This window comes from Saccoglossus kowalevskii, chromosome 18, assembly GCF_978046115.1.
Source record: "Saccoglossus kowalevskii chromosome 18, keSacKowa6.1, whole genome shotgun sequence".
Classification (NCBI taxonomy): Eukaryota; Metazoa; Hemichordata; class Enteropneusta; family Harrimaniidae; genus Saccoglossus; species Saccoglossus kowalevskii.
Window position 1 is genome coordinate 7,301,347 of NC_140658.1, and position 127,838 is coordinate 7,429,184.

Sequence of the window (127,838 nt, forward strand, 5' to 3'; positions counted from 1 at the left end):
GAAGTGAAAGCAAGACTTACTGAACTATCCACAAAGGATGTTGTTTCGGATGTAATGGGTTCTCCTAACAACTTTCTCTATGTTGAACCCGGCGCATAAAATTAAATAAATTATACATCTATAATAATGTCTAATAAATAATCCTAGATGAAACAAAAGTTACAACTTAGTTTTCTATTATTGGATTTAACTATTATATTTCGTGCGAATTAATTGGCTTGCTAATTAGCTAGCTCGAATACTCGAATGAGCTGGTGCATATATTCACATCGTTGATATTTGTAAAATAAATAATTCTTCACAAAAACTGGAAGGATGAGGTATAATTAAAATGTGAAAAATATATTGATCATTATCGATAACATCCTAGTGGTAATAAGGTCATGCATTTTTAAAGGTTACAGGAAGCTTGACATGTATCCATGGAAACCACATATATTTTACTTGAAATTTGACCATGTACGTGATGTCGAATGTTCGTCATTAGTTTTGTAAATTTTCGTTGATGACTATTAATCTGCATATTGTTTGGGTTGGTTGTTATTTCCACTTACGAGCGTTAAATGAATAATGAGATATAAATTATTCACCAATCAATGTTTGCCTTCCTGGTATGACAATCAATGGTATCCAATAGTTATTAATGAATGTACTAAGGAAAATAATCGCGCAAGGAAAGAGAAAAATGTAATACATATGTTGAAAAAAGGTTAAAACAAAGCAGACCATGTTTAAAATAGATCAATAGTGTTATCACACATAAATTGAGTTCAGTGAAGATTATCTTATTGTGGTAAGGAACTCCAAATTATTGTTCTCTAAATCATTTTACTTCCGAGATGACATAACACACGTACCACAGATGCTCAAACACATATAATCTAGACACACAACAATGTTCATTGTAACTGTAGTGCTAAACAAAAGCAAATTTACAGAAGAAATGAAGTTAGGTATAGTTGTGTCTTGAAAGCAATGCTTCTGAAATCACATGTGTAACTGTCCCACTACACCTAGCCAGATCATTTGAAGTGAACATACATTCAACAAACCTAACGTACATATCAAATAACAATCATATTAACAGCACCTACACATGAATAGCTTTGAATAGTGTGATGATCTATTATTAAGTTGCTATTTAAAGTTAAAGAGCAGAACTAGAAACAATGCTCACTGACACAGATTGTTTAATACTTGTTAAAGGTTAACATTAAGGAAAGGCGGGATTGTGGCTTGGTGTCGAGACGGGATCGATATATGTTTACTGTCAGTGGAATAAAGCAATAGATATCAACTGCTTGAAACCGTGGTTCGTAACTTCGGTAGTGCCCCTTCCCCTCCGCGTACACACAGTCACGCTTGAGCAATACATGGCAACGAGGGCAAGCATGCACAGTGCATACACAATTATCTACCTACGTTAATGAAGTTATAACTTAGACATATCTCACAAATATTACTTAAGCGCCTGATTCTTAACCAAAAGCATTGCCTGTCTATTGTGGTGATTAGAAAACATCACACACTTTCATATATTACTAAATCGCCAAAATCACAAAATTTATCAAATCTGTTTTTGACTAACACTAGTATGACTATGTGAGCCTCATATATATCGCAATTTATAATGCCACGAACGGTGGCTGTCCCGGACTATATGCGTTACTACACGGAAGGTACTAGAATAATCAAACGGTACTGCTTATCAGCAAAGTCCACATGTCGCCCTCGCAGGGAATCGTATTGAAGATACATGTTTTGAGCAAATAATTACCCTAACCGTTGCTTAACCAACAAAAACACGCACCTTATGGAAACGCGTCACAGCACGGGATCTCTAGTTCCATTTACCATAACAATGCATCAGATCACGCGACAGTATTTGATTTTGTGGACAGTGAATACAGGTTTCTAATGGAAATTCTGTCAAGGTGTAATTTTGATGCGATGGCCAAATAAATTTCCATTGGCTGGCAAAAATGACAAAAAGAAGTTGAAATCTCATAATGAATTCTTCTTCTGAAACGAATCTGATATGATTAAGGGAATAGAATATAAATTGATCCTCATATATTGGGCAGGTTTAAACAGTGAAAACAAGAAAATAAAATCGCGCAAACAACAAATTGCATAGACTTTTCCATACACCATCCACACACAGTTCATATCACAGTAAAATTTTTATCTTCGGGAATTTGATGATTTCAAATGTGAACATACAGGTGTATGTATTTACTCTGAAAATATAACTGATAAGGTTATATGACGCTTGACTCTACGATAGTGAAGAATATATAATTGCCAGCAGTACATTCGCTTTGCATTTAGATAGGTAAGTAGCATAATACGTAATGCACGTTTAATAGTACGTGGTGTGTAAGATTGAACATAATTTTAACACACACTATTAAAGTAGAAATGTATTATGATTTATGTACCCAACTCAAACTGTAATACTATGTGTAATTGGCATATGAGCGTCCACAAACAAGTGAACATAAACATGAAAGATATAATATTGCGAAAGTCAAGGTAAACTGATAATATGCTTTTAATGTAGCATTTTTTTCTAATTGATGTGTACCTCACTTCCAGCAAAAATGCGCAAGATAATGATCCTAGCCATGGTCTCGTGTAGTGTACAGTTGTGTACTGCTAATCTCCGCCATGGTAACCCTCACAAGAAGGTCCCTGTATCACATTTATATATCGCGGTTCTCAAAGTAAGATATTGTCGCACAATTTTTAATGTTGCGCTCACTGGATAGTTCATTACTGCTCCTTTACTATTCAGGTCCAATATTTAACACATATTATCATCGCTTTTCTTTAATAGTTCTTATAAAAAACAGCTATCTTTCTACGGTCAGTAAATCCCTTGAGGACATTGGAATAAGTAAACAATTTTTAGAATAGAATAGAATAGAATAGAATGCCACTTAGCCAAATTCACGTTCATACTTCTCACACGTCGACACATGCATCAGCCTAACAATCTATATCTATTTTATCGAAAGTTTACATACGAGCGACACACCCTCGAATACTCTTCTTTGAAGTTTTTCATATATATCAATATTGAGCGAGGTTCTCTGCTCAACTTCCATATGAGTACTGTTATTTCACTCTGAACTGAATAAAATTCAGTTTACTTGGGTCAATGTAGATATGTCTGTCGATATAACCAATCAATTCACGTTATATAGTCTATGTTTACTCAAACAAAGTCAATATTTCAATTCAATATCCTACAAATTTGAGGGATTAATACCAACTTATTTATTCCATTTAATTCGGGTCTATAAACATGGTGGATCTCTTCGTTGCAGTACAAATCAACACTTAGCAAATCAGTGTAAGTAACAAATCAGCAGAACCAGGTCTTGTCATGCACGCTCGTTTTCAACTCTAACCTTAAATGAGCAGTTTCTGTGAATTACGGCATTATTGGAATAGATAATGGGTGCTTTATAAAAACTATTATTAATAGTGAATGTCAAGATACAGTAAATAACTACAGTTTCAGCAACATACATGAAAGTTTAGCTTTTTAGGTCGTCGAATATGCAGTTATAAATATGCAGAAGAGGTAGATTGTTATTGGTTGCAATACATATGTAGAATTTGACTTGAATATCGTTATTACTCATGAACAGAAAGTAAACAGTGTATTGTGACACTGTAAGTATCATAGGACCTTAGACAAAACTAAGATCGGGTTGGATACCGAACATCATTAAATGTATATCCAAACTAAAAACGAAAAATATATACAAAATATATAAGTAATATTATGTAACTTTAGATGAATTATTTACCCTAAATGAGACACAGAAAGACAATTGGTATCAACAGATTCAGGACAGAAAGGTGATCATTTGTCCATATCAAAGAGACACATATAAAATAACTTTCATCAGTTTATGAGACAAGTATCTCCACAGTTTATGAGACAAGTATCTTCACAAAACGAAAACACGTAATAACTTAGTTAGACGAATGTCTAATTCAACAAGCTTGAATCATTAGAAAAAGTCAGTCTAGAGTAGTTATAACTATATCAAAATAGATTGTTACATTAGCTCAATTCCATTTAAAATTGCATCGTTGATATATGGTACTTACTTTTAATTTTCCTATTATATGCAACACGTTACCATAGATCTAATACAAAACAAATAAACATTCGAAGTACTTCATATAATGTTATTATTAACATGTAATCATGTAGCAATTCCCATCTACAAACATGCAAGGGATAAACAAAAATAATCTCGCTTTTTAATACCCAGTGGAAGCATCTAAAACATATGACAGAGCTAATGTACAAATGCCTCACCAACAAAGCTTACAGAAAATAATTGCCATGGGACGAACAATGTCAAACCATATGCAATTGTTTTATCAAACAGCTAGTGTGAGAGTCATTATCTAACATGTTCGGATTCGTAGCGCTCGACATTAAAATTGTTGGTTGCTTCTTATTAGTTTAAAGTCAAATATAATAATGACGTAATTTTAAATTATAGATAATTATTTAAAAAACAAACAAATCAAAAGCATAGGCAATGATCTGCATTATCATAATAGCTGCAATTGTTTCTTATTTGCATATTTTTGTAAAGATCATTATTGTCTTCTACAGTTTCCCGTTTTATTTTATATTTTGAGTATCTTAAATGATAGAATTGAGTTTTAGCAATTATGATATGGAGATTTTTCTTTCCAATTATTACAGTAAGTTTTGACTATAATCATTCATAAATGTTTTCAATTTTAAAAACAGACAAATAATCAACATATTTAATATATGACATTTTTCACAGTTTAGCTTCTAGACTATAATAAATACCAACATTCTTTATTTATCCCAAGATACAAATGCTAGGTTTACAGGTAGTCAGGTGAGAAATTGAATTAATAATAACAGATGTTTAGTGATTACAATTGTGAATATACAGGTGTCTTTATTTGCTCGGATAACATTAGATAAGAAGATATGATGATTATATAGCCGCCATGCACGCATGCTAAGGTCACTTTAAGTCTAAGAAGGTATGTAGCATGATATTGCATAAATATAGTAGCCCTCTACTCGTTAATGTGGATTGTTTTGTTGGATATTCTGCTCTGTGTGAATGGCTGATTGCGCCACTTCGCTCCAGACTGTACACGCCCCGACGCTTTTCAGTTGCAATCAACGCTCAGTTGTGGTCAGTTCTTACGACTCGGCTTTCCCAACTGTTTACTGCACACAAATGATTCGTATTCAATTTGCGCACCTTCTATCATTTTCAAAGCATATAGCGTACCAAGATTAGTTGCAACAATACTGCTATGTATTCTGTTTCCTAGATGAATTTACAATACCGCGACTTCGTAAATGGCGTGGATCAGTTTATGGGTCAGGGTGATATCTAGACTGGTTACCTATCTTCCTGTTATTTTGTGGGATATTCGCATTTCTTCATATTAGTCTAGACATTTTGCGTCGATTTCGCTCCTATGATCGGTGAATGGCCGCGGTATTAATTTACGAATAACAATGTATGGCAGTTATATTTTGTACCAAGTGGAGGTTTCCGCAGAGACGAATGTGTCTCATTTTTGGTGACATTGAAATGAATTTACATGGTTAATAAGCGAAGTTTAAGCAGTATATCCAGACTTTTATGCAGAAGGCTGCCATATTGAATATGCCACGTGCTAAAATGTGCAAAGGGCAGCGAACAGCGAACATACTATGAATAGTAAATTGTAAATAGAATGAAAAATCATTTTATTTTTCTGTCAATTAACAATCTGCAGTGACACATGTCATCACTACCAACATTAAATAACCATGCGCACTTCAGCATACCAATAAGTAAATATATGATACAGGATTATTATTTCAAATTGTCGTGTGTTTCACTTTCAGGCAAAATGCGCCAGTCATTGGCCCTAGTTCTGGTCCTGTTTGCAGTACAGGTGTATACTGCTAGTCTTAATAACCCTCACATAGGGGTCGTCGTACCACATCAATATATCGTGGTTCTCAAGGTAAGCTGTTGACCACGTGTATGTATGTAATTATTGACACGTTATCACATGGCGAACTGGTGTTTTTTTTCAAAAGTTGTCTATACCTGTAACATGTAGAATACCGTGAGGTGGAGCACTAATGACACATATATAAAGGGTCTAAACATGTAATGTTAATATGGGCACGTGTATATGTTGGGTTATTGACATGCACGTACGTCTACGAATATTGACTCGCTGATCACGTGTACGTATAAGGATATTCACGCCCAGGCCGCGTGTGCATATGACGTGACATAACTGGGTTTGTTTTTTCACATACTAATATATAGTATATGACTATATAATACACGGAGGTTTAACTTTAGCTTATTCATGCATAACAATTAGGCAGTTAGCATTTCCAGAATATATTGACTTAATACAGCAGCGTTTGAATACGTCATTCTATCCTAAAATGTAGATATATAATTTCATTTGCGATTTTTTTTAATTACGTTAAAAATTCAACACAGAAAATCATTTGTTCCATTTTTGATTGTCTTATTTAAAGGACAGATATCACTCCGCTGCTCGTGACGTACTTGTGGACAGTCTGCAGAGGAATTATGACATTGAAATAAGGAAAAGATTCTCACATGTATTTTCTGGATTTTCAGCGACGATGAGTAAACATGCTGTAGAAAAGGTAATTTGCAAATTGTATTAAACGTCTTATCGAATTGCGCAACAATAACTACTTTGTTGATACATACATTACATGTTTTGCTGCCAATTAATTATCTTTGTTGACTACAGTTCTCAAAAGAGGGTTGACGTACGAGCGACATTCCCCAGAATACCTTTCCCAGGAAATGGCAGTAGTTTAGCTGTAGTTCAACTCTCATACAATATAGACAACTGGCTGCAATTCTGGCTGCAATTTGTCATAAGTCAATGCCATATGCAACTCAACAAGTAACGTTATCCAATCTACGGTACCTCAAGTTTTGAATATCCATTATTGGATGCCATGGCTACAGCAACATATTGTGTGTATGTGTTTGATATTTTATTTAGGTGATGAACTTGGACGCAGTTAAGTATGTAGAAAAGATTGCTATGGGCGGGATTACGGAAGTAGCTAGTTGGGGACTGGACAGAATTGACGCTAGGACTGGACTTGATGATCAATATAATCCCAAATGTGAGTAATAAACGCAATGTCTATGACACACTCGATGTTCAAGGATATCCATGAAAAACAAAACGAAAGTACGAACTAGTTTTAGAACCGTTAACCAATTAAATATCTAATCATATATCGTAACTTAGTTTTTGGAAGTGCCTTACAGTCTTAACTATCGAGTTGTTTCTATACGAAATTACAAAATAATAATAATAGGCACGTTTTGATGATACACAATATATGAGCTTTCATATAATTGTCTCAAATCTGTTTCTCAGCTTGGCGAATTTGAAGTCCTTCAGTTTCATTCATGATTTAAGCCACAATTTGCAAATCCATGCAAATTCAAAAGCAAATATACGAAATTGCAATGGAAAACTTCTTTGGAAATCACTCACATTAATTCTATACCGTTAGTACAGAATTGTAGTTTTGATGTCTCAAATTATGAATTCATGTAAATATGACGCAATTTTAAGCCAATCGTTTCATGTGGTAAATTATTTTGGAAATAGAGACCCCGGGGACACATCAGTGTGTTCATTCCTTGCAAATATGGAGTTTCTCTCTCACAGATAACGGTGAGGGCGTAGCAGTTTATGTGCTGGACACTGGAATACGAAAAACACACAATGACTTTGGTGGTCGTGCAGAGTACGGTTATGACGCTGTTGATGATGACTTTGTGGTGATTACATTTTAAATGACGTTTTCAATGACGGTATTTATCTTGTGAAATGATCATTCCTAAGCAATATTTCATTACATCATCCCCTGAAAATCAATACCGTATCTTGACATTTCTTTTACAGTCTGATGACTGTCATGGCCATGGCACTCATTGCGCAGGTACAACATCAGGTACCGAGTACGGTGTCGCAAAATTGACCAATGTTTACGGCAGCCGTGTTGTCAACTGTCTTGGTGCTGGACCAACAGACTGGGTTATCGCAGGTGAGTACAGCTATTGAATCAATAAAGAGGATTCCAGGTAGATTTCTAAATATTTTTAAATACTACGATTTTTTATATAATTTTCATAATCCCATTTCTCAGGCTTAGATAATAAAACGTACATGCACATTATCAACATATTAACACAAAACATCCCACTCTAACATCGTTCAAACAAGAGATGTTGACTTGTTCGAGTTACGAACATGGAGTTACGAAAACATACTTCGAGTTACGGGCAACATAAATTGCTAATGTTGTTTAACGTCCACATTTAGTAACTCGAACTTTGATTAACAGTTAAAAGAACTTCGAGTTACGAGCAACATATATTTTTTGTTTTGTTTAACTTATGAAGCCCGTAACTCGGAGTTCGGTCAAATGTTAATTAGTTACAATTAGGGCGTGGTTTCGCAAAAGTGAGCGTGTTTTTTTTAAAAATATGGGTGTGTTCATTTTTGTAACTCGAAGTTTTCATAACTCGAGTAATTCAGCATCTTTCCTAACACTGACATCACCCAATAGCTTACATAGCTTGACATAAACAGTTCGACTAGCTTAATTGGGGTAAGTCGAATCTCCAACGTCACAAACTACGCCACTTTACATTAAATATTTTGTTTTAATTATCATCTTTGGTAATGATTTTTCTGTAGGTATGGACTGGGTACTCGCTGAGGGCGAAAGACCAGCTGTAGTATCCATGTCATTAGCGTACCCTCGCAGTCAGGCTGTAGATGATGCAGTAGCTAGACTAACCTCTGGAGGTGTCACCGTAGTCGCTGGTGCTGGTAATGATGACAACGATGCATGTCTTAGATCACCAGCTGGTGCAGTAGATGTAAGTAATGCTAGCATTTATCATTTTACCAATGGCAATGGCAATAACATGCATGTCATCAGTGTTTATGAATGATTAAGGAACGCAGAACGACGAACTGGTCATTATTGTGTGATAACGGGGCAAGGATGAGCAAGCACATCGATCAATCAGAACGCGACGTTTCAATAATAGCATATGTAGCTAATGTCTACATAGCATTTTAATTATAGAAATGTGTCTGTGTCGAATCGTCATTAGTTCACTGATAGTGATTTGTGTACATTGGTTCCATGACGTAAGTATAACATCACAATATGCAATGGAACGAATACTATATATAAGCTCATTTACGAACAAATTTCCCCATTTTTGAGCGACAACTTTTTAACTGACTGATAAGATTCCACTTTTCGTAATGTATGCCACTAGATAGCGCAATGCTTTCCTTTGGTCATTGTAAGTAGTCAGATTAACCACTTGTAAGCAATTATCTACATCCGCCACACCAAAATGAATATGAACCTCAAACCACAAATCCATGTCTGAGACATGAAGGGTTATATATGTAATTTTAACCGACAACAGCCGTCTTTTGTTCATAAGTACACGATGTTATGAAACATGTTACAAAAGCTGTCCAATCCATCGTTGCAAGCAATATAATGTTGTTATGTAAGAGATTTTGTCTTATATAAGATTGATTTATTATAACTGTACATATCCATGCTTACCCTATGGTTAACGCATGCGCCAAATAAAAACTTGTTATTATTCATTTACAGACTTATACAGCGGGAGCAACTGACAACAATGACGTCAGAGCTTATTTCTCTAACTATGGTACCTGTGTTGATATATTTGCACCTGGTGTTGATATTGTAAGTGCTGGTCACCTGTCAGATGACGACGAAGCAACGATGTCTGGAACTTCAATGGCGACACCCCATGTTGCAGGTAAGATACTTGAATATTGCATCGCATTGTGCTATGAACGGTGGATGTTTAGGTTCAGCCACAGTCGAACATATGTAATGTAACTTTTCAGCCTAGGAAGACTCTCTAACATATATCGGCATAATTGAAAATTGTCTGTATGTGCATGCGCATGCGCATTTCTTGGCATACTCGTAAATGTTGTCAATGTATGGTACATGGTTTGTAGAAATACTGATATATATCAGGTTACGTAATTGAAATAAACTAATCACCGCCAATTGACTGTTCTATTTCAGGCGCCGCTGCTGTCGTCCTGGAAGAAAAATCTTCAAGAACACCAGAAGAAGTCAAAGCAAGACTTACAGAACTATCCACAAAAGATATTGTCGTGGATGTAATGGGTTCTCCAAACCGTCTACTGTATGTTGAACCTGTCGCGTGAACAATTAAATTAAATAAACGTAAACAATAGCTTCCAAAATTAATGTAGCTTCTGTTTTTTATTGCTGATTTTGATGACACCAACTGTAAATTATGAATTATATATTGGCATATGATATATTTGTTAGTCAAATTTTTTATGTTTTATGTAAAAGAAATTTTGCAGATTGTGCCATGCAATTGAGATTGTTATTGGTTTGGTTGATTTAAACATTGACCTCCGACTTGATTGAGACAATATGGGTACATTCGAATTCCCCTGCCCCAAACGAAACTGAATATACACATACATACAGTCATCATATTACATATTAAGGTAGAGATTCAGTTTACCTTACAGGTATTTTAATTAGTTAATTAGGAAACCAAGATGACCTCTCTTGTCCACAAAACTGTATGTTTTATGAATTTTTATATTTTGTTAGTATTTTTTATGGACACTGTAGTTTGAAATATGCACAAAAATGTGCATTTTTCGTCAAAAGTGATTTAAAAAAAAATTACTTCTAAACCATGCTTCTGTTTCCTGTCAAAATTGGTATACGGTCCATCTGTTTACTATGAAGAAAGTGTCGTCTTGAAAACTGTCTACCAGTTGTCAATTTTGCAGGGCAGCAGCTCAAATTTCACTACTTCAAGTTTATGCATAAATTAACACCCAAGCTAGTTGTCTGTACGATTGTTGTAACACTTTTCAACCAAAAACAATGCCCCGACGGCGTTTTGAAGATAAACACATTGTCAATCATTTGTGAAAATTTCAAAACAGAAGGTCAAAGCGTCTAGGAGCTATTTTGTTTTAAAGTTCTGGGATGTGCACTAAAAAGAAGCTGAGATAATTGCTAAGTTGCATAGCAATTCACTCAGTAAGACGTTTGCTAATGCTCATAATTAAAATGGCTGTAACAGTTCCAAATTTAAATGTATTATCATTTTGTAAGAAGTTAAATATAGTGCATAATATGGAGATCCCGTCATTTCTTTTATTCACCATGTCTCTATTTTATTATTTATGTACAGCCTTGCTAAATCTTGCTAAGCATTCAAAAGAAAGAATGTTTGCACCTGTTATCTATATTTTAAAATTGTCTTTTGAGTATGTTTCACTATTCACAATTCTACAAAATTTTAACAGTCTATAGCCAAGACTGTTTGGATAATCAAAAGCAAAAAGAAAAATTCACTCCCAAGTGCTCACGAACCTGCATCTCTACCTTGAATGACTATGCATATGTTCATATATATATAACCTGGCAAGGCGTCCTAGCGTATTAACACGTTCCCATGTATGGTTAGTCTTGTTGCCATGGTGATGACGCCATGCATCAGTTAACTTAAAACGTTGCTGCGATAAATTAAGACAATGCGAAGTTTGCATGTCAGGTTCACATCCGCCATTGCGATCTCTGTTCGGTTATGAAGTGCAATTGAAATCTCCCCTACAATCACATGATCATCTATCAATTTGTTGTGGTGCTGCTTTAGTTGATCAACGAAGCGCATGCGTTCCTTGCCATTAATGGGGGAATAAACATTGAAGAGGTGTATTGGCTCATTGTGAATTGTTACATAGACATATAAACGGTGGGCACGCACAATATCAGTAACTAATGTAAAAGTTGCAGTTACAGTGTTACAGTGTGCACAAATATAAACAAGCAGCCTATCGGCTGAGATAGCTCCGCTGTTAGCAATGCACATTTCAATTAAAGAACTGAAGACATCATTAGAAAATGAACAATATGAATAGTATCAAAACAATCGGACTTACAGTTTTTAACAAGAAGTCAAAAATATCACTTTTTACCAAAAATTACAAAAATATTCACCAAAATAAATAGAGAACTGAAGATATCATCACAAAATGAACAAATCTGAGAAAGGTCTACATGTAGTATCTATATATGTCATATCAAAGCAATTGAACTTTTGGTTTTTAACAAGAAGTCGAAAGTATCACTTTTTACCAAAAATTACAAAAATATTCACCAAAATTAGAGAATTGAAGATATCATCACGAAATGAACAAATCTGAGAGAGATCCACATGTAGTACCTATATATGTAGTATCAAAGCAATTGGACTTGCGGTTTTTAACAAGAAGTCGAAAATATCACTTTTTACCAAAAATGACAAAAATATTCACTAAAATTAGAGAATTGAAGATATCAACATGAAATGAACAAACCTAAGAGAGGTCTACCCAAGGTACATATACACCAAGTATCAAAGCATTCAGGCTTGTAGTTTTCAAGAAGAAGTCGAAAAAGTAAAACATTGACACGGACGACGGACGACGACGACGGACGACGGACGACGACGGACAATCACTCATATGATAAGCTCCGCTCGACAAAGTCGACAGCGGAGCTAAAACAATTGTGTGACTCAGTCATATCTATTTTTCCTAGAAAGACTGGATCAGATTAAAACCGTAACTGAGGCCAGCAACTCATTTGCATATAACATCAAAAGTGACTTGGCAATCAAAGAGCAACGTAAACAAACCTCGGTTCTCTGTATTTTAAAATCGTTTTTGAGTATATTCAAACATCGACAAAGCCCTGAAATGTTAACACTATCTAGCCAAGACTTTCTGGCTAAGTAAAAGCAAAAAAAAAAAAAATAACGAACCTGCATCTATACTTTAATTATAAAACATGTGCACACTGTAACTAGTGCCACCACCATTGTAGTGTTTATGCACGGTGTACTCAGCAAATCACATCTTTGAGATCATACGTCTTTGCGTTGTCTAGTGACATACGTCACAAAAAGTGAACTCCTCTCAGTCAGTCACGATGTAAGGATTGTTCATGACTGAAATTCACTCGTAAATAAGCTAGTAAATAGTATGTGCTTTTACAGGATATTGTAGTGTTATACTTGTGTAATGAAACCAATGTACAAATATCACAGCCAATGACCAATTAAAAAGCTATTTATACATTATAATACAATGCACTGCCAATGTTGAAATGGCGCGTTCTCATTGGTCGAACTGTACCACGTGCAGCCATGTTATCAGGCGATAACGTGGCTGTGGATGCGGTATAGGGGCAAACGTAGAAAAAAAATAATGTGTGTGATTGAGCCATCTATTCTTTTCTACATTCAGGTATCACCTAGAAAAAATGCAATATGCGAGTACAAAATTGCGAGTAGCAAGTAGCAAAATATGCTGCATGCGAGTGGTAAAAATGGCCTATGCTAGGGGTAAAATGTATCATTTGTGAGTGGCAAAAAAGGACTATGCAAGTGGTTAAATGTATTCTTTGCGAGTGGCAAAAACATCCAGGATAACGGGTGTATGCGTGGGGCGAAATGAGTTATTTGCGAGTGATAAAATGTATAGAAAATATGCTATATGCAAATAAAATAGCGTAAGCGAAGGTTAACCTTTGCGAGATGTAAACTTTATCCGTTAGAATGCGTACAGGAGCTCGTTACAAGAATGCCCGATGGTCAACGGCTGGATTCTAGTTTCACCAGGATGAAGTCATATTTCCTTCGTGTAATTTGCCATGTAAATACCTGCATTTTAACGGTGTCGCAACAGATTTGTTCGTACACACCAGAGGCGGCGGAACGAAATTTTGCGGGGGGGGGGGGAGATCTGCTCACCGACCTTGCACCAAAGACGCGACTTTACTAGGGGGTCAGGGGGCTTGCTCCCCCTTAAAAATTTTGAAATATAAACCCTCTGAAACGCTTTTTCCTGAATTATGAGGGACAAATTTTTCTGATACAAAGGGTGTCAGGGTTGCAGCTTGATTTTGAGGGGCGACGCCGCCACCCCCCTTCCTAAACATTTGTTTCAAGGGGGTGATCACCCTCTCTGTGCCGCCCCACAGCACAAAAACGTTCGTAAAGAGAAAGGGCGGAGAATCGTTCACACATATACATAGATTGTCCGTCATGACAGGTTATGAACGCTTGAATATATAACCTCCGTGGCAATGTGGAATGCGTTTTATCATAGTAAAATCAAATTTACCATGGTTACAAGATGTACAAGGTGTGTACATGGTTAGGATAGCATAAGGCTGTTGAGGCTTTTACTTTAGTAATGATTCAGCAAATACTCATCAACCAGCGAACGCCATCCGGTACCCAGCACTACAGTCGTCCAGTGTGCGCAGATTACATTGCGAAGGTCGCAAATAAATGCGTTCCCATTGCAGTACTAATCTTTTATTGTTCATTTAAGTGTTTTTTTTATCAAAAAGTGTGCTCTTCACACTGCACAGGAAACGCGGCGTGTTATTACAGTATACAATAATTTGATAAACAACCATGTAGGTATGTTCATGAAACAGCACACTCCACATAAAATGTGAAAATTGTTCTTTGTTTCGGTAAAATTAGTATGAACCCGTGATTTGCAGTTAAACAATCATAATTATCATCAGTAAAAATGTGTGGTCACACAGGGGTTGCGTCTATAAGAAAGAATTCTGACGTCACGCGCCACCTAATAAATGAAAACAATGGCAGGCTTCAAACGTACTCACATTTCGGAAAGGTGTTAAAGCGCGGCGGTCGTCACGCAACGCGTGTTCGAATTTCATGTAAATAAACAATGTATTTTATCGATTAGGACGCGGCACGACGACTGCCGCCCTTTAAACTCACTACTTAATTAAGCTAAAAAAAAGAACTGAAAAGTACCCTAACTAAATTCAGGCTGAGCAATCACAGTTTAGAAATTGAAAGAGGGAGACACAACAGAATCAAAAGTAGCGACAGAATATGCAAATTGTGTATTAAAAATGATATTGAAGAGGAACATCACTTCCTCATAATATGCCCAGTATATAGTAAAGAGAGGGTCATTTTATACAATGAAGCTGAAAAGATTATTCCTGACTTTATAAATCTTACATCTGAAAATAAATTCATAAAAATAATGTCAAATAATAACTTAACAATTCCTCTGGCACAATATCTGAAATACAGCTTTGTTATCAGACAGCAGCACCTACTTAGGTTACTAACTTCAATTTAATCTGTATTTGGTTGTCCCTTAAACTATCAGCCATTGTAATTTGATTAATTTTTATTTGTAATTTTCTTTTGTAAACTTTAACCTCCTTCAGTAGGTTGTTATGAGTTAATACCCATATGCATATGAATAAACAATCACACTCTGTAGCAAATTACATTTCACTACTTGCAAATGACTCATTTTCCGGGCTCATTTTGACCCCCACGCCTTCTTTTTTGCCACTCGCTAAGAATACATTTTACCCCTCGCATATGTCATGTTTACCACTCGCATACGACACATTTTGCTACTTGCTACTCGCAACTTGTTACTTGCATATGGTACCTTTTGTATTAATCAGCCAGGAATCATTCTGGCTAAATACGAGATTTTGCGACAGGCAACTCTGTTGATGTTTTTTTCTTTACTAGTGCACTACTGCAAATATTTTTATTTTTTGTCACTTCAGCATATTATAGTTATCCGTATTGCGTGATTATAGGGTTCAAATGGTTACGCTCGCTAAAATCATGGGCACGACTATGTATCGCGCATTATTTAAATACTAATGAATTATGTAAATTAAGTTCAGCGCTGTGAACTAGCAATGCAACCGATTGTTGAATCTTTCAATTTCTTTTTTGTTCATGGTATAAATAAGAAACACTGGGTTATTGATAATACACACTTTCCTTTGATGTGTTTATGACTGGTTCTATATCGATAGAGGACCATTGTCATTAATTGCTTTTTAGTACGCGTCTCGAGATCACTAATGATATGACAGACTTCTAAGGAACACAAGTATTTACATGCTCAAACTCTTGAGCACATATAAAAATGTCTATCTGCCATTACATGCCCCAATGTATGTCCGTTTTACAGTTAATAAACCACATCAAAATACATTGCATTGTACCTCGATATCATATGTACTATGAACACCACATCGCACGTCAATAGAGAAAAACAACAGAATTACATCTAACACATACAAAATTACCGATATACAGTGGTGGCTATTCTATGAACTGCTTTTATTATTTTGTAAGATTATTTCAGCTCTAAGTGCATTTTTGTTAATAAGCTCTTCTAGTAGTAATAATTTATTGAGTTACCTCGATATCATATGTACTATGAACACCACATCGCATGTCAATAGAGAAAATCCACTTAATTAAACCTTTATACGTTTGGCATAGAGTGACTCGTATATAGGAATAGCCGCCATTATGCTGTCTCGTATCGATTCTGGGAACTCAATATCTTCTTGTTCTTCTTTAGGAATGAAACCCTGGCTTTGCATGACATTTGTGTATGCCTTCATTGCAAGGCATTTCCAGACAGGATCCCAGTGGTCGTTGTTGTTCTGTTTCCAGTGCAACATTGAATCCTTAAACTCAATACCAATCTTCTCACAGACAGCTGTCAGAATCTCTTTGGGGTGACGTGAAAGTCCATGAGCATCGATAACAACAGGGTCAGGACAAACCTCTTTTGTTATCCAATCATATATCTCACGTAGTTGAATAAAACCACCACCATATGGTACATTCTCACGCTTTCCATCTGAAAGGTCGAGACAAAGTTTTCTGTAGCTCATAATACTGTATCGAGGGTCGCGAATGAGACAAATAGGTGTATAATGTTTAGGATAAAACTCTATATCCAAAGGAAATGTCACTGATGTTTCTTTCCACACTGTTATTGGTGTTTCTTGTTGGTAATTTGCAAGCCTTTGTTTAACTTCTGCAAATGTGTATCCTTTTGTTATGGGTAAATCGGGTAATATTTCTGGAGGTCTTTCAGAGCCAAAACAATATGCAGTACCATATAGCTCATGGATTACTGTTGTGTCGTCTCCCCTACTTTTGAAGCTGAATTCCAGAGCAGTTGACAAAGACCTCGGGTTGGTCAGTATTGCGATATGACGCCTATTGGAAGCCATGTCCTCGTGCACTAATGGATCTGTAAAGACAAAGATCCGATATTAGGCTAGGTGAGATTAGTCAGTTGGTTAGTGTGTCACCATGAGTGTTATATCATTCAAATAGTCTATTTATAAGTTTACAATCTTTCACCTTTCATGCCTATTAATTTTTTGTCATTTTATAGATTTTTTTCGCAAGAATGGTAAATGCTTTTTAATGAAGGAAGACGAATATTTCGGCTAGATTAACTAGTACGCAGATATAGGTGGGTTGGTACTTCCTCAGAACGGGTAACTAAGGAGAGGATACACAGGGAGTAATGTCTCAAGTCAGGGTTGTTTTGCCTTAAATGTCGGCTAGGGGCTTCTGTAAATATGTCATGTATGGTCAGCCAGTCAAACGTAGTCAAGGAAGAGTCAATATATACAGCAGTCAATGCACATTCAGCGTGAGTCGATGGGAAATAATCACATGGTGCACAAGTACAAGCCAAAGTATGGCCAAAATCTGATAAATGAGTGAGCACAATACTACTGTACATGATATGTTTCTGTGGCTTCATGCCTGGTGTGCGATGTCAACTTCCCATGCCACTTTAGGAGAAACAGCTCCTCACACAACCACAAGGACATACAAAAGCTAACTTACAGGTCATTGTGTATGCAAGTAGAAATCACAAAATGTGTTTATTCGAAAAGCTAAACCATAGAAAAAGCCCGGATGTGTCTGACCTCTGATGTTATCAAAGGAAATACTTGTCTCATTTGATTTTGTATATTGAACCATTGAAATAAATATCTCGTTGTGTTCAAGTGCTGGAATTTAAGTACTTAGAATAAATAAAGATCTTGGGGTATATGATTTGCTCTGACAGTTTTCAGAAATATTGCCATAGACTAGTTTTTCAGCTAAAAAGATTCTCCTTACTGAAGAATATCGGGAAGGTTATGTTTTGGGATGATAATGTCATCACAACGTTAGATCCATGAATCGTAAAGCTGCAATAATCACATATTATGAAAAGTGAATCATTGACCCCTGAATATACTGTGAAATGAAATCTCTATTGAGTTGGTCCTTAAAACCACAATTGATCTCGTTAGAGTGCTATCTATTTATAAATAATTATTGCCACCTTGGATTATAACTACGAGTATATTATGTGCAAATAATTTTGATGAAAATAGTTAGTTGTAATTCATGATATAGCATAAATACACTCCTGAAAATGAATGATACCACAAAAAACTCTACATGATGTCTAAATATATCTGTCGCATACGACTTCTTTATCACTGCCGTGTCACTGAGAATGTTCTAGAACCGTACTGTGTCTGGGTGAAATATTCTCGATTTTTTTTAGAAACTGGTTGAATAGGTAATATAACACTGTAGAAGGCAATAGAAGGTAATGGAACATTCTAGAAATTTGTAGTAAGTTCCAGACTCATTATGTAAGCTGATGTAATGGTCTAATTATAGACAGTGTGGGTATATATAGGGGACTTGTTCAGCACTGAGTTCAGATCGGAGATCCCGTTGAATTGTATTGGAGTTTATGTATCTAGTTATTGGAGTAGTGGAGTTTTACTGTGTTATTGTACTTGATGTTTGCAGAGTATAATAATACCAGTACCAGTTGAAACCTCATCTGTTGGCTCCGTGTTCGTATGTTATCATCGCCACCAGGGAAGTCTTTCTGTTACTGTTTGCCATTTTGGTATTTGAACCATCACATCTGTACTATACCAATTACGGTAATATTACGTTGCGTGTGACATCTGGGGGCTCGTCCGGGAACAGTGAAGACATATAGAAGACAACATGGCCAGCGAGATAAAAGAGATGTCGAAACGAGAGTTGCTGGAATGGGCGAATGAACTGGGAATGACTGGAGAAGACAAGAGACAATTTATTTTGGAGCAACTGAGTTCTCAGCGAGCTGACAGACAAGCAGCGAGAGAAGAGAGAAAGGCAAAAATGGAAATTGAAGCAGAGGTGAAGAAAATGGAGATTGAGGAAAGAAAGGAAAAGTAACGGCTGGAAGCATAAGCAGACGAAAGAGAGAAATTGCGAATGGAAGCGGAACAGCGAGAAAAGGAAAGGGAATTTGAGTTGAGGAAGCAGCAATGCTGGGGTTCCAACAGGCTGATTTTGGCGGTCAACGAAATGTGGTCAGTGATGCAAAGTCACCAAAGTTGCCTGCATTTGTTGATGGTAAGGACGAACTTGATAGTTATTTATTGCGGTTTGAGAGGTTTGCAAGGAATGCGAGTTGGCATAGAGATGGATGGGCCACAAAATTGAGTGTGCTGTTGACTGGTAGAGCACTGGAAGTATATTCTAGAATGTCCGACACTGATGCAGTTGACTATGATCGTGTGAAGGTGGCGCTGTTGACAAGATACGATTTCACAGAGGATGGGTACAGGAAGCGATTCCGTGAAATTAAACCTGAAAGTTCCAAGAGTCCTGACCAGTTAATTGTTTGGCTTAAGAATTATTTTGCTAAATGGGTTGAGTTGTCAGGCACTGCAGCAACATATGATGGTGTTACCGACTTGATGATGAAGGAGCAGTTTATTGGTGCCTGTACAAGCGATCTTGCAGTTTATCTTAGAGAAAGAGCACCCAAAGATTTAGATGAGTTGGCAGTAATAGCAAAGCAGTACCTAGGGGCACATGGTCGACAGTTATCAAGGACCAGGTGAGGCGTAATGATAATAAGCCTGCCATTGGAAATACTGATGTGGGACAGGGCAGTAGTATCTGATGTTTTGTATGTCAGGGTGTTGGTCATTGAGCAGCACAATGTCCATCCTGCGTCACTGATGTCAACCATGACAAATGTAAACAGTGCCTTCAGTGTGGTGCCATGGGACATGTGGCTAAGTTCTGCCGTAGTGGACAACACAAGGGTCAAGAAAGAAAGAGTGTCAAACCCAGCACTACTACTGGTGCAGCTGCAGTTGTTAAAGAGGAGTCAAATATCAGTGCTAGCTGTGCTGTTCAAATTAACAGTGATGTGCCTAAAGTGATTGAGAAGGACCATTTGTTGTTAGCATCCGGGGAGCAGTTAAAGGTTGTGAATGGTGCATGTATGGAACGGAGTGGTGTTGTGGAGGACAGGACTTTGCCTGTGGGTCAAGGGAAGGTTGGTGACACAGCTGTGACCATGTTGGGAGACACTGGGTGTAATGGCATTATAGTCAAGAAGAGCTTGGTACCAGATGACCAGTACACAAAAAAGATGGGTCATATTGATGGTTGATCGTACTGTAAGATTTTAAGTATTTTCAGCCAGTATTTCACCATTCTACCTAAACGAAGAGAATACATTGTGGGACGACCAAGTTTCCCTCTTACTGTTGCGTGAATTAATGGTGTATTACGAATGTGAAACAAAAATTTACAAAATTTGATGTGTACATTTTCAACAGCTGGAGACTCAAAATGACCCAAAATCTCACCACCGTAATGCATTATTGGAACAATTTTTGTATCAAATATTTTAAAACACAGAGAAATAGGCACTGGTCCAATTTTACATATAATAACCATTAGTGCATTGAGAGCTTTGGGCTAATCTGCACTGGCTCAGAAGGTTGTAAATGATTAGCTAGTTTGAATTTGCATAACAATACTGACAATGAACGTGCATTCAATGCCACAAGTTTTTTTGTTTTTTTTAGCCAATCAGAATTCATCTTCCGAGCCAGTGCAGATCAGCCGAGAGCTTTTGTTGCCTGATCTGCTAGATGTTGTTGGCATAATGACCAAAAACCACGTAGTGAGAATTTTATACCCAAATAAACGTAATACGGCACTAGTTCAATTATTTTCCCATCGAATCGCCACTGCTCGTATCTTCGTAACGGTCCTCCATTTCTAAAAACTATTACATTGGTTTTCGTTAAATTAACTCTCAAATGATAATTATCACAATATGATTTCAACTTATAAGTAATCTTTGCAATCCAATTGCATTATAAGACATCAAAACTAAATCTTCCTCAAAAAGAAGATAAAATAACTTAATTAAACCCACAGAACAACCAACACTATCACGTAAAAGCTTGTCTTCCTGAAGTTCTACGTGAAGGTCATTTATAAAAAAACAAAAAACAGAAAGGGTGACAAAATACAACCTTGACGCACTCCAACCGGACAGTTAAAGAAGCCTGTCAGATCATCACTTGTCAAGACACATGATTTTACTTGTAAATACATAGAGTTAAGAATGGAAGACATTTTACCTCTAATACCTGCTTTACCCAGTTTGAAAAATAAAGCTACCCGATTGACTCGGTCGAATGCTTTTTCGAAGTCAATAAAAGCACAATAGAAACGTCCCCCTTTAGTTGCAAGATATTTTTGTCCCAGTGTGAATAATAAATACGTTATCTATGGTGCTATAGCCTGCCCTGAAACCGGCTTGTTCTTCTCTAGTAAATTCAATAATTTCATTCCATTTATGTAGCCTATGATATAAAATTCTATTGAAAATTTTACTTAATATTGGTAGTAATATGATACCCAATAATTACAAGCCTTATTCCTAGAACCATTTTTATGTATCGGGAATATAATACCCTCACACCATTGCTTAGGGAAAATGCTTGTATCGAAAATACTGTTAAAGATGCCATGTAATAATTGAATTAATTGAGGAGAGCAAAATTTGTAAAATTCAGGCGGTATGCCATCGCTGCCTGGTGATTTACTAAATTTCAACTGTTTGATACTCAACCTCAATTTCAAGTTGGGAAATTGGACAATTAATAAAATCAGTAATTTGGTCCTCCTGTGAGTAGTTGAAATTACCATCATGGACAGCAGATTCAATACTGATCCACAAATTGTCGTGCTCAGTGTTTCTTTCCACATTAATAACAGGATTAAATAAAGAGTTGAAATAATCAAACCATTCAGTTGGCCTAATTGAGGGTGGTGTGGGCTGGTCTGCATTTCGGAAGATTCCCCAAAACTTTTTGCTATCATTGTCACGAGCGGCTTTTTCTAACTCGGATATTTGATTATTTTGATAGACCTTTTTCTTTTTCATAAGCATATCCCTGTATTCATTTTGGATAGTACGATAATCAGTTAAAGAATCATGTGTTCTTGTACGACGAAATTGTCGTAGTTTTCTTTGTAAATCTAACTTAGCGTTATTACATTCAGTATCAAACCACCTAGCACAGTGAATGTTTACACCCTTGTTATTCTGGCGCATGCGTGGTCGAGTATTCATGAATAAATCTGATAGTTTAGAGAGAGCACCATTTATATCACCATTATCAGTGTCGAACTGAATGGTTTGGATCACATGATCAAAGTCACCTTCTATCCATTTCGCTTGGAATATTTTACATGATTCCCGATTCACATAATATCTCCTAAATTGTGGCATGCTTTTGTTATTAACAGCTACAGTTTGACGATTACCAATAAAATACCCATCTATGGTGCATTCTAATGGCATGTGGTCCGATTCAGTTCTACATCCAACATGCAAATCAGATATAGTGTTAAAAATATTTTGTGACGCTATTACATAATTGACCATACTAGCCCCATTGCATGTGAAGTGCCCTATGGTGTCAGAAGGTCTACGTCCATGTATGATCCTAAGATCAGTGGTTTTGCACACACTCAATAACTTATCTCCATAACCATTGTTTTCAACATCACAGTTACTACGCACGCCAATATCAATATTAGTAATGTGTGTGTCACCAATAGGCACATGAGTAGAATTTTCATCTTTGATAAAGTCATTTAGTACCCCTGTCCGTGCATTAAAGTCTCACATTTGCGCCATAATAACGACTGGATAGATTTACTATATCAGATTCAATCATAGTGAGACCCAACAGGAGGAGGACGTTTTTACTTGGCACTTCTAACTTTAGCCAAAGAATATAATTTTTTGAGCATCGCATTTTCTCAACAAATTGCGAGAAGATAGTTTTAATAAAAACAATAATACCACACGAGTGTCTCCCCTTATAAGCGGATCACTGTGCGTCAACATAATAAGTACAATAATTTTGTAAATTAAAGGTGCATGAATCTACAATAAATTCTGTATCGTCCCATTTACCTTTCAAATTTCTAACGTTCCAAACAAGTAATTTCACTGTAATGTTGTCAATTTCATGAGGGCGTTGACCAGACTGCTACTTTGGTTGGTATATGATTACTTTATGTTAAGCGTTGTCGTATTCGTACAGTGTTCGTTTTCCACTTTGTTTCTTCATGGAATCGAATCGCATATGTGTAGACTATAGAAAAATAAATAAAGTCACTGTGACAGACCCTGAGCCAATGGTAACAACAGGGGACATATTTCAGAGGCTACATAATAATAAGTTCCTGTCAAAAATTGATTTAAGTAAGGGTTATTGGCAGATACCAGTAGCTGAAGAAGATATACCAAAGACAGCATTTGTTACTCTTGGAATGAAGAATTCGGGAGCTACTCTGGTGCGGGAAATCAGGAAATTATTGTCAGGTATGGAGGGGGTTTGAAGTTATATAGATGACCTGATAGTTTATTCAAGCTGCTGGGATGAGCATGTTCAAGTATTATCTGAGTTGTTACGAAGACTTAGGGCAACGGACATAACAGCTAGACCATCCAAGTATGTTCTGGGTGCAACATCAGTAGAATTCCTGTGTCATGAAATTGGACACAATTGGGTGAGTCCAAGTCACGACAACATGGAGAAAATTCGAGAAGAGCAAAGACCAGCGACAAAGAAAGGTGTCCGATCATTCTTTGGGCTGGCCAATTACTACAGAGACCACATCCCCTTATTCGCAACTATTGCAGCACCCCTGCGTGACCTACTAAGGAAAGGACAACCCAACAAAGTTGTATGGGGAGAGGCCCAGGAGAAAGCATATAACACTTTGCGGGAATACTTATTGGGCAAACCAATTCTGAAGTTGCCAGACCCACAGAAACCATTTGTGTTGCGGACGGACGCGTCTCAGGTAGGAATTGGAGCAGTACTTATGCAGAATCATGGTGAGAAGCTTCATCCAGTCGCTTATGCAAGTAAGAAGTTATCCAACGCAGAAAAGAAATATTCAACTGTAGAAAGGAAATGTTTAGCCATTGTATGGGACGTGAATAAATTTCGCCTATATTTAGCCGGTGTGGAGTTCATTTTGCAGACGGATCATAAACCATTGTCTTACCTGGATAAAGCCAAGTTTGCAAATGACCGAGTGATGAGATGAGCGATGACTCTGCAAGGTATAATTATCGTGTTGAGGATATTCCTGGACGGGACAATGTGGTAGCGGACTACCTGAGTAGATTGATTGACTGAGGAACTTTTTGAACAGTATAGTAGAATGTTATTCGTTTATGACTATATTTCATATTTTATTATATCCTACTATATGTGATTTTCGAATTTATGTACTCAGAGCTTTATTCAGTTCGATTTGATATATTGTATTGTTGTTTTATTTGAAATTGTTATCGTATTCGTATTATTGACGTCGTTGCTAGTCATGTAATATTATATGTTATAATATTCTTGAGAGGGGAGACATGTCGCATACAACTTGTTTACCACTTCCGTGTGACTGAGAATGTTCTAGAACCGTACTGTGTCTGGGTGGAATATTCTAGATTTTTTTTTTAGAAACTGGTTGAATAGGTAATAGAACACTGTATAAGGGAATAGAAGGTAATGGAACCTTCTAGAAATTTGTAGTAAGTTCCAGACTCATTATGTCTATTTATAGACAGTGGGGGTATATATAGGGGAGTTGTTCAGCACTGAGTTCAGATCGGAGATCTCGTTGAATTGTATTGGAGTTTATGTATCTAGTTATTGGAGTAGTGGAGTTTTACTGTGTTATTGTACTTGATGTTTGCAGAGTATAATAATAGCAGTACCAGTTGAAACCTCATCTGTTGGCTCCGTGTTCGTATGTTATCATCGCCGCCATGGAAGTCTTTCTGTTACTGTTTGCCATTTTGGCATTTGAACCATCACACCTGTACTATACCAAATACGGTAATATTACGTTGCATGTGACAATATCACAGATACATCTCTAATAGATGCGGCTTCATGTCTGGTATATTATTTTGAAAGAGATTTCTAATTCTAGCCTAAAGAAAAAACAGCTTCTTAACTGATACAACCACTAAATAACCATAAAACATACAATAGCTAACTTACAGGTGAATCTGTATCTCAGAGTGAATCTTCGATGATATAGTGATATGGGAGACTGGTCTGTTTGTCACGAACTCAGTTATGTATTTTTATTGCGCATACCAGCAGAAATTACGAAATGTAGGTATTCGAAAAGGTAAACTATAGAAAATGCCCGGAAGTGCACGGATGAAATAAATATTTTGTTATGCCAAGTTCAGAGTATGAACAGAGATGTTTTAAGAACATTTTTTATATTTTAGGCTAGGATTTATTTTCAGTTATTCTGGTAGAGGCATGGGGTCAGAAGCTAGCTTTCCGATATAGCGCTCTGGAGATCTCCAGCTGAAAATATTTGCTATATGGGTGAGTTAGTAGTGACAACTGCTCTCGTGCAAGAACGTGGAAAAACTTAACACAAATCACTACCAATTATATTCCAGAATATCTGGTAAAATTCAAAAGGAAGGCCTTGCCTTGTGTGCTGTTGCAAGCACTTTATCCGTTCGAGTGAGTTAAACAAAAGTGATGACGTCATCTAAATAGTTACGGCCAGTGTTGCTCAGTTGTGGCAAACCTTCGATAATAACACTTTGAGAGTTGTCATTTGTAATATCGGGGGTGTGAAGTGTTTGTTAAAAGCAATGCGAGCAATGGTCATTATTTCATCAACATTTTCAGTGACACTACGATCAACACGTCGGATTTTAGTGATGGAATTTTTGCTTTTCAATATATTTTTATGCTTTCCGGTGACCCACCTAGTTACTGAAAGTATTGCGGTGAGTTTGCCATCCAATCCAGAAATCAGAGATCGTGTTTACATACTAACTACTCCCAAGAACGCTGGTATTTGGACACCAGACTAGGTTTTTTTTTAGTGGTGCCTTGTGTAAGTTTCTTATACAACAGATAATGGTCGGAGAAGGAGCGCGTATCATTGGTGATGTGAAGAGTGCTTAATGGACTATGCATATGTTCATATATATATAGAATCTCCCCTACAATCACATGATCATCTATCAATTTGTTGAGGTGCTGCTTTAGTTGATCAAAGCAGCGCATGCTTTTCTTGCCATCAATGGGGGAATAAACATTGAAGAGGTGTATTGGCTCATTGTGAATTGTTACATAGACATATAAAAGGTGGCCACGCACAATAACAGTAATTGATGTAAAACTTACAGTTACAGTGTGCACAAATGTACAAAAAGGGATGTGTGTAACTCAGCCATATCTATTTTTCTTAGAGGGACTGATCAAGACTGAATGACTGAATGTATCAGATTAAAACCGTAACTGGGGCCAGTAACTCATTTACATATAACATCAACAGTGACTTTTCAATCAAAGTGCAACGTAAACAAACCTTTGGGACTTAATCACACAAGCGTGCCTTGGTTCTCTGTATTTTTAAATCGTTTTTGAGTATATTCAAACATTGACTATGTATTTATTTATTTATTTATTTATTTATTTATTTATTTACTTATTGACTCTTACACAATCCCCGGAGGGAAAGAAAATGGTCACAAAGTACAAGGAGAAATATATATATATAAAAAACAAAACAAAAACACAATATACTAAAAAACAAATAACAAATACAATCACTAAATTACTAAATAAAACAAAATCTCTAAAATACAATCTAATATAAAATTACAAAATTGACAGCAGGCATTAAGATGTCAAGTAAGACCCTGCTTCCTGACTTCAAAGCTTTTACTTATGAACTGTGCTACTGGTATAATAATGTTTTCATTCTGTAACAATTCCATGAATTTTTTCTCTGCAGGTTTATTTTCAAATGCTGGGATCATATCCTTAGCTTTATTGAACAGTTTGGCACGCAACTCATTATATTTGTTGCATTCCAGCAGAAAATGCATTTCATCCTCAATTAGACCTTTGTTACACATGTCACAAACCCTGTTGTTTAATGGGATTTTTTTATGACGACCCATTTCAATTTTGAGACTATGGTCACTAAGACGGAATTTGGTAAGCACACTACGCAGTTCAAAGTTTTTTAGCTTGACTAAATATGGCTCAAGTTTTAAATCTGATTTGATTAGCCGATATGTTCTTAGTTTGTTTTTCTCATTTGCTTTGGTGCGGTTATCATTATAAACCTCACCTTTCCATCTTGTTAGAAATAAATCCTTGATGCCTAAATCAATTTGTTTCATTTGTGCCGAGGTTAGTTTATCACCGTTGTTAACTGAATGATATAGTTGGATATTGTTTAATAATGATGTCACTTCTAGATACCATTTACTTTTAATGCTTTGGTTAACCACAAAAGCTTCCTTGAGTAACGCATTATTAGAATTCATGGCCCGACTGTAATATTTAATTATTTGTTTTTTTTATAAATACGTCTAGGGGGTATCTGCCTAACTCGCTATACATGGCCATAATTGGTGTGTGTTGTGACACCCCCAGTAGATACCGACAATAACTTAATTGAACGTCTTCAATAGGTGATTTAGTGGAGAACTCATCACCCCAAACATCACAACCATAAATGAGGATAGGTCTGATGAGTTTGTCAAAAAGGGAAATTGAAACTTTTATACTTATGTTTTGTATTGAGCCAAGCTTTGCTTTCATTGAAAACAGAGCTTTTTGAGCCTTACGTTTAAGGTTTTTTAGGCCATCCTTAAATTTACCATTGGCACTAATGACTAGTCCCAGATAGTTATAAGATTTAACTGTATCAAGTTCGATACCTCCAAGAAAAAATGTATCATTATTCAAACGTTATTCAAACAAAGCTCTGAAATGTTAACACTATCGAGCCAAGACTTTCTGGCTAAGTAAAAGCAAAAACAAAATAACGAACCTGCATCTATACCTTAATTATATAATATGTGCACACTGTTACTAGCGCCACCACCATTGTAGTGTTTATGCACGGTGTACTCAGCAAATCACATCTTTGAGATCATACGTCTTTGCGTTGTCTAGTGACATATGTCACAAAAAGTGAACTCCTCTCAGTTAGTCATAATGTAAGGATTGTTCATAACTGAAATTCACTCGTAAATAAGCTAGTAAATAATATGTGCTTTTACAGGATATTGTAGTGTTATACTTGTGTAATGAAACCAATGTACAAATATCACAGCCAATGACCAATTAAAAAGCTATTCATACATTATAATACAATGCACTGCCAATGTTGAAACGGCGCGTTCTCATCGGTTGACCTGTACCAGGTGCAGCCACGTTATCAGGCGATAACGTGGCTGTGGATGAGGTCTAGGGACAAACGTAAATAAAATGTGTGTGATTGAGCCATCTATTTTTTTCTAGATTCATGTATGTATCACCTAGAAAAAATACAATATGAAAGTACCAAATTGCGAGTAGCAAGTAGCAAAATTTGCTGCATGCGAGTGGTAAAAATGGCCTATGCTAGGGGTAAAATGTATCATTTGTGAGTGGCAAAAAATGTCTATGCGAGGGGTTAAACGTATTCTTTGCGAGTGGCAAAAACATCCCAGGATGTAATCGAGGGGTGAAATGAGTTATTTGCCAGTGGTAAAATGTATAGCAAATATGCTATATGCTATATGCAAAGGTTAACCTTTGCGAGATGTAAACTTTATCCGTTAGAATGCGTACAGGAGCTTGTTACAAGAATGCCCGATGGTCAACGGCTGGATTCTTGTTTCACCAGGATGAAGTCATATTTCCTTCGTGTAATTTGCCATGCAGATACCTGCATTTTAACGGTGTCGCAACAGATTTGTTCGTACACACCAGAGGCGGCGGAACAAAATTTTGCGGGGGGGGGGGGGGTGGGAGGAGGAGATCTGCTCACCGACCTTGCACCAAAGGCGCGACTTTACTAGGGGGTCAGGGGGCTTGCTCCCCCTTAACAATTTTGAAATAAAAACCCTTTGAAACGTTTTTTCCTGAATTATGAGGGACAAATTTTTCTGATACAAAGGGTGTCAGGGTTGCAGCTTGATTTTGGAGGGGCGACGCCGCCACCCCCCTTCCCAAACATTTGTTTCAAGAGGGTGATCACCCTCTCTGTGCCGCCCCACAGCACAAAAACTTTCGTAAAGAGAAAGGGCGGAGAATCGTTCACACATATACATAGATTGTCCGTCATGACAGGTTATGAACGCTTGAATATATAACCTCCGTGGCAAGTTGGAATGCGTTTTATCATAGTAAAATCAAATTTACCATGGTTACAAGATGGTGTGTACATGGTTAGTGAAGATAGCATGAGGCTGTTGAGGCATTTACTTTAGTGATGATTCAGCAAATACTCATCAACCAGCGAACGCCATCCGGTACCCAGCACTACAGTCGTCCAGTGTGCGCAGATTACATTGCGAAGGTCGCAAATAAATGCGTTACCATTGCAGTTCTAATCTTTTATTTTTTTAAAAGATAGTAACATAAAAGTTTCACAAGTAAAAAAGAGTACTTCCTATTTAGTTTAGAAAACTAAAATGGTGGCCAAACCATGTGACCAATCATAACAATGTTTTTAAACACAAGTGTGCGTCACAGATACATTATAAAATACCATATATGAGGGCATTTTGTCTAGTGGTTCTGAAGTAGAAGATTTAAATGTGTTTTTTTACCATTTTTGGAGAAAAAAAAAGATGGCGAGAAAAGTCACGTGACCGCTAAAGTTTATATATATATATATTACATATGAGTTGTACTATATGCCATAAAATGACAACAAGTCACAACGGAAATTTGCTTGGACCGGAGTGATACAAATGTACTGTTCGATAATTTTGAGATAGAATACTGTATACATTATCTTAATGAGGGTTTGGTTGGCTAACTAGGATTGTGCTGCGTCACCAAGTTGAATGACGCCATATTACCGGATTCTGCCGTCAATTCGCCCTGGGCCGTTAAACGGCAGTTTGGGTTTTAAACAAAATAAAATTGGACCAAGGGTGATTTTGCGGTAGTTTTTTAAAGTGTTATTTTAATCTTCCCCGATGCCTAAGAGTTTCAGCGTAGTCATTGACGCCTATTCAAGAGTATCATGTTTTATTGCGACTAGCGTGGTTTCGACAATGAGCTATTATCACTGTAAACAATGCTAAATTATTACTCAAATGCTCAGTTTATTTTTTGAAAACAATTAATTTTTCTTATTTAAAAACAAATCATGCCGCTTTCCCATCAAAATCCAAGCCAAAATATCGTACAATATCGACAAATTTCTTCCGTGCTGAATTCAATAACATTAACATATTTAAATGAGCTATGGTGATTTGAATACGTTGGCATCATCCGTCATTTTCATTGTATAATTAGCGATTAGTCAAAACATGGTGGATATTCATTTCTACAGCATCGAGCGTTTCAAATGCGGCTGGAATCATTCGCTTACGATGAAATAAGTTGAAATTTATTTTCAATTCATAACAATTCAAAGAATTTTTTTTGCACATTATTATAAGCATTACTAGGTAATAATCAACAATTGTGAAATATCACCGGATTGCGCTACGGTGACCAGTTGTTACTATTTCAATGCAGTTGAGTTCAATTTTATTTGAAACTTCTTTTCGAATATACTTTCGTTACTAATAAAATGAAAAAATAATTGTATTTGGCTCAAGAGGTTCGTTAATGTTGTGTGAAAATGCGCCGTGTGACATTGTATTGAAATTTTTGGCGGTCTACTTTTTAATCCAGCAAAAAAAAAAAAATGTATCAAATTTTAGATTAGGTTCTGCGATAGTTTCTTCGTTTTGGGTGGTCCAACTGCCGGGTTAAAGTTGGCATAGGTGGATTTTTCAATAAAAATACAAGTCCCCGAAAAATATTCATGATCGCCTTTTTTTTTTATTTTGAACCCCAAATAAGGGTCCTCCAGCCGTGAAATCGCCCAGGGCGATTTTTCGGATGGGCGAATTTAGGGCAGAATCCGGTAGATGTCGAAATGGGTCACATATACTAGTCGCGTTGTGTACTTACAGAAGGCACTGCCTTAAACCCATATTTCAGACGACTGCCCCATGTCATCTTTTCCTGTAAGTGTTGGAAAGCAAAATAACGAAATGGCGGAATAACAAAATAATACAAGCAGCCTGTCGGCTGAGATAGCTCCGCTGTTAGCAATGCACATGGCAATTAAAGAACAGAAGATATCATTAGAAAATGAACAAATCTGAGAGAGGTCCACATGTACATGTAGTACCTATATGTATAATATATCAAAGCAATTGGACTTGCGGTTTTCAACAAGAAGTCGAAAATATCACTTTTTACCAAAAATTACAAAAATATTCATCAAAATTAGAGAATTAAAGATATCATCATGAAATGAACAAATCTGAGAGAGGTCCACATGTAGTACCTATATATGTAATATCAAAGCAATTGGACTTGCGGTTTTCAACAAGAAGTCGAAAATATCACTTTTTACCAAAAATTACAAAAATATTCACCGAAATTAGAGAATTAAAGATATCATTACAAAATGAACAAATCTGAGAGAGGTCCACATGTAGTACCTATATATGTAATATCAAAGCAATTAGACGTGCGGTTTTCAACAAGAAGTCGAAAATATCACTTTTTACCAAAAATTACAAAAATATTCACCAAAATTAGAGAATTAAAGATATCATTACAAAATGAACAAATCTGAGAGAGGTCCACATGTAGTACCTATATATGTAATATCAAAGCAATTGCACTTGCAGTTTTCAACAAGAAGTCGAAAATATCACTTTTTACTAAAAATGACAAAAATATTCACCAAAATTAGAGAATTGAAGATATCATCATGAAATGAACAAATCTGAGAGAGGTCTACCCAAGGTACATATACACCAAGTATCAAAGCATTCAGGCTTGTAGTTTTCAAGAAGAAGTCGAAAAAGTAAAACATTGACACGGACGACGACGGACGACGACGACGACGGACGACGACGGACAATCACTCATATGATAAGCTCCGCTCGACAAAGTCGACAGCGGAGCTAAAAAAGTGTAAATATTTACTCTAAAGGTCATTGTGTTGATCTTTTAATATAGTAATATAAGCAAAAACACTGATAACGGCGAATTATTTAAATATACGACTCTCAGAGTCAGAAAATACGACCAGAGTCCAGAACTGCAGAAGTATATTAAGCCATTTAAGACCATATCGGAAGTACTAACGAAAAAAACAGCAGTCAAAAAGTCCAGAACGACAACCGATTGTGTCCATTGACCGACGTTGGCGGCACTAATCAACTAATGATCGTTGGTAACCACTAGGCAAAATGTCCGCATATATGGTATTTTATAATTTAAATGCATTGTAGGACCCAATGAATTTTTTTTAATATTTTTTTTCTCAGGTGCTCCCTGTTTGAGGGCGTCATCACCGGGGTCAAAGGCCAGACTAACATGTGGTCTTTTGTTTATTACTTAGCGGCTATGTACCTGTGAGTTTATTCTGTGTTTATTTGGGTGTTCTAATCTAGTTTTTTTTTTCAAATTCAAATACAGTATGTGTGTCTTGTTTACCTGGGAGTTGCAAGATTTTTTTCATGTGGTTGATAACTAGCATGTTGATTCCCAATTTTTGATCCATGTTTTCAACTTTGTTTGTCATTTTCATATAGCAATCTCATATAGCAATGTTAACATTGTCGTCTATGGAGTTTCAATTAGTGGTATGAGTCCCATAGCAGGACAGCGATGTAAAACACCGTGAAATGAAACTTTTTGTGCATGTGTGTATGTTTTGTAAATTTTGATGGCTATGAAAAAATCAATTTATCTTAATTACCCAAAGTCCATTTCTTGTTTATATATATTATTCTATTCTAGCAACACCTAGACTGGAAGTGGATAAAAAATTGGATAGACGACAATGCGTGCACCAGTTTTTCTTGCTCTCTTCTCGATATTATTGTATGTGATCTGATGACACATTCGCTATCATTGTGATTAGTAGGGTAAGAACAGTACTTTGATGTTTGACAAGTTTTTAGTTATTTTTTAAAAGTTCGCTTTTGTTGTGTTGGCTGTGCGCAACATATCTAGAGACTTGCACGACAATATCCTCATTTTGGCAGACAGTGGTCACAAACTTCATCTTTCAGCTTAGCACTGGTTCAAAATAAAAATAAACTCAAAATTCACAGCGTTTCTTACCTTTAAAACAGTACTTCCTGGATAGTTGCTGGCCTCTCTTTCAGTTCTTCTGAAACAGGAAGTGTTTGGGGGCGCTTGACTTATGAAAGGTGTAGTGCACAAGCAAACTCCAAGTTCTACTGGTCCCGTATAACGCCTAATTAATGGCTGAAACAGTGAATAAGCTTGCCACTATGTATTGATTACACCAGGAAGTCATCCTCTCGCCAATGCGTTCTTCCACACTAATTGAACAAAAGTCTGTTTTCTGTATCACGACTCTTTATTCCATACAAAGAATGTAGAATGACGATTAACTGAAATGTAACACAAACAAAATAATAAATACACATACAATGATAAAATAAAGCAAATACATTTCTAGTGATGTACACACAGTGTAAAATATCTAAAAATACACATATTACTTCATGGCTTATAATGTTCAGCCTGTCTTTAACAAAGACACTGCATAATTGTAATAAGATAACTTTATTGACATTATTCTTTCTATAGAAGATGAACATAGTCAAGTGAAATAAAAAAAAAGTAAAAAGGATAATCAAAAATTAAAATAACAGATTAATTAAAAGGCAATTAAAAGGTAGTGTAGAATCAGGTGTTTTATTAATACACACCTGTTTGCATTATAAACACACCAAGCTTAATGTGGCAGTTTGTCATAATGTAAAGAAATTTATCGGGATGATCCATTGAAATAAAATTAGGATTATCCTTATGTAAGTCTGTAAAAAGTATCTGCCTCATTTTATTGTCTTGTGGGCAGTCCATAATGTAATGGTACTCATCCTCAACTGAGTTATTGTCACATCTTGTGCATATTCTGTGTTCCAGTTTTGTTTTTGGTCTAGTATACCTCCCTTTCTCAATTATAAGCTGATGGTCACTAATTGTAATATGAGTGGAATGACTCTTCCAGGTAACCTAATATCTATATGCATGCATGGACAAGTTTAAGTTCTATAAATAGCTCTGAGAAATAGACAGTGCAACTAGTACACTAACAATGGTTGTACTTGAAACGAACAAAGTTTCCTAACATAAACTATGTAAACTAAACGAGTATAATAAAACTTATTCAAACTTATTCAAATTGATACTGAAATCTTGGTTGTTCTGGCTATAGTGAAGTTATTTACACTTAAAAATCAATGTGATGCCACAGTAAACAGTGTACGATATCTTTGCACCATAATGGTACTAAAATTAAACTGCCAAAAGAACACATGTGATTCATTAAACACTCACCGTGTTTGTAGACCTTCCTAGCCAATCAATTCCAAGTGAAACAGTTTGCAATAGCAAGATATTGATGGATCTCAAAAGCGTACATCCGTACCGTACAGTTAGCTGAGTCACACTGCCAACTCATCTGTTTTTAATCTCAGATAAGAACTGACCTTGATACTATTAATAACTTTCACAAATAACTCTGGGTGGCGCTATTCACCACATGGATTTATCCAAGTTTACAGTGAATAATATACAGCATAGCATGCAGTAAATACAAAAAATATAATAGCAATTAAATACACAAAATGTTGATTTGGCCTTAACACTCCGGTCCCCTAATTGTGGAGAATGTATATGGAACAATTATGAATCCCTACAAATAAGGCCAAATTAAGTTACTAGAGTAACAATGGTATGAGTGTCAGCCACACACAAGCAGCGCGTATCACATAAGGGCACCACAGTAACTACAACTGCCTAATTTCCATATGCCAACAACCATCACCCTGGACATATCTCAACACTTAAACGTATCAGTAATACAGTCAGCCTCTAGAAGCAAGCATAATTTATCCACTGGGCGTTCCAAAATATTTGTCTTGGTCTTCATGCTAACACGAACCAATCCTTTATTGTCTGTCATGGTTTTGATGACTCTTCCTAGAGGCCATAAGTTTATAGGTGCTGAACTATCAACTATTAGGACCACATCTCCAACTGCCAGATTTCTTCGAGGCTGTAACCATTTTTGTCTCTCTTGCAATGATGGTAAATATTTTTTAGTCCATCTCTTCCAGAATATGTCAGCAAGGTACTGGACCTGCCGCCATCGGCGACGAGCATAATTGTCGCTATTTGTAAATATACCAGGTGGTGAGTTTTGATTTGTTTGAAGCAATAATTAATGATTGGGTGTGAGTGCCTCAAGATCGTTTCGGTCATCTGAAATTCGAGTAATGGGGGACTATTTATGATAGCTTCAACCTCACAGAATAGTGTTTGAAGTGATTCATCATCTATACTTATCATTTGGTCTCTGAGCAGGGAGAATAGAATCTTTCTTATTGTTCTAATTTGACATTCCCAGATGCCTCCGAAATGCAAACCAGCTGGAGGGTTGAACGTCCATGTAGCTGGAGGGTTGAACGTCCATGTAACATTGTCTTGACGTAATGCCCCACTTATTTTCACTTGATTCCATTTTGCAATTTCTTCTTGAAGTTCTCTTTTAGCCCCTACAAAATTTGTACCATTATCTGACCTTATCACTTTGACTGGCCCTCTTCTGGCTATGAACCGTCTTAATCCATTAATACAGGAGTCTGTGTCAAGAGAGTGTGCCACCTCAAGATGTATTGCACGGGTTGTCAAGCATGTAAAAACTATTCCATACCTCTTGACCCTACTGCGTTCTCGTTTGACTTCTAATGGTCCAAAGTAATCTGCACCAGTACGATTAAATGGTGCTTCCCCTGGGGTTAAACAATCAATAGGCAAATTAGCCATCATCTGCTCTCCAGCTCTGGCTCGGTAACGACGACAGCAGACACATCTTGAAACTATCTGTCTTATGAGAGTGTTTGCACATAGAATCCAATATTTTTGTCGCAACTTTGCTAGCATAGAATTTCTTCCCAGATGTCCAACACATCTGTGGATGTCTTCCAAAATTAGTCGCGAAATGTGAGATGCTTCAGGATGCTTCATCTCATTTGGAAGAGCTGAACGATCAAGTCTTCCACCTACACGCAGAAGTCCATTCTGCCAAAATGGATCTAACTTGTATAATGGGCTTGATCTCTTAACCCACTTCTTGTTCCCAGTGCTTTTACAATCTTGTAGAGCTGCTATTTCATCAGAAAAGTGTTGCTGCTGAACATATCCGAGGATTGCCTTTTCTGCCTTTTGTAATCTTTCCACACTCAGTGCTTGGTGTCTGAAACTGCCCTTGGCCTGTTTCATAGCTGCTACCTTTATATTTTTCATTCTTTGTTTCACTAGTTGACTTTGCTGACTTGAGTCAACTCCCATTTCCATAAGACTTTCTTTGATCTTCTTTCGTTCAACAACCCAATTCTTAAGGTTGTCCTTGGCTACCAGTAACCATCCAACTGTTGCTTTTAGTTTCATCCAATTGGAGAAATATGTCAGTCTGTCCATAACTGTAGCAGACTCATTAACTACCATAGCATTGACTTGCTTCTTCACTTCTGGATCACCATCAGGAATCACCCAGTCGGATTTTCCTGATGGCCATTCTGACTGAGGTTGCCACAAAAATGAAGGACCTTCCAACCATCGCTTATTTTGTAAGAACGAATTCACTATTAACCCCCTGGATGCATCATCTGCAGGATTGCATTTTGTGTCAATAAACTTCCATTGTTGCATTTTTGATTCTTCCCGAATAACTGCCACACGATTAGCAACAAAGGTGTGAAATCTAGTTGACTCATTTGCACAGTATCTAAGAACTGATTTACTGTCTGTCCAGAAAAATGTATTATTGATCTTATAATCCAGCTCCCGTTGTATCATCTTATTAATTCGCACTGATACAGTTGCAGCAGTGAGCTCCAAACGAGGGATGGTTACCTTCTTTAAGGGTGCAACCCGTGATTTCCCTAGTAGGAGGGAACAATGAATCTTCCCATCATCATTAATGATGCGGAGATATGAAGCAGTTCCATATCCATTCTCACTGGCATCAGAAAAATTATGGATCTGATATCGGCTTACATTCCCGAAGTCTGTTGGTTTGTAGCACCTTTGAACTGAAAAGTTCACTAGACATGAAAGATCAGTTAACCATGTTTGCCATTTTTGTAGATCTGCTTGTCCAATTTGCTGGTCCCATTCAAGTCCTTGGTGACATAGATCTTGTAAAAGAATCTTAGCAGACAGGACAAATTGTGCTGCAAGACCAAGGGGATCATAAACTGAACTAACGATAGAAAGAAAACCCCTTCTTGTGGGTGGTCTGTCTCGTATGACAATCTTGAATCCCAGAGTATCACATTCAATTGACCAATATACACCTAGGGCACGCTCAATTGGAAGTTTGTCATAATCTAAATTTAGATCTTTGATCTCCTTAGCTCGCTGTTCCAGTGGAATTGTATCTAGAACAGCACGATTGTTGCTGACCGATTTAGTTAGGTGAAACCCACCCTTCCGACATATATCTATCAGACCCTTGGCTAACATGATTGCATTCACAGTGCTGTCTACAGATTTAAGACATTCATCAACATAAAAATTACGTATAACTGTATCAGCAATAATGGAATCAAACATGTGTTTATAATCTTCTGCCATTTTACGTAATGCAGAATTTGAGCAGCTTGGTGAAGAGACTGCTCCAAATAAATGAACCACCGTCTTGTAGATTTCTGGTTCCATATCAAGATTTCCATCTGGCCACCAGTAAAGTCGTAAACAATCACAATCTTCGTCTGATACTCTCACCTGATGGAACATAGCCTCAATATCTGCCATCAAGGCTACTTGTTCTTGTCTGAATCTAAGTAGCACACCCATAAGCTTGTTCGTTAAGTCTGGCCCAGATAATAATAAGTCATTCAAGGATATTCCCTGGTACTTAGCAGAACAGTCAAAAACTACTCTAATTTTATCTGGTTTCTTAGGATGATAAACACCATGGTGGGGTATATACCATACCTTTCCATCATCTCTGTTCAGTGTCTCAGTCGAAACCTTTTCTGCATAACCTTTGCTAATGATGTCACTCATGAACGATGTGTAATCTGCATGAAATTTCTGATTTCTTCTCATTTTACGTTCAAGAAATTTGAATCTCTGCATAGCAAGATGTTGGTTATTGGGTAACTTCACATCATCATCACGGAATGGCAAGGCAATTTGGTAATGACCATTGATATGTTTGAGGGAGTTATCTACCTTCTCAATGATTTTCTTATCATCCTGAGAATACTCTCTTTTATCATCAATTAAACTCTCAGGGAAATCAAGATTGATGGAATTCTTCACCATACGATTGAGTTCTTCCATTTCTTTTATTGCAAGAACTTCAGCTCTGTTAACCGAAAATATATCTTGCATTTTGTCTGATTTAATTTCACGAACCATGTTCCATATCATTCATCCAAGCCGTGTTTTAGTCGCATGTGGACTTCCTCGAGGACCAGTCACTGTTTTTATAGGTGCGTAGGCATCTGCCACTGCGTTACCTATCAATATCCCAACATCTGCATCAATTTCTGGTAAAACAACATCTTGCAGATGTGGCCATTTTGATATGTCCTTCTGAGTGGGAACATAATTACGTGATACAGGCATTTTGTCTTTAGTGTATATCTTTGGAAGATCTACTACTTATTTGAATTGTAGATCACAGACTTCCAGACCATTCACAATATAAGTGGTCATAGTGTGAGGTGCACCCATTGTGTCCAGTATGATCTTTGCCTTTTGACCACTCAATCCTAGCTGCCTAACTAAACTTTCCGTGCAAAATGAAATGCTACTACCTGGATCCAAAAAGGCATATGTTGCAATAGCCCTGCCACTATTCTTAGCCTTAATCATGACTGGAATAATTGCCATAGTACATTGGATATCACCGGTCCCCATATGACTCTGTGCACAAGCACTCACATTTTGATGATCAGGTGGTTTAACTTTCAGGTCATTTTTTTGACTGATTCGCTCATCATGCAGAATTGTAGGATGTCGTCTATGGCATACAGAACATGTTGCTGTCTGTCGACACACCTTTTTTAAATGACCAGATTTCAAACACCCAAAACAAACACCCATGCCTTTTAAGAACTTAATTTTGTCCACATGTGACAATGAAGTGAACGATTTACAAGACTCGACAGTATGGAGGGGGTCCTTACAATATATACAAGGCTTTTCTAGTGCCTTAGTCTGCGGCTTATTCCACAGTGTATCTTGTTCTACTGGGGCCTGTGCTATATTATTCTCTTCTTTCTCCTTTGTGGCTGTAGCATAGGTGCCACCCTTGTTATAGGAGCGATAACGTTGTTGTTTTGTGGTTTTCTGGACATTCTTATTCTGTTCAACACTCATTGCCTCCTTTCCATACATTGGGTCATTTGCTTTCTTGGCTTCTTTCTTTACAAAGCTAACTAGATGTCTGAATGCAACTATTCCATTATTATCTCTGATTCCTTGTACCTTGATACTCCACTTATCATGGAAGGCCGAGGGCAGCTGCTTGACTAGCTGTTTGATGTTTTCTGAATACTCAAGTATTCTCATGGCTTCTATACTTTGTACTGCATTCTCGCATTCAACTAGAAAGATGGAAAATTCATCTAGAGCCTTTGGATTGTAGGCTTTCATGTCTGGCCAATCAAGAGCTTTCTTAACGTAGGCATGAGCAATACATTCAATATCACCATATCGTTCTTGAAGTTCTTTCATGGCAGCAGGATACCCTTTCTCTGCCTCCAGGTGGCCATAACCAGTAACAATTCTGTTAGCTTCACCAATAGTATACTGCTCCAAGTAGTTCATTCTTTCATCATCATTCTCAGTATTTGCTGCAATTCTGGTCCTGAACGGACGAATAAACTTCTTATACTCCATGGGGTTACCAGCAAACTTCTTGATATCTGATTGCGGTTTCTTAATTTGTTTCATCATGGCCAAGATGACTTCACTTGAGGATACCTGACCTGCAACAGAGGATCCAGAACCTGAATTGCTGTCACTATCGTGACCGCCAACAAAGCGCATGCCCCGCGCACCACGCGCATGGCCAACACTCACACCATCATCCTCACGCACATTCTGACTATGTAAAATGGACTCACCTGCATCATGATTCACATCCTGTTCCAACAGATTCGTACCTAGCCCTAATCTCTGTATCCCTATTTCAGGCCTAAAAAAATGGTCAAAGTACCTACTCTTTCTACCGTCTACATGTAAACTAGTACCACTGCAACTAGGCGCAGTATGTGCAAATTCATGTTCATAGTTCACAGCTTGATCAAGTATACTTCTCCTAGCATCTGATATCTTCAATTCTGTTTTCAGCTCCAATTCTTCTTCTTGCATCTTCAGGCTGAGTAAACTTGTTCCAACTTTTGCTTCTTCTTCAATGCATCAGCTCGAGCTAACAACTCTACTTTCCTTTGATCTTCTTTAATTCTAGCCACGGAGAGAGAGCTGGCCCTTGATGAAGCCCGGCTAGATCTGGATCTGGAGCTGTCCTCAGGTTTCACTTTCTCATTCATTCTAATAGATTGTCTCAACTGTGATTCAGCTCCTTGAATCCAATGAAGAACAGTGGCTTTGAACTCATTACAAGAATCTATCGATGGAAGTCTTCCCATTGAGCTTCCTCTGACAGAAGGTCATGATATCTGTTGTGTGCACTGATAAACGATTCATATGTATCCATCCATTCTGTGAACTGTTCTGTTACAGTAGTTAAATCCTATCATTCATCTAACGATCTCAAGATTCGTTTCATACCATTTCTCAACTGACTAGTCAGTCTATTTCGTTCCCTCTGTCTAGTCTCCAATGCATACTGCAGGCACTTCTCTGTAGGTTTCTTGGAACGTTCACCACGGCTCTGGCTTGATAACGTACTACTTGGCACAGTAGTCTGCTTAGCAATAGCTCCAGCTCCAATATCAGGAGATATGGTGTGAAATTCCTGTTCCAACTCGCGATCCATCATCAACTGAGAGTTACAAAGTTGTCAAAACACGTTAATAAATGTAGTGCACAAGCAAACTCCGAGTTCTACTGGTCCCGTATAACGCCTAATTAATGGCTGACACAGTGAATAAGCTTGCCACTATGTATTGATTACACCAGGAAGTCATCCTCTCGCCAATGCGTTCTTCCACACTAATTGAACAAAAGTCTGTTTTCTGTATCACGACTCTTTATTCCATACAAAGAATGTAGAATGACGATTAACTGAAATGTAACACAAACAAAATAATAAATACACATACAATGATAAAATAAAGCAAATACATTTCTAGTGATGTACACACAGTGTAAAATATCTAAAAATACACAGTACTTCATGGCTTACAATGCTCAGCCTGTCTTTAACAAAGACACTGCATAATTGTAATATGAGTGGAATGACTCTTCCAAGTAACCTAATATCTATATGCATGCATGGATAAGTTTAAGTTCTATAAATAGCTCTGAGAAATAGACAGTGCAACTAATACACTAACAATGGTTGTACTTGAAACGAACAAAGTTTCCTAACATAAACTATGTAAACTAAACGAGTATAATAAAACTTTTTCAAACTTATTCAAATCGATACTGAAATCTTGGTTGTTCTGGCTATAGTGAAGTTATTTACACTTAAAAATCAATGTGATGGCACAGTAAACAGTGTACGATATCTTTGCACCATAATGGCACTAAAATTAAACTGCCAAAAGAACACATGTGATTCATTAAACACTCACCGTGTTTGTAGACCTTCCTAGCCAATCAATTCCAAGTGAAACAGTTTGCAATATCAAGGTATTGATGGACCTCAAAAGCGTACATCCTTACCGTACAGGTAGCTGAGTCACACTGCCAACTCATCTGTTTTTAATCTCAGATAAGAACTGACCTTGATACTATTAATAACTTTCACAAATAACTCTGAGTGGCGCTATTCGCCACATGGATTTATCCAAGTTTACAGTGATTAATATACAGCATAGCATGCAGTAAATACAAAAAATACAAGAGAACTGGTGATGGTTGTAGAACCATAACTGCCTCAGCTCAAAGATTGTTATGTAATACAAGGGAATGTGAAGGGAAATGTATTGTAATGTTACCTCTGTGTAATTTACAATATATCTGCATTAACCTTCACTGTGAAGGAAAATATGGGTGTTGACTTAAATGACTGGTAGAAGCAAGGCCGGTCAAATTTTGCGAAATAGTAGTTAGAATTCCCAGATACCCAATGACACATTGTGGGATATCAAAATATGGATGATAAACAGCAAGTGATATTTCCAGAGATGTAGTTGGAATTGAAGCAAAGGAGTGGCCTATTAATCCATGAAACATACTCACACATATTCGTACATATCATCCTGTCTTATTGTGTGTGGGCAAAGCTGTCATGCACACAATCGGAAAAATATGTTATTACTGTAAATAATTATGAACAATAAAAACTGAAATTTAGAAAAACTATGAAATATTAATAAGGAAAATGTGTGATTTGCTGTACAGTTCCCATAACATTATTACAAGTCCCAGAAGTACATACGAGTCGTCAAAACGTACAGTTTGGTGACAGTTGGAAATGATACCAAGATTTAAAGCGCGGTGGTCGTCGCGCAGCGCGTGTTCGAATTTCATGTAAATAAACAATGTATTTTACACTCGTTGCATACGTCGCTATAAGTCCCATGTCGAACAGTAAGCAAATAACACCGAATAAACGACAAGGTAAAGACTATGTCTAATTATAGTAAACACGTACTGCGTGCGTGACTCGAACCGACGCTCACGTACGGCACCTAATCGCCTAGCTTCACGCCACTACACGTCTTCCCCTCGGCCACCGGGCATCCCCAAAAAAGGATGCTTAATAACCGAGCTTATTACGTGCAGAGAACATGAAACCCGTCCACGCGATCCGCGCCACACAGCGTGGCCAGAATGCGGCAAAGGCCTTCAGATCTGGCTGTAGTAGGATGGTGAAAGTAATGGTACAGCATTTTAACAGTGAATAAGTACTGAGAAATAATTTTAAACGCATAGTTGCTGTCGACATAGAAAGTAAAGTAAGCAAATAACACCGAATAAACGGCAAGGTAAAGACTATGTCTAATTATAGTAAACACGTACTGTGTGCGTGACTCAACCGACGCTCGCGTACGGCACCTAATCGCCTAGCTTCACGCCACTACACGTCTTCCCCTCGGCCATCGGGCATCACCCAAAAAGGATGCTTAATAACCGAGCTTATTACGTGCAGAGAACATGAAACCCGTCCACGTGATCCGCGCCACACAGCGTGGCCAGAATGCGGCAAACAGGACAGGACAGGACGCGGCACGACGACTGCCGCCCTTTAACAATTCCATGAGAATATCGCAACGTTCTTTTAACACATGAAACAGATGTGCATTGGTCGAATTTTGTATAGTTTCAATAGGCATACAAGCACCTGTATATATTTTGACAATAAACCCCTCATTCACATTGTGCAAATACAAACAAGACATTAAACCTTCTTGATAGTAACAAGTAAGTGTTGTATAAACCAGAATGAAAAGTCTGGAGTCACGGAGAATACTTCTAGCGAGTCACCCCTCTAAAAACGTCATTACTGTGCCAATGACATTGAACTTTGCTCTTCCATAAAGCAGCAGTTTCTATCTTCAAATAATCAAAATAACCTTGATACCCTGGCGAAGCATGTCCATTGTTTCACATCGACTGTCCCAAGGGATTTTCGTCTTCTCAATTTCTCAAGATAAACGTCCCAAGGTTGTTTTGTTTACTAGAAGGACATGTCTTTTGGCAGAATTTCTTGTATTAATTTCCATTGCACAAACAAGTAGCAAATATTGTTACTGAAGCACAGAATTTGCATGATTTTTTCTCCCCGGCCATTCACACAAACTGCAAACGAAGTCTTTCACCTTTCCAGTTGTTGACACTTTGCAACCGCCTTGATGGATGTATTTTGACCCCGGATTCTGACCTTGCATTCCGGCTAAATTTACTGCCCTTTCATACCAGTTCAATTTCCTTTAATTATTACATCCAAATTTCATGATATTTAATATTTAAAACCAACCTTTATTTCACAGTCGCTTTAGTTTTCACTTTTCTAAAATTATTTTACAGATCCAAAATGTTGATTTGGCCTTAACAAAAGGGGTCTATATGTATTACAGCCGCGAGCCAAAAAAATGATATTTGGTAAAGAATACTCCCCTGTGTGTTATTTAAAAAATGCTGAGCTATTTTCTGTGGATGGAGATGATATGCTGTACAAACACACATGCTGAGTCGCAGCACACCACTCGTCCGTGTTTCTAACTCGCAGCATACGAATACGTATACCCTTCAATAAAAGTGTCAGCACTGTTCAACTAACTCGTATCAGCTATTGGAAAATTCACACACCATTTTGCCTGAGCAATAAAAAAAACGACATGCAAATTATCTTCGGCTATAGCGCAATATTTTCTTTTTTTGCAAATAGACCGGTTATTTCTTCAAAGATTGTCTGTCTATTTTTCTGGTGGTAAATATGAGGGGAGTCAAGGGAGTCCCGCCAGACGTTCATTGGACTGCCTAGGTTGATAATCAAGTCCGGCATAAGGAGGCAATTCTGTTTTTCAGAATAAAAGTTGGGCAATACCGTCACTCACGTAAATATATCAATAAATCAAAACACACAAAACCAGAATCATAATTTCAATGGTCACCGATAGAGGGCAAAAACGCAGAACTCAGAGGGAAAAGCGGGTCAACGGTCAAAAGCGGGTGAGTCTATATTATTCATAATACCATATCCTCGCACGTAGATGACGTAGCACGATAAGTAAGATGTGGTTATTAGCTGAATGCGTCGACATATCGTTTGAAATATTAATCTTTTAGAATATATGTAAATAGGGAAATTTAGTCAACATAACATAAAGAATTGTCGATATCATTTTCCATGGTATAATATAAAAAAACATGCCCCAACTCACATCAAAATACATTGCATTGTACGAGATAGTCTAATATAATGTAATACAATACAATACGTAACTTAATACATTTCAAAAGCTTTTATTATTCTGTAAGATTTATTCAAATATAAATACACATTTATTATTAATATCCTATAGTAATACTAATTCCTATTTACCTCTATGTCATATGTGCTATACATACCATAACGTATGTCAATAGAGACAATCTACTGACTTACACCTTTATACGTTTGGCATAGAGTGACTCGTATATAGGAATAGCCGCCATTATGCTGTCTCGTATCGATTCTGGGAACTCAATATCTTCTTGTTCTTCTTTAGGAATGAAACCTTGGCTTTGCATGACATTTGTGTATGCCTTCATTGCAAGGCATTTCCAGACAGGATCCCAGTGGTCATTGTTGTTCTGTTTCCAGTGCAACATTGAATCCTTAAACTCAATACCAATCTTCTCACACACAGCTGTCAGAATCTCTTTGGGGTGACGTGAAAGTTCATGGGCATCGATAACAACAGGGTCAGGACAAACCTCTTTCGTTATCCAATCATATATCTTACGTAGTTGAATAAAACCACCACCATATGGTACATTCTCACGCTTTCCATCTGTAAAAGCGAGACAAAGTTTTCTGTAGCTCATAATACTGTATCGAGGGTCGCGAATGAGAAAAATAGGTGTATAATGTTTAGGATAAAACTCTTTATCCAAAGGAAATGTCACTGATGTTTCTTTCCACACTGTTATTGGTGTTTCTTGTTGGTCATTCGCAAGCCTTTGTTTAACTTCTGCAAATGTGTATCCTTTCGTTTTGGGTAAGTGGGGCAATATTTCTGGAGGTCCTTCAGTTCCAAACCAATGTCTAGCACCATATAGCTCATGGATTACTGCTGTGTCGTCCCTACTTTTAAAGCTGAATTCCAGAGCAGTTGACAAAGACCTCGGGTTGGTTAGTATTGCGATATGACGCCTATTGGATGCCATGTCCTCGTTCACTAATGGATCTGTAAAGACAAAGATCCGAATTAGGCTAGGTGAGATTAGTCAGTTGGTTAGTGTGTCACCATGCGTGTTATATTATTCAAATAGTCTATTTATATGTTTACAATCTTTCGCCTTTCATGCTTATTAATTTGTTGGCATTTTATCGATTTTTTTTTCGCAAGAACAGTAAATGCTTTTTAATGAAGAAAGTCGAATACTTTGGTTAAATTAACTAGTACGACATAGGTGGTTTGGTACTTCCCCAGAACGGGTAACCAAGGAGAGAAAGCGCAGGGAGTAATGTCTCAAGTCAAGGTTGTTTTTCCTTAAATTTCGGCTAGGGGCTTCTGTAAATATGTCATGTATGGTCAGCCAGTCAAACGTTGTCAAGGAAAAGTCAATATACAAAGTCAAATTACATTCAGCGTGAGTCGATTGGAAATAATCACATGGTTCACAAGTACAAGCCAAAGTATGGCCAACATGAGTGGGTCACAATACTACTGTACATGATATAACAAGTATATAACAAAGACATCTTTCTAACAGACTGTGGCTTCAGGCTCGTGTGCAATGGCAATTTCCAATGCCACTTTATGTGAAACATTTCCTTACACAATTAGAATGACATACAATGGCTAACTTACAGGTTATTGTGTATGCCAGTAGAAATCACAAAATGTGTTTATTCGAAAAGGTTAAACCATAGAAAATGCCCGGATGTGTCCGACCTCTGATATTATCAAAGGAAACACTTGTCTCATTTGATTTTCTCTTTTGAAACATTCAAATGAATATTTCGTTGTGTCCATTGTTGGAAACTTCTGGCCATATACATTGTCTTTATGCTATGATTTATTTGCAGTTATTCCGTGACTTTGCAGTATAGAACAGTTTTCCGACGTAGTGCTTTTGATATAAGTCATAGACTAGTTTTCCAGCTGAAAAGTTTCTCCTTACCGGAGAATATCAGGAAGGCTATGTTTGAGAATGATAATGTCATCAATGCTTTAGAAATAATTGTGATGAAAATATTTAGTTTAATTCTGATCATGATATGGCCTTAATCTGTTGCTGAAAATACCACAATACAGACTACAAGCTCACGATAACATTAAAAATAGGAACTGACTGGCGGAGTACACTGACGTAGACAATACGCCATATAACATAATGGATGCGTATTTACATAATTGAGTAAGTTCATTGAATAATGTATTTTTCAAAAAATTGGAGATGGCACGTTCATGCTTCATTATTTTAAGAAAAACATCTCAATTTTGCCTCCCTGCGATTTTATTAGTGTTGTTACACTCTAGAAATAAAATTGTCTTTCAATTTCAAAACATGTACATTCCAGAATGAAATGCATCTCATCCTCTATCACATCGTTATTACATTTCTTACACTTTCTATCCTCAAGTTGGATTTTTGGATTTTTCGGCGAGCTAATTTTATTTTTACAGTGTGATCACTTCGTCGATATCTTGATAACATTTTCCGAAGATTGAAATCATCGATGTTGTCTAAATAATCTTTTAATACAAAATCCTTTTTGAATAGCTTGTACATTCTTAGCTTATTTCCCTCCTCATTTTTATCGCTTGATTTATTTAGTTGATCTTTCCAGAATGAAGAATCTTAATGTATAGTTTTGATTTTATTGAATCTGAGAATTGTTTTATGTTATATATTTTCGGGTTGTCAGACTTCAAATCTCAAATATTCTCAACATTTTTTATCCAAGAAGTATTTATTTTCATTGATTCAATTAATACTGACTTAAGGATGTAGTTATTTGGCAGTGTGTGAAGTCTATTTCATTTGTAAAATACAACTTTTAGCTCTTATTGGTATTCTTCCTAATTCCCCGCCCCCTGGTACCTATAGTTGGGATTACTTTATTTACTCCAAGTATGAACCGGTAAAACGGACTGCATACTTCTTCAAGACTATTAACAACGTTTGAATTTTAACATGCCCGAACTTCAGCTCCACGCAACAGAATTGGTGAAATTAATTGATCAAACAACTTCAGACATAACTTAGGTGTCACCAGCTTGTGATGCAACACTGTATGTCTGATAGTAAACAGTGCTTTCAATGCGTTGTGTTTAGCATTTGTTGATTTAGTTTAAATTTTCCGTTAGGTGTGAAGATCACACTAAGGTAACAGAACTCTTTTACTGTTGTAATAGTCTCATTATTCAATATCATATTATTTTTTAATAAATGATTACTTTAATCTCCATTGTGAGCAATAATTTGATAATTTATTTAAACAGTTTTGTAGGCCTTCAGCACTTTCTGATAACAAAACCAAGTCATCAGCATAGAAAATGTCATTCAGTAGTGTGTCATCAATTAAAACAGAATTATATTTTTGTTCACCAAATACCAAATCATTAATAAAGATATTGAAAAGAGTTGGTGAAAGGTTGCAATCTTGTTTTACTCCACAGTTAGATATAAAATCATCAGTTAAACCTGTTGCAATTGGTAACTTTGTATTTCATATTATTGTACATCGATGATGTTGTAAAAATTTCCTGTAATATTTAAGTTTTGCGGTTTCAAAAATAAACCTTCTCTCCAGACACTATCGAAAGCTTTTTTGAAGTTGATACAACAAGCATATAATTGCCTGGGTTTATTTTTTGATTTTTGTTTGCTGTACAGGGTTTTATCCACTGCTGTCTTTAAGAGAAAATGGCATCTGTGGTTCTACGCTGTTTTCTAAAACCAAAGTGTGTCTAACTCAGTAAATTATTTGATTCGAAATACAAAACTAATCTTTCATTCAGAATACTGGTGAACAATTTGGATAAGCTGTTGGATTTTTCAATTGCTCTGTAATTTCCCAGATCTGACTTATCACCAGATTTATGTAAAGGAACTAAGGAAGTCGACTTCCAGCATTCGGGAAATGTACCACTAACCAAAATAGTATTAAATAATTTGCACAGACTTTGAATAAGTGATTTGTTTCTTATTTTTAGCATTTCAGTTGCAACAGCATCATCACTCCTGGATTTTTATTTTTTTTTATTGAATCTAAAATTTCTTTTTCTGTAATTCAGAACTGGGTTGTCCTGTGTTGATTTCTCTTTGGTCCACAGTTTTTGTTTAATTTCAATGTTACTGACATTTTCTAAATTGTACAATTTTTTTTTTAAATGACTTAGCCAAGTAGAACTTGAAATGAACTGTTCCAAGTTATTGTTTATTCGGACAGTCAGTTGTTTCAATATTGTAGTAGCCAGTACTCACTATTTTGATTGAAATATCAAGACTTGATATTTCCAATTGATTAATCATCTGACGTTTGAATTCATTTTTCTTATTGGTTATTGAACGTTTATGTATCTTTTCTTTGGCTCTTTGGAAAGCAGTTTTAAGTTTAATAAGTTTTTTTCTTAATTCACTACAAGATTTGTCAAACCAAGGTTCTCTAATTATGTAGGTCCTTTTTTTGTTAATGCTTTTTTTTAAACAAGTGTAAGCTGTATTCATTAATATATTTGTTAACTGATTTGTAAATTCATTCACATCTACTTCTTCTGTATTAATTTCTGTGTTTTTATTAGCTGGCTACATAACATGCCTATGAATTTATTTTTGGACTCCTGATCCTAAATATATTTAGGGGGCAATATATTTAGGGGGTTGTTCTGTACTACTAATTTTAGTTTCTACATGGACAGATAATGTTAAGGCAATAGGACAATAGTCTGAAAGTTAACTCAGATTATCAACTTTAAAGTGACAGACACAATGAAAGAGACTCTTAGAAACTGTACAGTAGTATACCGTGCTGGAACCTGTCGGGTGATGATATGTAAACTTTCCTAATAAATCGCCAATTACTCTGCCATTAACAATTATCGAGTCATTGCTTACACACAGATCTACAAGATGGTTTGTGTTTTTATCTAAATTGTATCTTCTATTGAAATTATCTGCAATGTAGTTTTGAGGGGTTGGCACATGACTATTGGAATCATCAACAATAAAATCAACAATATAATATTCCCAGTTCTACTATTAAAATCTTCCATCGTGATCACGTCGGCCTGATGAGAGAACCTAGCAATTTCTTTTTCCAAAATACTGAAATAATCTTTGTTATAGTGGTAAACAGATTTCTCTGGTGGAATGTAAATACAAGCTAAAAAAATATCTTGTTGTAAGGAAAAGAAGTTCTTGTCCAGCTTGCACCATATAAAAGTCATTATTTTCATAATTAATTTTCGATAACCCCTTTTTAAATTAACAAAATTGCAATTTGGGTGATTTTCTAATTCTATCAGATCTAAAACTACAAAAATTAACACAAAATTGGTACTGTCACCTAACCAGGTTTCCTGAACACACAAAATATCAAAACTTTCAAATGCTGATACAAAATCTATGCATTTTTCCCTAAGCCGTGGATGTTCCAACTACCAATTTTAAGTTTGGATTGCATTATTTCTAAACAGTATGTTAATGCGGATACAACAGGTTGTAATATCGACTAAATGACTTGAAAATCACCAACTACAATCGTTTTTGACGAAACTGGACTGTAGACAATATTAACAACATTTTAGCATGTGTTTTTAACGCCTGAAAAAGAAAAATATAAAATAAGAAAAAGGAAAAAAAAGAGATATAATATAATAAAATAGCATTTTTCTCGCTTGGACTCAAAGAACATTTAATTTTATTTTCCAGGTCATGGAGGTGGGTCATGGAAATGTTTTCACCATCCACACTCTCTTGTATTAGCACGTCCACCCACCATGGTTTGCGGTATGCATTTTATTGTTTTTTCATCTGCCACGGTCCTTTTCTAAAAGTGTGCTTTGCATCCCCCCTTTGTGTTTTTCAAACCTCGTATAGACGTTGGAACTTACGTTGAAAACATTGTTTAGAGAAACATTGCTTATACCTGTTGCTCAGTCCCCACATATTTCATAAGTCAAAATTATTGCGTTATGGCAGATGATTTCGAAGCAAAGTCATGAGAGTATTTCACCACTATTTCATGATTTACACAGATATTTCTTTAAAACCACTCCAAAAAAATTACATATTTGGCAAGGATGAACCACTAACCTGCTGTATAGCAAAAATCAGGAAGCTGAGTTGACCAGTTTTGCTTAAATCGTGGTTTTAAAATGACAACAAGTCACAACAGAAATTTGCTTGGACTTGGGTGATAAAAATGTACTGGTCTAGAATTTCAAAATAGAATACTGTATATATATACTATAAATACGCTTCTAAACAATAGGGATTATTTCCAGCTCCAGCCAAGCTCCGGTAAAAAAAACGCTTTTTCTAGAACTTACAGGTCGATTATGTCGTGTCAAATTGGATGTATGTGACTATGAATATGACAGCAGTGACTGTGTGTAGTATTTATGACAATAAATAGTGTACGAGTTGATATTTGGGCGGATGAAAGTCGAAAAACACGAACTGGGAAAAGGGACGCGCTACTAAGCTTGAATAATTAACTGCTGTCAATCAAAGTCACGTGATGTTGGACCTCTGAAACAGGATGCGTCATCTAATCTCCACAAACATTTACACAGTTTCTAATGCGTTTCTCATAATCACATAGCGAATTCAACAAGGACAATGACAATCGTGTTCCCAAATTTAAAAAGTCGCCACAGAGAGTACGAGCCATAAATACCCCTAGTTGTTTTAATGAAATGAATTTAATATTGTTTACTGTTATTGTCCGATGGTGTGTACGTGGTGTTAAAACATGTTCCAAAAATAACGCAGCCTATGACCGTAAATGGATCGTAAATGTTGTGACTATTTTTATTTTCTCTAAAATCATTTTTTTCAACGTGACTACAAAAGCTAGCATTCACAGTCGTGCTAACATATATATTAGAAGCGTTCAATAAGTAATGCCCCTGACCCATTTTCCATAGCAGGAGATTAATGAAATTTGGCACAGTATGAAACTAGCCAGAGTTATGCATTTCTTCCCATCGTTTGATGCAGCTCTTGACACCGTTTTTGTAGAACACCCTAGGTTGGTCCTCCAGCCACGTCGTAACTTCAGAAACCAATGTTGCATCGTCTAGGAAACGCTTTCCTTTCAAAAACAAGTTCAAGGCTGGAAAGAGATGAAAGTCAGAGGATGCAAGGTCAGGAGAGTAAGGAGGATGGGGCTGGATTTCATAGCCACACGGCCATGCTTCTGATCGGCGCGTTGTCCTGAATGAGGAGGATACCGTTGCTAATCTTGCCCGGTCTCTTTATTTTGATAGCTTCTCTCAATTTCATCAAAAATGAAGCGTAATGATAGGCTCCTGTAATTGTGGTACACTTTGCCAAATTGCCAGGAAATCTGTCATCACTACTCCGTCCTGGTCCCAGAAAACTGTGAGCATAACCTTGCCGGCAGAGGGCTGTACCCTTGCCTTATTTGGAGGTGATGAGTCCAAGTGCTTCCACAGTGCATTGACTTGGCTTTGGTCTCTGGACCATAGTGATGGACCAAAGTTTCATCAGTCTTTTGAAAATCTTTGACTCATCTTCTTGGCATATCTCCAAATTCATCCTCGAGCACTCGATACGTTCTTGCTTCTGGAAAGGTGTGAGCAACCTGGGAATCCATCTGGCAGACACCTTATGCATATGCATATGGTTATAAATGATAGTTTTCACGGACTCTGTATTAATCTTGACCTCTTGAGCTATTTGGCTAACAGTAGTGGGTCGATCCTCCAAAATGGCTCAGATCAGGGACGACCAGGTCTGGGAGCTGTTTCCACAGTCTTCCGGCCATGTTTGAATTCAGATGCCAGCGTTTTACAAGGGCATGTGATGGGGCATCATCACCATAAGTTTCTTCAGTTCATCAAAAGTCTCCTTTGGTGTGCATCCTTTCAAATACAAAAACCGGATCATGGCGGGGCACTCAACTGGCTCCATTTCACACCTGACTCAGTTTAAACACCTGTAAATCAGAAACCACAATTAGTTCAGAGCTGTTTTTGCAACATAGAGATGTAAATCATTACACATTCAAATTTCATCTAGATAAGACAACTGGAAGTGGGTCAGGGGCATTACTTATTGAACGCCCCTCGTATAGCCGTTCTGTTTCCGTTACAAGTGGCTGTAGTCGGTCAACGACTTTTAGCGACAGAGAAACAGAAGCTTCAAACAATTTTTAAAAATAGAGAACAACATCATTGGTAATCATCAACTTATGCTTGCGTTCAATGTATCGATCGTCGTTCCAAACGATTCTACATCCAAACATTTTGATGTGTCATTATCATGCTTTACAATAGAAAGGAAATTTCACTGCTATTCCCACGTATTAGTAGCAGCACTCATGAGAGTGAAAGTGCGAGCGCCATGCAGCGAAAATATTTTTTGTTATCGTTGACCGCAGCATGACATCACTCTAAGCGTAAGTACATCATGGTCATCGCTGTGGCATCGTAGTTACGACACAGTCCCGTGAGGGACTGTGATAGAGGAACTGTGGATACGAGGATGGCAAATGACATGAAACGGTAAATTCGCAGTTCAGACGAATGCTATTGTTGATGTCGCATACGACTTATTTACCACTTCCGTGTCACTGAGAATGTTCTAGAACCATACTGTGTCTGGGTGGGATATTCTAGATTTTTTTAGAAACTGGTTGAATAGGTAATAGAACACTGTAGGAGGCAATAGAAGGCAATGGAACATTCTAGAAATGTGTAGTAAGTGTCAGACTCATTATGTATTCTGATGTAATGGTCTATTTATAGACAGTGGGGGTATATATAGGCATGGAAGGTCCGTTGATACCTTCCATGATATAGGGGAGTTGTTCAGCACTGAGTTCAGATCGGAGATCTCGTTGAATGGTATTGGAGTTTAAGTATCTAGTTATTGGAGTACCCAAGGTTGGAGTAGTGGAGTTTTACCGCGTTATTGTACTTGATGTTTGCAGAGTATAATAATACCAGTACCAGTTGAAACCTCATCTGTTGGCTCCGTGTTCGTATTTTATCATCGACGCCAGGGAAGTTTTTCTGTTACTTTTGCCATTTTGGTATTTGAACCATCACACCTGTACTATACCAATTACGGTAATATTACGTTGCGTGTGACAGTTGATATAAGCAAGAATCAATGACACACCACTTCATAACACGTCCCTTATTAACTGCGTTATTAGTTATGTTGTTACGGGATGCCTATGCAGCTCAGGTTAATGCATTATAGAGGCAAGCCTGACTGGGCCGTTACACACATCGATGTTTACGGAGATAGTGTTATCAGCTTGTAAATAAACTACGAGTTTCTGTAAACATAGGCTATGCAAGTGATTAACAACACTCATTAGCATAGCCATACCTCCAATTCACACTTGCCCGGGGCTTTGGCTGGCAAACTAGGATTGCGCTACCTCGAATCTTGTGTAGTTACAGGGCACACTGCCTTAAACCCATATTTCAGACCACTGCCCTATCTCACCGTTTCCTGTAAATGCTGGAAAGCGAAATAACGAAATGGCGAAATAGCAAAATAATAAATATTTACTCTAAAGGTCATTGTGTTGATGTAATATAAGCAAAACACTGGTCACGGCGAATTATTCAAATAGACGACTCTCAGAAAATACGACCAGAGTCCAGAACTTCAGAAGGATATTAAGCAATTTAAGACCATATCGAAAGCACTAACGTAAAAAAAACCCACTGCAGTAAAAAGTCAAGAATGCCAACCGATTGTGTCCATCGACCGACGTTGGCGGCGCCACAGTATTCCGAAAGGCATAACAGGACAGCGAAAACACCGTGAAATGAAACTTTGTGTGTCTGTGTGTGTGTTTTGTAAATTTTGATGGCTATGAAGAAATCAATTCACCCTAATTACCCAAAGTTCATTTGAAATAAACCCAAATTTCTTCTTTACATATATGATTCTATTCTAGCAACACTTGCTAGAAACTGGACTTGCTCTCTTCCCATCATTATTTTATGTGATCTGATGACACATTCGCTATCCTTGTGATTAATTGTGTAAATACAGTTAGTACTTTGGTGTTTGACAAGTTTTTAGTTATTTGTTATCTTAATTCGCTCTTGTCGTGTTGGTTCAGCGCTAAAATGACGTATCTGGAGACCTGCATGACAATGTATTGTAGCAATAGTCTTGATATTTGGTAAAGAATGCTCCCCTATTATGTGTTATATTAATAAAATCCTGAGCTATTTTCTGTAGATGGAGATGATATGTTGTACATGGCAATTAAAAAAATACTGTATATAGATGAGGGTGGGCAAGGGGAGTACAGAAAATAAAAAAAGGCATTTTACATTTTTACAAGAAATAAAATGAAATATCCATTTACAGTAAAAAACGAGTTTTTTTTACGTATTACAGGTAGAACAAATTCCTAATTACTAGTACATTTTACAATTTTGTCAATATATTTGATAATTTGTCCGGTCAACGCGTTTTGATGTGACAAATCTTCTGGGCTTGTGTGACGCACATGCGACCCAGACTAGGAACTTGAATTAATGTCGAACGTTAACGTGCGATATTATAACCAGTGTGATATACTTCCCGGTGTTCTACTAAGGACAATGTTTGCCGAGGACACTTGCACAACGCATTAAATAAAGTGTAGATAATATTGCGTACATGTTTGTGAACATCGTGTTAACTTCGAACATAAATGGCGCATTACTTTAGCAAATAAGCGTACAAATTAAATATGCATATGATCATGACATGTATAATCTGTACATGTACACAGAAGATAAAGGAGGGCTCTTTTGACAAGTTATTAGAATATTTTGTTGACAAAATAACCATCAATTATAACAAGACTTGAATACTAATATTTTTTAGCTCCACTGCCATCAAATAGAATACAGCAACCGAGCTGATCTTGTTACTGATTAACTGTCTTTCGTCCTACAACAATTGCATTCGCGTCTTCCTTTTCTTGAAAACCAGTAGCCTGAGTGTTTTGATGTTTAGTGTACTACCTTGGGTTGGTCTCTCTCTCAGATTTTGTGTTTTTGTCAAAACTGTTATTTCCGACGATTTCTTGAAAACTACCAGCTCAAATGATTCGATAATATTATGTAGGTATCTTAGGTTAATCTGTGTTGGGGATGGTGTTTGCTTGTTGAACTTCCACACATACAAGATACGCACAGAGGTGCTCGTGATATTGGTAGCCGTTGTTGTATTTTGTTTATAAATGTGCTATTTGTATTTACTGATAGTTTTTGCAATAGAACCTTTAGTATAAGTATTTTAGAGAATCCCGCGACTTCCAACAACAGATGATTACAATAAGATAATTGTAATATGTATGAAATATACGGTGGGCGGGAGTCGGCCACCATTTGCCATCCCGGAAATAAGTTCGACCACACATATGTTTAATATCTTAATGATTGAGTTTGTCACACGCAACGTAATATTACCGTAATTGGTATAGTACAGGTGTGATGGTTCAAATACCAAAATGGCAACAGTAACATAAAGACTTCCCTGGCGGCGATGATGACATACGAACACGGAGTCAACAGATGAGGTTTCAACTGGTACTGGTATTATTATACTCTGCAAACATCAAGTACAATAACTCGGTAAAACTCCAAACCTCCAATAACTAGATACTTAAACTCCACCACAATTCAATGAAATCTCCGAACTGATCTCAGTGCTGAACAACTCCCCTATATATACTCACACTGTCTATAAATAGACCATTACATCAGCATACATAATGAGTCTGGAACTTACTACAAATTTCTAGAATGTTCCATTACCTATTCAACCAGTTTCTAAAAATTCCACCCAGACACAGTACGGTTCTAGAACATTCTCAGTCACACGGAAGTGGTAAACAAGTCGTATGCGACAGAGTTCTTGCAGTTATATACATATATTTAGATTTAATTATTGATTTTAAATATATTTACTAACAGCTTGTATGTTGCAAGCACTACAGATTTTTTTGACATTTACATGTAGTTTTAACTCATACGCGCATTTATATTTATTTACCAATAACTCACACCTTACAAGTACGGCGTATTTACATTTATATATTAACTCGTTGCGCACGTTGCAAGCATGGTGTATTTATTTTTATTTAATATAAAATACAATTATAAGTATGAACAACTGATAAAATTACAAAATGTAATTACGATGTGTTCAGCAATTATACATACATAACCAATACTAATTGGTGCGTCTGTTTATGTAAACCTTTAAAAATATTTATTTTTAAAATTCAATATCCAACGTATAGACTGCAATTTAAACTAGTCTTGGAAAGATATATAATTGTCGAAATACAAGAGAGTGAATAAACATTTATTAATTTATCATATCGGGCAAATTTATTTCAAATACATTGTACTTCTGACGTATTGGTAAATAAATATAAATACGCCGTACTTACAATGTACGAGTTATTAGTATAAATACAATAAATAATTTAAATATGAATATATAGAACTGCAAGGGTTCAGTCAACAAGATAAAACATGTGTGTGTCCGAAACTCCCTACATTGGAGATATACGTAACAACTTAGCCATCTGCCGTCGATGCATCAACAGCAGAACGTTTATTTTCATCGAACAATGCACATTATTTACGAGAATCCACAACACCGCGAAGAAAATTCAAGAACTCAACTGTGCATGTGCATTGACTTCACCGGGAAGTTTTATCACACGGAAGATTTTTCGCATGAAACCGGGCTTTAAAATAGTAATTAAAAGTTTGTAATTTCGTACGAATTACGTCATTTCATATGAAAAATGCTTTATACGCTTACACTGAAAAAATAAGATCTTTGTACGAATTACGGAAGAATAGCTGATTACGTTTTACACCTTGCCCACATGGCTACGAAATTGCGTTATTTATTTATTTAAATTACATTATTACGAAAATAAAAATTACAGCTTACGAAAATACCCCTTGCCGACTATCATAGATGTATTGTATTGACCCGGGGTATTGACTTTTCCTTTAATGACAGTCTGAATGAATCTTGCAATTTCTAAATGTAATTTTGTAACTTGTATGCATTTTTTATCTTTTACTGTTAATCACTTTTCATTGTTCTTTAGTTCTAGTGACCTTACTGTTGTACTTTCCAAAGCCAGTGTTGTGTCGATAAATAACGCCGTAAATTGATAGACCCATGTCACCCTCCAATCTACAGAAATCATCAACCCCCGTGTGTAAAATAGAAAAGCCTTAGTTCCGCTTCCGGTTAACTCTGGTCAAGATGGCGATAAGCGTCAAGTTCGCATGTCTGCTTTCTGTTATTGACGAAAATGAGTTAGAAGCACTGCCACAAGAAATTCGAAGTAAATTGGAAGACACAATCAGTTCCAAAGAGTCTGCTATTGAAAAATCCAAGGCCGAGAATGAACGACTGAAAGTAAACGCAGGTAACGAACGTACAACTTTATCCGCGATGTCATTTATTAAAATGGCGGCGCCCTTGTGACACATGCCTAATATTGGCAGTTGTCAAGATGAAAATAACAATATACGCTATACACTCTCAAAATATCTTCATCTGATATATTTATTGTTGATAAACATTATATTTGCATTTCAATCAGGAAATTCGCATTTAAAATATAGCTTGTTTTTATTTAATAACAACGATCTAATTGTCTCTACATGTATGCAAAGGGAATCTTATAGTGCCTGCTACTTTCTCGCTCAAAATTATTTTGTGACCAGTGTTCATGGAACACATTAGTTTGATTATTTTATTGGTACATCAGTATCATTATTTTGGAAAGAGTTCTTTTTGTACCCCCCATCCCTGACCCTACCCCTACCCTCCAGCACTCCCCATTTAATTGTACATGCCCCTCCTAAGGACATCTATAGTTATCTAGAGGGGGCATATACAAATGAGTTGGGTAACTGGGAGTGAGTGTTAGAGTTAGGGTTAGAGATGGGGGGTACAAAAGGAACTTTGCCATTATTTTTAATGTTGTTAAATACAAAATAAATTTTTAAAGTGAGAAAATGTGTGTTCAAACTCTGCGCCTATTTTATTTTTATGTACTGTAGAATACTTTATTTTCGCTTGGAATTTATTTTCGCTATTTTCGCTGAAGGGATGATTCCGTGAAAATAAAATCCAGCGAATATACTTTTTTTCCTATATTTCACATTCAACTCATCAAAAATCAGTGAAAATAAATTGCATAAAGAATGCCTAAAAAGCCTTTTCAGCGAAAATTAATTCCAGCAAAAATAAAGTATTCCACAGTATTTTAAAATGAGGCTCCCTCATTCACTTGGGGCTGAAAATGAATAAATACTATTTTTTTTTTCATACGCTTATACGCATATAATGAACAAGTTATGAAACATTGTACCTAGTGAAATCAACAACATGTCTTTTTCAAATGTTGATTTTTTACTGTAAAATGCGAAACAAAATGTTCAGAGGGGATGGGGTGTTATGATTATAACCATTGTTCATAATCGCTAACTTGGTTTTATTCAAAACTGCACAAATCCTGCATTTGCTGATGATATCCGACGACTTCATGAATGAAAATGACCAGCAGCCAGAATCAAGAAGGATTCGCATAATTCTGGGTAAATCAAGTGTGCAGACTCATTTTCAGCCAATCAGGCGTGCCGTAACAACGAGTATTTTCTTGATTTACGCAATAATGTATATAAGGAACATTTCTTTTTCAATTTTCTCGTCTTTGACTTAATTGTTTCGCATGTACTTGGTTCCTGAGGAAGAGAGGACCGTAGAGAACATATATTATCAAGTTTTTCGTGATGAAGTCGATTGAAGTGTCAACATCTATTACCACAGAACTCTACATGTCTAGATGTTTTCCAAATTTAACAAATCGAGTTTGATGTCAAACTGCAGTTTTTGCAAATGTTATTGAAAACCGACTCAATGTTGTGTTTTTATTTGGGTACAAAATGTAGGAAATTAAAAGGATCAATTTTCAGTGTCCGTACCAAATTTCATTGAGAAACCTGGGCACCTGGAATGAAAAGATTTCACAAAAATAATTTGCTTAGAGGGTACGCTGGATTGGACCATTGCAATATTTTAGTAATACTTGACTTTTTCACCACCAGACTTTCCTGCTCCAATTTTCTCTCCACTTTTTTCTTGCATTCTTCAATATTTCTAGAAATGAACTCTAATTTTGGAGCCAACAGACAAAATTTTAGTCAATTTTCATTTTTTACTCAAAAAAATTTGGCTATTTTTGTTCCAATCTTCTGAAGGAAAATGCAGACTATAAAGGGACTATTTTGTGAATTTGTGATGAAAAAAGGAAACAGGTGGTGGAAAGGCTAAACAATGTACAGAGTATAGCCACCATTAAACCTCTCTGCTCTGACTGGTCTGTTACTGATATCACCTCCAGCTGACACTATATCATCTGATTCTGTATATGAAAGATATTTACTTTGTTTACAACATGTTGTCACTCTCTGTTTAACATTTGCAGAACAACAGTATTTTGAATTGGAGAAGCAGTTGATATCTTGCAGTGCCAAATTGGAGACCATCAACTCTGAAAGAAACGAGCTGAAAACTGAAAATACTGATCTTGGTAGGTATTTACATTGCTCACTGGTTATGTAGTACTTGAATCGTGATCGATAGTCTCTAGTTTAAATCTTATCGATGGGAATTTTAACAATGATTTTATTATGGCAACTGTTGATAGTTAAAATCCTATATATCACTAGAATGTCATCTACATTTCCCCCAACTTACATTACCTGAGGCCACTAATCTCACTAGTTGAGAAAATTGTATTGTATTTATTATTATTATTATACTGTAAAATACTTATCTTCACTTGGAATTAATTTTCGTTGAAGGAATGATTCAGTGAAAATAAAATCTAGTGAATATACCTTTTTTCCTATGTTTTTCATTCAACTCATCAAAAATCGGTGAAAGTAAATTCCATACAAAAAAACAAAAAAGTATATTCAGTAAAAATTAATTTCTGCTAAAATAAAGTATTTTACAGTATATTATTTACTGATTTGCTGTTCTGATATAGTAATATTGATATTTATATGTATGATACAGCTTTTATCATAGACAGCATATTTTTATTTATTTCAAATAAAGTGTTTGTGCAATATACATGTATGTGCCCAAATGATATATGTAAGGTAAGTAATTGAATCTGTCATGACTGAGTGTAGCTTTATCTTATTTATAACATCTAATAGTTTTCATAGAAACGTTTTTACATTTTGGTTCAAGCTAATGATTCTCTTGATGTTAATTTTCAGAAACCAAGTACAAGTTGGCACAGGAACGTCTGAGGGAGCTTGAAGATAACAAAGAGGGTAGTTTGTCCACTCAGGTAAAGAGACATTAGCAGCATTTCGATGCTACCTCAGATTATTGTCCATGTGCCATCCTCATCGTCCTCATTTGCGTCTTTGTTTACCAGTCTAATCTATTCTGTCTTGTTTTGACTTCTCTCAGAATTTATACGTGTCTGGGACTTCTCGTTTTTTTGACAGACTCCTGACGTTTGGCAGCTACGAGGACGTTTTGCTCCCAATTTGTTTTATTTTTACGCTTCACTGAGCCATACTCATTGCATTAATTGGACCATAGAAAAATTGTATTTTAGGAGATAGCTGGGGGAAAAAATAATAAAGTGTGTTTTTATTCAGTGGTTTTACATAATTTAAAACATACAATATGGGAAAAATGGAAACACAAAAAACCAGGGGTATCACTAATATTCATTATCTGAGTGGATTTTATAGCTTCTAAATGTAGCCTGTTAGGAAGTTGAGTTTCTAGATATTATGTGAGCAAAAATTCAGAAGGCAAATTCTGAGAGGGACCCAACCACATATATTAAAAGGATCATAATGCAACTTAAACCAGACATCAATGAACTCTGTTGGACTGTTTTAAGGGAGGTGATGGATCGATTTCCGGAGACCACTGTTCACTCAGCAGTATAAATTTGTGTACAGTCTGCCCTGCCTTCCTTATATGCGGTATTAGGTTTGGGAAACTGGTTTGCACACATGCACTTGATATTAGCATCTAAGACAAAAAAAGTCAGATGAGACAGCAGTGACTTTAATGTCTGGAAATTTAGCCTGGCACAAAGATATTTAAAAAAACAAACTTTTGTTTTTGTTTTCCAGCTACAATTAAGCCGAACTAATGAACAGCTCGAGACTGACAAACGCGATCTTGTTGAATTGGTAGAAAAGAAGAATCAGGAGATTGAAAGATTGAATGGTAATGACATATTAAATTATCTTGGTGGTTCTACTGTTAAAAACTTAATTTCTGCGTGGATAAATGTGCGCTGTAAAAGCATTTTGGTTGTGTTTCATGAAGTTAATTTTCGCTGTTTTTTGATGAGTTGAATTTAAATTACAGGAAAAAATTATTTTCGCTGAATTTAATTTTCACTGATTTATCCTTTCAGTGAAATACATTTGAAACAAAAATTAAGTTTTTCACAGTATGCTATGAATATATGGGATGTATAACAAATAGAATGACGAATTAATGCGTTTGTGGTTAAATTTGCCGAGCATGTTATCCAAATTTGATTTCCTCAAATATTTCTCATTTTAGTAACGCTCTACAAAAAATAAGTTTAAATTATTGATGGAAATAATACTCGTATGTTTTTATAAAAAAAAAAAACACAGACAGCATATAGCCCGGACTGTGCTATATATCTTTTATTATTATTATTCTGTATTATAAAATATATTTATAAAACTTTTTTTTCAAGATGAATGGCATAATCTTTCTGAAAAGCTTGGAGTGTCAAATACAGCTAAAGTTCAGGCCCAGGCCAAATTAGATGAACTATTGGGTGAAGATGTCACAGCTAAGGTAAGTAAAATGTTTGTTCAGACTTACCCTGCATAGTAAAATTAACAAACAGTCGCTGAAAAATACTTGACTAGTTGAGTTTTTAGAGTATAGTGGTATTTCAAAATAATATACATGGTATTTCAAAATATAATAAAATGTACATAACATTTAGTATGTATTTTGCATATTCATTAATTAATTAACATATCAATAATCTCTTCTACTGAAAGTTGCCAAGCACAGTCAATACACTGCTTTAATTAAAAGGTATTATCAGTGAAAACAGTTGGGAGATGCAATCTGGGTGCTTCTTTTGTTCTTGACCTGAATTAGTGTTGAACCATTCTCCTAAAAAATGACAGAACTATCAGTAATTTTTAAATAAATTTTGGAGTGGGTAGAAATGAGAGTTTATACGGCAGTCTAGGGGCAGGAAAAACCTGTATCTGTTCCTTGTAAGATAATTAAGATGAATTTTATGGAGATTAGCAAACCTTGCACTACCTCTTTTGGTATGTGCATCACCTGTCCACAAGCAAGTTTTTCATTTACTTATCCCAGCTTAAATCTGCTTGTCTGAGACAGGTGTACAAGCCTTCATTTTGATAATGCAGATCCCAATATGATATTGGACACATCTACATAAAATGAATTTTGAGAAATTCTTCAATCTTGATTACTGCTATAATTAACACAATTTTATTTCATATCGTCCATGTTAAGTACCGCGAAAAGAGACTTGAGCAAGAGAAGGACTTGTTATCACAACAGAATGACTGGATGAGTAAAGAACTGAAAGAAAAAACTAACGAGTTACTTGCCTTCAAGAGAACTAAGGTAGAGTATTATCCAGTATTATTTTACATCATTTTAATAGTTGCATCTGTTCTGATATTGGCATTGGTTGCTTTACTGAATAATATACGACTTGCTAAGTAAATACTGTAAATGCTTCTAATTACACGATAAAGATTTTTCCAAATTCCGCAAGTCTGGGGCAAATCATTTGTAAAGTAATTTTTGTGAATGCCTCAACAAATTGGTATTTTATCGATGCATTTCACCGTACAGTTAATCAGATACACCATGTGTTATGTTTGATATACATGTATTAGATGTTCTATGCATTATATCGCATATATCTTGTACAATAAAACTAAAAAAAGATTAAGTTTATATTCTAGTTATTTATTGTCTCTTGTCCTATTGTCTACTATTTGTGTTGAGTGTTGTTTATTTCTTCGAGTACTTTTAGATTATTAGAATTAAACGCTGTTTGTAAATTATTTCCTCTACAATTTGCGAAGGTTTTTGCCAAATAAACTTTGTCTATTATTTCATCCCTAGTCTGCTGAGATTCTTGAACTCAAAACAACGCTTGAAACTCAAAGTGAAGAATTAAAACATTCACAAGAAGTTTTTGAGACAGTGAAAAAAACAAACGAGATACAAAGTTCCAGGATAGAAGCATTGATACAAAAAGTTAAAGATGTAAGTTGTCCCATAGCTCAGTTTGCTCATTTGTCAGAAAGCATAACTGATAGTTAAAGTACAACTGTTGTCAATATCCTCTTTGGGATTGAGGTTCTAGTAAACTTGTCATTTACTAGAACCAAGACTGTCGGCGTCTGAGTTGCTATACTTTAACGAATACTGTGAATTTGGGTGTTGTCATAGTGAATGTGTTGTCATAGTGAATGTGTTGTCATAGTGAATGTGTTGTCATAGTGAATGTGTGTCGCATAACTTCTTTTGTATAGAAGTACAATAGGATAATGACCTGTAAAAATCACACTTGATGCATGTACATATCATAGTAAACTGCATGTTTCTTTCAGCCACAAATTACAATGTGACCATGCTTCTACACAATTCTTCGATCTGAAAACGGCTGGTTTGAATCTAAGGTGTTGCTGTTTGAGAAATGTACAATTTTTAAATATTTAAAATTACTAGAAACCATATTTAAACTTAGAAAATTGTTTCTATTATTTCTTAGGTGCATGATGCAGCCGCACAAAATGAAGAACAGTCACGCAATGAATTAGCAGCACAGACTAAGCTAACAGGGCTGTACAAGGTAGGGTATCAGGGTGCTGTCTAAACCAAATGAAAGTTGAAGAAATTAAAAGTGTTTGTTTTTGACAGGGTTGAGTTTTTGGCTTCAACTTAGCATGTTCTGAATATTTAGTCTCCGTTCAGACGCAGTCCAAAAACAGGGACTTATTGATTGACCTCTGTGCGTGCCTGGACCAATTACATTCAAACTTAAAACATACATCATACATAATATTATACATATGCGCATACATTTGTTTCACAATCTGATTCAAGATGGCCGAATGGCGGCCATTTTTGTACTGAAATAAGCATTTCTGCTGTTTACAGATGGATTTTGTTCAAACTTGGTACATACATTGGACATTATGGGACCTTGATGCACGTCAGTTTGTTTTTCAGATCAGATTCAAAATGGCTGACTGGCGGCCATTTGGTTTTTAATTAATGAATACAATTCTAGAGCCATATCTGTGACATGCTTTGACTGATTACTGTAGAATACTTTATTTTCGCTTGGAATTTATTTTCGCTATTTTCGCTGAAGGAATGATTCCGTGAAAATAAAATCCAGCGAATATACTTTTTTTCCTATATTTCATATTCAACTCATCAATAATCAGTGAAAATAAATTCCATAGAAAACACCCGAAAAGCCTTTTCAGCGAAAATTAATTCCAGCGAAAATAAAGTATTCCACAGTATGTTCAAATTTTATATATTCATTATACATCATGTCATAAATACAGATGTATTCAAAATGGTCGACCGATGGCCATTTTGTTTTAATTGTTGATGTTCTTGAGTAACATTTCTCAATATGGACAAGTACTTTTTTGATGATCAGATACAAGATGACTGAATGTCAACCATTTTAATGTTAAACTAATCATCATAATCATATTCCCGACATGGTTATATTCCAGCTATATTACTATAAACAAAACTATATATCTTAAATTTGATAACTAACGGGGACTGTGTCATGCATGGCTTGTTGTATATTAATTGACCTTTGAAGGTCACAGCCACAATCTAAACAAATGAACTTTATTATTAAAAATTATGTCAAATTAAATCTTACAATGTATGAGTGCATAGACTCACAATACACACACACACACACACACACACACACATATATTCATGTTTCTTGACCACACGCCACCTGATATTTCTGGTGTGTTAAAAACAGTAAATCTCATGCTCTGCTGTATCTGATTTACTTGTACAGTCAGTTGCTGATGAGTTCAAAGGGAAAGAGACAGAAATGATGACAACTATAGAGGAACTACAGAAAATATTGAGACAAACGACAGAGTCACATACAGAAATGGAAGATCAAATGAAAGAAATTGAGGAAAAACACATTGAAAAAGAAAGGCTTTTAGGTAACTATAGCAACTCTTTAGTGGCTGTTGATTATTAAAACTTATGTACAGGGAACAAAAGTCATTTGCAACTGCTGCTGTTATTTCTTATTTTTATGCGCTTCACCTTTTCAATATACATTTCTTTGTTGCAGAAGAGAAGGTTGAAAGTTTAGAAAAGGAGCTTGTGCATGCAAATGACTTGATAGCTGTAGCTAAACGGAAAGGTAAGAAACTTGTCCATGCCTACGACTTGATAGCTTTCACTAAGCGGAGATGTAATAATTACTTAGCAGTGAAATTTTGACTATATGTCCACCAGCCTTTCCTTAATATATTTCTTAGGTGACAAAAAAACCATGATTAGTTTATCACCATGGTGATGATATTGTACAACATGCATTCATCACACTCTAAATAGAACTGGTTGCAACATTGAAGTATTCCCTTGAATGTTTTGCATGAAATTGTAAGAAACATTCACTATGTTCAAATTTACATTTTTTGTATAATTCACCATTTGATAAAATCAGATTTTATTTTGAAAAAAAAATTTAAAAATCTGAGTGAATGTCACTGCACCCAAAAAACCCAGACTTCCTGTGAAAACGGTCATGTAGAGAAGCTTGGATAAAATTCATATTTTTCCTCGTGGTAGTGGTGTCCTCGGTAAATCTTTTAAATTTTTGTCCTGTTTGAATAATGTATTGTGAATTGATCTTTAATTGTTTACAAATTTAAGTATCAATGAGTCAAAATGGACATATCAAATTTATTATGTATCATTTATAGGTATTTCACCGCTGTCCGAATCAGAGCTGAGTACTTTATCTCCCACTGCGGCAGCAGCGAGTAGTCTGCTCAAATCAGGAATGACATTAACACAGGTCAGTGTTAAACGTTACTTTTTGGGATAAACAATTTAGAATCATTCGGGTCAATAGGGCCTATTATTTTCATTGTGTATATGTTCTATACTTTGCTATCATAATGTCTCCTAATATACTGTAAACTATTTTTTGTTAGCAATGACTTGATAATTTAGTGACACAGTTTTTAGGACGATGGGCGTTGCACCACTTATGGCGCCGGATTTGTGTTGATAAACATATTTGATTTTTGAACAACCCTCAAAGCTCTACCAACAATTCAATATGGCGGCTTGTACATTGGCGAATTGATCTGGACAAAATAAACTCTGTGCTCATTGCAGTGGGGAAATCTGTATTGGATTGTAGTTTACAGTTATAAAGCTTGGTACAGCCTTATTTCTGATTCGTTCAAAGTTGATTCTGCAGATGTTCGCATTGCAGTATATGTGTGATGCAACCGCTTTTTAACAAATTCACAGATGGCTTCATGTTTTGATGAACTTCATTGAAATTTGCACTGCATGAAATCTAACAATTTTCTCTTGAATATAAAAAGCAAAAGTAGTTGTTTATTTAACTTAATTGTTCTTTGCATCAAATGTATTATTACATACAGATGTACAGTGCCTATGTTGAATCTAGTGATGACTTACAACTGGAGAAGGAAGAAAATAGAAGATTAAACATGTATCTAGATCAAATACTGAAGGTAAATTGTGTACAGTGTTTGTCCTTTACAAGACGGTCATAACTAGAGAGTTTAAGATTTACATACTTAGCAGGAACATAACGTGTTGTTCTAATTTCGTTTGCATTACGTTCTCGGGTGTCAGAAAATGACAAGCGCCCACAGTGGGAACATAACTTCATTAAACAGAGAACCATGTAAACGCATCACTCAATGGGCAATCATAATTTAACTATCCAATAAAATTTATGTCATTTCATGTTTGGAATTTGGATTAGTAGTTAGTAATCACACATCTGACACTCTGCAGAGGTCTCAGGCCTGTTTGCCGCAACCTCTTGCACCAGATTAATGTGAACCAGATCTTCGCAGGAATGGCCATTCTGAAATGTTTAAGAACAATTCATTTAGTTCCGCTTAAACTAACAGGTTAGTACCCGTTGGCTTTCGAGAAAGTGATCATAAATGCCTGACGTTGTCTGCTTTGTTTGCATAACGAGCTGGCCCTGTTTTCTCTAGGCATAAATATCAGCCAAAATGCATCCAACATTTCTAATTTCACAATAGATATACAAATCACTCAAATTTAATATATTGTACAAATGTCAGTAAAAATTAATCAAAATTGACAGCGAAAAAAGCTCTCGGGAATCAACTATGAGTCACTCACCTTGACCACGTTCAAAACGATCGCCGTACGACCTGGTAACCGATGACTTACTGTAGAATACTTTATTTTAGCTGGAATTTATTTTTGCTGAAAAGACTTTTTGAGTGTTTTTTATGGAATTTATTTTCACTGATTTAATATGAGGTGAATGTTAAATATAGAAAAAAAGGTATATTCGCTGGATTTTATTTTCACTGAATCATTCCTTCAGCGAAAATAGCGAAAATTAATTCCAAGCGAGAATAAAGTATTCTTACAATAATTGGTTTGTGCGGAGGTGATGCACAAAGTAATGATGTATCCATTCTTGTTCTGTTCTTGTATGCGCGTCATAATGTCTCTACTCTCACAGTAAGCCAGAGTTACTAGTGTCTGTGTTTATTTGAAACAAATCTCCATTTAAGCCACATGTGTGCCAGAACATTTTTCTTTGGACTTAACTGAAAGTGTCCTAACCGGAAAGAAATTATGTTACCGGTGGTGGATTTGAATTTGTAAACACTGAACAAAGCAGAGGTCATGAACTGTTTATGCTACTCCAAAAAAAAAAGTCTTGAGTCTGTAGGTGACCATGTTTGCCATTTTGTCATCACTTCGAAAGTTGGATTTTAGCCAGGTTCTCTTCTTAGGTTAGTAATGGTACAATCTATTGATAATTATTTGAGTAACCAACTTTTATTTTTATGAAGAAAAAAAAAAATTGGCAAAGCTCTGTTTGGTTCTATATATATATATTTGATTTATTTCAAAACTTTAAAAGGTATCCTAATCTAAATATTGAATAAATTATTTTTTTTTCCGTATTTGGAAATTAAAGAATATTGTCTGAATTCTGAATAAAATATGTTAATGTTTGTACTTATGTCTTTATTAGGAAATTGAAGAGAAAGCTCCAGTTTTACAGAAACAGAGAGAAGATTATGAAAAATCCCTCCAGACAATTGATCAGTTGTCAAGGAGATTGGATGGAGCCATGTTGGTATGTGTTTCATCATTTTAATTTAACTGAATTTACATGAAGCAAAGGTTACATAGTTAAAGAATAAATGAAATTGGTAGAGCCACAGGCTAAGCACTAGATGATGTATGGGAGCGAAAACAATAATGTTTTGTTTTGCAGGACATTCAAAAATCAAGTGAATGATAACATATTTCCCCTGAGCTATGTTCCCCCCTTCACTGTGATCTGCCATAATAGACTTTCTCTTTAGAAATGTTCTTCCTTTAAGCTGTTCGCTAAACTCTTCTAGCTTTTTGTGACTTCTTCATTAATGTGTTTTTTATCCTCGTGTCAACTGCCTTCCCCTCCACGCAGTGTGACTGGTAAGTTAATGCGACGTCCTCCATCACAGGGTTTAACCAGTGTGATTCACTCCTCAAAACTATCTCTCTATGAAATGATGTCTCCATAATGTGCCCCCCCCCTCCTTGCAGTTATTGCTCCTCACAAGTAAATAAATATTACCTCTTCAGGAATGTGAAAAGCTAAGAGTAACAGCAGATGAGTCAGAGAGGAAAGCTGCACAACAATTGAGAGAAAATAATAGAATGGTACAACAGACATCAGATCTAGGCCAGCAGGTCAGTTTACAATGTTACCGTACCGCCACCAATGATTTATATGCAATGTGTGTGTCATGCAATGAATAATCTCACTTAAATTGACAAAAGTCTTTCAAATTGTGATATGATGACAAATTTTTAGAAATTCTATTGCAAATGAATGTCTGTGAAAGAACTGATTAGTGTTCATCTCAAATCTTATTTGATAAGTTTCTTGCACATTCTGTATTTTGATAATTTTGTGTTTTTAAGCTATTTAGTTTTACAACTTAATTTTATAAGATTAAAAAGTTATCGCAAAAAGTAAACACAAGACACACGTTAGATCAAAAGAAATACTTGCATTGCCAGTCTATCTAATAGTGGTCTGAGTATTGAGGCCAAGTTGAAGGCCAGCGCACAATTGCATTATTTGTTAACAAAGAATGTTGTGCATTAGCTTATGAACACCATTCTTTTTATTTTGAAATAATATGAAAAACATACTCATTGCTTCATTCTGAAAAAAAACACATTAAACGAGTACTTACTTGTACAGTGTTAATACTTGTACATCATTACACATGAAGAGTTCAAACATTTTTATATTCAGATATTTCATAACATTATTTTAATAGGGATATTTTTTTTTCAAATGTACTCATCATGTATCTATATTATTTTGAAGGTGCGAGTATTATTGAAGGAAATAGAGGAGGCACGTGGTCACGTCAGCGGTTCACATGAAGCTCATGTTTCATCCAGTGATATTTCTAGCTCGTCTAATCTCATATCCGAAAAGTTGGTCACTTTTAGGTACGTCTATTTATTTTGGGTCCCTCGCTTCCTCTTTTACTCTGTCTGCAATTCACTAATGATGAAGTTCTAGATGAAGATTCCCTTCAAAATTGTAGCCAGAGTCCTAAATGTTGTGCTGCTTTCTGAGAAAGAACAAATTTCTTGTTTTTAATTTTAATAATTTTTGAATGCAGTCATGTTTATTATTGGGGTGGGTCTTTCAGATTCATATATTTCATCGACATTGAATTTTGTTTCTATTTTTCATGAATTTTTTTTATTTATTTTGGTGGGAATTGACACATAAATTGAAAATTGTAAAATAAAAAAAAATTCATTTCAGGAATATTGAGGAGCTACAAGAACAGAATCAGCAATTATTGACTGTTGTCAGAGAGCTGAGCAGTAAGAGAGAACAAGAAGAGAAAGCTACGAGAGACGAAGAGTATGTATATTCAATGATTACCGTACATTATTTGTCCTGAATTGGCCAATGAGATCAATTGTTTAATGTCAATCAGCCAATGAGATCAATTGTATAATGTCAATCAGTCAATGAGATCAATTGTTTAATGTCAATCAGCCAATGAGATCAATTGTTTAATGTCAATCAGTCAATGAGATCAATTGTTTAATGTCAATCAGCCAATGAGATCAATTGTTTAATGTCAATCAGCCAATGAGATCAATTGTTTAATGTCAATCAGCCAATGAGATCAATTGTATAATGTCAATCGGTCAATGAGATCAATTGTTTAATGTCAATCAGTCAATGAGATCAATTGTTTAATGTCAATCAGCCAATGAGATCAATTGTTTAATGTCAATCAGCCAATGAGATCAATTGTATAATGTCAATCAGTCAATGAGATCAATTGTTTAATATCAATCAGTCAATGAGATCAATTGTTTAATGTCAATCAGCCAATGAGATCAATTGTTTAATGTCAATCAGCCAATGAGATCAATTGTATAATGTCAATCAGCCAATGAGATCAATTGTTTAATGATGTCAATCAGCCAATGAGATCAGTTGGCCACATGCCGAAAGAAACTTGATCTCAGTCCCAGTAGAGTGCTGGGATCTGAGCTCTGCACATTCTGAGATTCGCTGTATGAACCGAAATCATAACCTTGGTGGTGAACTTAATCAATAGAACATATACTAATTCATATAACTTGTCGATGGAGATAAGTGCAGCAAGCTTGTTGAGAAAGATATGGTCGGATGCCAAAATAGATGACAATCGCAATGACAGCTCAACTAGGAACAAAAATACAGGTGTATGAGTGTGCAATTTTGGCACGATCCGAAGTGCTCCTGATTTACGTCCCAATTAACGTCCCGATTAACATGAATGCAACTGCTGTAATCCATCTGCAAACATGAACAAAAATGTTCAGAACTGGCCAAGATCCTGTAACATTAACATAACATGTGTAGATGCCCAATAACTTTGATTAATCTTCAATCAAAATCTTAAGGAAAATCCTGCATACTAGTCTTGATTCTATCCCGTATTTGATGAGCACATTGATGCATGCTTCTTCCACTCCATTTGTAGCACTTATAACACTGATTACACATTTTATTATTATATTATAGACTCTCTGAAGTGCATGAAAAATTGGAGAAGGCTTTAGAAGAAATTGACGAATTGAGAACTTCCAGAAACAGACAAGGTGAAATGGTTGAAGGCATTGTAAGGCAGAGAGACATGTACAGAGTATTGCTGGCCCAGAGAGGTGATGCAACAATACCAGTAAGTCTGTGTTCCTGCTTAGAAGCTTTATATTGTTAAAAGGTTTCACCAGAGACAAGAGTTTGTGAATTTTGCTAGATAGGGAATGTAACGTAATTTTGCACAAGGTCTCTGTTGCTTTTGTTAAAAGCAAAAATGTCTGTTTTAGTCATCCTGACATAGATTTTGTTGACAGTGTACTGTCGCTAAGACAACCATGTGAGAATAAGAATTCAGTAATCCCGTAACTCAAGGTTATATCTAAGTTTATACATGTATATTTTTTTTTTTTTTTTAGTTAATGACTCCAGGTTCTCACAGTCCTCTTGCCATGTCAACCCCAGCTCCACCCTCCCAAACGAGTCCCCTCGGTAGCGGCGACACAGCAGACAGTACAGCTACGGCTGAGGCCAAGGCAGCACTCGGCCAGCTCAATAAAGAGTTTGAAACATACCGTAAAGAAAAAGCTGAAAATGAAAAGTAAGTACAAGGATACACAATTTGTTGTGAGATTCTTGCAAGATGAAAAATTAACCATTTTCTTTGTTTTTTGACGTTTTTGTTGCAAGAATCATTTTGCATCTGAGGTGCGTTTCGCTCAATAGGCATCCTGGAATTCTTCCATGTTAAAAGGTAATGGTCATCGTGCAGCGCATGATTGAATTTCATATAAAAAACAAACATACTCTACACACGTTGTTTACGTCGCGCCATATCAAACAAGACTCAGCGTGACGACCACTGCCCCTTAAAAAAATATCCAATATGCAAGACATTAACAAAAAAATTTGTTTTTTGTCTTTTTCAGAATAATTAATGATCAGATGGACAAGCTTCGTAGTGACATGTCTGATATGAGGGTTCAAAATGCAAAATTATTGTCACAGGTAAAACAATAATTAAACTTACATTGCAGCTTTGGTTAATAGAACTCCTCCCATTGATTACTGTGATCGCCATGACAAATGTGAAAATCATTTTTTTTTTGGCAATAAATTCTGAAATATTGGAACACAGCAGCTTTTCTTCATTGATTAGTCATGGCGGCTTCTATTAAATTGATACGAAGCAACAGAGGGGATGCGGCTTCTATTAGAGCATCTACACCTATAAGAAATGGTGAATTTTTGATACTCAATTACTCAAAAAGCAATGGGCCCGACTTCTATTAGGGTTGCGGCTTCTAATACAGATTTTACGGTACTTGTAAATACTGAATGAGACACTGTTACAGATGTTTATTTTTTCAACAACTAAAATGAACCATCAATTCTTTTAATAATTATATTGCAGCTTGAGTTCTCGAGTGAAAGATTCAATATTCTGCAGTCAAATGTTGAAGGGTACAAAAAAGAAATTGAAAGTTTGAAAGATAAAAATCACAAATATGCATCCCAGACCATTACACATCAACAAAGAATCAGCACTCTGACACAGGTAAATATCTTGAATTACAAAACTTAATTCTTGTCTGTCTGTGGATTGATGGATGTGTCAAGTCTTGTTCAAATCAAAGGGCAATGTATGATGTTTTTAGTCCCCGTTCAGACGAAGTCCGAAAACAGGGACTTGTAATTCGGTCTCCGTCCGTGCGTCTGTGCGACCGTCCGGAGTCATATCTCAGAATCCCTTGGACCGATTCCGTTCATTCTTTGCATGTGCCTCGTACTTTATGTGGGGCATATGCACATGCAGTGGTTTAGCGATTCAATTCAAAATGGCCGACTGGCAGCCATCTTGTTTTTTGAAAATGTTGTATTTTGGACATGCTTTGTCAGTTTTCATTCAAATTTAGTACATAGGTCATACCGTCCGTCCGTGAGTTCCTGAGTCTGTCCGTCCGTCCAAGTGTCCGTTCGTCCGTCCGTCTGTGAGCAGTCTGTCCAGAGTCATATTTCAGAATCCTGTAAATCGATTCTGTTCATTCTTTGCATGTGCCTAGTACCTTATGTGGGACATAGATTATACATGTTAGGATACATGTCCATGACGATTTGTTTCAAAATCTAGTTTTTGGCCATATTATTACTACATGGAACACGTGTTTTGATGTAAATAAATAATCTGTTGTATACGCCACTTGGAACTCAAGTTTCAAGGATAGCTCGCGACAACCCCTCCGCTTTAATATGACGAGCACTTTCAAAAATTTAACGGGGACTGTGTCATTTTCAATGACTTGTTGTATTCTTTTTTTCTCAGGACTTGATGGGAACCCAGGAGAAGTTGTCAAAAGCAGAGGTAGACTGCACTAATCTGAAAGCTGAGAGAGATTTACTGAAGAAAGTCGAGGATAGACTAGTGCAAGAGATAGATTCATTAAGGAGGGAACAGCGAGGTCAGAATTTATTGCTGACAAACCTACAGACAATACAGGTATGATTTTAAGGCTAGGCAAAGATTTCAACATCCTGCGTTGTGCTTTGATCTTTCACCACTATTCAACACACTGCGTTATACACTGTTGTACTTTCACCACTATTCAATACACTGCGTTATACACTGTTGTACTTTCGTCACTATTCAACACACTGCGTTATACACTGTTGTACTTTCGCCACTATTCAACACACTGCGTTATACACTGTTGTACTTTTGCCACTATTCGACACACTGCGTTATACATTGTTGTACTTTTGCCAATATTAAACACACTGTGTTATACACTGTTGTACTTTTGCCACTATTCAACACACTGCGTTATACACTGTTGTACTTTCGCCATTATTCAACACACTGCGTTATACACTGTTGTACTTACATTGTACCTATCAAGTCCCTTGCAAAGTTTCAGTTCCTATCAATATTCATGAGCTAAAAATTTGCATATCATGTGGAACATGTGGCATTCAGTGTGTGTTTTCTGTAATTAGATGCTTTCAATACTGAACTATGCTATTCATTTTTTCTTGTCTAGAATAATCTTGAGAGAGCCGAGTTTGAAACGAAAGCCAGATTGACAAATCAAATAGAATCACTGGAGAGGGACGTCAACTCGTACAAAAGACGTTTAGATGCTGAAGCCGAACAACATAAAGTGGTTATCAAGTCGTGGGAGGTAAGGTTACCATGGTTACCAGTGATGTCATACACATGATCTTGCTACAAGATTTAACGTTTAACGTATTGGTATATGCTGATGCATCTTTCTCTCGATTGGTACTTGTTATAAATCAGAAATACTTGTGAAAAAGTTGTGCATAGTGTTTAATACACTTTCATGAGACAAGATGATTTTGTTGCTACCCCATATCAATCATGATGCAATGGAGATGACTGACATTTTTAATGAAAGTGGCCTTTCATGCATAGATATTGAGATTGGTGGAGTTAAAAAAAATTCAGCCTCAGCTGAGTAATGAAATTTTTTTTTTTCTTCAGAGTCAGGTAAAATCTCTGCGAGGTCAATTAGATAATGAGTTAGAGAATCACCAGAAGACAAAAGAAGACATGGCAAATGTGAAGCAAGAGTTGCAGAATTTGAAACAACAGGTAAGAACAGTAGTGACAAATCTAGTGCAGGTAAAATATGGATACTGATAGCATGATGGTTGTAGCACTCTGTGTTCATACTTATTCAAATATTATTATATATTTGTGCCAATGTGCAGTTGACTGTAAAAGAGAGGGGATGTGTCTGTGCTTTTTGTATGCTTGCATTGTACTGAGCCTTATTGAGCTGGGATAACATTGACTTTCTATGATGCAATTTTTTTTGAGGAAAATGCATGTACTCGCTTAGCCTTTTTGGGGTTGAAAAAATAATTGTCCTTTGTATTTGAATTCTATATTAATGAGGTGGATACTTAACTGGGGTATTTTGCCGTAGTTCACACATAGCTGGCATAACATTGACTTTCTATGGTGTAATTTTTTTTTTTTAGGAAAATACACATACTCAAATAGCCTATGTGGGGTTGAAAAAATAAGTGTCCTTTTTATTTGAAGTCTATAATAATGAGGTGGATACTTACCTGGGGTATTTTGCCGTAGTTCACACATACAGTACAGTTCTCGCGGAAGCTTTGGCTTTTGTGGCATCATTGTCGCCTACGCATGGCTTCATTGTCGCCTCAGCATCGCATCATTGTGGCATCAGCTTCGCTTCATTAAAAATTGATGCTGTGTTCGCCTCGCTATTTTGTGGCATCATCGTGGCCTCAGCTTCGCAGTCTCATGGCATCAACATGGCATCAGCTTCAACTTACTGTGACATGAGTATGACCTCATTATTTGCACGCAGAAGGGCAGTAGACAAAAAACATGTACAGAAGTTCGATATGTAATCGATTTGAAATTCAAGGCGAATAAAATAATATGATCAAGAGTAAAATGACATTTTAAAAAGATATCTTGTTTAATTATTTTAGTGTTGCGAGTATTGGGCACCAAAAACTTTGCGAAGTACATTACAATCGGCAAGGTGACCAGTTTCATATTGACTAGAAGGAAAATCGTGATAAATTCAAATCACATGATTCAATCGTCGTTCTGATACAACACAATTTGCTGTTCTTGTTATAAAATTTACCTTTTTTCGCTCATTTTATTTGCTGCTAGAAGAGCAGATTCAGATTCCTCATTTCGGTGGTATTTTTCTGTGTTTCGTTTAGTTTTAGCCGAGTCCGACCCCATGCCCGGACTACTAAAACATGCAATACACACGTACGCCGCCTGGTGCGTCGGCGTCGTCGCCAGTCATCTTGATACAAAGTTTCAAAACAAGTGCATACATTTCCAACATATGATTGGATGGTTGTGGTGGCGTCGGTCTGGTAAAATTTGACAACCAATTCTCAAAATTAAGTCACGATCAGTGATCTGAGCTCGATCTATACGTACTTTAAAAGTATTCAAGTTCTCACAAACATATTTTCGAATGAAAACGAGCCACATGCCCTGTAAAAAATCGAATAGCGCTTGACATGCAGAAATAATTTATTGGGCTTCAGAAAAAAAACGTGTCCTTTTAGTGTGGCCGTAAATATTTGGTCACCAGCCGATGAACAATTTGAAAATCATTATACACACGGAAGTCCTTCGATACTGAAAATCATCGACCCCAGTCTGGTTTACCTTAATTCCCAACTTGCAAAACTGATTTGTATCCCAGCCCTGTTTTTTTTTTTTCTTTTTTTGAACTGAGGTAAAATCCCATCCGTTTGTCAAAATATACCGATGTTTTTCAGTGAATAATTGCGAAGCCTGTCACAGCACAAGAAAAACTTTGTGAATCGACGATGGAGATTGGATGGTACGACGACCCTTCAATTTGCGTTAAATATGTTTTGTTACAACATCATTGATTGGCTGAGAGTCTACTGATTGGAGCACGACCTGGGTCACAGAACCATATTTGTCCGTATTATCAACAGGACTTTGCGAGAAAACCACACCCACATTTTCAACCATTTTAGCACGGAAGTTGCCAACAAATGTTGAAAACTCGTGAATTTTATGAATTTGAATAAAATAAAGCTAGCGATTCGTAAGACTGGTTAATAATATATCCCCCGATGCTCTTCGATTTTTTTATTTCAAGGTGAGAAATGGATACTAGTAGTTGAAGTTCAATCGATTTCAAGGCGACTATTTAACCCCGACAACTCTACGCTCTGTTGTAGTTTCGCGAGGTAAAACAAAAATACAATAAATAGTACTTGTTTAATTATTTGGTTGTACAGCCCGCAAATTACGGAACATGATCCCCATGAATTGCGATAAGTAAATGCTGATTGTGTTGAATGACGGACGTCGGGACCGTTTGGAGAAACAAATTACCGTCGGTAGACATTTCAAACAAATGAAATTATTAACGAAAGACGAGATTTTTCTAGGTATTTACGATCATACGGTCATACCAAATATATTCAAAATTGACAAATATACAAAGGGGTGTAATAGTAGGTCATTTTTATTTTAGCCTTAGAAATATTTTCTTTCACTCAGTCCACGTCCATGCGTGGGAATTCTATTTAGCTTCATGGTCCTTCGGCTTGTCTTCTGCTTGGGGGGAAACAACAATAATTATACAAATCGTAAACTCAACGCAATCAGGAAAAGAAACCCAGACAACCATGTTGTACTTCTGTTGAATACATTTTGTAGCAGTGCGTCACGTCGGAATGTTGTCTAAAATAAAATATTCAATCCCAGCCAAATCTAGGTCAAAGGGTCAGATTGCGTGCATATAATTATAGATAGTTAAAACAAAAAGTATTTGAACTTTTGACGGTTGTTCAACATCTATGCACGGTTACTAAACTAGTAACCGTGATCTACGAAAACCAGAACATTTTTAGTAGTCCGAATTTTTGCACGGTCGAAAATAAAACGGAAATTGACCGGTCAAAAGCGGAAGCGGTCAAGAGGTTTGGGGGAAATGAGTACAGTACTTCTTTGTTTGATGAAGCGATACTGATGCCACATTGTCGCCATAATGAGGCCACAATGAAGCGAAGCGATAATCGCCTAACTTTTTAATGTCGCGACATTGAAGCGATGCTGAAGCCATAACAATGCCATAATGATGCGATGCTGAAGCGAAGCTGACGCTGAAGTGAAGCCAAAGCTTCCGCGAGAACTGTACTGTACGCTGTACCATGTATTATATTGTTAGATAATTCATACTGCATATATTTGTATTGATATTAGTGTTCAGTTGCGGAGAGTAAACTGGCTTCGACAGAGATCCGGTTATCAAATGCTCTCAAAGAGAAAGGGCAAGGTAAGAGAATTCTCAAAGAATGCTCAAGTGCATCATGGGAGATGTAATTTGAATGGGGGGGCGCTGTTCATAATTTACTATGTAATAATATATCTTTACTGGACATGTTAATTATATGTGCTAGTGTCTTCTGCCTTGAAAGGATATTTTAACTGTAATGTTTCAATGTGACAATATACTTTGCAATAACACAACTAGAGATACTGACATTTAAAAATAAATAATAGAGATATAATGTAACTTGTGTACCATATTTTCTCTATTAGAAGTACAATGTATATGTGCTAACATAATTGGCCAAACTAAGTCATATTTCGATATACAATAAATGAAGTTTTTAGTTTATGTGGATTTCTATTGGGGATGTGTTTGTAATAGAGCAAATACGGTATTTAGTTTTGTGTGTTCAAGGTGCTTGTATTGAGTGTGAAAGGTCTATATCAATGCCACGTTGTCACTCCACTTCCATTATTTTTCTCCTCCACAGATGTTTCCATGGAGCCAACATCCACTACGGATGAAGAAGTGAAAGAATTGAAGTCACAGATAAATAAATATCAACAAGATATCAAAGGTAAACATCAGATTGAAGTTCATAGAGGCATTGAAGGCAGTTAACCTTGAACCCCTGAATCTTAGAATCCCTAGAGGGTGTAATATGTGTGTAATGTTTAATTCTCGTAGGTCTACGTGAACAATTGAATAAAGCTAAACAACATGTGGAGCAATACAAGTCAATCAGTGATGCTGTGGATGAGAGTCTCAGAGAACAGAATGCTGCCAGTAAAATATTTAAAGAGACAACTGAGGCCAAACTTAAAGAAGCCACTGAAAGTAAGTCAGTAGATATATATCTCTACTGGATGTCTCAACAATGAGGGCAATACTATAAACCTATTGACTGGAGATGAGGGAAACAGTACATGTATGTACCTGTTGATTGGAAATAGGTCAATAGTGTGTGCCTGTTGACTGGCAATGAGTGCAACAGTATATACCAGTTGACTGGAGATCAGGTCAACAATGTATACCTACTGACTGGCGCTGAGGGCAACAGTATATACCTGTTGACTGGTGCTGAGGGCAACAGTACATACCTGTTGACTATAAATCATATATAACTTTAAACTAGAAATCAGGTCAACAGTGTGTGCTTATTGACTGACAATGAGGATGACAGTGTATGCCTATTGACTGGCAATGGGGGAAATGATGTGTAACTATGACTGGCATTGAGCGAAAAAGTGCACAAATTATCTGGCAATGAAGGCATCAGTAAACACCTATTTACTGGCAATTAGAGCAATAGTAAACAATTAGCTCTGTTAAAAGTTGTTCTGGGAGATTTTGAAAATGAAGCTGCTTACCAAACACTTAGACATCAATAACATATACCGCACTATTGAGTGTGTTTGTTTTACTGAGACTTTGTTGATTTTATCTCTGCATGTCTATATACCGATATAAATATATATATCTATTTACAGTGAAAGCTGGCCTAAAAAAACAGTTATTGGAATTGGAGAATGAGAAACAGCAAATAATGCTTGAGAAGAAACAGTTACAGCAGGCTGTAGATTCCCAGGTATTGATGAGTATTTGGTATAATTTCATTCTTTTTGAACAATTGAGAACCAAGAAATCACAATTTCTCATATTTTTTTTCAAAAAATGTCTTAAAATATTACGTCCTTTTGGTCCAGAATTGACCAAGTAAATTATGGAAAATAAAATAATATTAAATGTTCCACCAGAAATTTTTTGAAAAAAATTATGTTGTGCATAATGTTATACAAGTTATTCTGAGTGATGGCAACAATGACATACAATCTACGTATTGTTTTAAATTTTATCTGTCAGACATCTGAGTTGAGAAGTAACCTTACAAAGATGCAAGACGAGCTAAAAGATGCTTTACAGAAATGTACAGATGCCCAGGCTAATGAACAAGCTGCGAGAAGTGACTGCAAAAAACAATCCGAGTTGGCAGCTGAAGTAAGTTTGGTTTTTACAGTTTGCCCTGCCAGGAGTGTGTTGTTTTAAAGCCAGTGTGCATGTTTTCTCTTTGTGAACACCTTCAAATAGACTATATTTTGCGTTCATTGCAAAATCCCTGTTACTTCAGCTTTTCACCACCAGTTCCCTGATTTTACCACAAATTGAAAAAATAATTCTGTATAGTCTGCACTTCCCTTCAGAAGATTCAAGTAAAAACTGAAAATTCACTCAAATTTTGACTGTTCATTTCCAGATAAAATATTTAAGAATATTACAAAAAAAGTTAAGAAAAATTTAGGCAAGAAAGACTGGTGGAAAGAACAAGTTAAAACAAGAAAAAGGTCATTGTAACGTAGTGGCGTCAAAACTTTATATGAAATTTAATAAACCTCAATTTTTGGTTACTTAAACATTTAATAATGTGCTATATATCTTTAGTGAAGAGCAATTTTGATAAAATAAGGTTATGTCAACGCCATGTATATTATTTTGAAATTGACATTTAAACAATATTGTTTTTGCGGCAGACGTTCAGTTTACAACGTTCAACAGAACACGGAATCTCATACTTAAAATTGTGTATTGAGACAATATGATCAGATTATTATAGATTTTTAGAGTACTAATAATTCACAAGCACTACATCTACAAGCTTGCTCAGTACACATTGTCATTGGAAAATGAACTGAATGGGCCAATGTTTTCCAGAAATGCTCAAGTTCAGGTCAAGGTCATTTCAAGGTTTATACGTTTCCTGCTTTTTATATGGGTGATACTAAACAGCGAGGGTGGGACGGACTAAAACACCTCCCCAAAATTTTCAAGGCCTGGTCAGGGTCATCTGGTCAAGGTCATCTGGTCAAGATCACATGTCACTTTGTCATAATGTCTAACTTTATCATTCTCAATTCAGTCACATGTACAGCAACCAAATACGACAAAAAATTTATTCTGGTAATAGTAACAACAACTTCATGTTTCAGTTTCAGTTCCCTGTACACCCATTATGAATTATGCATATCTATGCATATTACATACACAAATATGTTTCCTCTTACAATTACTTAACTGCCATAGATTCTAATTCTCCTAACCACCTAGTAACTGCCACTGCCCTCTGCACTTGTCAATTACAGTGGAGCACTACCGGCTGCAAGGTCGCTTGTTTTGTATTCTTAAATATTTCTAGAAATGAACCCTAATTTTGGAGCAAACAGACAAAATTTGAGTAAATTTTCAGTTTTTTTACTCAAAATATTTTGCTGTTTTGAATTTGTGATGAAAAGAGGGAACGTGGTGAAATGGTTAATCCAATCACATATCTGTTTATTCATACCACTAACTGTAATTTATTTCTTCAGTGCCAAGATAAATACGAGAGGGAATTCCTTCTTCGTGCCAGCGATGTTCAACAGTTGGTGACAGTTAAAGAACAAGTAAGATTGTTATCTATGAACTATACTTCTATTTGTTGTTCTTATATCAAGTCATTTTCTTGTATTACTCAAGGGTTACTCCTTGTCTGATTTATGCCATTGGTGGTGTGGGTGGTCTTGTCTGCCACAGGCAACATTTTAACGCATGAGGGTTAACACATGTTTTCTAATATACTATATGTTTTTTATTCATACATACATGTTTTATATAAAAACATTTCCTCTAGATAAAATTCAGCAAATTTGATAAATAGCCATGGAAATGCTGGCAAACACCACAAAGCATGTCATCTCTTGAGCATAATGGTGTGAAGGAGTCATGCCAATGTTTCATGTGGAACCTTCAGCGTGACAATTGAATGGAATTAGCAATGTAATCTTGTCGAAACGATCCCAATAAATCATAATGATGTATTTGTCTGTCTACTGTTTTTGAGTATCAAATGTTCAAACTTTTACCATACACTCGCGTTAAGAATCCTTAAATATTCGTTTATGGCAGAAATTGATTCAGTACATTCAGTCTATGCATGGAGATTGTTAAAATCACTTCAGACGGACTAATTTCAATTTTATTGTGTCTTTCATTCTCTCCACAGCTTGCTGGTTTTAATACAAAGTTATCTGAAGCAGAAGACATTGCTAAAAGAGCTATAGATGAATTGTCTGAAAACAAGGTATACCGGTAGATGCTTACTTATTGTCTTATCTATGTCATAGATATTACCTAGAATGTATGGGTATGCAGTAACTTGCATATCTGTGCAACAAAGCTTTCCGTGAAAACCAGATTGCAATGAATGCCTGGAAAATTTTATTGTGGAAATTATAGTTATAAAATACTGCGGAATACTTTATTTTCGCTGGAATTAATTTTCACTGAAAAGGCTTTATAGGAGTTCTGTATGGAGTTTATTTTCACTGATTTTTGATGAGTTTAATGTAAAATATAGGAAAAAAAGTACATTCGCTGGATTTTATTTTCACGGAATCATCCCTTCAGCGAAATAGCGAAAATAAATCCCAAGCGAAAAATAAAGTATTCTACAGTAAACATTCTATGAATGTATGCTCTCCGAACACACAAACATATTAGAAAGACAACCCTAGACAAACAGTGACCCTTTCTTTTACATTTACCGGTACATTAATTTTCATTTGTATTTCTAGAAATTAACTTGTGCCCTACAATTATAGACTCATCTCGCAATTTGTGTGACTTCATCTTGTATCACCCTAGTTGCATACCCTTATTTTATAAACCCTTGTTTGACTTGTTTATGTGAACAGAACCTTGGTGTAACTTGTATTCTGTAATTTGTTTTTAAAAACCAAGGCATCGTGGGAAGTAAGGTTACGTACTCAGCAAGATGAATGCGATGAATTTAGGAAGAGATGCGAGGAACTAAATAAACAGAATGGCACGCTACATGAGCAGCTGGAAGGGGTAAGTAGACACGGAAACTGTAAATCAGTGTTCTCTTAAAGAACCTTGAACTTGAAAACCCAAATTATTTTTCATTAATTACTCTAAATTTTAAAAAGCATTGCTAGTTGAATTCTTTGTATTACAATGTATAATCAGAACACAGAACTCCTCCCATTGATTATTGTGTTACCATGACAACAAATCCTGAAATACTCAAGTGCTGGAGCTAGTCTGCACTGTCATGGTGTTCACTATTACCGAATGAAACATAATTATCATGGTTCACTCAAGGTCACTGGACTTTGTTTTAGATGATACTTCTAAATATGATTTGAGGATTCTGTTGGATAAGATTTCTTGTAAACCCAAACCATTATGATATGATTTTTTGTAGGAAGTACATGTGTCTTCTGCAATCACACCACCAGGGAGTTTTTTAAACAAGGGAACAGGGGCGCAGCACCCTCATGACAAGGCCATGAACCCCCTTACCCTAGGGAGCAGATCCTCTGGCAACCATAAAATTCTGACTCTTCAGCTGTGACCTGTCTGATAGTAATTTTGGCACAAATAATCCATTTTAACTATGAATTATGGAAAACTCCACACCCTGGTAGGGTCCCTATGTCCCTATATGACGGCGTGCTGAATTGCAGTGCTCCCTCTTGCAGTTTTTTTCTAGAAAAACCCCTACACCACAATATTCCCTCTGCGATTTCATTTGGGCAGTATTATTCAAATAAGTTAAGGAACATTGAGGGCCTTGTTTCCTGATGTAATATTCAATAAAATATATCTTTGTTTTTATTTATAGCTGGCTTATCAGAAATATTTTCATCCTATACTTTTGAATCATCTCTTTTTTTGAATAGCAAACAATACTGTGGTGTGTATTACTGTTTTGTTATTTGTGTTTATATTTTTTCTGTACTTTCAGTCTTGTAAGCTATCCTAAAAAAAAAAAAAAAGTTTCAAATTTCAAGACTCGTGAGATCTTGAGATCTTATTCATTATGTCTTGCGCATTTCTCCCGTAGCTAAGTCAGCAATTGATAGCATTTCAGCAACGTGGTTCTACTCAGAGTGTAGCTGATCTGTCGTTTAGTGAGGAAAACAAATCATCCGATCAGCTTCTGGAAATAATTCGGTAAGATTCAGTTACTACCTTTGTCTTGGTTCTCGTACCTACACAACCACTTTAGCTGGTTTGAGATTCTGTGGTGTTAACATTAGTCATTAGTTTCGCATTGTGTTCCCGTGAAATTATACAAAATTCAAACATTCACTTTATCAACATAAACTGAAGTTATTTAAAAGGTTTCATGACGTTTTAAGTTCACACCACATGATTTCAATCTGATTTTCATTGTTATTTTTATTACATGCCTGGTTGAGAGTTGTCTTTTCATTTACATTGCACATTATTATTAATAATCATTTCTATGTCTATATTTGACAAAAGTTCAAAGTAATGATAGAGTTATAGCGAGGAAGTCATCATCTGTGCATACAGCAGAAAGGCATACAAACAAACATCTACACATGTATGCCTTAGTATTAGCATTGTTTAGAACCCAATTCTCATGTGTGTGCGCAGCTGACAACCCCTATGCATTAAATGTTACAGTCAGAACTTTTATAAGATTCACATGGATGTCTTGTTAGGTTTGTGAGACGAGAAAAAGATATTGCGGAGACAAAGTATGAGGTGGCGCAAGCTGAAGCGATTCGTCATAAACAGAAATGTGAACATTTGCAGAAGGAACTTAATGAATCATTCAAGAATTTACAGGAAGAACGGGAAAGGTCACAGGTAAGGTCAATTGTCAGATTGTTCTTTAAGGTCTATTGTCAATGTGATTATATTATGTTCAAAAAGGGAAAGGTCACTGATGCTAGTATTCCAAAAGTGCTTATAGGTCAAATAGGAAAGGTCACATGTACGGTTAATTGTCAGACTGGATTTTCTGTTAAGACGTTATCTTGACAGTCAATAAGTGATGTTGATTGGTTGATAAATGTAGCATGCTGTTAATTTGAATATGTTAATTTTCAAGACAATGGATGCCTGTGATTGGTTGATAAATGTAGCATGCTGTTAATTTGAATATGTTAATTTTCAAGACAATGGATGCCTGTGATTGGTTGATAAATATAGCATGCTGTTAATTTGAATATGTTAATTTTCAAGACAATGGATGCCTGTGATTGGTTGATAAATATAGCATGCTGTTAATTTGAATATGTTAATTTTTCAAGACAATGGATGACTGATTGGTTGATAAATATAGTATGCTGTTAATTTGAATATGTTAATTTTCAAGACAATGGATGCCTGTGATTGGTTGATAAATATAGCATGCTGTTAATTTGAATATGTTAATTTTTCAAGACAATGGATGCCTGTGATTGGTTGATAAATATAGCATGCTGTTAATTTGAATAAGTTAATTTTCAAGACAATGGATGGTCCTAATTATTCAGAATGTCGTATATACATGTATGCTTAACCTTATCCTGCCAGCCCCATGTACTATTACATTGACTTGACCAGATAAGGGTTAATGAGCAGGAGTGGATGTTTGTTGAGTAGATGGTAGACTATGAAATAAAGGTTTGGCATCCAAGTATCATTAATATCTGACTTTTCTGTCTTCCCCATCCAGGTGACTGCCAAGACGACTGCTCAACACCAAGACTTGATGAATAAGATTGAAACATTAAACATCCTCACTGACAGTAATAAACTACTAAGAGAAGAAAAGGAACGAGTTGATCAACAGTTACAACAAATGGTTGCCAAGGTAACTTAGGTTGTTACTTCTTTCAGTGACACAAGTTTTGTGCAGAAATGCTGAATGGTTCAAGTTATGAACATTGAGTTACGAAAACGTTGATTTACAAAAATTACCAGACTCTTAAGATTAACAGTGTGTCTAAATGTTGTTTTTTGAATTTGAATTTTGGTTAAACATTCGTTAATGCTTTTACACAAGTTGATAAACATTCACCATGGTTACAAATCACTATCACCCACAGGAAGGAAAAACTCTTAAATGTGTTTTGTAATTCATACATATTTATGCCATTGAATAATGGTCCTAGTATTGCTTTAGAGTGCAACTTTAAGTTTTCAAACGCTTGTTCTTTTATGTATTTTTTTTTAATTTTTTTTCTGTTTTTTTTCGAACAAATGAACAAAATACCTTCGTTGGCGATAAATCTTGATCGAAGGTTTTAAAAAAAATGTGAAAAATTAAAATACAGTTTGTTTATTGGAAGTGATCTGAGTTCGCTGTTATAATATACACATTTTTTTTTTTCAGTTATGCCAATTTGTCTCCCCACAATTAACTCTGACTTGCCAGATGATGACTTTCTATTTTAGGTTAAACAGTTGGAAGAGAATGTTGCCCCACTTCAAGAACAGAACAGAGCATTAACAAGTAAAGTTGACGTTTTGGTACTAGAAAAGAATACCCTCACTGCCGATGTGAATCGATGGAAAAACAAAACAAATACTAAAGCAGACCCAGAACAGTACAAGAAATTAGTGTAAGTAACTATCACAGATTTTATATTATGCAATTTATTAGCTTTATCTTTCACCTCATTCACTCACTGTCCCAGAGTAAATTACAACAGGAGGACTCATGATCGGTAGACCCAAGTTCAAATCCTACCTTAGGCTGAACATCATGGGTGAGTGTGCCATAGACTCAATGGGAAGGCCAATTCCACTGGCCGAGTTTCATTCACTAATGAATGCAACTTTGGGGGAACCTTGGTTAAGGTCCGCAGGTGCTTGTGTTCGACCGAGCCTGGTTGACTTCAGGGTAGCGCATTAAAATTACCATTTGACAGAGAGATGGCCACACAGCCCTGTCATGTTATCCCAAACATGAATATGACTTCTGTGGCAAAAATGTGTCAGCGCTAGCACTTGCAATTTGGACATACAAAAAAAAAAGTCAGGAGAGACAACAGTGACATTCAAACTGTCGCCTGGCACAAAAAAATATTTAAAAAAAAAACAAGACAAAAAACAGGAGTTTTCAGTCAGATTAATAGTGTGAGCAAACTGAGATTCATTTTTACTTAGTTACTATGTTTATGAATAGGTTTTGAACACCTAACCAGCAATGTTGTCAACTGATTGGATGACAATACAGCTATGTTGCAAGCAAAGTTACTTTCAGGAAGCCAGTAAGTTGTTATCAGAACTAGAAGCAACATTGCTCGCAACTGTATTGTTTGCTACAAGTAATTGTGTGATGATAACTGCTGGCTAGATCTATAAAACAAATTTGTGGCCACAGTGATGAGTTTTTCATGGAAATTGCTTCTCAATATCTTCTATGAAACCATTAGCCAGATTGCATGTAATTGTATTATAACTGGTTTGTTTAGCTTTTTTTGAATCTTGTTTGCAACCTCAGGGTGCTTGTTGTCTGTTATACATGCATCTAAGGTAATCTTTATTTGGGTTTTTGTCTGTATACCCTGAGTTAGTGTTTTTGAGCCAATTATTTGTACATTGTTGTTCTGGTTTTCTACAGTCTTATTGTAAAACACTGTATACCTACGTCATGATGTATAATGAATATATAAAATTTGAACATAATCAGTCAAAACAAGTCAGAGATATGGCACTAGAACTGCATTCATTAAAAAAAAATGGCCACCAGTCGGCCGTTTCAAATATGATCTGTAAAATAAAACGACGTGCATCAGGAAACCATAATGTCTAATGTATGTACCAAGTTCAAACAAAATTCATCCATATTTGATTTGATTTGATACATTCATATTTGATGATTCAAATTTTTGTTGAGCCCAAAAGTCATTTTTAACATCCTTTTGCAAATTAAACAAAATAATTTCTTCCATATAGTAGCTAATGGGCAATTATGTCCATTTTGAACAAAGTTGAAAAAATACACAAAATATGGCACCTAACTGTGGGGAAGGTATGTTATCTATGCGGGTAAAAAACATTCACAAGAACAATCACAAATATATAAATAAATAATATTTATAAATAAATAAATATATATTTTATAATATTCATCACAAATTGTTTGAACTAAAAATAATATTTTTTTTGTAGGGAGGAGAATGAGAGCAATAAAAAAACAATATCACAGTTAACAGAAGAGAACCAAAGACAAAAGTGAGTGAATTTTGTATTTTTGATTCATAATATAACTCATAAAAATGGCTTGTTTATTTATGTAGGCCCTAAAGTTATGGTCAACATATCTCATCGCAGAGATTGGTACAGCTATGGAAACAAAATTCATATTACAATCTTCAAGCTATGGAAAACACTGCTTCTATTGTTGATTTTATGGTTATATTTGTGATGAGTGAACTTGTACGTGTATGTTCTAATTTGTAGTAAATTGTCAAAATTTCAAATGCAAACATATCACACATGCAAAGTTACTGTAGAATATATTATTTTAACTAATTAATTTTTGCTGAAAAGATTTTTGGGACGTTTTGTATGGAGTTCATTGTCATCAAAATATAGGGATATATCCTCGGGCGGACATCTGGGTATTATCACCGCAACCATCACGATGAAAATAAAGGATGATAACTCCAAAAATGTATATTGGGCTAGTTGTTGAGTTTTTCTTGAACACTGTAACAAGATTACATGTGCAATACATATAAATTTGGTTGCTCAGGATTACCTTAAAATTGAGTTTGTGCAGTTTCTTTGACTTTAGCTGCTTTCATCGGCTCTTAGACCGGTGTTCCAGCAGCTTGTCCAGAGTCTATACAAATAATGGTAGAGTGTGGCGTGTCTTAGCAACGTAGAACGTTCTGTGACGTAGCTACGCCCCCAAGGATAGAGAAATAGGTAAATTCTCTGGATTTTGTTTCCACTGAATCATCTCTTTAGCAAAATAGCGAAAATAAAGTATTTTACAGTTAAAAAAATTCTCCAGAGTAATTTTGGATTTGTTAAGAATGGGTCTGAATTTTGAGATGCTACGTGTATGACTCTACCAATCATACAATGTCTACATAATTATGTGTATATCTGATTGGTGGTAAGGGAACTGCAAAACGACAGTAATAATTTCTGTAATAGAAATTTAAATATTTTAATATGTGAATGTCATTGATAGTGAAAGATGTTTGGTATATTCATATATATATTTTACAAAATTCAAATTTTTTTTATCTCGTTTTCAGAGCTGAGTTGTCGAGATTGAATTCACTTGTTAGTAACACTCAGTAAGTATATTTCGCATATATTGATCTTTCATGACCCACAAAGGTCACACATCCTGGTACTTTCATGACCCACAAAGGTCACACATCCTGGTACTTTCATGACCCACAAAGGTCACACATCCTGGTACTTTCATGACCCACAAAGGTCACACATCCTGGTACTTTCTAGATGAGATGTTCAGTGTCAAAGAGAATGTCTCAATTATTTTCCGTTCAGTATATTAACGTTTGGTGTTAAAAGTCATAATAAATATACCAGGGATTAGTGGTTATTACACCACTGATGGCACACTGTATTTACGACAAAAAATAGGATTACTACTTGGATGTGTATCACACCTGGCACAAGAGGGCTCTCTCCACACCCGATAGCACTCTCACTATATATAATACGTTTTATCCTGTATCACTCCTGACACTAGAGTGTGCTGTTTACTTTTCAGAGCTGAAGTCCGAAATTCTAAGCTGGAAAGTACAAAACAGAAATCAGAAACAACCAAACTGAAGTAAGTTGAAAGCCTATTGTTACCAATTGCTCTTAACCCTTTGAAGACCATAATTTTTCTCGGCAAAATATTGATGCAAACTCAATGTCAAACTATATTTAAATATTCATGTCCATTTCATTACCTAATTCGAGTTAGAAAAAACATCAAAATCATTTGTGCCATCCAGAACTGAATTTTGGTCTGATGGATTTATTTGAAACGTGGCATTTAAATAGAGTATCACAAGACCTTGGTGAATATCTTTTTGTTGTATTGACCTGATTCAAAATGGCCTGATGGTGGCCATATTGTTTGCTAAAAATGGCCTGCTGGTAATCATATTGTCAAAAATGGCCTGCTGGTAATCATATTGTCAAAAATGGCCTGCTGATGACCATATTGTTGTCAATAATGACCTGATGGTGGCCATATTGTTGTCAAAAATGGCCTGATGGTGGCCATGTTGTTGTCAATAATGGCCTGATGGTGGCCATGTTGTTGTCAATAATGACCTTATGGTGGCCATATTGTTGTCAAAAATGGCCTGATGGTGGCCATGTTGTTGTCAATAATGACCTGATGGTGGCCATATTGTTGTCAAAAATGGCCTGATGGTGGCCATATTGTTGTCAAAAATGACCTGATGGTGGCCATATTGTGGTCAAAAATGGCCTGATGGTGGCCATGTTGTTGTCAAAAATGGCCTGCTGATGGCCATATTGTTGTCAGAAATTGCCTGCTGATGGCCATATTGTTGTCAAAAATGGCCTTCTGGTGTCCATATTGTTGTCAAAAATGGCCTGCTGGTGTCCATATTGTTGTCAAAAATGACCTGCTGCTGTCCATATTGTCACAAATGGCCTGCTGCTGTTCATATTGTCAAAAATTGCCTGCTGATGTCCATATTGTTGTCAAAAATTGCCTGCTGGTGGCCATATTGTTGTCAAAAATTGCCTGCTGGTGGCCATATTGTTGTCAAAAATGGCCTGCTGATGGCCATATTGTTGTCAGAAATGGCCTGCTGATGGCCATATTGTTGTCAGAAATGGCCTGCTGATGGTCATATTGTTGTCAAAAATGGCCTGCTGGTGTCCATATTGTTGTTAAAAATGGCCTGTTGATGGCCATATTATTGTCAAAAATGGCCTTCTGGTGGTCATATTATTGTCAAAAATGGCCTTCTGGTGTCCATATTGTTGTCACAAATGGCCTGCTGGTGTCCATATTGTTGTCACAAATGGCCTGCTGGTGTCCATATTTTTGTCAAAAATGGGCTCCTGGTGTCCATATTGTTGTCAAAAATGGCCTGCTGGTGTCCATATTGTTGTCAACAATGGCCTGCTGATGGCCATATTATTGTCAAAAATGGCCTTCTGGTGTCCATTTTGTTGTCAAAAATGGCCTGCTGGTGTCCTTATTGTTGTCAAAAATGGCCTGCTGATGGCCATATTATTGTCAAAAATGGCCTTCTGGTTGTCCATATTGTTATCAAAAATGGCCTTCTAGTGTCTATATTGTTGTCAAAAATGGCCTGCTGGTGTCCATATTGTTGTCAGAAATGGCCTGCTGATGGTCATATTGTTGTCAAAAATGGCCTGCTGGTGGCCATATTGTTGTCAAAAATGGCCTGCTGGTGTCCATATGGTTGTCAGAAATGGCCTGCCATAAATGCCAGGAACAATTTCATTCCTAATTTTCCAATACAAACTGTATTAAGGATTCAAAGCACACCATTTCCCTTTTGTTCACTACTTCTCGCCTTGACTGTGTCATGTCAATGACTTGATTGTTTTCTATTTCAGTGAAGAGTTGGAAAAAATTAAGAAGGAAGTAGAAACAAAGAATACAAGTTTAGAAGAAATGAAGAAGAATATTGCTCAGGTATAATTTAGTAAATAAAAAAAAACTTATTTGACTATTACCATAAAATCTGTATTAGAAGCCGCATCCCTAATAGAAGCCGCACCCATTTTTTTTGAACAATTGAGAACCAAAAATTTATCATTTCTTATTCTGTGTAGATGCTCTAATAGAAGCTGCATCCCCTCTGTTGCATTGAACCATTTAAATCGTGGCAGCTTCTAATACAGATTTACAGTTAGTAACTTCTGGGCTTATATAAATAACATGTGAATCTTTGTTCAAAATAAATCGTAATTTAATTTGTGTCATTTTAATTGCGTTATAACAATATAAATTTTTGATAATTTGATTTTATTTTCATCGTCCAATCATAACATGTTGTTCTTTGTAAAATTGAAGGTTAAAAAGATTGGCCGCCGATACAAAACTTGGTATGATGAACTGAAGAAACAGACTGATGATAAACAAGCTGAACCACAATCACAGCAACCGACTGCGTCGCAGGCTAATGCAGAGCTGGAAGCCTCGGTCAAGGCCAAAGACGAACAGATTCAGAAGTTGAATGAAGAGATGGGGAAATTAAAAACTGAAATAGAGAAACTTAATGAGGTATGATGGATAGAATTTCCACAATTTGTACACACAGGGATTGAAAAAAATGTTGAAGCCTGTGGCATTGAAGTGAAGTGCCAAGTTTTAACTCAAAGGAGGGTTACTGGGAGATTTGTTGAAAAAAAAACAGAACTAAAAATGGCACATTCACAAGGAAAAAATAAAAACATACAGACTGGACATCAAAAAAAAATTGCACTGTTCAGACTTCCACCTCCCTCCATTATTTCAAGTGGTTAACCCTTTACTAATTAGATAACATTTCAATAGTCACACTGTTTTTGATTTTATAATGACAGAAAAAAGGACTATGAATTTAATACGAAGCTACTTTCCTACTCACCATTAGCATTTAACAACGGGTGTCTGCAGCTCTACTCAAGGACACCTTATGACAAATTTCTTGGCCAGTACTGCCTACAACTTTGATATATTAACCAGTTTGGGCATGTTCTATATATTTTTTTCAAGTTATTTGTTAAAATTGTCTTCTATTGTGGTTACAATAACTCAATATGTTATACTAACTCAATTTATTTCTGATAATCTTCAAATTTAAGTCAAGTTAATTTTCGGTGTAATTAGCAATTTTCAAAATAAAATGAAAGAGAAAAATTGTAGAAATAAATGGAAAGAAGGAAGACATTTATCTGCTGATAATGAGAACCAGATGTTAGTCGTCTTCTGTTTCTAAGAACTGTCAGTAAGATAAGTGTAGTAAACCTATATGTTACGAGTATAAATTAAAAAAAGTACATGGTAGTTGTCTAACCTTTTTGGCTAGTATTTTGTTTAGTGTATATTACTGCACTATTATTTGGAAACTTTATACAATTTATGTTATTTTATTCTATAATGGTCATTGAGATTAATATTGGATATTAAGATTGGCTAGTAATTTTCTTGCCAAATTAAGCTACGTTATAATGCTGTACTATTATTTTATAGGAACTTTTATACAATTCATGTTGTAGTATTCCATAAGGGACATTGAGAATAATATTATTATAAAATATATTTTATGCAAATATGACTTTATTGTTCTATTCCATTTTTCTCAAAATTGTTCCTACCTAAATTTTAGCTTTTATTTTCTGTACACAATGTTTATGTTATTTAGGCCTTTTATACTCACTTCCCATGCAAAGAAACGATTGTGCATTGTTAGTTTGTATCTATCCATCCATCCATTTGTTATTTAATTTGTATGCTCAATGACCAAGGTTGTAATAGTCACGCCATGTTTTTCCAAACTTGGTACATACGATTTCCAATTTCTTCTTCACTCAGGTTAAAATTTGTCTGACAGGCAGCCATATTTGATCTAAAAACCTTTCATAAGTGTGGATAACTTTTATTTTGTTTTCAGAATCTCACCAAAGTAAAAGAATCTGAAGAAACTATCAAGGTGAGTTAACTGATGACTTCCATTACATGTAGTCTGCTGTAGTCATGACAACTGAAAATTCAAGAATTTTTAGATATACGCAGTAGATCTATAGGCATATTGATAAAGATGTATGATTGAGGGAAAACCCGCACAGAAATAATTACAGATGAAGATGGTTTATAACTGTTTAGAGGCTTTGCACAGACAATAAACTCTCAACAAATTAGTGAAAAGCCACAATGAATTATCATCACTTTTTGTATTTCTATTGTCAGTACACGATGTCTGTATGTTTCCATGGTGCCTTGAGTAATTCCTATTATAGTGGTTATTTTATTTACTTGAGTCAGACTGAGTATTGTACATGTATAGAGGAAAAGTTAGCATCCTGGATGTTCAATTGCAGTTGTTTTCATAAATAGTGTTTTGTTGTTTAGACATATGCAAATTAGCTAATTAACATATTTTATGTTAGAAATTTGATAGCTCAATTGTAATGAACATTTTATCAACCAAAAGTGTATTCTTTACCTTGAATAAAAAGACAATACAGGAGCATATTAATTGTGCCATGGCAAAAATTCTAAAATAAATTATGTAAAATAAAAAAATTAATATCATATTTCCAACTAATCATTTTGAAACCTGTGTTTCAATTCTTTCAATAATTACAGCATTTTATGATTTCCGGTTATTTCCATAGCAACAGAGTAGAAATAAGATGTTGTCTGTTTGTCAGATTTTTTTCAGTTAGTGTTTTCTGTAGTGTGCATATGACAATACGCAAGTTTCCTGAAAATTGATACTTTTGCTCAGATTGCAACAATTTTTTTTTTCTAAGCCACTAGAGAGTGAGGAACAACCTGCAAGAAAAGCAGGCAGGTTTGGGTACACACAACCAACAAGTATCACAATTTTAATAGTACTGTAAAATGACTAATTTTCACTGGGTTTAAATTTCACTGATTTACCATTTCAGGCATATTCAGTGGGTTTTAAATTCACGGTTTCGTCATTTAGATAATGTGTTCTATGCTAAATTTTACATATTCACTGTGTTTTAATTTAGCGCATTTTTCCAGTCAGCGAAATAAGCTAAATTAAAACACAGTGAATAATTACCCCCTTTACAGTATTGTTCTATTCTACTTTGTCTTTATAGATGCAGCTGAATGATAAGGACGAGAAAACTAAGAAACTTCTGATGTCTGCGAAACAGAAAATATCACAGCTGACAGGTAGGTTTGAATTGCAGCCGACTTGTATTGGGTGTCGCTGTCATACATATAACTGCATGTATTAATTGAAAAGAAATATTAGAACCGAACTTATGGCTAGCATCGCAATTAATTTCTGCTCATTATTTGGTGAGTTTTTATGGATTCCATTCGTCAGTCTGCCTCTCTGAACTGGGAGTAGTTTTTCTTCACTTGCCTGATTAGTTCAGTTCATAGTTAGCAGAAAAGGCATCGAGTTAGGGATGCTATTTTGGTTTCACACCACAAATCTGTATCAAGTGTTCTGGCTTTGCTTTCTTAATAGCACATATGACTCCTTTAATGACTGTGTGTGTTGCTTATACATGACAGAGGTGTATACCCCCTTGTATACAGTCAAAATACTGTAGAATACTTTATTTTTGCTTGGAATTAATTGTCGCTATTTTACATTCAAGTTGTCAAAAATCGGTGAAAATTAATTCCATACAAAACACCCAAATTGTTTTTTCAGCGAAAATTTATTCCAGCTAAAAGTATTTTACAGTATATGGTATTTTAATGATTATGCATACTGTGAATTTATTTTCACTAAGAAGACTTTTTAGGTGTGTTATATGGTATTTATTTTCACTGATTTTTGGCGAGTTGAATGTAAAAGATCGGGAAAAAAGGTATATTCGCTGGATTTTATTTTCACTGAATCATTGCTTCAGTGAAAATAGCGAAAATTAATTTCAAGCGAAAATAAAGTATTCCACAGTACAATAAATTTAACTGTTGAATAACATGTACTGCTATTTGAGATGATTCCCTAGTAAAGCTTGAATTTAAAACTACGCTTTTGTAACTGTGACATCTAGTATTGGTGATTTAGAAGAAAGATATGGATGAAAGTTATCATAAGAAAATATCACTAAAGTTGCAAAGAATATTAAGAAAGTATAAAAAAAAGAGATAGAATTGTTATAATTGTTGTAAAAACATGTATTCATTGTTTTTAAGGTCAGAGAGAAAAACAGAATTCTGAAGCGGAGGAGCTGAAAACTAAAGTCACTAATTTGGAAAAAACTGTTGATGAGAAAGAGAAGCAAGTTAACGCAATAAAATCGCAACACGAACACAACACAAAACAATTGGAACAGCAGCTGAAAGAAGCCAAGAATGATTTTGAGAAATTCAAACAGGGTAAAAAAGAGGAACAAGACAAGATAAAGAAAGAGCTGGATGAACTGGAGTCACTGAAAAAGAAGGTGAATAATTTGAAATCAAAATGTCTGATCTGGAAAAGTGAGATTGTCATGGCAACCATCTGGTGTAAGATCATTACAATTTCCATGATGACTGTGTTAAGGTTTGGATTGATATCACAAATTCAAAATTCTCATTCGGCAAAACGATTATTCGTTATGTGTTGCCCAGTTATTCATATGTAAGCTATCAAGTGTTTATTGAATTTATTTGCCGTCAACTTTTGCACATTGAATCAAAGAATGTACTATGAGCGAAAATCACTAACATAGATTACGTAAAAATCATATCACAAATAATAGTCATTTTAATAATCATTTAGCATTTTACTGACCTTAACACATATAAAAAAATACTGATGCTGTAAAATGACTAATTTTCACTGGGTTTAAATTTCGCCGATTTACTATTTCAGGCATATTCAGTGGGTTTTAAATTCACGGTTTTATCATTTACATAATTTTCCATATTTGCTGGGTTTTAATTGAGCACCTTTTCCAGTCAGCGAAATAAGCAAAATTAAAACCCAGTTAATAATTAACCTCTTTACAGTAGTTAACTTCTAGAAAATAAACCTTTTTTCTTTAAATATTTTTTTAATGTAACAAAAATGTTGACTTTTGAGCTCATTCTGTCTGTAAGTTCACAATTAAATGAGTCATCAATATCCATGGACTAGCTCTGCTGTCATCATTCTGATAGAATGGAGCTGTTCATATAGGTGATTGTCCGTCATCATTCATAAACTCTACCGTATAAACTTTTGAATAGGCGTCAGTCTAATTTACGTGTCAGGGAAGTGTGAGACCCTTAATTTGGCTCTGAAATAGGCGTCACAAAATGTTGAAAATTTACAGTCAATCAAAAAAACTGTTCACATGATAACAAAAAATACTCAATATAATAATATGCATTTAATAATATCAATAATAATATGCATTTATTTATTTTTACTTTTGTTGCTAACGAAAAGTTGTTCTAAAAGAAGTTTCAAATAAAAACAAACACGAATTCATAGCGCAATCCGGTCACGCTGCATTTCACAAGTGAATAGTTTACTTGTTTTCGATGTGTTGCAATTGTTGATTATTACTCAGTAGTGATTATAATAATGTACCAAATATAAATTCGCTACCGGTAAATTGTTATAAAATGCAAGTAAGATTCAACTTAGTTTCACCGTAAGCGAGTAATTTCAGTCACATGTGTCTAGAGATTATATGGTTTCTCGCAATTACATTTTCATCTTCTTGAAAACTACCATCGAAATTGCTTTCAAATTGATACCTTGAGTGAACGTCTGTCAGATTTGTTCATTTTGGTTAAATTATGCTAGTTTCAACTTCCTGGGAACTCAGCTCAGTTCTCCTTTCACATTTTCAAACTCAGCTCAGCTCAGCTCAGTTCTCCTTTCACATTTTCAAACTCAGCTCAGCTCAGTTCTTCTTTCACATTTTCAAACTCAGCTCAGCTCAGCTCAGCTCAGTTCTCCTTTCACATTTTCAAACTGACTATACATAATGCATCATCTTTCCCAGGTTCTAGAACTGCAAAAACAACTTGAAGAACAGCAGAAGCAGTTGCAGGCACAACAGCAACAGCAGCAGCAGCAACAACAACAGCCACCTCCTCAGCAGGTAGTACAGGCAACTGAAAGGACAAGGTTGGTTTTGATACTGATAAGTTTTATTAGTCCCCGAAAACGGGGACTTATGTTTTGACCTCCGTTTGTCTGTGCTAAAGTGCTTCTGTGCGTGCGCGTATCGGGATCTGTATCCTAGAAATGCCTGGACCAATCACAATCAAACTTCACACATACATCATACATGATATTATACATATGCACATCAATTTGTTTCAGGATCTGATTGAAGATGGCCGAATGGTACTGTGCCATGCATGGCTTGTTTGTAATGTAATGCATGTATACATAATATACTAAATGTAACAATTACATAATTTGCAATTAAGATATGTGTGTCAAGAGTTTTTCAGTAGATAAACTTTTGTAAAAACGGCTGTGTTTTTAGCATCAAAGTTTGCCATCAAAACATTGTGTATGAAACATGCAATTCACGGTTTGATGATCAATAATAGACTATTCCCCAAAATAAATACTTGATGTGAAGCATTTTCTATTAAGATTGTCTGAGATTCTCACCAGATATTGTAACTATTGAATACAATCAAGTAAAAACAAGCCTTCTGACCATTGAGGATTTAAATTTTTTTTAGCAACTATTACAAAATCAAAATAAACTGTTATAATAGTAGGAACTATTGGAATATAGGAACTTATAAAAGTATGTTTGGTTCAAAATTATACATTGTGCCAGAAAGTCAAAAGGGATGATATTTAAGAAAATTGAACACGGGTACTGTATTTGCTCGATTAGGAGCGTATCTCTAATAAAATAAGACACTGAATTAGTAATCTATAGAAACACACCTGTAATTTACATTAGCTACTATTAGGGCAAATACAATATTTCTATACAAGTGTGTAATTGTTACACATTTGATCATTCCCCCTTACAGTGCCACGCGTGAAGAACCTCCACCAACGGCCAATATCAAACCTATGGCGACGCCCAGTCCTAGCACCGCAACTAAACCGACCCCGTCTACCAGTGGACAGGCTAAAGTAACAGCAAGTATTCGACCCATGGCTATAACGCCAGCTAGTGTACCCGTCGTCACGGCTGTCCCGCAAACACGAATGGCTACCGTGATGCCAACTTCGTCAGTTTCACAATCTGAAACTTCACAAGGTATTTTTTGAAATTTTATTATTATATTTTATACTTCAAGGAAAATCTGTTTTTTGTTTTTTTTTAAGCCAATAAATCAGAACCGAAATGACCTTTGTAGTATTTAAAATTGTAAACTGTGCCTAGACTGCATGAAGAAATCCATCTAAAAGTTCTGTTTATTATTCGCTTGTTTTCAGTTATGCTATTTTCGCAAATAAGTAAAATCTGCTAATTTAAACCCATGTGTACATCCCAAAAAATTATCTTATTTTTTCTGCATCTTTTAATTTTAAGATGTATAACCAATATTATGTTCATCATTTCGAAAATTAGCAAAGAAATTATAAAAAAATAAATATAATATTTGTGGCTTTCATAGGGTTAAAGCAGGGGAGTTGTCACCTGCGCATGCGTCATATACCCATGAGCCTTTGCATTTTTAACGTGTGTTGTTATTGTCGCTTGGGACTCAATTCCCACGCATTCGCAGGTGACGACCCTCCCGCTTTAATTCCACATGGGCAGTAAGTGTATTGCCGTTGATCAAATTCTGTTTGCAATCTAGAAATCACAGAGTCAGTGCCGAGTGATACGCCTATTGTAGTCATACCATTACAAGCTCCAGTACAAGCTGTACAGCCAACTCAACAAACGCCGCCAATCAGTGAACCACAGCCAGCACCAGAACAGGGAGAAGTTATGACAGATTCGGTACCAGAACCTGAGATACAGTCATCAGTAGAGGCAGAGATGCAACAGCCACAAGAACCAACAGTGGAAGAACAAGGTAATAAATTGTCTTTTGATGCAAATGGTTAAAAGTGAGGAGGCAACAAGACTTGTTTTTGTCTCTCAAATAGTGTTCATTCTCTTCTGTCACCGCATCCGTTTTTTACATACCCTGCTTACATCGATTAGGGGAACAGTAGAAATGATGGGAAAGAGGAGTGACAACTTATTATAGGATCGCATATCAAGTCTTTTTCCTTCCAGCATCTATGAATATTTATTGCTATTTATCACTGCATTAGTGTTTGCTCATTTTATAGTAAAAGCAGTGAGTTCACAGACTTGTTCTTTTTGCACAGAAACTCCTGTCTTACCTGAGATTATAATAACAGAGGAGCCAAGCTCACAACCAGAGCCAACAGAACCAGCACCAGTGCCAACATCTTCAGTCACAGCTGTTACAGTCCCAGTGAAAAGAACTCGGGAGGAATTTGAAGAGTAAGTTCAGTGGAAGATAAAAGAAATCAAAATGTGGTTATCTCTAAGATGTAAACAATTTGGATGAGAAGGGTTGGAGTGGGAAGGATTTGGGATTAGTTGGAAAAGTCGGAATGACAATTGAGGGTGTCAGATGAGATGGGGTGGGATGGGTTTGGATGGGATGGCATGGGAAGGTGTCAGATGAGATGGGGTGGGATGGGTAGGGATGGCATGGTATGGAAAGGCGTCAGATGGGACAGATTGGGACGAGTTGAAAAGGGTTTGGATGGAATAGGAAGAATTGGAATGGGAAGGAAAGGAGGGTTTGGATGGGATAGAAAATTGGTAGGTGAGAAGGATTTGGATGGGTTGGAATGGCATGGAAATATGTCAGATGGGGCAGATTGTGATGAGTTGAGAAGGGCTGGGATGGAATGGGAAGAATTCGGTTTGAGTTGGGGTGTGATGGAAAGGTATAAGATGAGAAGTATTCGGATGGGTTGGGATGGCATGACATGGAAAGGTGTCAGATGGGACAAATTATGGTGAGTTTGGAGGGCCCGGTTGAAATGGAATGGGAAGAATTGGGATGGGATGGGATGGGATGGGATGGGATTGGATGGGATGAATTGGGTTAAAAAAGTATTTATGCCAAAATAAAGGATAAGAAAGGTGTATTCCATTATTCTCTTTGAATTTTTAAATGTTCTATTTTGTTCATTAATCCAGAGCAGATGCTGAAGACAGAGCTGCTACACCACCAGATGAGAAAAAACAGAGAATAACTGCAATTGATGAGGTATGTGTGCCTGTAGACAGTGTAATCTATAGAAAATAAGCCAGCATAATTGAGTGATGTTTTCTGTCCTCAGTCCAAGGAAGTATTCAAATCAGTATTCATAATTAAGTAACTCAACAAATGATATTGAAAGCTGTATAAGTAACGTAAAACCGTGACCCCTCTCTATATTGTGGGTAGATCCAAACAAAAACACCACTTGCCAATCAAGCCTATCAAGCACAGACAAGCATGGCCAACTTTTTAGCTCCGCTGTCGACTTCAATTCTCTAATTTTGGTGAATATTTTTGAATATTTTCGACTTCTTGTTAAAAACCGCAAGTCCAATTGTTTTGATATTACATATATAGGTACTATACATGGACCTCTCTCAGATTTGTTCATTTTGTAATGATATCTTTAATTCTCTAATTTTGGTGAATATTTTTGTCATTTTTGGTAAAAAGTGATATTTTCGACTTCTTGTTAAAACCGCAAGTCCAATTGCTTTGATATTACATATATAGGTACTACATGTGGACCTCTCTCATATTTGTTCATTTTCTAATGATATCTTCTGTTCTTTAATTGAAATGTGCATTGCTAACAGTGGAGCTATCTCAGCCGACCGGCTGCTTGTTCTTAGACATGCTGCTCAGCATGATAGGTTGTTAGCATTGCAGTGACTTTTATAGGGATTTATCTAAGCAGGTACTGACTGAGAAACGCATCATAAGTTGACAACTTGAATCAAGCAGCTTACATGTTTTTGTATCCCAGTATTCAACAGGGCAATTAGTGTTAAATGACTTAAACATGGTTTGAAAAACATTGACACTGATTGGCTCACACCAACTTTTATGCAAATTAAATACATGTAGTAACAAATCATTGCCTTTTCAAAACTATCCCTAAAAAATACAATCAAATTTGTTGAGAGTCATCCAGTTACCCGAGACGATATCATGACTGGCTTACTGAGACGAAAATTAGAGAGGGGTCACTGTAGTTCAGAAACAAGTTGATTGACATCTAAAGTGTTTGAGCGTACTAAAAGACAATCATTGAAAAACAATTTTTTACTATAATTTCATTGTATCTTTTGTGTTATGCAGCAAGAACCAGTTGTGGTTCAACCCAATGAAGCAAGTGGTGTGGAACCAACTGAGTCCCAAAGCCAGTCTATACCTGGTGACTCTGCTGTGGGCGAACCACAGGAATATCCAGAGGACGTGGCAGATAATGTTGCCACAGCAACGCAGAGTGACAAACAAGAAGTTGAGGCAGATGATGTGGCACATGAGGAAGAGGAGGAAGAAGAAGGGGAAGAAGAGGAAGATGATGATGTTGTGATTGTTGTAGATAGTGGTTCGGATGTTGAGCAGTACCAGGTAGGCAGTCAAGAAGATGAAGACAAAACTATCATTGTTTTTTCTGAAAAATTTGATCAAAACTGACAGTCGATAGAAATTATGTTCGAATTATGTCAAGTTTTCAGTGATGGATTGTGAACAAAATTTAGTTGGAAAGTTATTTAATGTCAATGTAATTTATTGAAGACTGAAACTTGCATCAAAATGTATATAGCCTACTTGTAGAATTAAGTTCAAGCTTTTGTTTTTCTTATCCACCAAAAAAACATCTCATTAACCCTGGTAAGGGGCAGTAAGTAACCTTGGAGGGCGCTCTGAAATAATTAATGTTCCTTATGACACAAGTTTTGTTTTTTCGATCCAGGAAGGAGAAGAGCAGTATGAAGTCATTGAAGGAGTGGATGAGGACGAAGAAGAGGAAGTCGAGGAGGAGGAAGGGGAAGGGTACGAGGGGGAAGGAGAAGAGGAGGAGGAGTATGGAGTGTACGATGAAGAAGCTGAGGAAATTGAACAAGGATATGATGTAAGTCTTAACTTACCGAATACTGTTATTGTGGTAACATATGTTGATCAAAGCGGGAGGGTCATCGCCTGCGCACAAGGGGATTTGAATCCCAAGCAACAATAACAATGCACACTAAAAATGCAAAGGCTCATGGGTAGATTCTTGTTTGTAATCAATGACACGCTATGGCCATCTGACGCATGCCCTTCTTTAACATTTTAAAACCGCTATACAATACATTGGTAGTGCCATGGTACATGCATGTATCACTTCAGTCAGTCAAATTCAGTAGTACATGGTCCTCTGTGTTAGCATTATAAACAGGGTGGACATTGGTAGTGCCATTACTTTAGGAGTTCAATGACAATTGCCTGTGACAAGTCTGTCCTCGTTTTCCTGTGGTTGAGCACTTCTGTCAATGTTGGCATGTTTAAACTTCAGGTCGGTGATGAGTACGAAGTTGAAGAAGCTGAGATGGAAGATGATGGAGAGGAAGTAGATGGGGAAGAAGATATGGAGGAACAGATTGATGATGTAGAACATGAACAGATGGAAGAAGCACAAGATGAAGACAGTGACGTGGTCGAGATTATTGGTATATAATTTTGTGATTTTACCAGTGCAACAACTTGTGAATCCTCTCAATTTATGACTTTCTTAGTAATTTGACAGTGACTTTTCTCTCTAGGATATCACTTCAATAGTATTTTAATACCGATTCTACAAAATAGTCTGCGGTATAGGACAAGCAATAAAATGAAAGGGATTTAAAACAGTATCAAGCCACTGATTTATTATTTTAATAAGAAATTCTCCAACTCTGCAGATTTTGTTCACCAAATGTAGCCAAACTTGTACACACTCAATCTAAATGGTTTAAAAAGATTTTCCCTTTTATTCCCCAGCAACTGGTTTGAATATTTTTTTCTACCAAATTAATGTAGCAGGAATTGCGTTAACACCATATTTTGCTTCCTGAACTCCAATTATTAAAGAGGGACCCTGTTTTCCAAGCAAGCAGGGGTCAAATCTCTAATAAATTTATCCAGGGTCAAATTTCAATTTCTTAAAATTTTGTAAGTGGAACTTGTTTTGCCGAGACACTAGCGCAATCCCTGTGCATATAGTACCGGTATATGGCCGTAGAAATCATATAATAAGTGATTTTCAAACCCTTAAGTGGTGGGATTGTCACCTGTGCACTCATGGGTGCTCAAGCTTATGTATAGGCATGCTATAGCCGTCTGCTGAATGTGCAGGTGATGACTCTCCCCCATTTAAATGGATTTTTCGACATTAGTTGGAACACTTTATAATTTGTTTTTTATTGGGAATCATTGCAGATGATGACGATCAAAACAGTCAAGTTGAAATGGAATCTCAGCCTTTAGAACAGCAGCAAGAACCGCCAAGTAACGTACAAATCAGTGCTCAGCAAACTCAAATTGGTGTAACCATGCAACAGACTCCACATATACAAATACATGTTGTGCCTCCTGAACAGGAACAACAACAGCCACCAGCGTCTCAAGAACAACCATCTCCCCAGCAGCAACAACAACAACAACATGAATCAAGCCAAGAATTGTCGACTCAGCAAGCAGCACAGGTAAGAAATAATGCTCTGGATGTTTGACCTTTAAAAATGAAAGTCAATACAGCACATGTTAACATTTTTAGTGAACAAAACAATGTAATTTAAACATTGTTAGGGAACTGATCATTACCACCAAGCCGGTTTCCTGTGAGTCTCCCGCGGCGTGCATTTCTTTACCGTACCGGCCGCTGCTTTACCGTACCGGCCGCTGCTTTACCGTACCAGCCGCTGCTTTACCGTACCGGCCGGTTCTTTACCGTACCCGAAGGTCATTAGCCGTACCGGCAAGGCCGTTACCGTACTGGCAGGAGGCAATTCACACCTCTGACAAGTTAATTTATGCATTGATTTTCCGGTTTACTGGTAAAATGCCGACCTGTTTAAATTTCAGTTTTATGCACAGGATCGCCAGAGAAAGCAAAACTGTAGAATTAATTTGAATAGAATTTGTTTCGTTTGTAGTTATAGTCTGTTTATAAATCAATTTGTTCATGTTTGCTGTGCGGTAGCTTTCGAGGTCAAATACACCACCAGTTCAATTTGTTGCGTCTTTTTATTTGTCAGAGATTAAACTTTACCATTATTATTGAATAATATTTACATTCAAGTTGCGCGTGATAATGCTACATGTGATTTTTGTGAGCCATGGTGAGAATGAGAGCTTCACCAAGGCGTTTTTTCACTTCATCTGGCGCCAGTGCATGTGTGCTTGGATGTTTTTTTTATTCAGTGATTGGGCTAAATATTTGACGACATCCAATTTGATACAAAGTAGTAAATGCGTGTTTTGCATATAGTACATGTATTTATTTTTTTATAAACACGCAAACCCTTTGTTTTCGATTTTACACCCTAGACTTGAATATCAGCTTACAATGGATCGGACGAAATTTGGCAAATGTTTTGATGGCCACCATGGCAACACACGGCAACTTATTATAAAGGCAGGGGGCAATGTTGAATAATTTAGTTGACCGGTTCAATTTGACACTGTGTTGTAATTCGTTCTCCACAAATTTCCAGTGATTTATTTTCGGCAATTATTATTATGTATTCAAATGATTTGATACACCAACCTTGCTCGGAAAGCGGTGCATTAAATGCAATCGGCCCTTTTCAGGGCCTCGAGTACAGCCAGTTCAATGGGTGTGAGAGCAAGGTCAAATTCCGTTTTACGCACTTGAATTTTATCTGGACTACATGCATGCGTTGCGCATGTTATTGTCAACAAAGTATCAAAGCAGATTTTCGAACGCCCAAGCCCGAATTTAAATACACGTGAGCTCGGCCAAGCGAGTCATGCTGGCACATTATGCAAGTATCATCGAATTCATGCGACAGGTTGGGACGTTATATTCAACGTCGTGTGTAAGCTACGATGTAGGACTGTCGTTGTATAGTGTACAGGCGATCATGAATATGTGAATAACACACGTATATTGAAAGAAACACATGCGAAGAATTTCAGAAAGACTTTTTTATTAGCTCCGCTGTCGACTTTGTCGAGCGGAGCTTATCATATGAGTGATTGTCCGTCGTCGTTGTCGTTCGTGTCAATGTTTTACTTTTTCGACTTCTTCTTGAAAACTACAAGCCTAAATGCTTTGATACTTGGTGTATATGTACCTTGGGTAGACCTCTCTTAGGTTTGTTCATTTCATGTTGATATCTTCAATTCTCTAATTTTGGTGAATATTTTTGTCATTTTTGGTAAAAACTGATATTTTCGACTTCTTGTTAAAAACCGCAAGTGCAATTGCTTTGATATTACATCTATAGGTACTACATGTGGACCTCTCTCAGATTTGTTAATTTTGTAATGATATCTTTAATTCTTTAATTTTGGTGAATATTTTTGTCATTTTTGGTAAAAACTGATATTTTCGACTTCTTGTTAAAAACCGCAAGTCCAATTGCTTTGATACTACATATATAGGTACTACATGTGGACCTCTCTCAGATTTGTTCATTTCGTGATGATATCTTCAATTCTCTAATTTTGGTGAATATTTTTGTCATTTTTGGTAAAAAGTGATATTTTCGACTTCTTGTTAAAAACTGTAAGTCCGATTGCTTTGATACTATTCATATTGTTCATTTTCTAATGATGTCTTCAGTTCTTTAATTGAAATGTGCATTGCTAACAGCGGAGCTATCTCAGCGGATAGGCTGCTTGTTTAATTTATTTATTTATATTTCGACGGTTGTCCGACTTTCTTTCTACTGTGTGAGCTACTGGCAAATATAAACAAATCATTAAACCATCGAGTCCTCTAGTCGACTGGGACGTAACACTCTGTTGTACAAGTCATGTCCTTTTCAAATTATTCACTTTCAATGGGTAAAAAAAAATTCTTATTGTTTGCAAAATGCCCAATTAATTTATGCATGACTCACAGTTACCGGGGCTTTGTTTACCATGCATTCATTAATCGAAGGTGATAAATAGACGGTATTGGTCATATCAGTACGGTAATTGTCCAGCCGGTAAAGCAACGGTCGGTACGGTAAAGCAACGACCGGTACGGTAAACCGAGTCAAACTCACAGGAAACCGGCTGGGTGGTAATGATCAGTTCCCTTATATATGATGCATTGGGGCCTCTATCTATCAATTCACCATTTGTCACAAAATTTTACTAAAAATAGAACTGGCAATGTAGAACAGTGTGTCAAACATATATAGAGACATTTATAACTAACTGCTGTGACATTTCTGTGATGTTACTGTGATTAGTTGTAATTCCAAAAAAAGTTTATTGCCTCAAAAATGACAATCAGTGACATCACAGTTATAAATGCATCTGTTCTATATATTTTTAGCTTCCTTGTTGACTTTACTGAGTGGAGCTTATATTAGTGATAGTTTGTCATCAGCTTTTTTGACTTCCTCTTGAAATCTACAAGCCTGATTGCTTTGATACTTAGTGTATATGTACATGTACCTTGATGAGACCTCTGTTAGATTTGTTCATTTCGTGACTCCATGAGCAGATGTACATGTAAATATAGTTCTCAGTTAGATTTATAGTATTCACCAGATGGTTTATTGTATTCATTAAAATTGCATCTTTTCTTCCTGCAGAGGCTTCCCATGCGAGCTGAACGACTTCCCTCTCTAGGCAGACAGTTGCCATCATTCTCTTTCATGGTAAGTACCAATGAAAACTAATCTGATGTCATCTTAGTGTATCCTCCGGTATCTTTATATATTTATGAATGACTTGCTTATTTTTGGTGAGTAAGTCATTCAATTTGTGGGGAGGTAATTTTGTATTGCTTCTTGGTTTTAATGATTGTCAACCCATGTCAAATTTATGATATGAAAAAGTTGTGATCTGTATTATTGAATTAGCTGCTTGATACTTGATACTGATTGGTGGTTTCATGTACCTGACTATCAACGCAATTGGTTCGTGGGTAACTCGAGTACTTTGTGATGGTGTCATTCATATCAACCAACTCTACCAACAGATGATGTCAGGTGATAACTTGATGAGATATTTGAAGTGGTTTTAACATAAATAGCTATGAACAAAATGATGACTTAGTCAGACAACATAGTGTGCTGAATAGTTCTTGACATAATTTTACTGATTGACAGCTACAACCAAGAAGTAACAGATTTATCGACTTGTGCACGATTTTACAAATTAATCCACAACTGCCGCAAAGATTGATGTATGTGCACCGAGGATTGAAGTTTAAGCTAATGTATCATTGTGTTTTCCGTAGGGTCATAGTTCAGGCACTCCATTTGAAGACATGGGTGATGACTGCACTGTACCAAGTACTCCTACATTATTTGTACCGAAAAGTACTGATGGATTTGCAGAAGCGATCAAGTTAGTATATAACTTATTTTCACCATTTCAAATCTAGATTAAATAAATTGTTAGGACTCACAATGGCTAAATTTCATAAAACTGACAGTTTACCTAAAGAATTGTTAGTACTTACCTGTCATGCAAAATTTTCGTCGTTTAAAATATAAAATTTATAATGCTCATACATGTCTTATAGTGATTGTGTCTGTATGAACGTATCTATATGTTCTGAACTTTTTGTCATGATCCGTGTTTCTATAAAACTTAATCCTTCACTGTTCTTGAAATAACAGGCCATATCATGCAACAAATAATACATAATATTTATCACAAAGCATCTCAATTTTGAAGTGAAGTCCCATGAACTCGTGTTACATTTTGTCCATTTCAATTAATAAGGAAATCAAAAAGTATGAAAATATTACATTGATCAGCAAAATAGTAGATACAATGGTAGGAAAGAAAGGAACACTATTTAAGGGGGAACTTGTTTTGTGTCTCTCTCACTCTCAAAATGATCTCAAGGCCATTTGCATCTTGGGTCAATTGTCAGGATATAAATTCAGCTGTTTGATTTTTTTCTAGTTCACCACATCAGCATGTGCGGTTTCAGTTCAATCCACCAGAAGGAGATGCAGGCGCACGGCCTGCATTAGCTCAGCTGGCCACACAAGGAGGTAAGAGACACTGAAATAATTCATTGGTATTGCAAAATTACTGCACAGTAGTAAAATGACTAAGAAATTAGAATGTGCACTTCAGAAGTTTATCATGTACATGAAAAATGAAAGACAATGAATAAAAATTAAAATCAATAAATTTTAAGCTTGTTGTTTATTTCAGCGCTTGGAATGGATGACACTCATATAGATATACTTGGAGAAGAGGACGGTGGTGGTCGCAGCGTACCAACGACTCCGTTACAGAGTCAGGCTCCCATGATGCAGTTTCCAACCGCAGAGTCGACCGGAGACGCACCTGAAGAAAGTTCGCAGTCTGTGCCGGTATCTGCAGCACATTTAGATACAGGGTCTAATAATGATTCTACCGAGTTAACTGAGAGTGCGGAGAATACAGCTGCACAGGATGTCGAGGACACGGAGCAATCTGAAGAAATCAATCTTGAAGAGTGAGTAATATAAGGTTGTTATGAGGATATCGCTGAGTATGTAGAAGGGCTGTGCAGAGCAGATGTCAGTGTGATCCTGTAATGCCTGAGTGCATACTTTGCGGCATCCTGGTGATAACCTTATTATTGTAGATCTTTTTCTGTTTGTGCAATTTGTAAAACTTACTGAGATATAACAGCCTGAAAAAGGTATTCCTGCCTGTTTGTGTTCAGTGACATGATTCTATTTCAGTCACTTACTACAGGGCTGCTGTATCCAATGCAAACAAAAGAGTGTTCAAATAAGGAAGATATTTGTACTTATTTGAAACAAGGCTATATTATGTTTGAGAACGATTGAATTCTGTTGTTTTCACTGTTATATGTATGTAATTAATGTTATTTGGGCAAAGTAAATAAGTAAGTTATCTCTTTAGAGCAACAACAAGTCTATGACAATAGGGTTGCTGATTGATTTTTTTCTTGCCAGAACTGAGAATGACAACGCCATTGATTTGGAAAGCGGTGCCGCTGAAGCCGCTGCTGAAGGTGAATCTCAGGAAGCAGCTGAAGGGCAGGTGGAAAGTGTTGAAGGTGACGATGGAATTGGTGACACCAAAGTTCCTGAACCACGGTCTTCTGAAAGTGAAGCAGGTAAGATTAGGATTAGCTTTCAGGTTAAATCTAACTTGATTGATTAGTATAGGTTGATTGGCTCAGATGTCAGGCCAATATCCTCACTGAAGGCTAATGACTTAATGGTGTGAGCTGTGGTTTCTGTTGCTGTGGTTGCTGCCAGCTAGGTGGTCTCTTAGCTTTGCTGCCAGCTAGGTGGTCTCTTACTTTGCTGCCAGCTAGGTGGTCTCTTACTTTGCTGCCAGCTAGGTGGTCTCTTACTTTGCTGCCAGCTAGGTGGTCTCTTAGCTTTGCTGCCAGCTAGGTGGTCTCTTAGCTTTGCTGCCAGCTAGGTGGTCTCTTAGCTCTGCTGCCAGCTAGGTGGTCTCTTAGCTTTGCTGTCAGCTAGGTGGTCTCTTAGCTTTGCTGCCAGCTAGGTGGTCTCTTAGCTTTGCTGCCAGCTAGGTGGTCTCTTAGCTTTGCTGCCAGCTAGGTGGTCTCTTAGCTTTGCTGTCAGCTAGGTGGTCTCTTAGCTTTGCTGGCAGCTAGGTGGTCTCTTAGCTTTGCTGTCAGCTAGGTGGTCTCTTAGCTTTGCTGTCAGCTAGGCGGTCTCTTAGCTTTGCTGCCAGCTAGTCGGTCTCTTAGCTTTGCTGCCAGCTAGTCGGTTTCTTAGCTTTTCTGCCAGCTAGTCGGTCTCTTAGCTTTTCTGCCAGCTAGGTGGTCTCTTAGCTTCGCTGCCAGCTAGGTGGTCTCTTAGCTTTGCTGCCAGCTAGGTGGTCTCTTAGCTTTGCTCTCAGCTAGGTGGTCTCTTAGCTTTGCTCTCAGCTAGGTGGTCTCTTAGCTTTGCTGTCAGCTTGGTGGTCTCTTAGCTTTGCTGGCAGCAAGGTGGTTTCTTAGCTTTGCTGGCAGCTAGTCGGTCTCTTAGCTTTGCTGGCAGCTAGTCGGTCTCTTAGCTTTTCTGCCAGCTAGGTGGTCTCTTAGCTTTGCTGTGGAAATGGCTTTGTAATCAAACCAGTTCTCATCCTCATGTTACTAGTGCCACCATGTTTGACTGACCAACTAACATTAAATATCGTCATTAGTGCTGCTTTGTCATATCCATGATCAGTTAGCCCCAAGTATAAATCCTACCTAATGATTAATGATATTGACTTTAAATTACCATTTTCATGGGGTTTGGCACATTTTTATGTATAAAAATAAATTTGGTGACCATACCTTTTTAGTCCCCATTCGTTTATGTTTTGACCGTCCCTGTGCGTCTGTATCTTACCTGTATCTTAGAAATGCCTGGACCAATCACAATCAAACTTCACACATACATCAAACATAATATTATACATATGCACATCAATTTGTTTCACAATCTGATTCAAGATGGCTGAATAATGCCCATTTTTATGCTAAAAAATCATCAAAATCAAGCATTTATATGTTTAAAACTTGGTACATACATTAGACATTACGGGTTCCTGATGCACGTTGTATTATTTTTCAGATCGGATTCAGAATGACTGACTAGCGGCCATTTTGTTTTAATGAATGGGCTTCTAGAGCCATATCTCTGACATGCTTTGACTGACTATGTTCAAATTTCATATATTCATTATACATGTATTCAAAATGGCTAATTTTGTTTTAATTAATGCTGTTCCAGAGCAATATCTCTCAATACTCGTATGACAATCAGATACAAATGTCAATCATTTTAATGTTAAACAATCATCATAATCATATTCCTGACATGTCTATATTCCAGCTATAGTACTATAAACAAAACTATATTTCTTAAATTCGATAACTAACGGGAACTATGCCATGCATGGCTTGTATTTTTCAGATCAGATTCAAAATGGCTGACTGGTGGCCATTTTGTTTAAATGAATGCGCTTCTAGAGCCATACATGTATCTCTGATATACTTTGACTGATTATGTTCAAATTTTATATATTCGTTTTACATCATGTTATAGATATATAGATGTATTCAAAATGGCTAACTGAAGACCATGCATGGCTTATTTATGTTCAACTTGCCGAGTCCCCCACTATTAGTTTGATGGTTCCTGTTGAGGTTGGTTTGACTTGTTTTAACCTGTCCAGGAACCCATAGCAAACCATTCAGCAACAGTAACAAAGTTCTTGGCTTCCTTTCAGAACAAAAACCCAAACCAACACTAAAAAGGATTGTATGGAGTTCCAGTGACGATGGTTCCGGGGCCGGGGCTGGGGCCAGTACGAGTACGAGTGTGTCTGGACAGCAGACAGAACATCAAAGAAAACCAGCATGGCAAGGATCACATAGAGGCAGAAAAATCAAAAGACAACCAAGAGGTAAGAAAATGCTTGCCATATCTTGAAGAATGCCCTCTTTCAGACAATTGATGTCTTCCAAGTTGTTTTAGCGACATCTCGTGCAAAGCGTTGGAACTGAGTCAGCCTAAGCCAAATGTGTGTGTGACTGGTCGGCACATAACAGAAAAAATTTGTCTGCAATCTCGATTGGTCAAGATTGAAACTCGTCACATGCCAAGTCTGGCTGTCTGAATACTTGAGCTGGGACAAACACAGAATATATCAACAAACTTGCTGTTCTCTTCATTTCAGGTCGTGGCTCTATTGGACCACGTGGTATCCGTGGCGGCAGAGGACGTGGTGGGCAAATTATGTGAAAATATTTATTTACTCTGCAAATGCTAGGATAAATCGGTGGAATATTTTATTTTTGCTACACTTTGTAAATCAAAACTGATTTTTGCAGCTTTCATTGAACATGATGTGCATTAACTTCAAACTTGACCTCGACCCAGTTATTTGTTTTAAGTAAGTATACTTGGTGTGTAAATGTTGGAGAAGCTACCTGATAAGCAATCTTGTAAATGTCAATTTTAACGTGATTTAATGAAATTTGTATTAAGATTTCACAGTGAAAGATTATTGAATTTTGTTACTATGGTTATATGAATAATTTTTCCTGCTTCACTGCCATTCCTAGTCAGTATATATTAACAAAAAGTTTTTATCAAACATAAATGGTAGAAAGAAAAACAATTTTATATTTTGAGAAACTTAGTGTATCTTAATTGTGATCTAAAATAAGAAGTGGGTACTAAAAAGACAAATCTGCTTGCTTGTATCGCCCTCTGTGGCTATTTATGCAAATAATGAATGTGAGAAATATTTTTGCAGTAACTATTTGCCATCCATGTTATTTTGAAGCTAAAAATAAAATAAAAATATTGATTTATATTTCTGTGTGGTCGCTAAATCCCATCAAACAATACTGCCCTCTGGTGATAAGGGGTTAACCATTTCACTACTAGTTCCCTCTTTTCATCACAAATTCACAAAATAGTCCCGTTTATAGCCTTTCCCTCAAAAGATTTGGATAAACATAGCCAAATTTGTTGATTGAAAATTGACGCAAATTTTGTCTGTTTGCTTCAAAATTAGGATTCATTTTTAAAGATATAAAAGAATATAAGTGTAGAACAATTTAGGCAAGACTGTCTGGTGGTGAAAAGGTTAAAATGAGTGAGTGTCCCAGTCCAAATGTAGACGTTTTCCATTTCTAAAATGTTTCCAGTTCTGCTAATGATAAACATTATTACTCTGTAATGTAAAATACATTATTTACATAATGTCTGAACATACTGTATGTGCAAATTTACAAATGAATTCTATGAAAAAAAATTATTTTAACAATATCGTAATTTGCTATTGGAAAAGTGTGAAACTTTGTCTACATATTTATGCGACAGTTCGATAGAAAGCTAACAGTAGTGTCGCTTGTCAAGAACACTGTGAAAGGAACACCCTTAATATTTGCGGGAAGCGTTTGTGTGCATGTAGAGAATATTATTTATTTTTTTCGGTATATTCTTTGGGGCGGACATCCGGGCATTTTCACCGCCTGGCAACCATCACGGTGAAAACACAGACCAAGAACTCTCAGAAAACGATACTTTGGGATGGTTGTTGAAATCCCCGGAATTGTGTAAAAAGATTATTCTTGCGTGTGTAACATATTTAAATTCGGTTGTCAAGGAATACTTCAAAGTCTGTTTTGCACTGTTTTCTCGAATTTAGCTGTTTTCACCGGCTCTTCAACCGACTCTTCAACCGACCTTCCACACCAGCTCGCACAGACTCCATAGAAATACATGGTACAGTGGTGCACGTCTTAGCAAAGTGGAACGTCTTGTGACGTAGCTCCGCCCCAAGGATAAACTCCTGTCTCACTGAACAAAATGGTTTTAAAAAGCTTGCAAAAATGTAGGTGCATGTTTATTAACAAATAATCTAACTATACAAAAATTGGACAAAACCAACAAAATATTTGGGTTTGATCATAGTTCAAGTGTTGCTATGGCGATACATATGAGCCATGTTTTATCACTGGCCCTGTTATCATACAGTCTAAAAATAGGGAATTAAAATATAGCAGTATACAATGACATTACCAAAGTGGTATACAGCATTATTAAATGAGAGATTATAAATTCAAAACATTCTATAAACAGCTGTATTTGTTAAATATCAGGGAAAATCACAAAATTGGGTAGCAGCGAAAACATCACTGGAACAGAGTTACAGAAACTTTTATAAATCATTGTCCTAATTTAAATCAATTACCCGGTAATCACAAAAATTCTGTCAGCTTAAACTGATTTGTATGTACATACAGGTAAGACTTAAATTGTGTGCTTCACACAGGAGTATCAAAACTACAGTTGTATGCAGATAATTTGGACTGGACTGGACTGGTATGCAAATATAGATGCTTTACAGGTACAGGGTTCAGAGTTCATTCACATCTATCACAATAAACCTGCAATACTACCCTGGAGTGGTATATGCATGGAATGTGGGGGGGGGGTCTTGTCAACAGTCGAGATATGAACTGTTTTGAAACAGTACTCAACTCTCTTTAATTATTATCATCATGTATACAATGACTGGCAGAAGTAGACTCAGTGAAATCAATTCCATCAGTGAAAATCAATTTCATACAAAACACCCAAAAAGTCTTTAGTGAAAATTACCATAATTCCAGCTAAAATATTATATGAAAATACTTAAATCCACGGACGTGAGATGTGTTTTACTTTTAACTTGGTCATAATGATGACCTCTTTCACAGGGGGAGGAAGTGTTCATGAATAAACAGCCAAGACAATGGCTATTACACCATACAAGCTGAACACTTATTATAAGACAAAAAATACAACTACAATTGGTTGTGTATTCTGATTTATTCAAGGAAGTTCACAACTGGTAAATCGCAATGGTTTTAACCACTTTCTATTATCTTAAAGATGGTACTTTTAATTTTGTTGTTGCTTTGTACTAGGGTATACAAAATGCATTTCATGCAATGCAGACTAGGTAATTTGTTTTCTTTGTTGTAAAAAAGCTTTTATAATCTTGTTAATGGGAGAATCTGCAAACGTTTTCTGCAGTTGTACATATACAGTTGTATTTCACATCTCAGAGTAAACCATGTGTTTATTTAAAGCGGAAGGGTTGTCACCTGCGCATGTGTGGGAATTGAGTTCCAAGTGATAACAACACATGCTCAAAACGCAAAGGCTCATGGGTAGATGCTCGATTGTAAACAATGACCCGCTATGGCCATCTGATGCATGCGCAGATGACAACTCCTCCGCTTTAAATCAATTGAGTTGTCACCTGTGCACACAGCACCCATGAGCCTGTATTATTGTTATTTAGGATTCAAAATCCATGAACCAGAAAGTTGGTAAAACATGGTAAAAATTAACCCAAAATGATATCAAAGAAAAGATTGTGTTATTTAAAGCCAAGCATAAGCCACTATCATGCTCTTGAAGTCTTGTATCACAGCAAAAACGACAAAGTTCAAATTCGATGTTGGATTTTAAATTTCTTGGATATCATTAAAAGAAGAGATGAAAAATAGTGCCGTCACCATAGTAACAAACTTGACCAAAAGTTTATTTTGTCACAGAAATTGACTGGAAATGAAAACATAAACTACGGTAAATGAGTCGAGTTATTTGATTTGATTTTTTTTCTTCAGAGACTGTTCTCTACAATATACATGTCCTGGAAACGCTCAAACCAGGGTTTTAGGTATACAATATAACGTGCCTGTCTAAAATACGTTTTGTGATGAAAGAAAATAGTTGCTGCTCTGTTGCTTAATCCTTACATTTTGTTGACTTTATAGCTATTTTGTAAAAACTCAAAAGTTTTTCAATAAAAGTTGACAGTGGAAATTTAGCCTGTAAATAAAATGTTATGTCTGTCTAAAATGACAGGTAGACAAATGGCAGACTTAAAACCTACTATTATCTGCCACTTATTACAAAATAAAACAAAAATCAATGAATTCTGTAAGAAATCTCTGGTTGTATAATTTAACCCATTACTCCCAAAAAAATGTTCTGTGTGCGTCTTAGAATAAAATATTTCACAGAATATTCACAATATAAAATATAAGAGTGAGTTGCAAAAACTACGCAATTCATTTGATAGATTAAATATAGACCAAATAAATTTTCAATTTCACTGAAAATTCTTCCGGCAGGTTGCCATTACAAGCTTTTGAAGTGATACAAATATACCTGTAGTTTTTGTGATGCTACAGGTTTGAAATTGATGTCTTTTGTTTTATTTATTCTATCAAAGCCATTAAATATATTCACCTACGAATCTGCCCTGCTGGATGCTTACTAATAACGCAGAACATTTTCGTACTGTACAAATGCTTGTCATGCACGCACGCTGATGGTGCTGCATTCTTCACTGTGTATGCGTCAAATTTGGACGCATAATAATTAATATGAATTGGATCAAATTGAAAAACATTGCCACAAAAAAATTAGATATATGTCGGAAAATAAAACATTACTGGAGGTGTAAATACAAGAGATAATATATATATGCAGTCCTTGGTTGTATATTTATTATCATTCATGCCACAATGGCGATTTAAACATTCCGCCATACCGTAGATAATTAAGATTCATCTGTTTTTTCATCTTCCTCAGCAATGTCCTCTTTATCACTAATGATGAATTTCATTCCAGAATGGCAGAATATCGGATGCGCTAGCTGATCGCATGTCTCCCACATATCCTCGTTAGGATCGTACATTTCAACCGTAGTTGCCCACTGCATGTTTCCACTTGTGAAGTCACGGCGGGTACCGCCAACTGCAAAGATCTTGCCTTGACAGACAATAGCAGCACACCTACGATGTCCTTCGTTCATATTTGCCATCTGTTGCCAGGTGTCTGTTGCTACATCGTACCGAAAAACATGATTATAGACAGGAAATGGGTTGTTGTGGTTGACTGATGGATTCTTGACAGCAAGGAGATAGATACTGTCATTAAAGGTGATGGCTGTTGCACCGCTTGTTTCTATTGGTAGAGGTGCTAGTATTTGCCACATATTTGTTGCTGGGTCATAACATTGAGTCAAGTCAATGTTGCCGACTTCAGTATGGCCGCAAAACATGTATATCTTGCCATCGCAGGCGGCAACAGCTGCTCCACGAGTTGCTCTTATCAATGGTGATACCACCTCCCAGACATCTCTTTTTGCGTCGTATCTCTCAACAAATGCAACCTCACGATTAAACTCAATTGAATGTCCGCCTAAAACATAGACGTATCCACCAAGCTCAACACATATGGTTTCCGAGCGATACGTTCCTCGAAGCGGTGGTGCTACTTTATTCCACTGCAGTGTACGAATATCAAATAACCAAGCATTGTTAGCACGTATGAAAAGTATCTGGTCATTGACTTTGGCCGCAGTGGCGATACTATCATAGAAACTATTAGGCTCCCTATCTGGGTCACAGCTTATTGTCTCCAGAGATTTGGAGCATGGATCGTACTGGAGCACATCATGGTTGAACTGACTCGGAAGATTGGGTCGTCCGGTTTTACCACTCAGAAGCAGGATGACCTCTTTTCCGCGGACTGGCTTCTGTCTACTTACCGAGACAACTTCTTGAGTGTTAGGAAGATCCAATAGTAATTGCTCGTTCAATATTTTACTGTTAAAATAATCTGTCTTGATCTTTGAGAAATTAATCTGTTTTAGGAGTTGTGATATGTGCTCAATGCGACGTTTGCTATCATGTTTGATCCATTTCATAATTGCCTCGTATAGTATCTCTTCCTTAGTGACAATAAGATCTTTGTGGCTGACGTACTCAAGTAGATGTTCGTAGTTGAGAAGGATGAACTCTTCATGGTGACTGACCTCATCCAAATACATGAGTGCAATTTCTTCAGCAGCTCTGCGTAAAAAATTGCATGAGTGGGACTCTGCAAACCGTTGAAAGCCGAGACAGTTAGATGGATGCAGTTGACGTTTCAAGTACGCTGCGCATGCGTCTCTAACTGGAAAGATTTGAAAGAGACTTGCAGCCTCTAGGATTTCTTGGACATTATGGTCTGATATAACCAATCTGGCTGTGTACACGTAACTTAGTAATGTTTCCATGGCCTGAGGATTCACTTCATTTAATGTAATTATGCTGTCTTTGCTTTCTTGCATTTCGGAGGTAAACATGGCTCGAAAGTAGCTACTGCAAGAGGCCAGTACCGCTCTGTGGCAGGTGAAGTTTTGACCTCTGACCTGCAATGTGATATCAGTAAACTGACCCTCATGTCTGAGATCATTTAGACCATCCATCAAACTAACAGAATGTTGCGGAGCCAAAAATTCTAAATCATTTCCGTTCGGAAGTTTCTTGAACATCTGAAGAGTAGATTTTTGCACGGCAGCTGCTTTGACGTGGGAAACATTTTGCAGAATCTCAGATTGCTGCGGTTGTCGTCTGCCCATATAATGTCCGTGTAAACTACCTAGCATCATATTCATATTGACCAATCAGTGCCTAGAAATAATAATAAAAATGCAAATTAGTTTCCGATACGAACTGAAGTAACAAGAAAATAAGTTTTACAAATCATGAATTTATTTTAAACAATCTGAAAACCTTTGAAAATTTTTTTAGAATCATTAAAAAACCCTCAAATTTTGTTTTACAATTTTTAAATGATCGTAGGTATTTCATTTCACGGTTTTACCTAAAATCTCAGTTTTAGTACACTCTCAGGATATCTTCATCTACAGCAATTATCAAGGACCTAACCATCAAACACGATTACCTCTGACCCTTGCGTGCAAAATGGTATGAACTAGTATCAGAGAATATTAAATTAGCGCGTAAATCTAAGTGCGATATTCTAAATACATTTATTGGACAACAAAAATGTTAGCATGCTTTTAATTGCATGATTTATTAGTTCTACAGTAAAATCAAGTATTTTATTTTGATTTAATTTACTATTTATTTGTTTTGTTTTTTATTGTCTTGGCAATCATGACAACCAACAAGACGATTGAAAATAAGTACATGCATAGTAACATAAACACCGTAGTGGAGTAGTGGAGAAACAAATAACTTTAATACTGTAAAATACTTTATTTTCGTTTGGAATTATTTGCACTGTTTTCGCTGAAGAAACGAATGATTCAGTGAAAGTAAAATCCAGTGAATATACCTTTTTTCCTATATTTCACATTCAACTTGTCAAAAATCAGAGAAAAAAAATTCCGTAAAAAACATCCAACAAGCCTTTATACCAAAAATTAATTCCAGCTGAAACTTTACAGTAGTTTACATTCTATTTAGGTGTCTCAACTACTACGTTTGAATCTTATCACTGATAAGAATAAGTACAAGTATTGGATTCATCAACTCTGGTTTTGAGATATATCTTAATTAGAATGTTTCCTTAATGTCGCAAAATGAATTAGTCCATTAGAGATATTAGAGACCCAATATCAAAGCAATTGTGAAGTATGTAGTGTTTTTTTAAAAAAATTCTAAAATAACGTTTTTGATCAAAATTTAAAAAAATATTCATTAATAATGGAGAATTGAAGATATCATTATGAAATTAAACCTCATAGAGGTACACACAAGAAACATATTTACTAATATCAAAGAAATAGTTAACTGTTTCCAAGATGAAGTTGTTGAAAAAAAGTTTATATGGACGATGTACATGTATGTGTCCCTGTAATAAGAGCAACTTATGGGAAACATCACGTCAGATTACCAGCTGATGCATGAACAGTGAATAACATTTATCATTATACATCTGTCTTCGTAACGCTATAAGTTGCAGCGTGCTGTAATTTTGCGGTATTGCACTGGGTATTTTCATCCTACTATATTAGGAAATGCGAATTTCAAATAGGGAGCGATTGTGTGCGTGAGCGTCCTCTAATAATAAAAACAAACATGGCAGCCCCCAAGGTTTGACTGGACCCCACACAAAGAAGCTTGCTAAATCTGTGCTAAACTTGTTGGATTTCAGCATTCCCATAATGTATCCTTGGGAGGAAAAGATGTACAATGTATACCGTGATAATAAGGTTATTACGAGTGTCACGCGCAACGTAATATTACCGTAATTGGTATAGTACAGGTGTGATGGTTCAAATACCAAAATGGCAACAGTAACATAAAGACTTCCCTGGCAGTGATGATAAAATACGAACACGGAGTCAACAGATGAGGTTTCAACTGGTACTGATATAATTATACTCTGCAGACATCAAGTACAATAACGCGGTAAAACTCCACTACTCCAATAACTAGATACTTAAACTCCAATACAATTCAACGAGATCTCTGATCTGATCTCAGTGCTGAACAACTCCCCTATATATACCCACACTGTCTATAAATAGACCATTACATCAGCATACATAATGAGCCTGGAACTTACTACAAATTTCTAGAATGTACCATTACCTTCTACAGTGTCCTATTACCTATTCAAACAGCTTCTAAAAATTCCACCCAGACACAGTACGGTTCTAGAACATTCTCAGTCACACGGAAGTGGTAAACAAGTCGTATGCGACAACGAGGATACCACAAAGTATGCACTCAGACAGTACACCGCTGTATCGGCTGCGTGTTGGTTGATTCTCCAGCTGTACTGTCTTCGTGCATACTTTTCAGTATCCTCGTAATAACCTCATATTATTGAACATTTGTATGCTAGCTGGCAACAATGTAATAAATGCTATTTGTTGATACACTACAATTATATACTGTAGAATAATTTATTTTTGCTTGGAATTGATTTTCACTGAAGGAATGATTCAGTGAAAATATAATCCAGCGAATATACCTTTTTTCCTTATGTTTCACCTTCAACTCGTCAAAAATCCATGAAAATAAAATCCATACAAAACACCCAAAAAGTCTATTCATCAAAAATTTACTAAAATATAGTATTTTACAGTAATTACTATACATGTACCTGTAACAGGGACACCAATAGAGACAAGAATATAGTATATTTTCTTTATTGAGCAGCATATGTGCTTACATAAACAGCAAATAATCAAATTTTATTGATCCTGCATACATGTAATTTTTATTTAAGTATGTTTTTATTATTAAAGATGCATATAATTTTTTATTCTTTCATTTTTTTCAAGTTTTTTCACTTCTTTAATACAAAAAAAAAGCTGTACATTTTTAGCTGACATGGCCACATTGGCAAATAAACATGGACAATATTTTCTGGATTTAAGTATCCCTCTTAAAATAAATTGGTCCATCCCTACTAATCCATATATGGTTAACTCAACACTTGCCATTGAACACATACCACCATTTACAGCCACTAGCTTGGCAAGGTCTTACTGCCTGGGATTTACAAAGTGATGATACAACACAGTATATAGTAACTGTATGGTTAATAAGGTTTATAACTATTTAGTTATAAAACAAACATTCATACTTTCCCAATATGTTCCCTATAGGTTTATTCTATGTGATTGATTGTTTTGAAAACAACTTGGGATATCCAAACTGATTTTTGAATAATGATATTAACCTTAATTGCATTTATATTAACCAAAATGTTTATCAGAATAACACTATTATTGGGAATTATAGACCCTATGATTTTATTTTAGGGTCTATGGAAGAACTCACAATGTTATTGCTAATGGCATCAAAGCTCAGTTTACATTCAGTGATTTTTCATTCAACAAAATATCAAGACCTTACTTTATTAGTAGTGCATGTACTCACATGAATGACAGAAGTTTCTATGGTCAAAATAATTTAGCTGTATAATGATGATCCAGCGTAAAATAAATGCATTTTTTAGTTTGTATGCTTCTATTGGAAAGAAGAACGCAACGATTTTAAAAGTGATTTTTTGAAATAAAGTTTTTGTGGTGATAACTCGGAATGAAACTGAAATATTTTAAGATAATAATGCATGGCTGAGATCCAAGGCCAAGACTAAATTTTAGAAGTTCACTTTTGGAATTTGAGGAATCAAGGTTATTTAGTGTTGACATTCCAACTGTTATGGTAATGTACGACCTTGATTCAGAAATAACTCCAGCTTTTTAGCATCTGAGGAAATAATGTGCACATAAGCCTAATTGCTGGGAAATATAGGATTACAATGAAAATACTGTAAAAGGGTTAATTATTCACTGGGTTTTAATTTTGCTTATTTTGCTGACTGAAAAATATGTGAAATTTAACATAGAACACATTATCTAAATGATAAAACCGTGAATTTAAAACCCACTGAATATGCCTGAAATTGTAAATCAGTGAAATTTAAACCCAGTGAAAATTAGTCATTTTACAGTAGATTGGCCACATTTATTGTTTAAAGGTGTTAGGACTATTTTATAAGCGATATCTGATTAAAAAAAAAAATTATGCTGTACTCAACTATTACCGATTGCATATTCCCAGGGTTCTTCGGTTTTTCAAGGTTTTTCACCAGTACTTTGCTTCTAAAATTTTAAAACAAGGATGGCTGCAAAGTATTCATTAATTGAAATTTTTGTCAAAATCGTCAAAGTTTTACAGCTTTTAAAGTGATAAAAGTTGTATTCATGAATTTATTCGGTAATAACTTAATTTTCCTACGTTTTCTGAGAGTTTTCCATATAATGATACGGTACTCTGTCATTACATTAGTTAGAATGTTTATGTCCACACTTATTATGAAAATACTTCACTAATCGTCATTACAATCAATGTATGTCACATTTTTCAGTCAAATTAAGCTCTGAGTTACAATTATAGAGATCGCATGTGTCATTGCAATGTTACTAGGTTTGGCCAAATAATAGCATTTCACTGCAATATGAGAAATTTAAAGAATTGCTTAATCTGTTATTTCCTTAAAGCTTAATCCAATCTTCTTATATTAACAAGCTTGTAATTTTTCAAGAATCGTAAAATTATAAGCATGCAACATTGGATATGCCCCAAGAAGCTCAAAAATATATTTGCCCTGAAGTTCTACCCCCCTAAGATACTGAAAAATATATTTGCCCATAAGTTCTACCCCTTAAGATGCTCAAAATATATATTAAAATATATTAAAAATTAAAATGAGCAAGGAATTAAGTGGATTAAAATGAGCAAGGAATTTTTTGGTTTTAAAAACGATTTATACACATGTTTTTGCTACTTGTCTCCAGAGGGGTCAAGCTTTTATAATTCATCATTGTACTCAGGTTTAGACACTTTTGATCATTTAGAAAATGATATTGCCAAATTTAATGAATTGGGAGATGTCCTAATCATGGGTGACATGAATGCTAGAAGTGCTCAACTGTCAGACTTCATAATTAATGATGACAATGACCACTTACCATTACCAGATTATTTTAATATTGATGAACATTATTACAGAAACAATATGGATTCATTTGTCAACAAATATGGTAAAGCTTTGGTTAAACTGTGTTGTACTAGTAACTGTAGGATTTTGAATGGTAGAGTTCCAGGTGACTCCTTGGGAAAATTTACGAGTCACCAATATGGGGGTAGCAGTTTGGTAGATTATGGTATTGTTAGTTCAGAACTTTTTTGTGCTGTTCAATATTTCAAAGTTTGGCCTTTGAATCACTTATCTGATCATTGTCCTATATCTGTGTCTCTGTCTGCATGTGTTAAACATAATATGGTAGATGATCATAGCCTGCTTTCCCCTTTACCCGGCAAATTTATCTGGGATGGCGACAGCCGGGAAAATTATATTAAAGCAATTTCTAGTAAGACTATAGGGGAAAAACTTCAACATTATCAGAGTTCTAATTTTGTAGATGTTGATGAAGCAGTGGCTAACTTCAATTCAATTATTATTAAAGCAGCAAAGAGTTCTCTTAAAGTTATCAATCCCAAAATTAAAAAAAAGTCTAATAAACCAAAACATAAAAAGTGGTTTGACAATGATGTCAGTGAGGTAAGAAGAAACTTAATTAAATATTCACATTTATTAGACAAGTTTCCTAAGGACAATAGTATTAGACAAGAACGATATAAAATTAATAAAAAATACAAGCATCTAATTAAGAATAAAAAAAAGGAATATAAAGCTAATTTATGTAATAGAATCATTATGCTTAAGGAGTCTAATCCTAAGTGTTTCTGGAAGTTACTTGAGGAACTTGGTGATTTAGATAAAAACCCACAAAAGCATGACAACATCAGTGTAAAGTCATGGTTAAATCACTTTAAATGTTTAAATAATAAAGTTAACGTGGAAGATAAAAGCTTCTCACAGACTATTGTAAATGATATTAGTAGTATGGAAAGTTTAGATGATTACAAACACATTATTAATCAAGATTTCACTAATAAGAAAGTATTGCAGCATATTAAACTTTTAAAGTCAGGCAAAGCTTCAGGCACTGATATGATTTCAAATGAAATGTTGAAGCATGGGGCTCCTTTTATTATTAATTCTCTTACTAAAATGTTCACACAAATTTTAAATTCAGGCATTATGCCATTACATTGGAACAGTAGTCTCATTATTCCTATTTTTAAGTCAGGTAACCCAAAGGACACTAATAACTATAGAGGCATTGCCATTTCTAGTTGTGTATCTAAATTATATACTATGATACTAAATACTAGATTAACTAAGTACTTACAAGAAACTAATCAAATAGTGGATAATCAGTTTGGCTTCAAGAAAAACCATCGTACAACAGATAATTTTTATATTCTTAAATCCTTAATTAATAAATATGTCAATTGCAAACTGAAAAAATCAGGGAATTATTTGTTTTCATGTTTTATTGATTTCTCCAAAGCATTTGATTCAGTCTGGCGAGAAGGGCTGTTATATAAACTTCTTCGGTTAGGTGTGGGAGGAAATTTTTATAAGGCTATTAAAGCTATCTATAAAAACACTAAATATAGCATTAAATTGAGTGCAGGGATTACTCCATATTTCAATTCATGCAGAGGGGTAAAACAAGGGTGTAACCTTAGTCCTCAACTATTTAATATTTTTGTTAATGGAATCTGTGATGATGTTAAAAATTTTGACCCTGTTGATTTAAATGGCTTGAAGCTCAATTGTTTGTTATATGCTGATGACTTGCTATTGTTTTCTACAACCCAAGAGGGGTTACAAAAGTGCATTGATGCAGTCCAAAATTACTGTGACAATTGGCATTTAAAAGTAAATATTAACAAAAGCAAAATCATTATTTTTAATAGACTAGGTAAAAACTTAGAAAACAAATTTCAGTTTTATTTGGACGCCACTAAATTACAGTGTGTTAATTATTATAATTACCTTGGCATTGTTTTTCAAACAAATGGTAAGTTTCATAATGCTATGTCTAGGCTACAAGACAAAGCACAGAAAGCACTGTTCAAGATGTACAAAATGCTTTGATCAGTGAGGAATGTTATTCTGTTAGTCTGGCTAAAAAACTATTTAACTCTATTATCAAACCCACAGCTTTATATGGGGCTGATGTGTGGGGAGGGGTTATGCTGAACATCTACAAGGGGTCTGGTAAAAATAAATGTACAGTTGACAATTGCAATTTTGAAACAAAACTTTTCTCAGATAAATTAATTCCAGAAAAACTTCATATTAAATTCTGTAAAAGAGTTCTGGGTGTGCACAGGAAGGCATCTAATGACCCATGTAGAGGTGAATTAGGTCAATATCCACTTATATTGGATATCTGTGTTTCAGTTATGAAATATTATCAAAGACTAGTATGTAAAAAAACAAACAATTCTATCATTGATGCAGCCTATGAAGAATCCAAAACTCTTGTGCATGACCCATGGCTTAACTTTATACAAAAATTACTAGTCATAACAGA

The 127,838-nt window shown here is 35.9% G+C and overlaps 7 protein-coding genes and 1 long non-coding RNA gene across 8 annotated transcripts in view; 3 read left to right on the forward strand and 5 right to left on the reverse strand.

The window, feature by feature from the left end:
- Positions 1-597, forward strand: part of LOC144350783 (uncharacterized) — a 7,261-nt gene extending 6,664 nt beyond the window's left edge. Inside the window, exon 9 of the mRNA XM_085493308.1 lies at positions 1-597. This exon is cut by the window's left edge and continues 47 nt beyond it. Within this exon, the coding sequence (XP_085349434.1) occupies positions 1-99 (99 nt within the window). The 3' untranslated portion in view covers positions 100-597.
- A 5,330-nt stretch (positions 598-5,927) lies between these two features.
- Positions 5,928-10,389, forward strand: LOC100373769 (uncharacterized). Its single transcript, XM_078008852.2, has 8 exons — positions 5,928-6,045; positions 6,581-6,715; positions 7,087-7,213; positions 7,771-7,883; positions 8,008-8,149; positions 8,806-8,990; positions 9,755-9,926; positions 10,205-10,389. Exons 1-8 carry the CDS (start codon positions 5,929-5,931, stop codon positions 10,348-10,350), a joined length of 1,137 nt encoding a protein of 378 aa, XP_077864978.1. The 5' UTR covers position 5,928; the 3' UTR covers positions 10,351-10,389.
- Positions 10,390-16,513: 6,124 nt separating this feature from the next.
- Positions 16,514-17,284, reverse strand: LOC144350784 (uncharacterized). The gene has a single exon (XM_078008856.2). It carries the CDS (start codon positions 17,282-17,284, stop codon positions 16,514-16,516), a length of 771 nt encoding a protein of 256 aa, XP_077864982.2.
- Positions 17,285-33,853: 16,569 nt separating this feature from the next.
- On the reverse strand, positions 33,854-35,111 carry LOC146731512 (uncharacterized). Its single transcript, XR_014927052.1, has 2 exons — positions 34,859-35,111; positions 33,854-33,906 (listed from the first exon to the last, which is right to left on the reverse strand). It is a non-coding gene; the product is annotated as an uncharacterized LOC146731512 (long non-coding RNA).
- A 431-nt stretch (positions 35,112-35,542) lies between these two features.
- LOC102801455 (uncharacterized) lies at positions 35,543-38,953 on the reverse strand. The gene has a single exon (XM_006822367.2). It carries the CDS (start codon positions 38,951-38,953, stop codon positions 35,543-35,545), a length of 3,411 nt encoding a protein of 1,136 aa, XP_006822430.2.
- A 6,683-nt stretch (positions 38,954-45,636) lies between these two features.
- Positions 45,637-51,759, reverse strand: LOC146731513 (uncharacterized). Its single transcript, XM_085493095.1, has 2 exons — positions 51,653-51,759; positions 45,637-46,572 (listed from the first exon to the last, which is right to left on the reverse strand). Exon 2 carries the CDS (start codon positions 46,550-46,552, stop codon positions 45,785-45,787), a length of 768 nt encoding a protein of 255 aa, XP_085349221.1. The 5' UTR covers positions 46,553-46,572; positions 51,653-51,759; the 3' UTR covers positions 45,637-45,784.
- Positions 51,760-58,794: 7,035 nt separating this feature from the next.
- LOC100374224 (nucleoprotein TPR-like) lies at positions 58,795-114,870 on the forward strand. The gene is made up of 59 exons (XM_085493133.1): positions 58,795-59,012; positions 61,080-61,184; positions 61,885-61,958; positions 62,767-62,863; positions 63,372-63,475; positions 64,181-64,294; positions 64,805-64,948; positions 65,457-65,537; positions 66,750-66,906; positions 67,041-67,112; positions 67,678-67,772; positions 68,374-68,466; positions 69,990-70,094; positions 70,589-70,696; positions 71,346-71,473; positions 71,799-71,900; positions 73,062-73,218; positions 73,496-73,677; positions 74,006-74,084; positions 74,491-74,634; positions 75,400-75,573; positions 76,115-76,255; positions 76,579-76,689; positions 79,852-79,924; positions 80,412-80,498; positions 80,609-80,758; positions 81,412-81,509; positions 81,785-81,919; positions 83,284-83,358; positions 83,958-84,035; positions 84,695-84,805; positions 85,824-85,933; positions 86,452-86,599; positions 87,453-87,590; positions 88,175-88,341; positions 89,897-89,959; positions 90,997-91,038; positions 91,482-91,544; positions 93,329-93,407; positions 93,789-93,998; positions 95,371-95,409; positions 96,554-96,629; positions 97,614-97,861; positions 99,398-99,522; positions 100,398-100,630; positions 101,178-101,399; positions 101,701-101,839; positions 102,551-102,620; positions 103,716-103,991; positions 104,338-104,496; positions 104,920-105,073; positions 105,822-106,087; positions 109,160-109,225; positions 109,810-109,919; positions 110,487-110,578; positions 110,745-111,030; positions 111,500-111,663; positions 113,781-113,957; positions 114,231-114,870. Exons 1-59 carry the CDS (start codon positions 58,847-58,849, stop codon positions 114,293-114,295), a joined length of 7,527 nt encoding a protein of 2,508 aa, XP_085349259.1. The 5' UTR covers positions 58,795-58,846; the 3' UTR covers positions 114,296-114,870.
- A 1,659-nt stretch (positions 114,871-116,529) lies between these two features.
- LOC144350781 (kelch-like protein 23) lies at positions 116,530-120,509 on the reverse strand. Its single transcript, XM_085493309.1, has 2 exons — positions 117,315-120,509; positions 116,530-117,156 (listed from the first exon to the last, which is right to left on the reverse strand). Exon 1 carries the CDS (start codon positions 120,507-120,509, stop codon positions 118,626-118,628), a length of 1,884 nt encoding a protein of 627 aa, XP_085349435.1. The 3' UTR covers positions 116,530-117,156; positions 117,315-118,625.
- Between the last annotated feature and the right edge of the window lie 7,329 nt (positions 120,510-127,838).

Coding starts and splice junctions, on each gene's coding strand:
- LOC100373769 (XM_078008852.2), top strand. CDS start 5,929: ATGCGCCAGTCATTGGCCCTAGTTCTGGTCCTGTTTGCAGTACAGGTG. Junction 6,046..6,580: donor AATATATCGTGGTTCTCAAG/GTAAGCTGTTGA, acceptor TCTTATTTAAAG/GACAGATATCACTCCGCTGC. Junction 9,927..10,204: donor GGCGACACCCCATGTTGCAG/GTAAGATACTTG, acceptor GTTCTATTTCAG/GCGCCGCTGCTGTCGTCCTG.
- LOC144350784 (XM_078008856.2), bottom strand. CDS start 17,284: ATGGCTTCCAATAGGCGTCATATCGCAATACTGACCAACCCGAGGTCT.
- LOC102801455 (XM_006822367.2), bottom strand. CDS start 38,953: ATGGTTCGTGAAATTAAATCAGACAAAATGCAAGATATATTTTCGGTT.
- LOC146731513 (XM_085493095.1), bottom strand. CDS start 46,552: ATGGCATCCAATAGGCGTCATATCGCAATACTAACCAACCCGAGGTCT.
- LOC100374224 (XM_085493133.1), top strand. CDS start 58,847: ATGGCGATAAGCGTCAAGTTCGCATGTCTGCTTTCTGTTATTGACGAA. Junction 64,295..64,804: donor TTGCCTTCAAGAGAACTAAG/GTAGAGTATTAT, acceptor TTTCATCCCTAG/TCTGCTGAGATTCTTGAACT. Junction 88,342..89,896: donor GAACAGTACAAGAAATTAGT/GTAAGTAACTAT, acceptor TTTTTTTTGTAG/GGAGGAGAATGAGAGCAATA.
- LOC144350781 (XM_085493309.1), bottom strand. CDS start 120,509: ATGAATATGATGCTAGGTAGTTTACACGGACATTATATGGGCAGACGA.